At 47.1% G+C, this 118738-nt stretch overlaps 1 protein-coding gene and 1 non-coding gene across 2 annotated transcripts; both read right to left on the bottom strand.

Moving 5' to 3' along the window:
- Positions 1 to 13766: 13766 nt before the first annotated feature.
- On the bottom strand, positions 13767 to 105960 carry KANK4 (KN motif and ankyrin repeat domains 4). Its single transcript, XM_010370680.2, has 10 exons — positions 105632 to 105960; positions 62909 to 62995; positions 53611 to 55488; positions 51869 to 51980; positions 48696 to 48914; positions 46628 to 46715; positions 42658 to 42877; positions 31144 to 31286; positions 24414 to 24614; positions 13767 to 15993 (listed from the first exon to the last, which is right to left on the bottom strand). Exons 2-10 carry the CDS (start codon positions 62922 to 62924, stop codon positions 15889 to 15891), a joined length of 2982 nt encoding a protein of 993 aa, XP_010368982.1. The 5' UTR covers positions 62925 to 62995; positions 105632 to 105960; the 3' UTR covers positions 13767 to 15888.
- Positions 84335 to 84439, bottom strand: LOC115892487. The gene has a single exon (XR_004052367.1). It is a non-coding gene; the product is annotated as a U6 spliceosomal RNA (small nuclear RNA).
- Positions 105961 to 118738: the final 12778 nt, after the last annotated feature.

Below are 118738 nucleotides of genomic sequence, written 5' to 3'. Positions count from 1 at the left end.
TTGGAGTGAGCCCAGATTGTGCCACTGCACTGCAGCTTGGGCAACAGAGCAAGACTCTGTCTCACAAAAAAAAAGAAAAAAGAAAACACACACACACAAAACAAAAAGATCAGTACTGGGTCAGGTGAGATGAACTGGAGCTCTGCAGAAGTCAGGGCAGAGGTGTGGGTGTGGAAGTTGTTTGGATGAAAGTAGTCCTGGGGGTCCTAAGGGAGAGAAGGGAAGAGAAGAAAAGAAGAAAATAGGATGGAACCTCTTTTTTTTTTTGAGATGGAGTCTCGCTCTGTTGCCCAGGCTGCAGTGCAGTGGCACAATCTGGGCTCACTGCAAGCTCTGCCTGCCAGGTTCATGCCATTCTCCTGCCTCAGCCTCCCGAGTAGCTAGGACTACAGGTGCCCGCCACCATGCCTGGCTAATTTGTTGTATTTTTAGTAGAGACAGGGTTTCACCATGTTAGCCAGGATGGTCTCGATCTCCTGACCTCGTGATCCGCCCGCCTTGACCTCCCAAAGTGCTGGTATTACAGGGCTGAGCCACTGCTCTCGGCCAGATGGAACCTCTTAAGGTGATTCAGAGAGGCGCCTAAGATAGAGCCCTGGAGGAGGAAGACTAGGGAGCATTACTGCAGAAGCTGAGGAAAAGAGCTGAACTGGGCTGCAGAAAATCGCAGGTCAAAGCTACATGTGGGCTGGGTGTGGTGGCTCATGCCTGTAATCCCAGCACTTTGGGAGATCGAGGCAAGAAGATTGCTTGAGGCCAAGAGTTCAAGACCATCCTAGCCAACATAGCAAGACCACTATCTCTATTTAAACAAACAAACAAAACAAATAAAAAGCTATCTGTGGTGAAGGAATGAAGAAAAGCAAGGAAGTGAGAATGCTGATGACGACTCCTCCTTTTAGAAGCCTCCCTCATTCCGAATACTAAATGAGTAATTGAGTGGAAGCATTGATGAGAGGTAGGTTCTTGAAAGAATGGCGGTTCACCCCTATAGATTTTCACATTATTCACAATTAACAGATAAATTATTAGAGAGTTGTTGTTTTGGTATTGGAAGGTTCAGTTTCACTTTACCTACCTTACCCACCTGGGTAGGAGGTACTCAGTGGAAAATACTGACTAGCACTTTTTCTTTTCTTTTCTTTCTTTCTTTTTTTCATTTAATTTTTTTTTTTTTTTTTTTTTTTTTTTTTTTTTTGAGACAGAATTTCGCTCTTGTTGCCCAGGCTGGAGGGCAGTGGCATGATCTCTGCTCACTGCAACCTCCGCCTCCCAAGTGATTCTCCTGCCTCAGCCTCCCAAGTAGCTGAGATTACAGGCATGCACCACCACACCCGGGTAATTTTGTATTTTTAGTAGAGATGGGATTTCCCCATGTTGGTCAGACTGGTCTCGAACTCCTGACCTCAGGTGATCCGCCTGCCTCAGCCTCCCAAAGTGCTGGGATTACAGACGTGAACCACTGCGCCGGCTGTTTCTTCTTCTTCTTTTTTTTTTTAAAGGCAGGATTTCACTCTCACCCAGGCTAGAGTGCAGTGGTACAATCATGACTCACTGCAGCCTCTACCACTTGGGTCAAGCTATACTCCTGCCTCAGCTTCCTGAGTAGCTGGGGCTACAGGTGCACACCACTATGTCCAGCTCTTTTTTTTTTTTTTTTTTGAGATGGGGTCTCACATTGCTGGTCTCGAACTCCTGGGCTAAAGTGATCCTCCTGCCTTACCCTCCCAAAGTGCTGGGATTATGGGCATGAGCCACTGCACCCAGCCAGTGACAACTACTTTCTTTTGGAAAACAGATTTTGTTAAAGAGAGGTCAACTAGAGGAAAAAAAAATGAGGAATATTTCCTTCATTTCAGTGATTTGCTACAAGTTTCCTTTACATGGAAGCCTCTCCAAGGGTTTTCAAAGTATTATTCAATTTACAAAGATTGTGGATATACTAAACTTTTCCATGAAATGATATAGAAAAAAATGTCTTGTAGAACCTCAATAGAAGTCAGTCCTTCCCCGATCTCCCATACCCAGAGTTCCGAGGTAAATCAGGCGTGGTGTTCCATCCCAGGAGTTAAGTTCTTCCTGCTCAGAAGTTAAGATTAGTCTAGCCCGGTGGTAAGATCACACCTGTAATCCCAGCACTTGGGAGGCTGAGGTGGGCAGATCGCCTGAGGTCAGGAGTTTAAGACCAGCCTGGCCAACATGGCGAAACCCCGTCTGTACTAAAAATACAAAAATTAGCCGGGTGTGGTGGCACGCACCTGTAATCCCAGCTACTTGGGAGGTGGAGACGGGAGAATTGCTTGAACCCGGGAGGCGGAGGTTGCAGTGAGCCGAGATTGCACCACTGCACTCCAGCCTGGGAGACAGAGCAAGACTCCTCTGTCTCAAAAAAAGAAAAAGAAAAAAGCAATAGTTTAGGCCTTTTCATCTGGGGTCAGACATGTCCAAGTCTCTCCCAAACAGAGGCTGGGTGCTGGGCACTGGGCAGCATTCTTAACCTTTCCAATCGCATCAGCATCTCCTCCACATCCCCATCCCACCTGCTTATTTTGCCTGATGTTTGCTACAGGATAATCACTTTGGAACTGCAGGACAGCCCCCCTGTTTCAAGACTGCATACAGACCAGAAGGGGTGTGGAAAAGGTCACTAATATAATCATATGTGACTTGTCCACCAACAAATACTCATACAAACCATGGTGGGCGCTAAGAAATTTATTTATTTTTTATTTTTTTTAACGGAGTTTCACTCTTATTGCCTAGGCTGGAGTACAATAGCACGATCTCAGCTCATCACAACCTCTGCCTCCCGGGTTCAAGTGATTCTCCTGCCTCAGCCTCCAGAGTAGCTGGGATTACAGGGATGTGCCACCATGCCCAGCTCATTTTGGATTTTTAGTAGAGACAGGGTTTCTCCATGTTGGTCAGGCTGGTCTGGAACACCCGACCTCAGGTGATCTACCCGCCTCGGCCCCCCAAAGTGCTGGGATTACAGGCATGAGCCACCGTGCTTCGTGGTGGGCTCTAAGAAATTAAAGGGAAAGTCCACCCAGATCCTGGATCTATTCCAGCCCATAAAAGAGTCAAAGCTAAACCTCAAGCAGTCCTCCCATCTCAACCTCCTGAGTAGCTGGGGCCATAGGCACATGCCACCACGCCTGCCTAATTTTTAAATTTTTTTGTGCATAGCAAGAGGAGTCTTGCTATGTTGCTATGTTGTCCAGGCTGGTCTCAAACTCCTGGGCTCAAGCAATCCTCCTATCTCAATCTCCCAAAGTGCTGGTATTACACGAGGGATTTTTTTGAGTTGGAGTTTGGCTCCTGTCTCCCAGGTTGAGTGTAGTGGCATGATCTCAGCTTACTACAACCTCTGCCACCCGGGTTCAAGTGATTCTCGTGCCTCAGCCACCCAAGTAGCTGGGATTATAGGTGTACAAGCCCAGCCATCATGCCCAGCTAATTTTTTTTTTTTTTTTTTTTGTAGGTATGGGGTTTCACCATATTGGCCAGGCTGGTCTCGAATGCCTGACCTGAAATGATCCACCTGCCTCAGCCTCCCAAAGTGCTGGGATTACAGGTGTGAGCCACCGTGCCCCACCTGCTGGACCACATTCTAAAGAGAGCCAACTGGCACAACCTGAGGACTTCGAAGAGGACCAGAGCACCAGTGACCTCCCCATCCACCTTCCCTGCCTTCTCTTCCATCTTACCTAAGGGAACCCTAGAGGAATCCAAGGAAGATGGGGTGATTCTGAAGTTATGGTCCAGCATGGCATGCTATGGTCTTGAAGCCTGTGAAATTCACTCTTCGACAAACTTGGCATCTACGTTGAGCACATGAAGGTAGTGAGTTATCAATCAACAATCGCCTTTAAGATTATTGTAATCCCCCAAGTACTTCAGCCCCAGGTAGCCACCCACTGCTGTATGTCAGAGGACATCCCGGTGCTCTTTCCTGCCTGGACTCCTAGCCTGGGATGCTCACCCTACATCTCTGCGGAGTGAACTCCTTCCTATTCATGCTTCAAGACCCAGCTCAGTTCTAGCTCAGCTGACCCCTTGGTTCCCATGTCTGTTCCCTGCTGGGCTGTGAGTATTTTTATATTTTGTTTTTCTTATGTCCATTTAGATTTGAATATGAGTGTTTTATTTTATTTTATTTATTTTTTATGCTTCTTTGAGACAGAGTCTTGCTCTGTTGCCCAGGCTGGAGTGCAGTGATGCAATCTTGGCTCACTGCAACCTCTGCCTCCTGGACTCAAGCAATTTTCATGCCTCAGCCTCCCAGTAGCTGGGACTACAGGCGCCTGCCACCATGCCTGACTCATTTTTTTTCTATTTTTAGTGATGGCCTCAAGTGATACTCCTGCCTCATCCTCCCAAAGTGTTGGGATTATAGGCATGAGCCACCACACCCCGCCTAGAATGTGAGTGGTTTTTGTTGTTGTTGTTGTTGTTGGTTGGGTTTTTTTTGAGGCAAAGTTTCAGTCTTGTTGCCTAGGCTGCAGTGCAGTGGCACAATCTCAGCTCACTGCAACTTCCGGCTCTCGGGTTCAAGTGATTTTCCTGCCTCAGCCACCCCAGTAGCTGGGACTACAAGCATGTGACAACTCACCTGGCTAATTTTTTTTTTTTTTCCAGTAGAGATGGGATTTCACTATGTTGGTTAGGCTGGTCTTGAATTCCTGACCTCGAGTGATCCACCCACCTAGGCCCCGCAAAGTGTTGGGATTACAGGAGTGAGGAGTGAACCCCTGCGCCCAGCCTCAAATGTGAGTGTGTTAAAACCCAGATCGGATCTGATTGGGGTCGGCATCCAGGTGGCTCCATAATTGTTGCTGTCCTGAATTATTGCCCTCTTTGCTACTTGGACCGAGCCCCACCTGGGACCACTGACTTCCTCTGACTCCTGGACAGGCTCCTGGGTGGCAAACCCTGGCCCCTGGTATAGTCTTGCCTGCCTCTCTGTCACTTTGTCTACCTGAGCAGACCTCTGAACTTCGAGACCTGGATGCCCCATCTCCCCTCCTGTGAGGCCCTGTCCTACCTCACATTGGGACCTAGGGCACTCTGTTGTACAACTCCAGGGAGCACCATTGTGTCTTCTGTGAATGGCAGCTTCTGGAGCACAACTCCAGAAGGTACCGTTCACTAGACACAATGGTGGCACCCCCTTGAGTCATGCAATGGCAAGTGAACCCTCGACAGGGCCATGTCAGCTGTGGGCTCAGACATCCTTTGGGTCTGGCAGTGCCCAACTTCATGTGCCCTGTCACCCTGGCCCCTCTTTTTCCATCCCACTTCTCCTAGCTGGACCAAGCTAGGCGTCATCTATGAGCCCAGTGTGCTGACCAGGGAGTGTGTGGGGCTTGGGAACATGGGGACAATAAATAACATCACTTTTCTCATTTCCCAGGCTAGGAACCAATTGAAAGATAAGATACCATAGACAGACATCAACTTTATTCCTGACTAAAGCTCAAAAGAAGGGCTTGGCGTGGATTTACAGTGACCATCCTAACACTCGCGTGCAGAGTCACACGGTCCCACACTGAGCTGGACCAGCCCTGCTAAGCCTACAAGGGGTGGAGAGAACAGCAGCCGCTTCCTCTTTGTGGGGACGAGGCCTGAGCTTCCCTCTGTTCCTGCCCTGGATCTGACCACTGGGACTGTGGGAGAGGGACAAAGGACAGTTTTCTCCCATAGTTTTCCCTTCCAGGGAGAAGAGTGGAAATCTCCTCATCTCAAAGGCAACATGAGATTGGAGAATGTACTCTCAAATCCAAAGCAGCAACAGAATTGTTCTGCTTGCTTCAGAGGAGAGGCCCCGCAGCCCTTTCCAGACCTCTCCCAAGCATGGAAATGGACCGAGGGCTGGATGGGGCTCAGCGGGGAAGTCAGGTGGGACCCACTCAGACAGCAGCTGGGCTTCCTCTGTTCCAGGCCCAGCTATCGCTGAAACGGGAGAGGGGGTGAATGAACGGATTTGGAACTGTCAAAAGCTCCTTCCTTAGGGGGCAGTGGAGGTAATGCGGGGTTCAGATCATCTGTGCCCTGGACAGAGGCCTCTTTCTTCCCCAGGAATGCCAAGCACATGGGCATCCTGATACCTCAACTCCTTCAGTCCCAAACACTCTGCCTGTTTGTCCCCTTTGTCCGGAGCCACCCGGTAGGAACTGCATGTTAGCTGCTGACTTCATGTCAGGTCCCCGAGGCAGTTTTGTTCTCTCAGCAGTGTCCACCGCCTGCAGCCAGGCACCTCTCTCCGCTAGCCTGGGTCACTGGCAAGGGAGCAAGTAGAGTTCTGGGCTCACAGCAGGCAGTGGAGTATAGTCACAGAGCCTGATGCAGCTTGAAATCTCAGATCCTTTGCTTACTAGGCTGTGTGGCCTTAGGTGAGTTACTTACTCTCTCTGTGCTTCAGTTTCCGCATATGTAAAACAGGGATAATATCTAACTCACTGGGTTATGATGAGACATAAGTAACTTCATACAAACCCGTTAGGACTGATGCCTGGGCATTTCTAAGTACTCAGTGAAGGCAAGCTGCTATTTTGATGGGCCCAGGTCTAGGGAAAAAGAATCAAACATCCAGAGGCAAGGGGATGCTCTCCACTGTATATTAAGTTTTATCATAGGGACCAATTTTAGCTAAACACATAAAAACAGAGGAGGGGGCTGGGTGTGGTGGTTCATGCCTGTAATCCCAGACCTTAGGAGGCTGGATTGTTCGAGACCAGCCTGGGCAATAAAGTGAGACCCCCCATCTCTACAAAAGATACAAAATTTAGCTGGGTGTGGTAGCGTCCACCTGTAGTTCCAGCTACTGGGGGGCAGGGTGAGGTGGGAGGGTAACTTGAGCCTGGGAGGCAGAGGTTGCGGTGAGCTGAGATTGCGTCCCTGGTCTCCAGCCTGGGTGACAGAGGGAGATCCTGTCTCTCACGCACACACACACACACACACACACACACACACACACACACACACACAAAAGCAGAGGAGGAACAAGGAACAATCATCCCCCATTTTACAGGTCAAAAACCTAGTGGCCAAGTGGTCCAGCTGGAATTCAACGTGAGATATCTGACTCCAGATCCCAGCCCTTCCTTGCTTCCCACTGGCTGCCTAACCCAGAGAGGAGATTGGGAAAAGAGAAACAAGTTACAAAATTCAAGAGTGGGTATCTACTGGCGTCTTCGTGAAGGAACAAGTGTTGCTCCAGAGAAACCAGAAGTTTTTATCTCTGCTTTACTCTGACCACCTCCTTTAGGCTTTATGACTGAAGAGTCCCTTTGGCCCCTTACCTCCACAAGACTGACCCTGGTCATCAGCAGCTGAGATCTACATGGTGCAGTCCAGACACCAGAAGGCGACTGAATCTCTCTCCTAAATCTCAGCTCTAAAATTCCCAAGAGAGGGCTTCATGGGCCCAGGCAGTGTCTGGTGTCTGTCCTGCAATGGCCAGGGGTCAAGTTTTCCTGTAGGAGTGTGACAGCTCCTGCTGCAGTCGGGGATCCTGGATAGGGCTGAGGAGAAGTTCCCAGGCAAGGAGGGTTGGCATCTACTCCGTAAGTGCGTTCTTCTCTTTCTGCTTGATCGTTGGTCTGCCTCACAGATCCTTCTTTCTCACACTTTCAGTCTGTCCTTTTTCTTTCTTTCTTTCTTTCTTTTTTTTTTTTTTTGAGACAGGGTCTCGCTCTGTCACCCAGGCTGGAGTGCAGTGGCATGAACTTGGGTCACTGCAGCCTCCACCTCCCAGGTTCAAGTGATTCTCCTGCCTCATCCTCCCAGGTACGTGGCATTACAGGTGTGCGCCACCACACCTGGTTAATTTTTTGTATTTTTAGTAGAGACGGGGTTTCACCATGTTGGCCAGGCTGCTCTTGAACTCCTGACCTCCGGTGATCCACCCACCTTGGTCTCCCAAAGTGCTGAGATTACAGGCGTGAGCCACTGTGCCCGGCCCTTTCAGCCTGTTTTGACCTCTACTCACGCAAATTTTACCTTTCCTTTTATGCCTCACTCCACCTCACAGCTTCACTCTCTTCTCCCTAATCGCACCCCACTGTGACTGCCTGAAATGCCACGTTTCTTCATTCAGATTTCTCAGATAATTCAGTGGTTCCACCCATAATTCCACACACCAGGCCACTTCACAGGCAATGACTCACTTAAGGACTGGCTGCCTCAGGGTGCACAGCCTGTATTCGGGAATCTGCTAGAGCAACACATGGCTGTACCTTCTGCAAGGCTGCGGGCTGGATGACTCCACTGGGGGCATGGAACACGGACTGGTGTCATAAGGAGACATTCCTTATGCCTAGGCATTGAAAGGATACTCCTTCCGAAAGGCCTTTCCCAGCATTTCCTCCTGAAATCCACTAACCATAGCATTTGACTGTTGACACTGCCCTGTGGTGCTAAGTGCATTTGTCTAACTCCTACTGCCACAGAGATCCAAGTGTACAATGGCTTACACATGTAAGAAGATTATTTCTTGCTCAGATATCAAATGCAGAATAAGCAGTCCAGAGAGGAGATGAAAGCTTTATGGTGTTGGGGACCTACACTCCTTCTGACCGGCTATTCTATCATCCCTAGGATGGTGGCCTCATCTCCTTGGATCAAGATGGATCACTACCACATTCTAGCCAGTGGGAAGGGGGAAATGCATTTCCTTTTCCTTTAAAGGCAGGAGCCAGAGTTTGCACACCTCACTACACTCATACCTCACTAGCCAGAACATAGTTACAGTCACATCAAGCTGCAAAGAGAGCTGGCAGATGAAGTCTATTCTGGTTGGTCATGTGCCCGGCTAAAAGTTGGGAATTCTGATATTAAGGAGGAAGAGAAGAAAGCATATCCCACCACTCTCCTGTCATCATTTTTGACGGCTCTCCACTCACTATCCAGTCTGTCACTACATGCTGGCACATCCCATTCCTGATGCCTTTCCTACAGGACTCTATTCTTCATCCCCACCAATACTACCATGCACTGGGCCCTTCCTGCTTTATGCCCAGTGTCTCATTAGAACATCCTAGCTGATCTCTTGGCTTTCAGTCACCTTCTGTGATCATTCTATCAATAAATAGCAAATCTGATCATATGCCCCTATTGTTTAGAAATCAATGGCTCCCCACTGCCCATAGCAGTAAGATTTTTTTTTTTTTTTTGAGACAGAGTCTCATTCTGTCACCTTGCCTGGAGTATAGTGGTCATTCTGTCACCTAGCCTGGAGTGTAGTGGTGAGATCGCAGTCATTGCAGCCTTGACCTCCTGGGCTAACTTTAGCCTCCCAGGTAGCTGGGACTACAGACACATCACCACGCCTGGCTAGTTGTTGTTTTTTTTTTTTTTTTTTTTTTTTTTTTTTTTTTTTTTATGAGACGGAGTCTCGCTCTGTCGCCCGGGCTGGAGTGCAGTGGCCAGATCTCAGCTCACTGCAAGCTCCACCTCCCGGGTTTACGCCATTCTCCTGCCTCAGCCTCCCGAGTAGCTGGGACTACAGGCGCCCGCCACCCCGCCTGGCTAGTTTTTTGTATTTTTAGTAGAGACGGGGTTTCACAGTGTTAGCCAGGATGGTCTCGATCTCCTGACCTCGTGATCCGCCCGTCTCTGCCTCCCAAAGTGCTGGGATTACAGGCTTGAGCCACCGCGCCCGGCCTCCTGGCTAGTTTTTAATTTTTTTTGTAGAGATGGGGTGTCACTATGTTGCTCAGGCTAGTCTTTAACTCCTGGGCTCAAGTGATCCTCCTGCTTCAGCCTCTCAAAGTGTTGGGATTACAGGTGTGAGCAACTGTATTCAGCTAGGTGCAGATTTTTGAATTCCTGAAGTTACATGCAAATTTTGCCTTCTTTTTTTTTTTTTTTTCTTTGAGATGGAGTCTCACTCGCTCTGTCACCCAGGCTGGGTTGCAGTGGCACAATCTTGGCTCGCTGCAACCTCTGCCTCCTGGGTTCAAGCGATTCTCATGCCTCAGCCTCCTGAGTAGCTGGGATTACAGGCATGCACCAACATGCCCTACTAAGTTTTGTATTTTTTAGTAGAGATAGGGGTTTCACCATATTGGCCAGGCTGGTCTGGAACTCTTGACCTCAATGGATCAGCCCACTTTGGCCTCTCAAAGCGCTGGAATTACAGGCATGCGCCACCGCGCCTGGCCCTTTTACTTTTTCTTTCTTTTTTTTTTAGAGATGGGGTCTCAATCTGTCACCCAGGCTGGAGTGCAGTGGTGTGAAAATAACTCACTGGACTCAACCTATCCTCCTGCCTCAGTCTCCTAAGTAACTAGGATTATTACAAACATGTGTCACCATGCCTGGCTATTTAAAAAAAAAAAATTTTTTTTTGTAGCGATGCAGTCTTGCTATGTTGCCCAGGCTGGTCTTAAACTCCTGGCTTCAAGCAATCCTTTTGCCTTGGCCTCCCAAACTTTTTCTGCTGAGGCCTTTGCATTTTCAAAGGGGCCTGTTATTCCCCTCAAGTTACAGGCACAAGTCCAAATTCTAAGTATCAATGTACCAGTGCAATGTTTCCTGACCTCTCTCTCACTTCTCCTGTTTAGTTATGTCTCCCGCATAACTGAAACTAAAGTCATTTTGAAATTATCTCCATTGCCCAACAGGTCACACTTTTTCTTTTTTTTTTTCCTTTTTTTTTTTTCGAGATGGAGTCTCGCTCTGTCACCCAGGCTGGAGTGCAGTGGTGTGATCTAGGCTCACTGCAACCTCCACCTCCCGCGTTCAAGCGACTCTCGTGCCTCAGCCACCCGAATAGCTGGGATTACAGGTGTGAGCCAGCGTGCCCGGCTCAGGTCATGTTTTTCCACATGTTCCATCCACCTGCTGTTATGTCTAAACTCCTAGGCTTCATTATGGCTTAGCTGAAAAGCCACTCCTCTGGGAGGCTTCCTTGACTCCCCTTGTCCAAGTCAGTCTCTGCAGCTTGACTCAGGCTTCCAACACTTGTCACATTTCACCGTTGTCATTAGCTTACATCTGCCCCCTCCAACAAGCCCTTAACTCTGGAGCCCAGGACTCTGAATGGACACTCCACAAATGTTTATTGAATAAATGTCACCCATGCTAAAAAAAAACTGGAGTGCTGTTTCTAACATGTGAATCTAAGCTTTGTTTCCTTTTTTGGGGGTAGTGGGGAATAGTGTCTGGCTGTAACTCAGACTTGAATGCAGTGGTGAGATATCAGTTCACTGCAGCCTCCGCCTCCCCAGTTCAAGTGATTCTCCTGCCTCAGCCTCCCAAGTAGCTGGGATTACAGACACATGCCACCACACCCAGCTAATTTTTGTATTTTTAGTAGAGATGGGATTTTACCATATTGGTCAGGCTGATCTCGAACTCCTGACCTCAAATGATCCACCCATCTTGGCCTCCCAAAGTGCTGGGATTACAGGCATGGGCCACTGTGCCCTGTGTAGGCATGCTAACATTCTTTGAATGGCCCAAATCAATATTCTTTCTTGTTTTGGAGCTTTATTCATGCTTCTTCCTCTGCCTGGAACGTTCTCCTGCTCCTCTTTGCCTGGCTAGCTCCTACGCATCCTTCAGATAGCTAAAATATCCCTCAGGAAGCCTTCCTAGACCCCCTCCCCAATTCTAGGTGAAGGGGGGACTAGGCTGATGGCCCCATCTAGGCACCCCCCAGCACCCTCTGCTCGCCCAGTTGCAACATGGCTCTCACTGCAAGGCGGTGGCTCATTTGTCTTTCTTCCCTGTTCATGTGCAGTGTACTCTGTGCCTAACTCGCCCGCTGGCATAGGTCCAGCCTCAAGCAGAGCACTTGGAAGGGAAGAGGTACCTGATAAATATGTGTTAAATGTGGGTTAGAGGAATGGATTTCGCCATTTTAAATCTTGATTTCAATAGCTTTCTGTTGCCTTTGGAATAAAGCCTTACCACAGCTTTTACAGCACTTTCTGATGTGGTCTCCATGTATTTTCAGTCTCGTCTCTTAAAAATACACCCTTTGATTTCAGTGTCCCACTCAAACATGGCAGCCACATTGAACTGAATGAAGGCCCCCAAATGCCTGCTCTCCCTTCTTTCAGCCTCCACAGTGAAACTGCCATTGCACACTTATAACAGACAGTGAAAGAGATCTGACCTAACCGACTCCACCTTGCTTCTAACCTCCAAGCTGTCCTTGTTCATTCCTGGGCGCAGGCTGAACTGACTTTGGGAGGAAGTTTATAGTTTAAAACAAAGATGATAACAGCCCTTTTCCAAAACAAACCTCCTTCTTCCCTGGGGACTAGACTGCCTTTGCAGGACAAGAAATTAGCCACAAGATTAGAAATTATGGTTTAGGAGTCATGCAGCTGGAGACTACCAGGTTCTGACCCTCCCTAAACTGCTCCAAAGATCAGTGCTTGAGATATTTTGCAGACCCTGCACTTGATGGATCGGCTGGCACCACCCAGATCAATAAACTGGCTCTTCTGATCTTGTGGCCCCCACCCAGCAACTGACTCAGCGCAAGAAGACAGCTTCAACTCTCTATGAGTTCATCTCCGACCTGACCAATCAGCACTCCCAGCTCACTGGCTTCCCCCAGCCCCCAAGTTGTCCTTAAAACTCTGCTCCCCGAATGCTTGGGGAGACTTGAGTGATAATAAAACTCTGTTCTGCACAGCCAGCTCTGCGTGAATTACTCTTTCTCTATTGCAATTCCCCAGTCTTGATAAATCAGTTCTGTCTAGGCAACAGGCAAGGTGAACTCACTGAGCAGTTACAGCAGTACTCTTCTGCCTGGCACACTCACCTCTCACTCCACTTCCTTTTCTGCCTAACATCCAGTAATCTTTAAGTTCAGTGGCCCTTCCTCCAGGAAGCCTCCCTTGACTTCCTAAGGCCAGCTCTGGTTCCCTTTAGTGGTACCCCTCTGGGCTTCCTTTGACCTTCTATGTGTTTTCCCTAGGGGATGGTGAGGCAGGAGACTGAACTGGACTCACTGTGATGTCTCTAGTGCTGGGAACAGTGCCGGGCACCTGGCCGGTATACACACACACACACACACACACACACACACACATATTTGAGACAGTCTCGCTGTGTTGACTAGGTTGGAGTTCAGTGGCGTGATCTTGGCTCACCACAACCTCTGCCTCCCAGGTTCAAGCAATTCTCCAGCCTCAGCCTCCTGAGTAGCTGGGATTACAGGAACACACCACCACACCTGGCTAATTTTTAAAGATTTTTGGTAGAGACAGGGTTTCACCATGTTGTCCAGGTTGTTCTCTAACTCCTGACCTTAAGTGATCTGCCCGCCTCAGCACCCCAATCGACAGATATTTTTAAATGAATTTTAGAGCTGAGGGACAGTGACAGGAAGGCAGGCTGTGCTTGTTCATCTCACCATATTCTGAGCTCAGACATTCCAAAGGAAAGAAATGGTTATAAAGGATGAGATCATATGCTCATGTCCAAACCTCGAGATTAAAATAAAATTATTAAAAACCTCAGAAAGGATGGACAGTCTTTTGATAGTGATGAGTAAGTAGTCTTCAAGCCCTAGGAAACCCAGTTTGCTTTTCCTGGTAAATAAGTTGTTTTTAATATGATTTCATTTTTTTAAAGTGACCCAATGAAAGTTGCCACCTAATATGAAATGTAGAAATAAATCCTAAACAGGTAACACAGGACACAGGCTCCATACTGAAGACAATAGCAAATAAGACCCACACTGCAAATTCCCAAGAACCAAGAGCAGAGAAATGCAAAGAAATTTTGAGACAGAAGATTGGGAGGCAGCATTTTAATATAACAAACAATAAGGATAGGCCAGAGGCTTGCTACTCAAAGTGTGGTTGTGGCTCGATAGCATCAGCATCTCCCGGGACCTGGTTAGAAATGCAGAGTCTCAGGCCTCACCCCAGACCTACTGCCTTCTAACAAGATCCCAGGTGATTTGTATGCACATAAATGTTCGCGAAGCACCGGGCTAAAACATTTATTAACATAGGATGTTGCTCTTACAATGTATTTTGAGGTCAAAATAAACCCATTTAAAGCTTTTTTTTTTTTTTTTTCCTCATTATTTGCTCCATTCTCTCCACCTCTGAGTTGCATCAACACATGTTGTTGTGTTCTGGGACTCTGAGCCTCTCTTATGAATCACAATGGCATAAAGAAGTTTGCTCCATTTCTATAGATGGCCTTAATGGGTTACAAATTGGATTTTTTTTTTTTTAAATTTTTATTTTTTAGACAGAGTTTCACTCTTGTTACCCAGGCTGGAGTGCAATGGCATGATCTCAGCTCACTGCAACCTCCGCCTCCTGGGTTCAAGCGATTCTCCTGCCTCCTCCCAAGCAGCTGGGATTACAGGCGCCTGCCACCATGCCCAGCTAATTTTTGCAGTTTTAGTAGAGATGGAGTTTCTCCATGTATGTCAGGCTGGTCTCGAACTCTCGACCCCAGGTGATCCACCCACCTCAGCCTCCCAAAGGGCTGGGATTACAGGTGTGAGCCACCACGCCCGGCCACAAATTGTATTTCAAAACTTCCATCAGCTGCTTCTTGTGCAGCACCCCCCAGGAGGTAGGTTGTATGATAATTTTTGTTTTTAGAGATGATGAAATTGGGGCCCAAGGAGGTTTCATGACTCACCGCAGGGGCACCCAGCAAATTGACATCCCAGCCAAAATGAGAGTGCAAGCTTTTGCATTTCCAATGTAAAGCTCATCAAACTTTGACACTACTTCTTGTTTTTTTTTTTTTCATAAGAGATTTAAAGAAAGAGCATATTCAGATGACTTCATTTGAGCTACTGACCATATAAACCTTGCATGTGCTGGCCCCAGGGAATATGGAAGCTTCAGAAAGGATTGCCCTGCCCTGCCTGGCTCCTTTGCTTCTGCTGCTTTCCAGGCTTGAAGGCTCTGCAGCCACAAGTCCCAGAAAACCTTAGAACAGATATTTGCTTCTAGGGGATATGAGGGGAAAGCACTGGGAATTACCGTAGGTAATGGGTACAGCTATGCAGGAAATGTGGTGGCTTCTTGATGACAATAACCCATCCTCAGGAGGAAGCTTTTTTTTGTTTCTTTTGCAGACTCAAAATAGCTGAGAGAATCTGACTCTGCCCAAATACATGTGGTGTGTGTCACTGGATTGAATTTCTTTTTCTTATTTATTACATACTAACCTACTAGATAATACATTTCTTAGTTAATTCCAATTTCCCTGGAGCACATTGGAGTCACTAGATGACTCAGAAATAGTCAAGACTGTACATACAGCATTGACGCCAATGTGCTTCTTCCTACCTTGTCTGAATTTTAGATTTCTTTGTCAACCCCATCAAAACAAATCTCCCAAATGGTCCTTGTTCAGTTTCACCAGTCTGCATGGTGATTCTTCTAGGGTCCTCTACAGAATGCTTGCCAGGGGGTTGACTTAAATCCCCTCCCATCTCTAGACATGCATATCAATGGGACATATTTGTATACACTTGCTTAAAAAACAAAGATAGTGCACTTTAAAATTCCATGTAAAAAGTATTGCTTTCCTAATGTGCGAATGTGCTCCTGCCTGCCTTCTTGCTATGCAATGCTACAGAGGGTAGAGTCATGAGGAATTCAAGGCTGAAGATGTTTTGGATGTTTGGATGACACCAATGTACCCCTCACCTTGCACCTTGAACCCTGCTCTGAAGCCCGTGTAGTTTTGGGGCTTGGCCTAAGGCAAAAACTACAAAGCATTCTAATGAGCAGAATTATACAACAGGAATGTATGTGCATATTTGACATAGTTTCTTCTCTAGAGGGGTGACTCTCTGGCCTGTGACCTCCGCCCTCTTCAAGGGCGAGGGAGGAGTCCAGAGAAGAAGGCTTTTGTTCTCCACCGCCAGTTCTTCTGCAGCCCCTACAGCCCCAGGGACCTGCCCTGCTCCGCGTGGGCTCTCAGAAGCCCAGCAATTTCCATATGGGTGGGTGACTTCAGAGCGATGGACAAAGCTGTGCGGCCAGCCTATAGGAGAAAAAGGAAAGGAGAAATAAATATCATCCAATCTGCCTCCTGCCCAGTGGGGAAGGGCAAGTTGGGAGTAGGGGTATGCCTGGGACACAGGTGTCTATGAAGGCTTCCAGAGACCTCCATAGAGGAGAAGATTCAAATGGCATGAGGATCACCAGAAATGCGGTCCCTTCCACAGAAACAACAGTAACTCCTGGGAAATCTGGGACATAGAAATAAAGAAGGGTCATCTGGTTTTCAACGCTTTTTTTTTTTTTTTTTGAGATGGAGTCTCATTCTATCATCCAGGGTGGAGTGCAGTGGCGCAATCACAGCTCACTGCAACCTTCGTCTCCTGGGCTCAGGTGATCTTCCACTTTCAGCCTCCCAAGTAGCTGGGATTACACCACCATGCCTGGCTAATTTTTGTATTTTTTGTAGAAATGGGGTGTCACCAAGTTGCCCAGGCTGGTCTCAAACTCCTGGGCTGAAGTGGTCTGCCCACCTTGGCCTCCCAAACTGCTGGGATTATAGGTGTGAGCTACTGAGCCCAGCCCCACTTTTTTCTACTTTAAATTGGAAAACAGGAAATAAAATAACTGCTGCTATTCCATTACACGTACCTAAGTGAAAGTTAGCATTCTGGTGTGTTTTCCTCCAATCTTTTCTCCTGTGCAAATTTGTTGTTGTTGTTGTTTTTTTTTTTTTTAATTTTTTGTAGAGACAGGGTCTCCCTATGTTGCCCAGGCTGGTCTTGAACTCCTGGGCTCAAGTGACCCTCCCACATTGGCTTCCCAAAGTTTTAGGATTACAGGCATGAATTTGTAATCCTGTCCCGTCCTGCACCTGTCCTGTTGTTGGTTTTTAAATAAAGGAATGATATTGTATATCGACTTTGAATTTGCTTTAATTCTTAATTTACCATGATATGCTATAAGATTTTTCTTTATTCTTACATAGCCATTATAATGCATGATTTTTCTTTTTGGCTGTGTAATATTCCATAATTTACTAATTTTTACTAATTATGGAAATATTCTATAACTTTTTCAATGGAAATTTATGTTGTTTCCAAGTCTTTGCCATCATAATCTTAGTGCAAAAAGCATTTTCCTATTTTTCATTATTTCCTAAGGACTGACTCTTAGAAGTGGGCTCAGAGGCCGGGTGCGGTGGCTCACACCTGTAATCTCAGCACTTTGGGACTCCAAGGCCAGCGGATCACCTGAGGTCGGGAGTTCAAGACCAGCCTGACCAACAGGGAGAAACCCCCTCTCTACTAAAAATACAAAATTAGCCTGGCGTGGTGGCGCATGTCTGTAATCCCAGCTACTTGGGAGGCTGAGGCATGGGAATCGCTTGAACCTGGGAGGCGGAGGTTGAGGTGAGCCGAGATCACACCATTGCACTCCAGCCTGGGCAACAAGAGTGAAACTCCGTCTCTAAATAAACAAACAAACAAATAAATAAATAAATAAATAAAATAAAATAAAATAAAAATAAGTGGGCTCAGAGCATTGAAGGACATGCACATTTTTACCTCATGATCTGTGATACCACAGCACTCTTTACATTGACACGCAATGCAGGAAGCTGGCAGTCCCACTGTCTAAAGAAGCTGCACGCAGAGGGCTCTCATCAGGCACCACCGGCCTGACTGAGCAGCTGCAATTCCCACGTCCGGAATTCTGAACTCTCAACAGCTCTGAAAACCACACTCTTTAGGTAACTTCTTGGGAGCTGAAATCTGACCTGAGGCTGTTGGCCTACTGTGAATATTTTGACATTTTGCTGCTGTAAAGGGTTTGATGGGTAGGGGACACCCAAGACCCCACTAGATTGTTCTCTACTGCATAGGCACAGATTTACTTCCTAAAATGTGGACAATTCTTTCACAGAAGCAGGTAGGAAGTGTTAACACCCAGCTTAACACTTCAGGCTTTTTCCCATGCACAGGGATGGAATCCAGTGGCCATCAGGGCTCCCACGCATGCAAATAACTATAAAGCATGGCAAAGCACTAACCGAGTCAGAAGACAGGAATAGAGTGAGCTCAGGGCAGAGGACGGCCACTGTGTGCCAGGGCGGGGTAGAAGATGGCTGGGGGGAGGCAGAGGAAGGAAGTGGCGTTTCAGTATGACCCCCAAAGATGGCACATGGGCTTCTCAAAACATACAAAGTTCTTTCTCTGAAAAGCCCTCATGACTCCCTAGACTTTTCTTTTACCACTTGCTATATGCTGGTATTTGTGGGGTTATTTGATAAATTTCGGTCTCCACAAGGTCAAGAATCTGATCTGGATGCTGGCACCTGGCCCAGAGCCTGGCGTTTGGTCAGCCCTCAACAAGCATTGTTGAAAGAGAGAATGCTGCACGAGAACCTAATGGTATTCATTCAAGCTGATGGAATCTAAATCCTAGTGAATGGGTTCTTACACTGGAAAGTACTGGAACAAAGCAAAGCTTTTAAGCAGGGAGTCCTGTAAAAGTCTCCTAAAGGAGGGGCCTGGGTTTACTTAGGCTGGAGTTCCTGCTCCTGAGCTCCATCTGCTGTGCCTTGTCAATCCTGAGGCTCTGTGTAAACACAGAGTTTGTGCTGACAGTATTTACGCAGAAGAGTCACAGGGCCAGTCCCAGGGGAGGCACACCTTTTAACGGGGTCCCTCTGGAGGACAGCCTGCAGCTGTGGACTCCTCGACTGCTGACATGGAGAGCAGAGGACCCCACTCAGCTTAGGAGGTGTGACCACAGAGACAACTTGGCCAGGGTTAGTGTTCCTCAGATGCCTCTGCCAGAACCCTGGGAACAAGCCCATGCTATGCAGCTCCCGTGGGAGCCAGGTATGGTGAGCCCCTGCTCGACAACACTCCAGAGCTGCTCTAGGAGATCCTGACTGAAGAGATGGGGGACTAGCCAGATATGGTGCAAAATTTGCGTGTAACTTCAGGGATTCAAAAATCTGCACTTGGCCAGGCGCACTGGCTCATGCTTGTAATCCCAACACTTTGGGAGGCTGAGGTAAGAGGATCACTTGAACCCAGGAGGTCAAGGTTGCAATAAGCCATGATCGTGCCACTGCATTCCAGCCTGGGCGACAGGGTGAGACCCTATTTAAAAAAAAAAAAAGAAGGAAAGAAAAAGAGAAGTGTGCAGGCAGCTGGCACAACTGTACAACTGTGTGTGTATCCATGTGTTGGAGGGGGGTGTCTTTGAATTCATCACAAGCCCACTATGTATCACCCAAAGATGAGCAAGGCATAATCTCTGCCTTCAAGAAGCTTTCAATCTGATGGGTGCTTTAAAGAAGCTGACAAATTAAAGGGTGGGCTCTGAGACCTAGAAGAGGCTGGGTGATGGATTTCCTCAAATTGCCTTTAAATCTAGGGAAAGGGCCTGGTCAGCTGTTCTGGGAGTTCTGCATTTATACCGAGCTTTAAATGTTGATGAAATAAACCAATTTCAGGACATGAATTCTCTCCCAGTTTTCCAAAGACATTCCCAAATGAGCTCTGCTGTTAACATCTAAGCCTCCATAGGAAAGATGAAGATGCAAATGATACGGTGGGTATGATAAGGGCCAGACTTCCCCCCTAAATGTGAAGCACCAGGGACAAGCCTTGGTACTTGGTAGAGCCTTGTCAAAAGCTCCCTTTTACCACTGAAATGTCTCACCCTGTGGATGGAGACACTGTGCTCCCCAAAGCCACCCTTGGGAATCTGCATGTGAATCAAACCTGACCCAGGTGGGCAGCATGTGACCCATCCATGAGTGGGGTCTGGAACCTGCCTTACCTGTGGGCCCACTGCCTGCACTACCTGGGCACCACTGTGCTGGCTGGGCTTTCCCTAAGTTGCTCCAGCTTCTGCCATGATAGATTTCCTCCTCCATCTCCTGATTAGCACTCCAGTCCCTCCCTTCCAGGATTACAGCCTACCCAAACTCCAGCCTGCTCGGTCCTCAGCCTGGCCTGGCTCTCCCTGATCCAGCACTTCACCAGGATTGGTTACCTAAACCCACCTGGATTTCAGTGCTTGCCTAGACCAGGCGTTCTCAATTGCAGCACTATTGATATTTTGACCAGATAATTTTTTTGTTTTTGTTTTTTTTGAGACAGAGTCTTGCTCTTTCACCCAGGCTGGAGTGCAGTGGCACGATCTCAGCTCACTGCAACCTCCACCTCCCAGGTTCAAGCGATTCTCCTGTCTCAGCCTCCCGATAGCTGGGATTACAGGCGTGTGCCACCACGCCTAATTTTTGTGTTTTTAGCAGAGATAGGGTTTCAGAATGTTGGCCAGGCTGGTCTTGAATTCCTGACCTCAAGTGATCTGCCCACCTCGGCCTCCCAAAGTGCTGGGATTACAGGCATGAGCCACCGGGCCTGGATGGATAAGTGTTAATTCTTTGCTGTTCCTGTGTATTGTAGGATGTTTAGCTGTATCCCTGGCCTCTACCTACTAGATATCAGGAGCATTTGCTCATCCACTTGTGACTAAAAATGTCCCCAGACATTGCCAAATCTCCCCCAGAGGGTAAAATCACCCCTGGCTGAGAACCACTAGATTGAACCAAGTCTGTCAGTGGCTTCTCTCTTCGGGGGTCGGTCGCCCTACTCTGATTGGTTCCCCTAATTCCAGACCTTTGTTCTCTCTGCTCCCTCCAGACACTGTCTGTAAATGCCATGGTCCCTGCTGGTTGATGTGGTATTTTTTTGTTTTAGCTACCGCTATTCATCTATTCATAATTAAAACAGTTACCATCCCCTGTGTACTCCTAGATGTCAGATTCAGCCTTTATAAACATTATAGTATTTAGGTAGAGTCTACTGCTGTCCCCATTTTACAGATGAGCATCTAGAGGCCCAGAATAGTTAGGTCACCTACCCAAAGTCACTGAACCTAGATTCGAACTCATGAGCGTTTAATTTATTTTTATTTTTATTTTTTTTGAGACAGGGTCTCACTCTGTCACCTAGACAGGCGTTCCCTGGTATGATCACGGCTCACTGTAGCTTCAACTTCCCGGGCTCAGGCAATCTTCCTGCCTCTGCCTCTGCCTCCTGAGTAGCTGGGACTACAGGTGCAAGCCACCACACTTGGCTAATCTTTTTCTATTTTCTGTAGAGAGGGGGTGATATGGTTTGGCTGTGTCCTCACCCAAATCTCATCTCGAATTCCCATGTGTTGTGGGAGGGACCTGTGTGAGGTAATTGAATAATGGGGGCAGGTCTTTCCTGTGCTGTTCTCATGATAGTGAGTAAGTCTCATGAGATCTGATGGTTATTATAAGGGGGAGTTTTCCTGCACAAGCTCTCTCTTTGCCTGCTGCTATCTGTGTAAGATGTGATTTGCTCCTCCTTGCCTTCTGCCATGATTGTGAGACTTTCCCAGCCATGTGAAACTGTAAATCCAATTAAACCTCTTTCTTTTGTAAATTGCCCAGTCTCAGGTATGTCTTTATCAGCAGTGTGAAAACGGACTAACACAGGGGGTCTCACTTTGTTGCCAAGACTGGTCTCAAACTCCTGGGTTCAAGTAATCCTCTCCACCTGGCCTCCCAAAGTGTTGGGATTACAGGCATGAGCCACTGCACCTGGTCTCATGAGTTTTTAAAGTCCATGCTTCTAACAATCATGCTTGAGTTGTCTGAAATGCAACAGATCCCACAACTCTTCCACCACCAGAAAGCAGCCACTAAGCTCTCTCATACCTGTGGCAGACCTCCAGAGATACCTAGGAGAGCTCTCAGATCCACTGCCTGATTATCCCAGCTAACCAGGGACTTCCAAAGCTCATGCCTGCCTGCCTGTCCCACAGGCCTCCCATCTCAGGCCTCTTTGGGCATCAGCAGTGCCTACTCCTTAGAGGGCCAGGGGCCTTTGATGTACAGGCCTGTTCCAGATTAGGGCTGCCTCCTTCTCCCCCAGGACAACCCAGCCGGGAGCTCATTAGCACAGATCCTTTGTCTGACCATATAATGTTTGGAAGAGGAGGCTCTGGTTTCTAGTAGTCCACCCCGTTCCCAAATGAATATCAAGAAGGTCTGTGCTCTCTAATGATCTCAGAAATGGCTTTGGGGTGAAGGTAGGGTTCACAGGACCTAGAGTCACTGGATGGGTGCCTGCTGTCTGGGTGTGACTGAGGGACACAGCAGCTTAAATTGCTGATGAGTCAGTCTCCGGGTAGTTTAAATGTGGCCCAGTAAGAGGTGCTGCCCCTGGGCAGGGAGAGGACTCTCTTCCCCTCTCCAGGTTTTTGTTCCCTTTGAACTGTGGCTGTTAAGAAAACATAAAGACAGCTGCTTAAATCATTAAATTACGGTGCTAATATTAAGGATACTGGAGTCAGACCTAGGCTTGAATCTCTGCTCTGAGAATCAGTAGCCTGTAAATCTTAGGACAGTTACGTAACATCTCCAGGCCTGTTTTCTTATCAGTATCTATCTCACTGGATTACTGAGAGGGAGAGGATTTAGTTCCCAGGAGCACTCTAGAAATATTATTATACCTACTGTAATTATCAGGAACAAGGTCACTTACTGTTGACTTACCTCCAAAGTTTAGGGGTTCACTCACTCATTTGTTGATTGATTCAATGATATGTGGCAGGCACTCTACTAGGTGTGGGGGATTCAGCAGGGAGCCAGAGACATGGATGCTTCATTGTGACAACAGTGATGATGATGGAACAGTTAAGGGTATGGGCCCAGGAGTTTAATGGAGCCGGGTTCCACTAGCTGAGTAATCCTGGGTATGTAACCTAACCATTTGATGCCTCTGTCTCCTTGAGCAAAGTGGGGCAGTAGGAAGACAGTCAATCTCACAAGATTGTTGTGGGGTTTAAATGATACGGTCCATGACAAATGCTTAGTACAGTACCTGACACAGAGTAAACCCTCCATATGTATTGGTTACTATTGTTACTGATTAGTTACTATTGTTATCATCATCATTGCCATCACCTTATGAGGAAGTTTGTTTAAGAAGCCTGTGACTGACAGTGCAACTTCAAGTAGGCCGGCTTGATGGAATGGGCTGCTTCATAAAGTGGATCTGTGTCTGAGAGGCACTTTCAGTTCAATGACTACAGAGATGACTCTGTAAGGTTGATTCCTTCTGAAGGCTTTTGAGTCCCTATTGGACAGCAGAGCTTCCCCATCTAAGCTACTGCCTCTAAGCCCACATGTTGTTATTGCTGTGACCAAATGAGGCTGAATATACCCAGACCTGGGTATATTCACCCAGACCTGGGTATATTCACCCAGACCTGGGTATATTCACCCAGGATGGTGTTGTGAAAAGCTAGGGTTGTGGGTTTTGCAGCTCTAAGACTCCAAACATTTATCATGAATCATCTCATTTATTTATTTATTTATTTTTTAGAGACAGGATCTCACTCTGTCACCCAGGATGGAGTGCAGTGGCCTGATCGTGGCTCACTGCAACCTCAACCTTCTGGGCTCAAGCAATCCTCCTGCCTCAGCCTGCTCAGCAGCTGGGATTACAGGCGTGCAACACCACACCTGGTTAATTTTTTGTTTTGTTTTTTTTTTGTTTGAGACAGAGTTTCACTCTTGTTGCCCAGGCTGTGGTGCAGTGGTGCGATCTCAGCTCACTGCAACCTCCACCTTGCACGTTCAAGTGATTCTCCTGCCTCAGCCTCCAGAGTAACTGGAATTACAGGTTCCTACCACCACACCCAGCTAATTTTTGTATTTTTAGTAGAGATGGGGTCTCACTGTGCTGCCCAGGCTGGTCTTGAACTCTTGGCCTCAAGCAATCCTCCTGCCTTGGCCTCTGAAAGTGCTGGGATTACAGACATGAGCCACTGTGCTGAGCCTCTTATTTAAATCCCACAACAGGCCGGGCGCGGTGGCTCACGCCTGTAATCCCAGCACTTTGGGACGCTGAGGCGCGTGGATCACGAGGTCAGGAGATCGAGACCATCCTATCTAACACGGTGAAACCCCGTCTCTACTAAAAATACAAAAAATTAACCGGGTGTACTGGCGGGCGCCTGTAGTCCCAGTAACTCTGGAGGCTGAGGCAGGAGAATGGCATGAACCCGGGAGGCGGAGCTTGCAGTGAGCCCAGATCGCGCCACTGCACTCTAGTCTGGGCGACAGAGGCAGACTCCGTCTCAAAAAAAAAAAAAAAAAAAAAAAACCCACAACAGCTTTAGGAGGCTGATTTTGTTGCACTGCCATAGGGTTCCTTGAATTTTGCTGGCTGGCAAGACACTCTTCAGGAGGGGGAGTTAAACAGCTACTTTTTTTTTTTTTTTTTTTTAAAGAAATGGGGTCTCCCTATGTTGCCCAGGCTGGTCTTGAACTCCTGGTCTCAAGTGATCCTCCCACCTCAGCCTCCCAAAGTGCTGGGATTACACGCATGAGCCACCCTGCCCAGCAACAGCTACTTGTTAATTGCCTGTAAGTCTCACCTTGTCAGTCAGACTGCTGTTGCACGCCGGGTGTGCCAGAAGCAGCCGCACCAGGTCCACGTTGCCATGGTGACAGGCCAGCATGAGGGCGGAGGATCCATCGTGGTCCTGCAGATTGACATCTGCCTGGCAGCTAAGCAGCGCTTGAACCATGTCTTCCCTGTCGTGGCTGACTCCCAGCATCAGTGCAGTCTGGCCTCCCTGCATGCAGAGCCACAGGGATGTGGTGAGGTTGCTGCCAGTGGGGAAGGACCCCCTCTCCAGCCTGGGTGTGCTCATCAGAGACTTCCAAGAACACAACCACTGATCTGAGTCTCCTGCCCTTGATATGGGACATAACCTTCTCTGCTTGGCAAAATTCTACTCTTTGAAGATTAGTCAAATGCTACATCCTCTCTAAATCCTTCTCTCACTCCCCAGGCATGGGATTCCTAACACAGCACTCACCACTTAGTATTGCAACTTGTCAACTGCTCTTTCTCATGGATGTGACATTGTTGATGGCAGGGACTAAGTGTTTTCGTCCCTGTCTCCCCAGTGTCTAGCACCAAGAACGTGCTGATAAATGTGGAATGATGGAACAGATGAAGGTTGAGTGCTTGAGCATCGTGGCTTCTTACTGCCTGCCCCAGCCTGACTTTCCCCATGAAGCCTTCTCTGCTCAATGCCTCTGAAATTTTCTGTTGAAGGATACCCAGAACCTTCCCCTCTCAACACGATCTCTGGTTGCATGTCCCGTGGTCATTTCTAATCTATAGACATTGACAGTAATGTTGGGCATCTCTGTAATCGTAGGTGGACGTAGCAATGAGCTGGAATCAGAAAGGAAGTCCAAGCTCTAGTTCTGCTGTTCCCTAATGCATGATTCAGGTCACGTCACTGTCTTCTTGATTCTTGGTTTTTCTTTTTTTTTTTTTAAAGATGGGGTCTTGCTGTGTTACCCAGGCTGGAGTGCAGTGGCACAATCACAGCTCACTTCAGCGTCAATCTTTTGGGATCAAGTGATTCTCCCACCTTAGCCTCCCAAGTAGATGGGCTCACAGGCATGTGCCACTCACTACATCTGGCTAGTTTTTTTTTTTTTTTTGAGATGAAGTCTCGTTCTTGTCACCCAGGCTGGAGTGCAATGGCGCGATGTTGGCTCACTGCAACCTCTGTCTCCCGGGTTCAAGCCATTCTCCTGCCTCAGCCTCCCAAGTAGCTAGGGTTACAGGCACCTGCCACCATGCCCAGCTAATTTTTGTATTTTTAGTAGAGACGGAGTTTCCCCATGTTGACCAGGGTGGTCTTGAACTCCTGACCTCAGGTGATCCACCCTCCTCGGCCTCCCAATGTGCTGGGATTACAGGTGTGAGCCACTGTGCCCAGCTGGTTTTCCTTCTCTTAAGAATTAATGGGCCGGGCGCGGTGGCTCAAGCCTGTAATCCCAGCACTTTGGGAGGCCGAGACGGGCGGATCACGAGGTCAGGAGATCGAGACCATCCTGGCTAACACCGTGAAACCCCCGTCTCTACTAAAAAATACAAAACACTAGCCGGGCGAGGTGGCGGGCGCCTGTAGTCCCAGCTACTCCGGAGGCTGAGGCAGGAGAATGGCATAAACCCGGGAGGCAGAGCTTGCAGTGAGCTGAGATCCGGCCACTGCACTCCAGCCTGGGTGACAGAGCAAGACTCCGTCTCAAAAAAAAAAAAAAAAAAAAAAAAAAAAAAAAAAAAAAAAAGAATTAATATAACAATTGGGGCTGGGTACAGTAGCTCATGCCTGTAATCCCTGCACTTTGGGAGGCCAAGGCAGGCAGATCACCTGAGGTCAGGAGTTCAAGACCAGCCTGGCCAACGTGGTGAAACTCTGTCTCTACTAAAAAAAAAAAAAATACAAAAATTAGCTAGGCATGGTAGCGGGCACCTGCTACTCGGGAGGCTGAGGCAGGAGAATCGCTTGAACCTGGGAGGCAGAGGTTGCAGCGAGCTGAGATTGTGCTACTGCACTCCAGCTTGGGCAACAGAGCAAGATCTGTCTCAAAAAAAAAAAAAAAAAATATATATATATATATATATAACAATGATTTGTCCTGTGTACCTCACAGGGCTTTTGTGGGAATCAAATGAGATAAAGGATGTAAATACAATAATGTACAGTAGTAATTTTTCTGATTACAAATTGACCATCATTTCCCATTTCCCATAGATTTTCTTATATATACTGTGTGTGTGTGTGTGTGTCTGTGTGTATGTGTGTGTGTGTGTGTGTGTATATATATATATATTTTTTTTTTTGAGACAGAATCTCACTCTATCACCCAGGCTGGAGTGGAGTAGCATGATCACGACTCACTGAAACCTCTGCTTCCCGGGCTCGAGTGATCCTTCTACCTCAGCCTCCTGAGTAGCTGTGACCATAGGCGTGTGCCACTACATCTGGCCAATTTTTTTTTTTTTTTTTTTTGAGACGGAGTCTTGCTCTGTTGCCCAGGCTGGAGTACAATGGTGCAATCTTGGCTCACTGCAACCTCCACCTCCCAGGTTCAAGCCATTCTCCTGCCTCAGCCTCCCAAGTAGCTGGGATTACAAGTGCCTGTCACTACCCCCGGCTAATTTTTGTATTTTTAGTAGAAATGGAGTTTCACCATGTTGGTTGGGCTAGTCTCGAAATCTTGACCTCAGGTGATCCTCCCACCTCAGCCTCCCAAAGTGCTGGGATTACAGGTGTGAACCACCACGCCCGGCCATTCTCAGCAGTTTTTACATGTAAGATAGTGCTTTCAGGGCCTCAGGGGATCCAAAAGGAGAGAAAACAGTTCTTGCCTTATTCTTCAACCTTACAAAGCCTGATGTCCCATCAGAGAGACCTGCCTGGAACCCAGGAAAACCAAGAGGGCAAAATATAATAAAGTTGGGTGAGAGGACTGTAGAGATATACATAGGGCCGGGTGCAGTGGCTCATGGCTGTAATCTCAGCACTTTGGGAAGCTGAGGTGGGCGGATCACTTGAGGTCAGGAGTTCAAGACCAGACTAGCCAACATGGTGAAACCTTGTCGCTGAACTATCCAGACCACAAGGTTTCCAGACCTTGTATATATTATATGTGTGTGTTTGTGTATGTGTGTGTGTATATATACACACATATATATGTATGGCTCCTGGGGACTGGGGCATGATTTGTGTGTCTGGAATAATACCACTCATACTTGCTGGTGCAGAGATAAGGCAGATAGGAGTGTTTTGGGATCTGGTTATTTCAAGGGCTGAGGCAGCATGCCAGGTTGATACATACATATACATGTATATACATACATATATACAGTTGTTTACTGAACTATCCAGACCACAGGGTTTCCAGACCCCTCTTTCCAACTGTTTTATTATTATTATTATTATTATTGTTTTTGTGTGTGTGTGTGTTTTTTTTTTTTGAGACGGAGTCTCGCTGTGTCGCCCGGACTGGAGTGTAGTGGCCGGATCTCAGCTCACTGCAAGCTCCGCCTCCCGGGTTTAGGCCATTCTCCTGCCTCAGCCTCCCGAGTAGCTGGGACTACAGGCACCCACCAACTCACCCAGCTAGTTTTTTGTATTGTTTAGCAGAGATGGGGTTTCACCGTGTTAGCCAGGATGGTCTCGATCTCCTGACCTCGTGATCCACCCGTCTCGGCCTCCCAAAGTGCTGGGATTACAGGCTTGGGCCACCGCGCCCGGCCTATTATTATTATTTTTGAGACGCAGTCTTGCTCTGTCACCCAGGTTGGAGTGCAATGGCACAGTCTTGGCTCACTGCGACCTCTGCTTCCCAGGTTCAAGCGATTCTCCTGCCTCAGCCTCCCGAGTAGCTGGGATTACAGGCGCCCGCCACCATGCCCAGCTAAGTTTTTTTTTTTTTTTTTTTTTTTTTTATCTTTAGTGGAGATGGAGTTTCACTATGTTGGCCAGGCTAGCCTCAAACTCCCAGCCTCAAGTGATCAGCCCACCTTGGCCTCCCAAAGTGCTAGGATTATAGGCGTGAGCCACCGCGCCCAGCCCCCAACTGTTATTAAAGCCAGATGATATATGCAGATGGTCCTCACATCTGCCCCTCTGCCTGATGCAGGACCCCTTCCTCCCTCATTGTTCTCCTGGTCCCTTTCAATATAATTTAATTCAATGAACATTTACAGAGAGCTACTATATGCTGCTGCACTGCCCTGGAGATCCAGAGAGAAGCAGCTTGTTCCTAGGAGACTCCCAGCGTGTTCCCATTTAATCTGGTACCTCCGCTTCTCTCCACATGTGAAGGCCCGGGGGAGCTAAAGGGAATGGCTGCAGCTATGCATTCTCACCCCTCCTGTGGTGACCCGGAATGAGTCCCTTGTCTTCCTACAGTATCAGTTTCTTCTCTGTACAAAGAAGGGGTTGATTTTGATGCTCTTGCAAGCATCCCCTCTTACAAGAGGGACAATTTAGAAAATAGTTAACATATTTATGGGAAACATTAGTTAAAAATGAAACATTAGCTGTATTGAGTCTTATGGAACAGGAGTTGTAGGTAAGTAGAATACCTTGAAAACCAGAAAGCCAGAAATACTGGTTTCTGGCCACCACTAGGGTTGCTATTAGTATGCAATGATGACTTTGCCATCGGGTTGGGTTACTATCTACAATCACTCTGGGGGAGTATGGGACAGTGGTGCTTAGTATATTGTTAGGAGTCCATTTTCCATAAGTCTCTTGCTTTTCTGCACATCCTGTGAGTAAAGCACACCACAATCTGCCCTTTTGTTCTAGACTATCTTTTTAAGGATGTTTATATAGTGAACAGCCTTGTGTCTTCTTTGGAGAAAAGGGCAGGCAGGCTTACTGTCCCTTATCAAAGCTTCAGTTTCCCTATGCTCAGGGGTCCTGTCCTGTAACACAACCCACTCCATGCTCAGCTTTCTGGCCCTCCTCACACGGCCCTGTGAGAGCTGGGATTTGGGCAATGCTGATACTGTGGCTACTGCTTCGGCTGTGGGTAATACATGGTCCTTTGTCTCGGGCACAGAAGTCTCATGTCTTCTGCCAGCATCCACAAAACTGTAGCAGGCCACCTTGTTAGCTTTAACATGGGGTAAAAGCCCAGACTCTTCACAGTTCTTAACAGTTACCTTATCATCTATGATCACTCCAGGGGAAAGGAGAGTTAAACGTACTCCATTCATTCCTGTAGGTTCAAAAAATGGGCAAATGACCTTCTGAGGAGTCCCTGTCGTTCTATGTGGAGCCTTGTCTAACTCAAAGCACTTCTGGGTAAGGACCACACCCCCACCCTGTGTTCTCAAGCAGAGGGCCCCAGAAGATGAATAGAGACATTCCAACCCTCTGCGCTGCCTTTGCTGTCTTAAGATCGTTTTTTGGAGTGAACCCCAATCAACTTCTAATCACTCCATGAAAGATTCAGAGGCTGGGCGCGGTGGCTCACGCCTGTAATCCCAGCACTTTGAAAGGCCAAGGCGGGTGAATCATCTGAGGTCAGGAGTTCAAGACCAGTCTGGCCAACACAGTGAAACCCCATCGCTAAAAAATACAAAAATTAGCTAGGCATGATGGCAGATGCCTGTAGTCTCAGCTACTCAGGAGGCTGAGGCAGAAGAATCACTTGAACCGGGAGGTGGAGGTTGCAGTGTGCTGAGATCACGCCATTGCACTCTAGCCTGGGTGACAGAGCTAGACTCTGTTTCAAAAAAAAGAAAGGTTCAGAGTACCCAGTTTTGGCTCAGTATAGAAAGTTATCAGAGCTGTCTAGAGTAACAAATGGGCTACTTTGGTAGAGCGTGAGTTTCCTGACACTGGAGGTCCTGGAGCTGGAGACCACCTTCTAGGATTTTGCAAAATAATAAGGGGTAGACCTAGGTAACCTTTAAGGGCTCTTCTGACCTAGGGCACAAGTGACCCAAGGAATTCGTGGAGCCCACATGTCCTGAATCCCTGGCTACTACATTTGTGTAGGGCTCCACTGGCTCTTCGCAGCAACTGCTGTTCCCAGCCTGGCCCATGGCACTGCTCCTGGGGACTGGGGCATGATTTGTGTGTCTGGAATAATACCACTCACACTTGTTGGTGCAAAGGTAAGGCAGATAGGAGTGTTTTGGGATCTGGTTATTTCAAGGGTTGAGACAGCATGCCAGGTTGATTGATAATGACCCTGCAGAACTCTCTAATAAGCCTCTGAGCTAAGCTGATATAAGCCTGGAATGTGGAAATCCACACGCCCCTAGGAATGATGAGCCAATGCTTCTGTCTGCCCTGACTGTCCACAGTTTCCCTCAGTCTGAGGACTCATGACCTTGTTAAAAGGCTTTGGAGTGATAGAGGTGAGAACTTCTTTAAAGGACTAGACCTCCAAAGAGCCTAGTTAGATGCTGTGGGCCATGATCAAGGTGGGTCACCTGTAAGGGCTTTCTCAGAGCAGCCAACTAGCAAATGCCTTCTCAAGATGGCAACTGAGAATGTTGGTTCTAAAGGTTGCACCCAGATGGAATTTGCTCAGTTTCAGACTGGGGCCTATATTAGAAGCTCACTGACCTCTGTGCAAGCCTGACTGGGTCTCGGGAGCCTATAAGGAAAACCGAATATTCAGGCTTTGCCTGATGCCATTTGGAGGTCCCAGCCTCACTTGGGTTAAAAACTACATGGATCTGCATGGAATTTCTCTCCCTGCTAGCAGAATAAAGCTGGGAAGTGCCCCTGCATTTACTGAAGAGATCATGTTCATTCCACCCACCTGAGTAGCTTGAATGTTCACATTTCCTTCTCTTAAGAGCTTCCAGACAACAGCCATGTCTTCACTGGTCTCTGCGGAAGCCAAGGGAGTGATCATTACGGCAGTGTAGCCAGCTTTGTTCTGATGGTCCACGTTGCAGACGCCTGCAAGAGAAGCAATGGGTGCTGGAAGGGCTCCTGAGAGGCCAGGAGCCAGACTCCACTTCAGCCATTTCAACAGGACACTGCTTGCTGGTTAGAAAGCCACGGACTAGAGCAATGCTTTCCAGTGGTTTACATTTGCAGCAGCCTTTAAAGCTGGTTACTTTTCTTTTTCTTTTTTTTCTGTGAGATGGTGTCTTGCTCTGTCATCCAGGCTGGAGTTCAGTGGCTTGATCTCAGTTCACTGCAACCTCCACCTCCTGGGTTCAAGCAATTCTCCTGCCTCCGCCTCCTGAGTAGCTGAGATTACAGACATGCACCACCACACCTGGCTAATTTTTTTGTATTTTTAGTAGAGACGAGGTTTCACCATGTTGGTCAGGCTGGTCCTGAACTCCTGACCTCGTGATCCACCCTCCTTGGCCTCCCAAAGTGCTGAGACTACAGGCATGAGCCTCTGCACCTGGCCAGCTGGTTACTTTTCTTGACAAGTTTTCCGAGGACACCCAGCAAGGGAGGCCCACAACAAAGCCAGAGATGGCCAAAGGGCTAGTGGCCATGATTTCATTTCCTAAACTGGAGCACAAGATATCATTCCTATTTTACAGATGAGGACACTGAGAGCCAGAGAAGTTAAATTGTCCACTCATGTGAAGGCGAAGTGGGTTGGGAACACTCAGGTCTGTCCGGCTCTGGAGCTCACCCCTCACCTGCCCCTATGCCTGGAATGCCGCCATGGCTGTGCATAATAGGTTTCACACTCACTAGCTGACATTTGTGTATAACTGTTAAACTGATGGCTGTGTTAGTAGGTCCTTTCCAAGGCCCCAGGGGTCTACTGTGCCACGTACCAGGAGGGTGAACAACACCATGAGATAAACGTGGGAAATCTTCTAGGAACAACCATCTCACTTGAAAAATGGAGGGAGAAAAAAACTCCACAATTTTATATTAAAACAACTAAGAATTACATTTCACAATACAATGAAAACCTGGCATTATTTGTTTATCTATTTATTTTTCTTGAGACAAGGTCTCACTCTGTCACCCAGGCTGGAGTGCAGTGGTAAAATCTCAGCTCACTGCAACCTCTGCCTCCCGGGTTTAAGTGATTTTCCTGCCTCAGCCTCCTGAGTAGTCTGTAGGTGCACGCCACCACACCTGGCTAATTTTTGTATTTTTAGTAGAGACAGGGTTTCACTGTATTGGCCAGTCTGGTCTCGAACTACTGACCTCAAGTGATCCCCCCGCCTCGGCCTCCCAAAGTGCTGGGATTACAGGTGTGAGCCAATGTACCTAGCCAAAAACCTGGCATTTGTTTGTTTGTTTGTTTTCAGACAGTCTCTCTCTGTTGTCCAGGCTGGAGTGCAGTGGTGCGATCTCCGCTCACTGCAACCTCCGCCTCCCAGTTCAAGCGATTCTCCTGCCTCAGCCTCCTGAGTAGCTAGGGCTACAGGCATGCATCACCACGCCCAGCTAATTTTTTATTTTATTTTATTTTGTTTTATTTTTTATTTTATTTTATTTCATTTTATTTATTTATTTTTTTGAGATGGAGTCTTGCTCTGTCGTCCAGGCTGGAGTGCAGTGGCGCGATCTGGGCTCACTGCAAGCTCCACCTCCTGGGTTCACACCATTCTCCTGCCCCAGCCTCCCAAGTAGCTGGGACTACAGGCGCCCACCACCATGCCCGGCTAATTTTTTGTATTTTTAGTAGAGACGGAGTTTCACTGTGTTAGCCAGGATGGTCTCAATCTCCTGACCTCGTGATCCACCCGCCTCGGCCTCCCAAAGTGCTGGGATTATAGGTGTGAGCCACCGCGCCTGGCCTAATTTTTTATTTTTTAAACGTATTTTTAGTAGAGATGGGGTTTCACCATGTTGGTCAGGCTGATCTCAAACTCCTGACCTCAAGCAATCTGTCCACTTCGGGCTCCCAAAGTGTTGGGATTATTACAGGCATAAGTTACTGCGCTTGACCAAACCTGGCTTTTTTTTTTTTTCTTTTTTTTTTTTTAGAAGGAGTTTCGCTCTGTCACCAGCCTGGAGTGCAGTGGCACGATCTTGGTTCACTACAACCTCCACCTCCCAGGTTCAAGTGATTCTCCTGCCTCAGCCTCCTGAGTAGCTGGAATTACACGTGCGTGCCACCACACCTGGCTAATTTTAGTATTTTTTAGTAGAGATTGGGTTTCACCATGTTAGTCAGGCTGGTCTTGAACTCCTGACCTCATGATCCACTCACGTCGGCCTCCCAAAGGGCTGGGATTACAGGCATGAGCCACCATGCCCGGCCAAACGTGGCATATTTTTAAGACTAAGTAGTAAATGAGAATTCTAAAGAAAGTCCTGCTTTGTAGCCCTGGGGATACGTATCCATATTCCTCCCCACCTAAGGAAAGGTAGGGGATCATCACGCCTAGACTGATACCTGTTACCTGTTTTTTTTTTTTTGAGATAGAGTCTTGCTCTGTTGCCCAGGCTGGTGTGCAGTGGTGCGATCATGGCTCACTGCAGCCTCAACCTCCTGGGTTCAAGCAGTCCTCCCTTACGTAGCTCCTTTGGGCAACAGGAAAACAATTACACTAAATCAAGTCACTTAGCCTTTCTTAGCATTTCCTCCTCTATAAAACGAGGATAACAACACAACCTACCTCATAGGTAAAATTTATTGAGTTTATTTATCTATTTATATATTGAGACAGGGTTTGGCTCTGTTGCCCAGACTGAGGAAGAGTGCAGTGGCATGATCTCACTATAAGTTCTGCCTCCTGGGCTCAAGTGATCCTCCCACCTCTGCCTCCTGAGTAGCTAGGACTACAGGTACATGTCACCATGCCTGGCTAATTCTTTGTGTTTTTTATAGAAACAGCGTTTTTCACTATGTTGCCCAGACTGGTCTCGAACTCCTGGGCTCAAGTCATCCACCCACTGTGGCCTCCCAAAATGCTAAGATTACAGGTGTGAGTCACTGTGCCCAGTCTAATATATTTAAAGAACTTAGAACAAGCTTGTCCAATCTGTGGCCTGTGGGCCACTTATGGCCCAGGACAGCTTTGAATGCAGCCCAACACAAATTCATAGTTTCTTAAAGCATTATTTTTAGCTCATTGGCTATCATTAGTGTTAGTGTATGTTACGTGTGCCCCAAGACAGTTCTTCTTCTTCCAGTGTGGCCCAGGGAGGTCAAAGACTGGACACCCATGACTTAGAACCATGCCTAGTACACAGGAAACACTCAGTGAGAGTTCATTGTTATTACTATTATTGTTCAGAATGATATTCCCATAAGGTTTAGGTATTCATTGTAAAAATATGGTTTATGAAAAAATGTCAATTAGGGCTATTTGCAAGTTCTGTGCAAGTGGAAAAAAGCAACATTTGTTTGATATTCCCTCCAACCTACAATTTTTATTTCTTTTTTTTTTTTTTTTCTAGATGGCATTTCACTCTTGTCCGGGCTGGAGTGCAATCGTCTGATCTCAGCTCACTGCAATCTCCACCTCCCGGGTTTAAGCAATTTTCCTGCCTCAGCCTCCTGAGTAGCTGGGATTACAGGCATGAGCCACCACGCCTGACTAATTTTTGTAGTTTTAGTACAGACGGAGTTTCTCCATGTTGGATCCGCCCACTTCAGCCTCCCAAAGTGCTGGGATTACAGGCATCAGCCACTGCGGCTGGCTACCCCATAATTTTTCAAACAATTTTTCAGAAGTGTGCCATGATAATACCAGGCCGTCAGTGGAGACAGAGGCATCAGTCTGCCTCATTTATCAGCAGTTTTCCCTCAAGCTCCTTGGACCACTGCCATGAGCCGGCAGGTGATGAAAGCTAAATAACAACTCCATGCATCACCTCATAGCTCTGTCCTGATAGAGAAGTGAACATTTGCACTGCCTTGTTAATAACTGTTTTATTTCTACCCCTTGATTATTTTAAGTTTGCTTTTAAGATGTGTAAACGAGCCTCAGGTTATCAGTTTTCTTTTATCTCTTCAGAAACATGGTTTTTAGCTCAGTAGAATGAGGTCTGACACCTGCCCACAGGCTCAGGAAAGGGACTAGGAGGGGCTAAGGACCCAGGACTTTATTTATTTATTTATTTATTTATTTATTTATTATTTTTGAGATGGAGTCTCACTCTGTCGCCCAGGTTGGAGTGCACTGGTGTGATCTCGGCTCACTGTAACCTCTGCCTCCTGGGTTCAAGCGATTCTCCTGCCTCAGCCTCCTGAGTAGCTGGGATTACAGGCATGCACCACCATGCCCAGCTAATTTTTGTATTTTTAGTAGAGATGGGATTTCGCCATGTTGGCCAGGATGGTCTTGAACTCCTAACCTCAGGTGATCTGCCTGCCTTGGCTTCTCCAAGTGCTACGATTACAGGCGTGAGCCACTGCACCCTGCCAGGACCCAGGACATTTTTTTTGTTGTTGTTGTTGAGATGGAGTCTCACTCTGTCGCCCAGGCTGGAGTGCAGTGGCCAGATCTCAGCTCACTGCAAGCTCTGCCTCCCGGGTTTACGCCATTCTCCTGCTTCAGCCTCCCGAGTACCTGGGACTACAGGCGCCCACCACCTCGCCCGGCTAGTTTTTTTTTTTTTAGTAGAGACGGGGTTTCACTGTGTTAGCCAGGATGGTCTCGATCTCCTGACCTCATGATCCGCCCGTCTCGGCCTCCCAAAGTGGTGGAATTACAGGCTTGAGCCACCGTGCCCGGCCGGACCCAGGACTTTACAGAAGATGCTTCAGAGCAGCCATCAGGCAGCAAAGCCAACTCTCCCTGGAGGTGACAGAGGAGCAAGGCTCTCGACAGAGCATCCTCTGACTCAATACGCCCTGCAAGGGCATTTGGGAAAATAAAGGACAGATTACTTGGGGTTGAGCCAGCAGAGGTGCACTCTGGCTCTATTCTCAATAATAAAGAATCACTTCTGTACAGCCCTTTATAGTTTGTAATTTTTTTTTTCTGGATGCTTAACAATTGCCTGTAAGGACATCCCAGGTTTGAGAGTGTGACAGATCTGTCATCCTCAACATCGCTTCTACAGATCAGAGAAAGTAACAACTCTCTCAACCCATTCTCTGCAACCCCCTTCTTACTTTACCTTTATGGCTATTTAGCTATTTCACTATGTTAAAGGGAAGAGTTTCCAAACCACTTTAAAGTTGATGAGTATTAAGTGAATTCTTAGCATCAGCAGATATTTATACCACCCAAATTTTAGTTGTCTCTTCTCTGTCCTGGCCTGGCTCACCCAGAAACTTCTAACTGGCTACAAGACTGTGAGCTACTTAAAGACAAGGGCCATATGTTACTGGTTTTTGGATTCTTCATGAACATAATGGATGTTCCCAAAGTCTCAATGTCCCAGAAGCATAGATAGCGTAGTAGAAAAAGCCCAGATTAGGAGGCTGACTGATCTTGGTTTGAATTCTGGACTAGCTTCTTACAGGCTCTGTGACCTTGACCGCATTACCTGACATCTCTGGGCCTCAGTTTCCTCACTCGGAAAAGGCAATTAAGATCTGCTTCACAATTCCTGCAAGGATTGTACATGACAGTGTATACCTATATCACACTAAGTCCAGTGTCTGGGATGAGGACGACACTGAAAAAGCAGTAGCTGCTTTACTCACATTCTACACTGATGGCCCCTAACATTGAATACATTAACAGAACACAGAGCCATGTTCCATTTAATTATGTGCCTTTCTCATTTGATCTACCATTTTGATGGTATCCATGCATCCATGAAGAACTGAAATCAATAACATCAGCTCACTGTTAGCTATAATTTAATCTTCTTTTGATGACGTGAAAATCAGAAACAACTTCAGGCTGTCATTATGTACACTGCCTTTCCCGTTCAGCTGAAGAGACTCAAAGCTGCTTAGCAGAATTTTGAAGACTTGGAAGTTTACTGGAATTTAACCTAGCTCCCAAGAGTCATCCATCGCTCATTCATTTAACAGACATTTTCACTCAACACCTACTAGGAACCAGGAACTGGTCTAGGTGTTAGGGAAACGGACCGAACAAGACAGACAGGAGCCCCTTTTGAGTGAATGAACATTCTGTTGAGCAGAAATGAAAAGCAAAGAGTGTCTCAAGAAAGAAAGAGGGTGCCCCCCTAGAGAGAGGTGGGGGCAGCCACTTTAGACAGAAGCACCAGGAAGACTTCTGAGGAGGTGACATTTGGACTGTGACTTGAATGACGAGAAGGAGCCAGTCACAAGAAGAGCCTCGGGGGAACAGTCCAGGTAGAAGGCAAATACAAAAATCCCAGGAGGGAATGACCTTGGTGAGTGAGGCCAGCGTGGCTAGAGTGGAGGGAAGGAGGAGAGCATGGTGGCAGCAGAGACTGCCCAAGCATGTGGGAGCCAGGGCAGGCAGGGTCCTGAAGGCCAAGTTGAAGAAGCCGCCTCTCACGCTAAGAGCAATAGGGAGTCACAGGAGGGATTTTAGCCAGACAGGACCCAAGCTGGGGAAAGCCGTTGGGTCCTAAATTCAGACTTTTGATGTTCATTTAAATTCCTACCTCAGGCCTCCTAAAGGAAGAGTTATGCTCTACCTCCTAGATGCCAGAAATGAAAAGAGCAATGGGACCGACTTTTCTTTTTCCTCTTTTTTTTTTTTTTTTTTTTTTTTTTTTTGAGTCCAGGTCTCACTCTGTCACCCACACTGGAGTGCAGTGGTGCGATCACCGCTCACTACAGCCTCAACTTCCTGGGTTCAAGCGATCCTCCCACCTCAGCCTCCCGAGTAGCTGGGACCACAGGCGTGTACCACCACATCTGGCTAATCTTCATATTTTTGGTAGAGATGGGGTTTCACCCTGTTGCTCAGGCTGGTCTTGAACCTCTGAGCTTAAGTGATCCCCCCACCTCAGCCTCCCAAAGTGCTGGGATTATAGACATGAGCCACCTTGCCTGGCCCAGTATTGACTTTAAATCCTAGTAGCACACTTAGTTATTGGGTGATGTAGGGTAAGTTTGCTGACTTTTTTGATTGTCACTTTCATGGTCTATAAAGAGGGATAATCATCCTATTCTAACAATAAAATTTCATTATTAAATGAAATAATTATATTCATTATTCTATAACATATTTATAATTATAAATACAATATAATTTATAACATAATTTATAAATATAATTCATAATACATTTAAATTATATTTAGCAGATGCTAAATACTTAGCAGAAGGCCACATCTGTGGGGCTCATTTGGGGTTTTATACCTCTTGTACGTACTCTCCTAGACAGCCGATACAGCCTTCCTAAACTCATAGATGACATTTGACCGAGGCCCATGCACTTTAGCTCAGCCCCATCACGCACCTGTCTTTGGTTGACTGTTAACTACCCCTTTCCAATCTATAACCCTGATTCTACTCTCACTTTCCTGAGAAGATTGAGGCCATCTGAGGCCGGTGGCCTCCACCTCCCTGCTCTCCTCAACATCTCTCTGCACTGTTACCCACTTTCTCCTTTTTTCGCTTTCATCTCAGAGAAATGAATGGCCCAGCGTCTTGCCTCGGCTGCCCTCACCTGCCTCTGCTGTGGAGCCCAGGCTTTCCCAGCTCCTCCCAGACCTTGCTTCGCCAAGTGGCTTCTCTCTTTTGTATCTTTCACCTCTCTCTTTCTCTGTCTCTGATTCTCTGTCAGTCTCTATCTCTCTTCCTTTTTCTCTCCCTGTCTCTCTCTCTTTCTTTTTCTGTCTGTCTCTGTCTCTCATTCTCTTCCTCTCCATCTCTCTCTCTGTCTGTCTCTCATTCTCTGTCTCTGTTCCCCACCTTACCTGTTCCTCTTCTTTCTTGGATTCTTCTTCTCAGTCAAAAAACATGTTCTGATCTCCTCTCCCCAAACACACACACAAAACCATCTCTCCGTAGGCTCTCCTGCCTCCTTCAGCCAAGACACTCCATCACTCCTTCCCCAAGCCTGGCGCTTCGCTCCTTCCCCTCTTCTAGCTGGTTTCCTCCCAACATGCCCCAAAGCAGCTGTCTCCAAAGTCACCAGTGGCACCCCCTGTCCCCTCCATCTGCCAAACCCAGGCATCATCCTTCAGGGACCCTGCAGAATCTGACACAGTTGACACTCTTTGTTTTTCATGGGCTGTCCTTCCCCATCAGCCACAATCCTCTTATTTCTTTTAGTTATCACACGACTCTGCCTAGGTCTCCTCCACTGGCGTGCTCTCTCTCTCTCTGCACAGGATAACCAAGAGCAAGAGAGGCCTCCTCTCCTAAAGGCCTCACTGCATGTGCTCCGGCTGGCCCCACCCAAAGCTCTGTTGCCTTTTCATTTTGCAGCTGGAATTCTCAATAGCCTTTGCACATCTCCAGAAACTAAAAATCTGCCCCAAACTGATTTATCCTTTTCGCTTCCTCCACATTTAGTCCTTCTCCTCCTACAGCCCACTGTCTTCTCAACCATCCAGGCTTGACAGAGAGCTCCAACTCACCTCACCAGTCGGGCACTACCTTCCCAATGACTTTTTTTTTTTTGAGACAGGGTCTCACTCTGTCACCCAGACTGGAGTGCAGTGGCACTATCTCGGCTCACCGAAACCTCCACCCACCCCAGGCTCAAGCGATTCTCCTGCCTTGGCCTCCCAAGTAGCTGGGATTACAGGCATGTGTCACTACCACCCAGCTAATTTTTGTATTTTTAATAGAGACAGGGTTTCACCATGTTGGCCAGGCTGGTCTTGAACCTCAAATGATCTACCCGCCTCAGCCTCCCAGTGTTGGGATTGCATGCATGAGCCACCGTGCCCAGTCTTTTTTTTTTTTTTTTTTTTAAATCTTTTGAGATAGAGTTTTGCTCTGTTGCTGGAGCTTTGTTGCTCTGGAGGCTGCAGTGCAGTGGTGTGATCTCGGCTCACTGCAACCTTCGTCTCCTGGGTTCAAGCAATTCTCCTGCCTCAGCATTCATAGTAGCTGAGATTACAGGTGCATGCCACCATGCCCGGCTACTTTTTTTGTGTGTTTTTAGTAGAGACAGGGTTTTGCCATGTTGACCAGGCTGGTCTTGAACTCCTGACCTCAAGTGATCTGCCCACCTCGGCTTCCCAAAGTGCTGGGATTACAGGCATGAGCCACCATGCCTGACCTCCCAGTGGCTTTTTGCTATTCGGTTCCTACCATCCTCACCTATTATAAGCCCTCACTACCTCTCTGTGGACCTCTGTAATGGCCTTCTGTCTGCCCTGCCACCTCCTCTCCTGCTCCCTTCACTAACCCACCCCTACTGTCAATGACTCTTTTAGAGAATTACCCTGGTTATGGAGTTTCCTACAAAAAAACCTGCACTGACTTCCTGGGACCTTCCAAGCAGGGTTCAGCCTGGCACTCCAGGTCCTCCATTTCTCCATGTGGTGGCTCCAACTCACCCTTCCAACCTTAATTCCCATCCAATCCAAACTACAAGCTTTCTGGTCTGCATTTTTCCCTATCTAACCTCCATGGAGTTCCTTCTGCCTGGAACACTGCCTGCTGGAGTCCTACCTGCTCCAGTGCACCTTTGCCGCTCCCTGAACTAGACATACTCTCATTTCAGTTCCTAAATCACTTTCTCTACCTCTCTTTCATGAGCCACGATCCAGCTCCACCCCAGTTGCTAGACTGTTAGCTCCCAGGAAGCAGAGGGCTAACCTGGCTCACCTTTGCATCCCTGGTAGTAGCCAGTACGGACCTCATGTGTAGTCAATAAATATCTGATGAAAGATGAATGAATCAAGTTGAGTCAAATTGGTCAAATGGAGCCACGACCTTTGTTAAAAAGTGTCTTCTGAAGATGGGAAAATGCCATTTTCCCTAGAGGCAGTACGGTTATAGCTGTGGAGGTGGACAAACTGAGTACAAAACCTGACTCTACCCTTGACCAGTGCTGTAACCTGAGCAAGTTTTATAACTCTTGAGCCTCAGCTTCCTTAGCTGCAACATGAGAACAACACCCACATCACAGGAATGCTGTGAAGAACAAATGAGGCAAACAGAGGCAAAAGGGTCTGGTCCAGTTTCTGGAACACAGAAAGAACTTTCTTTTTTTCTTTCTGAGACAGAGTCTTGCTCTGTCGCCCAGGCTGGAGTGCAGTGGTGTGATCTCGGCTCACTGCAAGTTCCGCCTCCCGGGTTCACGCCATTCTCTTGCCTCAGCCTCCCGAGTAGCTGGGACTACACGCGCCCGCCACCATACCCAGATAATTTTTTGTATTTTTAGTAGAGACGGGGTCTCACCATGTTAGCCAGGATGGTCTCGATCTCCTGACCTCGTGATCTGCCCGCCTCGGCCTCGCAAAGTGCTGGGATTACAGGTGTGAGCCACCGCGCCCAGCCAGCCCAGAGGGAACTTTCAACAGTGAAGCATTTCCTCACCAGAAAGAAATGTGTACAAGAATTGCCCTTCAAGTCATTCTATCAAAAAGACACCCGCGTTTGTACGCTATCACAGCACAATTCACAATTGCAAAGACATGGAATCAACTTAAATGCCCATCAACTGATGAGTGGATAAAGAAAATGTTATATATACATATATATAAAATATATGATATATACATACATATACATATAATAAAATGTTATATGTACATATATGCACACACACACATACATACATTCCATGGAATACTACTCAGCCAGAAAAAAGAACAAAACAATGTCTTTTGCAGCAACTTGGATGGAACTGGAGGCCATTATCCTAAGTGAAGTAACTCAAGAATAGAAAACCAGGCCGGGCACAGTGGCTCAAGCCTGTAATCCCAGCACTTTGGGAGGCCGAGACAGGCGGATCACGAGGTCAGGAGATCGAGACCATCCTGGCTAACACGGTGAAACCTCGTCTCTACTAAAAAATACAAAAAACTAGCCGGGCGAGGTGGCGGGCGCCTGTAGTCCCAGCTACTCAGGAGGCTGAGGCAGGAGAATGGCAGAAACCCGGGAGGCGGAGCTTGCAGTGAGCTGAGATCCGGCCACTGCGCTCCAGCCTGGGCAACTGAGCGAGACTCCGTCTCAAAAAAAAAAAAAAAAAAAAGAATGGAAAACCAAATACTGCATGTTCTCATTATAAGTTGGAGCTAAGCCACAGGTACATGAAGACATACAGAGTGGCATAAAGGACAGTTATACTAGAGAGTCAGAGGAGGGGAGGGCGGAAGGCAGTGAGGAAAAGCTACCTATTGGATACCATGTACACTATTTGGGTGATGGGTATACTACAAGACCAGACTTCACTACTGTACAATTCATCCACGTAACCAAAAACCACTTGTACTTCCAAAGCTATTGAAATTTTTGAAAAAAGTTTTTAAATTGCCGTGTCCTTCAAGGATGGACCCAGACTGTATGAATGCAACCACTTCTGACCTGTCTCCAGCAGCAGCTTCGCGATGGAGAAGTTGGAGTGGGACACGCTGTAGTGAAGGGCTGTGTTTCCGTTGCGATCGGCCAAGTTGACAAGCAGCTTCAGGAAGTGTGGGGAGTGAGGCTGGACCTCGCAGAGGTAGGAGGCCACCACAGCAGGGCTAGACGACTTCCGGCTGGAGACGCGGAACCACTCTTGACTGATGGTGTTCAAGCTTTGCCTCTGAAACCCCAAAAGAGACCAATTCCAAGAGGTTCCCTGGCCAGCAAGAGTTCCTCCCTTACACAAGGAAAGCCAGCTTTGGCCTCTGTCCCTTCAGCTCCCTCCAGCTTGCCATGTGATTATTCCTGAAGGGCTCAGAGCTGGTGGGGTTAGGAATGCAGCAACATACTTTGTAGTTGTGTGATCAGCCCCCTCTGGGAGTGGAAAGGAGGACTGGGAGGACAGCCTAGTAACCAGTAACAAGGCACTTAACTGGCGAAAGTTTGAGTCTGCGGGAAGTTTAGCTCACACCCCCAGTAAGAAGTTTAGCTCACACCCCTGGTATGCTCACAATTACAAAGGCCCTCTCCTTCCCCCTCACACAGCCAGCCCACACTGACCTTGCCCCAGACTCTACCAGGACTCCTGCGTGTGTTTAATAGGCATAGCTGGAAAATCGCATCATCTTACTAATGGGAAACATGCAAGCGAAGACAAACAACATCCCCAATTTATGCTTGAAATAAAACCCAAACAGGTGTGCTTGACATGTTTGGCTTTTAAGCTTTGCAAGGACCTTGAGAGTAAATGGTTTAACAACCCACGGCAGGGCCCTGCTATCTGCAGCATTCAGCTCCTCTGGGACCATGAACGAGAAGAGTTCCAGAGCCAATGACATCAACTCTGTGTGTGACATGACCTCAGTTTTTAAAGGGTATTTACCTAATGGGGAGGAGAAGCTATTGAGAAGTGATTATGATAAATGATTTCATACTCACGCCAGGAAGAGTCCTGGACTTGGAGTCACTAAATGGATGTGACACAGTTTAATCCCTGGCTTGGCCGGGCGTGGTGGCTCATGCCTATAATCCCAACACTTTGGGAGGCCGAGACGGGTGGATCACCTGAGGTCGGGAGTTTGAGACCAGCCTGACCAACATGGAGAAACTCTGTCTCTACTAAAAATACAAAATTAGCCGGGCATGGTGGTGCATGTCTGTAATCCCAGCTACTCGGGAGGCTGAGGCAGGAGAACCTCTTGAAACCCGGGTGGTGGAGGTTGTGTGTGAGTGCACCATTGTACTCCAGCCTGGGCAACAAGAGCAAAACTCCATCTCAGATTAAAAAAATAATATAATAGAAACAAAAATAAATAAATAAATAAAATCCCTGGCTCAGCCGTGGGACCTTGGAAGTCATATAACCTTTTTGATCCTTACTTGTTCTATTATAAAATGGGAGTAAAAGGGGACTGGCCCCTTACCTTCATGGTTCTACAGAGTGAGGTCCTTACACACCTGCTTCTTCCTTTAAGGTGGGGGCAAGGGAGACGGTATCCATTGCTTTGATCCCAACATGGGTGTGGTGCCAGGCTTGCATATCCTCTGATCACTTTTCTAGAGCAGAATCAGTGGAATCTTTTGTGGCTAAAACACTTTTATAAATCAGAGTATCTCCTTTACCCATGGGATCTTCAAGAAAATCTGGAGAAAGATCCTAATATTAAGGAACAGAGGGGTGGATTTTGTTTTTTGTTTTTGTTTGTTTGGTTGGTTTCTTTTGAGACAGAGTGGGCCAGCCTGTGGCCCAGGCTGGAGTGCAGTTGCATGATCTCAGCTTGCTGCAAGCTCCACCTCCTGGGTTCAAGCAATTCTCCTGCCTCAGCCTCCCAAGTAGCTGGGATTACAGGCGCGGGCCACTATGCCCAGCTAATTTTTGTATTTTTAGTAGAGACAGGGTTTTGCTGTGTTGGCCAGCCTGGTCTTGAACTCTTGACCTCAGGTGATCCGTCCATCTCGGCCTCCCAAATTGCTGGGATTACAGGTGTGAGCCATTGCGCCCAGCTGAGTGGTGGGTTTTGAATGAAGGGCTAAGAAAGACCTTAGTTTGATAATTCAATTAAGAATAAGTGACAGGAGTTTTGATCAACATCAACATATTGGTTCTTTTTTTTTTTTTTTTTTTTTTCCTGTGTTTCTGACAGGATCTCACTCCAGTGCTAAGGCTGGAGTGCAGTGGTGCAATCACAGCTCACTGCAGCCTCAACCTCTGGGGCTCAGGTGATTCTCCCACCTCAGCCTCTGAGTAGCTGGGATTACAGGCACGTGCCACCATGCCAGGCTAATTTTTTGTATTTTTTTGTAGAGACAGGGTTTTGCCATATTGCCCAGGCTGGTCTCAAATCCTGGGCTCAAGTGATCCACCTGCCTCGGCGTCCCAAAGTACTGGGATTACAGGCGTGAAACACTGGCCCTGGCCCTACATATTGGTTCTTTAGGGAACAACTATTTGTCAGATCAGCTAAAGATAAAATAACAAAAACGAGTTGGGTAAGAAATAAACACTGATGCATTGATCGTTTTTACTTCTAGGGCTCTTTTGCAAAGGAGAACAAAATGGCTTTTAAAAATGCTTACGGGTTGTTCCACCATGGGTCTTACAGCTGCTCTCAAAACTTGGGAAAATGTGTCTGTGCCAATATCCCTTGATTAAAAATAGAGTCACTATGTGTTTAAATCTCTGTAAACCATGAAGGTGTGAAGGAGCAAATGCGTATTTTCTTGTTTTCAGTCTCTTGACCCAGAGGTACACTTCAAGAAAAACAGTAATGACTACAGAATTAAACGTCAGGGCTTGAGAGGAATGGAAACATGATGTTTCCATTTTATTGATGAAGAAACAGAGGCCCTGAGCATCAAACTGACTTGCCCAATATCTCACAGACGAGGGTTCTGTGAATAGCACCTTCAGTTCCCATTCTACATGCTTTTCACACTCTGCCCACAGTCCTCTCAAACCACAGGGCCATCGTGAGCCTAAGTCATAGAGTCTGATGACAGACACTCATGGTGCATTGCTTAATGATGTGTGGGAAGTGCCTCTGAGCCCCCGGCCTGCTTTCTTGTGCATATCCACGGGCTCCACTTCCTCAGCGTGACCCATCACTTCAGGCAGCAGTGCTTGGGTAAAGGAGAGAACACCCAGAGGAAAGGGGCCCTGGCCTGCACACTCAAACCACTGCCTCACACTGTGCACTGTACACTCACACCACTCACACTACTGCACACTCACACCACTGCCTCACACTGTGCACTGCACACTCACACCACTGCACACTCACACCACTGCCTCACACTGCACACTCACACCACTGCACACTCACACCACTGCACACTCACACCACCACCTCACACTGTGCACTGCACACTGACACCACTGCACACTCACACCACTGCCTCACACTGCACACTCACACCACTGCACACTCACACCACTGCCTCACACTGTGCACTGCACACTCACACCACTGCACACTCACACCACTGCCTCACACTGCACACTCACACCACTGCACACTCACACCACCGCCTCACACCGTGCACTGCACACTCACACCACTGCACACTCACACCACTGCCTCACACTGCACACTCACACCACTGCCTCACACTGTGCACTGCACACTCACACCACTGCACACTCACACCACTGCCTCACACTGTGCACTGTATGCTCACATCACTGCACACTCACACCACTGTACACTCACACCATGGCCTCATACTGTGCATTGTATACTCACACCACTGCACACTCACACTGCTGCCTCACACTGCACACTTACACCATTCACATCACTGCACACCCACACTACAGCCTCACACTGTAAACTGCACACTCACACCACTGCAACGGACTAAAGTCACCCTGGCAGAGTTAACGTCTTAAACAGAAGGGAAATCTTTACATGACAATGAAAAATGAGAGTACCAAGAGCTGGTCCGTGGTGGTCCCAGTTTCTGGCAGATGCTGGCTCAGTGCCTGGCATGCATTAAGAAATTCTTCTGAGGGTTTATATCTAAAGAAAACAAATATATATACACACATATTTACATAATCATTCTTCATGTTGATAAACAAGACTTTCACTCTCCTCCTCTTTCACATCTCAGCAGCTCAAAAATCCAACCCGGGCAACTGCCCTAGGAGGGGGCGTGCTTCAGAAATCCAGAGTGACCACGGTGTGTGCTGATGTGACTTGGCTTCTGAACGCTTCTGAAGATGAGCCAAGTGTGTTGCCCATTTAATCCTGCTTTTGTCAGGGGCTAGGGCCGATAACCAAAGCATTTAGGTGGGGGGTCGTGGTAGGGGGTGGTGGACAGGCCCAACTGCATTTCCTGGCATGCTGGGAAGGGGAGGGCTGTCTTTCTGACTTTGGACCAAATATTTTCTGCCTGGGAGGCTGCAAAAAAAAAAAAAAAAAAAAAAAAAAAAAAAAAAAAAAAAAAATCAAAGAATCCAATCCATACCAGAAAATTTCTTCGGGTTATTCTTCCATGGAGGACACCATAAGCACTAACAGAGTCAGTAATATGAGACGCGTTGAAGCTGGGGTGTCCACAGTGACAAGCACTCTTCTCGTATTAGTCTGAAGGAAGGCTCAGCACCAAGAGGCCTCAGGTGAGGCTTAAAGACACTGGACACAAAGAAGCCGACTCACTTGGCCTGTCCTTATCTTGCTGCCACATTGGAGCAGCCCTGACCTGGGTGACAATAGGCTCCCATTCACTGTTCACCACTCCTCTGGCAGCCAGGCTGGAGATGGTGATAGTGATGATAATGGTAATAACCGTCTCGTTTCTACCATTTACTGAGAGCCTAGTCTGTGGGAAGTGCTGTGCCAAGCATTTACTTGCTTTTTCTCATGTAGTTCTCAATCAAACCTATCAAGTTGCTATTATGCACATTTGACAGATGAGGAAACTGAGGCAACCACAGCTCAAGGACTTTGCCTAAAGTAACACCATGGCAGAGGCAGGAACTGAGTCCAGGTATGCCTGACTCCAAAGGCAATGGTCTTCTTTTCCTCCTATATGACCTCCTATCACTTTACTTCTATTATTTTTTCTTTAAAAATTAAATACTATAATTAAAATAGAGATAGAGTCTCACTCTGTTGCCCAGGTTGGTCTCGAACTCCTAACCTCAAGGGATCCTCCCACCTCAGCTTCCCAAAGTGCTGGGATTACAGCTGTGAGCCATGGTGCCTGGCTGCTCCCATCACTTTAAAAGACACATCACTGGCCAGACACGGTAGCTCACACCTGTAATCCCAGCACTTTGGGAGGCTGAGGCGGGTGGATCACAAGGTCAGGCGTTCAAGATCAGCCTCGCCAACATAGTGAAACCCCATTTCTACTAAAAAATACAAAAAAATAGCTGGGCATGGTGGTGGGCGCCTGCAGTCCCAGCTACTTGGGAGGCTGAAGCAGCAGAATCACTTGAACCTGGGAGGAAGAGGTTGCAGTGAGCCGAGATTGTGCCATTTCACTCCAGCCCGGGCGACAGTGCAAAACTCTGTCTCAAAAAAAAAGACACATCACTTTAAAAGCCAGCATGGTCAACAGGACAGGCAGAAAAGCGTATGGGTAACAATCAGAAGGACTGGGGCTGGGGTCCCTGCTCTGCTGGCTGCATCCCTGCACTTCCCTAAGTCTCTGTTTCTACATCTGTACAGTGTGGCGGTCACAATAACTTCTACTCGGCAGGACTGTTGAAAGTCGTATATAGGATACTTGTAAAGTCCTTCACAGTTTCAGCGCTAGGTAAATGTCGACTTTATACGTAGACACCGGCTGTGACAGTACATTCCACGAAAGCAGGAGCCATATATCTGCCTCATTTGATGAGTGCACAGTGTGGGCATGAAACAGAGACTTAAACAACACTGGCGAATGGATGGGTACATGAATGAACAAATGATCGCATGAGTGGGTGGATATACGCCCTTGCCCTTTTTCAGAGGAACAAGTGCCCACGTTTGTGTCCATTTGCTCACCTCTCAGCCTTGGAGTGGGGGACTTCTTCCCCAGCCCCACTTTCCTGGGCAGCATGGCAGGCGCCCTCGGGGATGCCCTGCCCAGCCTCGCAGGTGAGGTGGGCGTCTTTGACATGCCTGTGGTCTGGGCCATCACACTTCTTCTCAGCCTCACTGTCAGACAAGTCCTCTGGGGAGCTGTCCTCACCACTGGTCTCCTCACTCGAGGTGGTCTCATACCTGGGGTAGGAAACAAAGGTCACTCATCCTGTCTTTCCTGCCCAGTGCCCATGTCAACACCAGTGAGAGCTGGGTGGGCCTCAGGTAACACTCCGCAGCTTGCTAACCTCCTCCCCGACTCTCCACACCTACCGGCAGGGTGACAGGCTCCCAGGAATCTTAGTGTGAGAAAGACATGCAGTCTTTCTGACTGCACGGTGCAGGGAGGCTATTTGGGGAGACTCAATTAACTGTGCTCATTGTCAAAATAATTAACTGTGCTCATTGCAGCAAACCCACCAGTAGCCTGTCCCCTCATTGGTTGATGCATTTGGTGACCCATATAGGCCATCCAGCGTTCTCATGAAAGCATTTGCTTGTGGAATCCTAATGTTAGGTCTGGAGAGGGGCCCAACTCCAGGCAAACATCCCCACCTCCACCCTGAGTTCGCCAAGTTGCCTGCAAATCTTCACATCTCTGGGTGAGGGCGAGTCCTCCCTTCAGCTTGCTCCAGCCCAGCTTGCACCTGGCAAGGCATGAACTCCTCCACACCTACATCCAGCGCTCCGTGGGATACCCCAACACAACATCTGCCTGTCTTCGCTGCAACCTGTTTGAACTATTGCTTGGAGCAAAAAAAGGGAGAGCACAGGCCACTTGACTCATGGCCCTCTTTCCTGGTAGTGACCCTTATGTTCAATTATAAGTGACTCTGTTGAGTTGGCAGACCAGAGGCCAGAGGCCATGGAGGAAAGTCCTGGAAGACTGATTGACTCCTCTACTGATATTCAACAGGAGATCCCTGATGGAGAATGCTGGTGGTAAGATGATTTCAGGTTCTTGGGCCACTGGACACAGCCACAGGGACTGGTGGCCATGGCTTCCACTGAATCCCCTAAGGACCCTTCTCCGAATGGTGGCCTCTACATAAAACCCCTGTGCTCAATGGATTTGCAAACCCAGTCTGTTCCCTGGTATGCTTATATTCTGTCTCACTTAAACCCTAGATATTTCTTCCTCTATTACGCAGGAACAACCTTTCATGTTTGTGATTAACAGAGTGGAGGTCATATTACATTTCCCAAACAGTACTCATCTTGGAACTGCTTCCATAAAAACTTTGCCTGGAAGTTCACTTATTCATTCAACAGGAATTTATTGAGCACCTACTATGTGCTGGGGCAGTTCTAAATCCTATACCAAAGTCCCTGCCCTAGTGGAGCTTATATTCTAGTAGGGAGGGTCAGAAAATGAACATGTAAACAAATATTACATTCAGGTGGTGACAAAAAATGAATAAAATAAAAAAAAGAGCCATGGGATAGAAGGATAAGAGGAGTGGCTACTTTAATTAGAGCAGAAGTTCCTAACCTTAGTGATACATTAGAATCATTTGAGGGTGTTTAGAATTCCCAGTATGTGGACTGCACCCAGACTGATTAAACCAGAGTGTTCAGGGAAAGGACCCAGACACTGGGATGTTTTAAAAGCTCCCCTGGTATTTTCAGCGTGCAACCAAGGCTGAGAATCACTGCACTGGAGTAACAAATGCTGAGGAATGTCCAGGAGAGGAGGACTTTAGCAGGGAAACGGCAAGTGCCAGGGCCCTGAGATGGGCCTGAGCTCAGCCCATTGGAGGGAGGGAAGGAATGGCAGTGGCAGAAACTAAGGCTGAGCAGAGCCATGATTTGGTTCTTCCAGGTTTGCATGCAGAGTGGGGACCGCTGGGGGTGTTTAAGCTGGGGAGAGACATGACCTACACTAGGCTTTGAGATTAGGCTGATTCTCCTTTTCTGTACAGGAACTGTAAAAGCACACAATCCCATGTCAGATGTTAGTGGAAGTGGGAACAGCAACTCGCCTGTGACACCCAGCTTATCATTTCTTTTTCTTTTCTTTTTCCTTTTTTTTTTTTTTTTTTTTTGAGACTGAGTCTTGCTCTGTCGCCCAGGATGGAATGCAGTGGCACCATCTTGGCGACTCACTGCAACCTCTGCCTCCTGGTTTCAAGCGACTCTCCTGCCTCAGCCTCCTGAGTGGCTGGGACTACCTGGTGTGTGCCCCCACGCCCAGCTAATTTTGTATTTTTAGTAGAGATGGGGTTTCACCATGTTGGTCAGGCTGATCTTGAAATCCTGGCCTCAGGTGATCTGTCCACCTCAGCCTCCCAAAGCGCTGGGATTACAGGCATGAGCCACTGCACCCGGCCCTGGTTCATCATTTCTGACGTTTCCCCTTGTTGGCATTTAATGTCTTCCCTTCTGGTGTGACTCAAATTAGCAGGGATTCTGAGCTCTCTGGGCAGCCTTCAGGGTTTGGGCTTCCACACCACCCTGTGCTTCCTCGCCTAACATAACTTATCTCAGCACATCAGCATTTCATCTTTACTTCTGCTATCTGTGAGCTAAAGGCAGGGACCTTTATTTATTTGACTTTTCAATCTCCACGACCGAGCACACTGTTGGCATTTAATAAGTGTTTGTTGAACATTCAATTCTCTAGAATATATAAGGTTTTGTTCATGTTCTAAGTCAATAGTCTAGTTGTTTTTCTTCATCCCCAAACACTTGGGCTTGGCTTGCAGGAAGTTAAAGGAAGAAAAAAATTAAATGGATGAAATTTGAAGTTCCATGAATTAACAAAGTTTGTTACTAGTTTCAGTTTTATGATTCAAGTTAAATGCCTTCCTCTAAGGGCCCGTATACCCCCAAAACTCCCAGAAGCCACCTGGAGTCCTGGCCCTGGGGAAGACCAAAGCCAAGACATATTAAAAGCAGAGGTTCCAACAGACCACCACAGCTGGCAAGAAGCCAAACACATGCAAACCCGAGATGGAGTTTTAATGGGCCATTGAAATTAATTCCCTTGAAGAGGAATGAAAACCAGATGCCTCCCCCTAGGAAAAGAGAGTGTGAAGGACAATAGCAGGAGAGGTAGCAAGAAAGGCAGTCTGAGCTTCACAAGCGATGCTTACCCACCGTTAACCCCAACAAACTGAAGGTTCTTTTTGGTTCCATTACCTCCTGCACGGAAGCCATAGTCTTTCTTTTTCATTATGGATTTAAGGCTGGTCGACGGAGAGATCTCTAGGCAGACACAACATCACAGGTTAGAATGATCTCGGGGATGCATGGCAATGTAGCAAAACCAGGATATTACTTTGAGGGGACAAGGGTTGCCCGTGTGTGGAGAGGTAAGAAGGGACAGGGAACCAGATCATGTAAATCAATGTTTTGGGGACCTCTTGGGGGAGCCTTGCTTTCTGCTCAATGTCGGGAGAACTTTCTCTGTTAACGATGCCCCTCTAGGTGTGGATGAAGAACAATGTGGTGTAGGTGCCATTGCTGCCCCTGTCTTATGGCTGGGAAATCTGAGGCCCAGACTTGCTCAGTGAATGGCAGTGCAGGAGAAGAACTTAGGCCTCTGGACTCATGATCCAGCACCCACTTCTGCTCAAGGGCATCTCAGTGGTCCTTCCTGGCTCACAAGTGCATGTTGACACTAGGGTTGCGGGAGTGGTGATGACACCGTGCTCACAGTAGACACACGAGCAAGGACACAGATCTTGCATTGTGCTCAACAGGACAGGAGGCGGTTCCCAACCGGCAAGGCTAGAACTAGCACCGAAACAATGAGAAAGCAGCCAAATCGTGATTTGTGGCAGGAAGCAGACCCGCATGCTGCCCAGCAAAGCAAAATGTGGTTCCACTTTACCCAACAGTGAAGAGGGTTTGATCTGTTACAAGAGGAAGTGCTGCTCAGCCAAAGGGCCCAGTTCCATATGTGAGCAGCACTCAATCTCCTGCCCCTGTACACACACAAGCACGTACACACACACATGCACGCAGAGAAAATATTCAGTGAACTATACCAGATATCAATATAATGTTCCTCCAAAACCAGGCTATAGAGAACCTCTACTATGCAAGAACCAGAGAGGAACACAGGAATGCAAAAGCCCAGGAAGAGGTTTGGAGTCCACGCAGCAGGGCCATTCTTGGTCCCAGACACTGCCTTTGCACAATGCAAATGAGAACAGCCCCCTCTGGGTGGATGCAGTGCTGCAGTGCAAGGCTTGGCAAATGGAGTGTGGGCTGGCTTTCAACTTTCATTTGCCCTCCCTGGCTGCCATCTTTGTGCCCTGTGCTATCCATACAGCTGTAGGCAGTGGCCTCACAGCCAGACCCAACCTTAGAGCAAAGGCAAGAGTAGAGGTCCCAAGCCTCCACTGTCACACACATCAGTTTTTATTCCACTGGGTTCCTGGAAGTACTAAAATCTTTTTTTTCTTTTTCTTTCTTTCTTTTTTTTTTTTTTTTTTTGAGATGGAGTCTCGCTCTGTCACCCAGGCTGGAGTGCAATGGTGTGATCTCGGCTCACTGCAACCTCTGCCTCCCAGGTTCAAGCGATTCTCCTGCCTCAGCCTTCCAAGTAGCTGGGATTACAGGTGCCCACCACCATGCCCAGCTAATTTTTGTATTTTTGGTAGAGATGGGGTTTCGCCATGTTGACCAGGCTGGTCTTGAACTCCTGATCTCAGGTGATCTGACCACCTCGGCCTCCCAAAGTGCTGGGATTACAGGCCTGAGCCACTGCTCCCAGCTGCTAAAATCTTTTTTAAAACACATTAATATAATGAAAACCTTATTCCCTCTGCCTCATCATGTGAAGGAGAAAGGGCTCCCTGTCTCAGGCCCCTGTATTGACAGTATTTACCCATCGGCGGGGAGGAGGAGGAGGCCGGCGGCTCCTTGGGTGGGGGAGCCTGGGCGGAGTAGGCTGACAGCAGCAGGTTGAGGGAGCTCAGCAGCTGGCTCTGGATGCTGCTGAGCTTGGAGGCCGGCTGCTTGATGGCGCTGGCCAGCTCTGGGTACCCGTGCTCCAGGCAGTTCCACTGCTCCTGCAGGAGCTCCTGGATCTTCTTCACGTACTGCCCAATAGTGGCATCCGTTGGCGAGCTCGGTGGCCTTCCCGGGCGCTCCTTCCCTGGGAGATCGGAATTGGCTTCCTCTCTCCCTGCTGGGGGAGTCTTTCTGTCGCTGCCCCACAGAAAGCCTCCTGCTCCCCTGGTTCCTCCCTGAGGGCCTCCTTCCTGTTCAGTGCCTGCTTCTTCAATCCTGAGTTCAGTGGAGAGGAAGCTATGTACAGAGGGGGTAAGGACTTGCTCGGGTCCCTGTGGCAGTGACAGCTGGGGCACATGTTCTGCTGGGCTCTGATCCCCTTGTTTGTGACCATCTGGCCTCCATAGGAGGCCATTTTCCTCTCCTTGGTGCCCCCAGCTTTCAGACTCCATGCTGCCTAGAAGGTTGACCTCAATGCCCTTGTCACATGACTCCCTGGTCAACAGTCCATGGACAGGGTCAGTGTTCACCATGGCGTCCGTCTGGCCCTGAGTGTCTTTGGTGTTCTCTTGGTGAAGCTGTCCTTCCAGTTGGGCTACAGTGAACTCCAGCTCTCGAATTCTTTGCTCCCTAGCCTTGATTTCCTCTTCCTGCTGCTGGAGGGCAGTTCTGACCTGCACCAGTTCCTCGGTTCTTCCAGACAACTCTCCCTCCAGGGCCGAGACCTGCTGTTTCAAGCTGGAGATGCTGCCTGGATCTACCCTGGCAAGGCCCAGGCTTTCCTCCGTCACTCTGATGCCAATGCTTCTCACGTCCACCTCTACAGGTGGTGGGGGTGGAATCTCACTGATGTTGAGCTCAATTTCTTCCAGGAGGAGCTCATTCTCAGGGATGGGTGATGGCAGAGGAGGAGGGCTTGGTGTGGGGGAGCCAGAGGTGAACACCACCTCTGCTTTTCTGGCTTTGTGTTCGTCTTCCTTGTCCTCTAGAACTACAAGCACATTCTGGAATGAGGAAGGAGGGCCTGGGAGAGGGAGGTGATTTGGAGCCTTCACCATGCCCTCTGGAGGCTCGGCTCCCTCCTGGATCAGCTCCGGAATCCGAGTTGATGCTTGTGGGCTGGAGCTGTGGAAACCTGCCAATCCTTCTGCAGGGCCAAAGGTGCCATCGCAGACGCTGCCTTCACCCTGAAGGGGAGGGAGGGCAGGAGGGGCAGGAGGCCCCAGGCTGAGGCCTGGCTCCTCAGAAGCCCTGCTGTGCAGCAGCGTGGCAGGCATGCTGGATGCTCTCAATAGCTGGGGCCGTCCACTCCCAAGGGTGACCTCGGCATCCTCTGGTTCAGCAGCTTCCAACTGCCTGGTGGCCTCTGCCAACAAGGCCCTCCTGTGGTAGCTCACCTCACTCGCGCTGGTTGAGGCCTGGGAGGCATTACCAAGCGGCAGTGACTGGGTTTGCTCCTGTGTCCCAAGCGATGCATTCCTTGGCACCACTGGGGACCAGTTTTGGGGCGGCAGGGCCGCGGGGGGGCGAGCCCCACTGTCAGGAAGGCTGAAGTTTCGGGGCAGAGTGCTAAACTTGGCCTGCTTGGCCCTTCTGTGGATAGGAATTCTTTTGATGGTGTTTCCCTTCTCGATGTCATCCACATACTTGAGGAAGTCCAGGTCTAAATGAAAGCCATATGGGGTCTCCACAGAGTAAGGGTGCCTCTTCGGAGGGTCTTTCTCTTCATCCCCCTGACAGGACTGGTCTTTGGCTGGGAGACATAAGACAAGTTAAAAAAAAAAAAAGCAAAAAAAAAAAAAAAAAAAAGCACAAAGTTAATTAAGCATTACAGGGCCATGAGGCCTAATATCTCTGATTTTAACTTAACACTATCACATGAGACTTCTAAATGTTATAGCCTCTAAATTATGCTGAGATGCTCAGTCTTTTTGGCTGTATTGGGAAATCATCTTATTAAATCAATGTGTACTTAGCCAATGTCTGCAAGGAAACGGGGAGGGAATGGTTTCCAGTTTGCAGTACCTCATCTGGATCACTACTGGGGAATCTGCCTGCAGACTGGCAAAACAAAATGGTCTTGAACTGCTTTTCTGGGTTTGAATCATATAATTGCTGAACTGAAGTGGCCAGGAATTTGCCAAATCAGGGTACTAATTGGCAATTAAGGATATGGAAGATTTTGAAGGATAAGATACACAAGTAGTTCAGCAGTAAAAAAGAAATCTGCAAAAAAAAAAAAAAAAACCTAACTTGCATGACTCAAATTGGTAGGAGTAAATCTTGCTAAAGCTGGAGGTATCAATGAGTTATGCCTTTTACTTTATTTAAGCTTGTGCAGATGCCTGCGCCTCAGGTATGCACAGATCAGAGAGAACTGGAACAAGTAATCATGCACGGCCTACGCTCTTTGCATCTGAAAATTGCCTAGTGCTTAACAAACACGAAATTCACTTTCATAAACCCATGCCAAGTAAGAAAACACCTGCTTTGGTCAGGAACTCAGTGAAGAGAGGAAGGAAGGAAGGAAGGAAGGAAGGAAGGAAGGAAGGAAGGAAGGAAGGAAGGAAGGAAGGGTGGGAGGGAGGGAGGGAGGGAGGGAGTGGGAGGGACGCAGGGAGGAAGGAAGGAGAAGGGGAAGGGGAAGAGGAAGGGGAAGGGGAAAGTTAAGGGGGGGAGGGGGGATGTCGTTACCTTGTCCCTTTCTGTCTTTTCTTTTTTCGTTGTTCTTGGGGAGGGAAGGACGAAGAGAAAAGAAAGAAACCGCATTTTTCACACACTGGATAAAATGTGGTAAAAGGGCCAATTAATGTCAAAAGGGACATTGGTATCCATCCTCCAAGAAGAATGGGACTTGACTTTCCAGGGCAACCCATACCCTGGGGGCCATCATGATGAGGAAGTTCTCCATTACACCAAGGTTCCAGGATCTCCTTGCAGCATCCACCTGTTGACTGCAACAGAGGACACTGGAAACAAGCCAGTCCTTCAACTATCTGCATCCATAGGGGCCTGTTGCCAAGCAACTTCTTCTTCAGGTTAAATAGTCTTTGTTTCTTCGATGTTCCTCATGTGACACGCCTAATTACCTCTGTGACATTCTGCTAAACAGTCTCTGAAAATATTGAGCTCAGGAGAGAACATTAGTGGAGAGTACAGAGGTTCAGAATACAGATTCTGGAGCCTGGTCTAGATCTCTGCTGTATGACCTTGGGGAAGTTACTTAGCCTTCCTATGTCTCATCATCTGTAAAGTGGGAATAATAACAGGTAAAATAAGATTATTGTGAGGACAGTCGGGTGCGGTGGCTCACGCCTGTAATCCCAGATCCCTGGAAGGCCGAGGTGGGTAGATCACTTGAGGTCAGGAGTTTGAGACCAGCCTGGTCAACATGGTGAAACCCCATCTCTACTAAAAATACAAAAAGTTAGCTGGGCGTGGTGGCAGGTGCCTCTAATCCCAGCTACTCAGGAGGCTGAGGCAGGAGAATCGCTTGAACCCGGGAGGCAAAGGTTGCAGTGAGCCGAGATTGCACCATTGTACTCCAGCTTAGGCAACAATAGCAAAATTCTATCTCAAAAAAAAGAAAAGATTATTGTGAGGACTAGTGAATTAACAATAAAGTACTTGGGACAATGCCTCACACACGATAAACATTCAGTTTATCTTTGTGGACTCCCAGAATGTAGACAATGGAAGCCCCATAATGGAAACTGACTTATGTGACTCACTGCTGGTCTCCACAAACATGTTGTGACTGGTTGATTGCTTGGTTTTAAGGGTAGTAGGCCCTAGGTTAAAATTATAAAATAGCTGTGATTCAATTCACTTACCTCAACTACCCATTTATTGAGCACCTATGTGCTAAACTAGATCCTAAGGACACCAAGATGAATCAGGTTCAGCCTCTGCCTTCAAAGGATTTATGGTGAGGCAGGAGAGACACGAACACATACAATGCAGTGAGATAAGGAGAGTAACAGATGCATGCTCATGGTACAGGCTTCTTCCCTGACTTATTTTTCTAGTTTCTGCAGAATTATTTTTTTTGGACTTGGAGACCCATTTTTCCTAGGTAGGAGAGGGATGACTTTACACAAAAGTGACATACAACTGGGTGATAAATGAACAAATAGGGACTTGCCAGGAGAACAAGAGAGTAAAAGACATTGTAGCAATTTATCTTCAAGATGACCACCACCAATTCCTACCCACTTTGGACAAGCAAGCTAATTTTTTTTTTTTTTTTTTTTTTTTTTGAGACGGAGTCTTGCTTTGTCACCCAGGCTGGAGTGCAGTGGCTGGATCTCCGCTCACTGCAAGCTCCGCCTCCCGGGTTTACGCCATTCTCCTGCCTCAGCCTCCGGAGTAGCTGGGACTACAGGCGCCCACCACCTCGCCCGGCTAGTTTTTTGTATTTTTTAGTAGAGACAGGGTTTCACCGTGTTAGCCAGGATGGTCTCGATCTCCTGACCTTGTGATCCGCCCGTCTCGGCCTCCCAAAGTGCTGGGATTACAGGCTTGAGCCACCGCGCCCGGCCGCTAATTTTATATTTAAAGGTGGAGTCTACCTTTCCAGGCCTTTGAATCTGGGCTGGCCTGTGACTGCTTTAACCAAAAGAATATGGCTGATGCTCAGAGATCTTGAAGACTAGGTCATAAGAAGCCCCATAGCTTCCACCTGGCTCTCTTAGAATGCACACTCATTGGGAAGCCAGCTGCCATATAAGAAGTCCACCTTCCCCAAGACTGCCATGTTGCGAGGAAGTTCAAACATCCCCACAGAAATGTCAAGTGGAGAGAGGGAAGGAAATGCCCAGCCAGCCCCAAGCAGTTCCAGTCATCCTAGCCCAGAAGCCACGCATGAGTAAAAAAGTCTTCAGCCATCATCTGACTTCAACTACAGGAGGGACCCCAAGTGAGAATCACTGAACTGAGCCTGTGTTAATAATAAATTACTGTATTAAGCCACCAAGTTTTGGGATGACTTGTTACGCAGCAATAGGTAGCCAAGACAGAAAATCTAGTTCTCCACAGAGAATGTGCAAAGGGATGGAGGGTGAAATCACACAGTATTTCAAAGTTCTACAAATGCAGCTGATATGGCCAGTACTTAAAACATGGTAGAGAAAGATAAAATTGGAAAGGACAGCAACAGCCAGATCATAGAGCAACTTGTATACACGCGAACAAGTTTTGACTTTACGCTCTAGGTGATGGGAGTCACTGAAGGGTTTTAAACAAGGGAGTGACTTGGTTGAATGTGATTTCAAAAAGAGCATCTTGCCAAGGATTAACAGAAAGGCAGACTAGAGGCCCCAAGATCAGCTGGGAGGCTGCTGACATGATTAAGGTGAGAGGAGCTCAAGGTAATGGAGGGAAAGGGACAAGTTTAAAAAAGTTGTAAATGGTGGCACTTCCTGGGGCACATTTTCCTTCCTCCCTCCCTCCCTCTTTCTTTCTTTCTTCTTTCGTACTCTTCTTTTCTTTCTTTCTTCCTAGGGTCCTTCCTTTCCCCTCTCCTTCCTCCCTTCCCTTCCCTTCCCTTCCCTTCCCTTCCCTTCCCTTCCCTTCCCTTCCCTTCCCTTCCCTTCCCTTCCCTTCCCTTCCCTTCCCCTCCCCTCCCCTCCCCTCCCCTCCCCTCCCCTTCCCTTCCCTTTCCTTCTTTCCTTCTTTCTTTTCTTTCTTACAGAATTTCGCTCTTGCTGCCCAGGCTGGAGTGCAACGGTGCGGTCTTGGCTCATTGCAACCTCCGCCTTCCAGGTTCAAGTCATTCTCCTGCCTCAGCCTCCCGAGTAGCTGGGATTACCGGTGCGTGCCACCACACCTGGCTATTTTTTTGTATTTTTAGTAGAAACGAGGTTTCACCATGTTGGCCAGGCTGGTCTTGAACTCCTGACCTCGGGTGATCCGCCTGCCTCGGCCTCCCAAAGTGCTGGGATTACAGGCATGAGCCACCATGCCCAGCTGACTCACACAATTTTTTAAACCAACTTGCTCCCCCACCTTCCCGTACCCCCACAAAGAAACACACTGGCAATTTTAGTAAATGAGAACAATATCTTGTATTGCTCTCCACTAGTTTTCCAAGTTGCACTGGCTACACTCTCAGACCTACTGGTCTGCTCAACAGCCCCCTGGATTGCAAGGACAGGCCAAACAGAGAAGAGATATTTATCTAAAGTTAAGTAGAGAGCAGATTTATGACCTAGAAGGCAAAGAGCTCCCCTAAAGGAGAGGCTGCATTATTTATCTGCTTATTGCCTCAATTCACTAGAAATGTACTGATTTGCCCAACGGCTTCTGGGCACAGGTCCAGAGCACAAATACAATCATAGCATCAAATAAGAAACAGCAGATTTAAAGGCAGAATCTTCCACAAGGGAGAGGAGGGCAAGTGAGGCTGAGCAGCTACCAAGGATGACAGGTTTAATAGCAGTTTTTTTGGGTTTTTTTTGTTTTTTTTTTTTTGGCTTTTTTTTTTTTTTTTGAGACAGAGTCTCGCTCTGTCGCCCAGGCTGGAGTGCAGTGGCCGGATCTCAGCTCACTGCAAGCTCCGCCTCCCAGGTTTACGCCATTCTCCCGCCTCAGCCTCCCGAGTAGCTGGGACTACAGGTGCCCGCCACCTCGCCCGGCTAGTTTTTTGTATTTTTTAGTAGAGACGAGGTTTCACCGTGTTCGCCAGGATGATCTCGATCTCCTGACCTCGTGATCCGCCCGTCTCGGCCTCCCAAAGTGCTGGGATTACAGGCTTGAGCCACCGCGCCTGGCCTTAATAGCAGTTTTAATAGGTGCTTTCCTAAGCTAGCACACACACACACACACACACACACACACACACACACACACACACACACACAGTGATCCATCATGCTGCCTTGCCTGCCACCTGCACTCTGCATTCCTTCTCTTTCTCCCAGCACAAGAGGAATGCTGGGCTTCGATGAGGGAGCTTGAGCTGATAGGCTGAGAGACTGCCCTCACAAGCAGCTCTGCTCCTGTTCATTCTACTTGGTGGCAGGTATGCGGGAGCTCAGAATTCCAGGCACTGGGCCAGGGTGGGAATCAGTTAGGAGGACCTGACTCTGCTCAAAATGAAATTCAGATCAAATAAACCAACGCAGGGCCAACCTGGCTGGATTTGAATCCTGGCTGTCATCTCCCACTTGTGTGATTCTGGGCAAATTATTTCATTTCCCTCTGCCTCGATTTCTCCATTTGTAAAGTGGAGATAACAACGCCTAACTTACAGAGTTGTTGTCATTATTAGCATGAATGCACTAGAGAACACAGCCCAGAGTAGACACTCAATGAAGGACCGTAACAGCAAGGGTGGGCAGGTTCTGAATGCGGCAGAGGAGGATTCACTGAGCATGGGCTGTCTCCCTACAGCTCAAGAGGGAATGAGAGTCCAAGAAAATATTTCTGGAGAAATTGGGAAAATGAGTCTGGGGAGAAGAAAAAAGAAAGATAGAGGAGGCTCAGAGCTACCTGGAATTCCCTATGGAGTCTTGCTTAAGAGTGCAACAGATCACTAGACCCTTGTATAGGACCTACAAACACAGTCAGCTTCAGAGTTACACACAGACAGGAGAAAAGGGGACTTGAAGGGGACAAGGTAAGAAGGGAGAACCACAGTAATTATCTGAAGGGACAAGTGAGGTAAAGCAGGTGAGTGAACCAACTAGAGGCATTTAAAGTGTGAAAGAGAAATTCAAAAGCCTATATTCAGTCTCTGAAGTAAATGGGAAAAACAGAAACTAGAGAGAAAGTGGCTGAAAATAAAGCCATAAAGAAGGGGAGTAAAATGAAACTCTTCCAAAAGCCAAGACAGGGAAGGAAGCCTTCCCCTCTGGGAAGGCTTGTCCCTGTTCTGGGAGGCCCATGGCTGAAAGGAGGGAGCCTTTCTTGAGCTCATATGAGCGATCACGTGGACAGCAGACCTCCCCAGTGTGCTGAGAAGGGACTGAGAGGCAGCTGGGCTGACAGGACCCTGGGGCTTTTGAGGGAATGAATGGGTGTTCTGTGGGACCACTGCCAGGAATGCACTGAAAAGGCAGCTCTCTGGGGAGAAAGGCAACTATTGAAATATTGAAATATATGGGAACTGCATTTGGAAGAAGAGGCAGGGAGGGAGCTGATGTCAGGTCCCTAAGTCCTGCACCGGTGAAGGCCCATGTGATTCAAGGGGAATTAGAGGCTCTCTGTTTCCTGATGTTTGGTGATCTAGAAAAAAAAATTCTTTAGAAGTCAGGAGATTGGGGTCTAGACTGTGGCCTTCTGCAAGTTTCCTGGGGACAGGAAGAGGGGAACATTCCGACATTCATTATACTAGGTAGTTGTTACTTGACAACTTTCCATGCATTATGTAATTTAGTTCTTTACCAACCCTATGAAACAGTATTAATACCTGTTTATAGACAAGGTGTGGTCAACTGTTTGCAAAGATAGTGACAATAATATCTGACCCTTGGGGTACTCCCCTACCACACTGACACTAGATGTGGCCTTATGACTATGTTGGCCAGTGGGTCAACAGCAATATGACATATGCAGAGATTGGGACATTATCTGCACATTGGAGTCTGCACATTGTTCTTGTGTTGTGTTTCAACTCTTCTGCCACCATGTGAACAAGCCCTAGCCAACCTCCTGGATGATGAGAGACACATGGCCAAGTCACTACTGATATCCCAGATATGTGAGTGTGGCCATTCTAAGTCATCCAGCCCCAGCCAAGTCACTCAGAAGCCCATGGACATGTGAATGAACCCAGAAAAGATCAGCCATGCCAGCCCAGACCAGAATAATGGCCCTGCTAACCCACAGAATCTTTTGAGAAATAATTAATGTCTTTAAGTCACTAAATTGTTGGGCTGTTTGTTACACAGCAAAGCTAACTGATACATGTGAGGATTAAGGATCAAAGACATTAAATGACTTGTAGAATCACTTAGGTATGATTGGAGGCTCTTTCACCATATTGTGCCTCTTTCCTTGGCTAGGGCTGGAAATACACAAAATCTGAAATACATGCTTAAGCCTACCAGCACTGCCTGTTTGGGGGTATCTCCTGTAAGCCTTTCCTAGGCTATTTCCAGGATTTGTGGCAACAATTCTTTCCCAGCCCAAGTGCTTATCTTAAAACAGGTCCTACAAAGCAGCCTGCCTACCATCTGTCTTCTCCATCCTTGGAGCGCTGACCCTCAGTGTCTCAGGCACTCTTCATCAGATGAGTCTGTAAAACTTGTTGGAGAGTTCTGAAAGAAAGGAGGATACAGAATTGGTGAGTCTCATTAGAGTTTGAATAAGTATTGGGGAAACATAGCACTAAAGAAAGTAACACCCATCCCTGCCTTTCTCCCAGGGTGCCCATGAGCTCACAGTCCTCCAAGGAGGAAGATTAAAAACCTGTACACATTTCTAGAGCCCAATTCTGAGTGTTTCTTCACAGAATATTAGCAATAGTTGAAATGAAAAGAAGTGGAAGTATTTGGTCCAGCCGTCTTGCTTGGCAGATGAGGAAACTGAGGCTGAGGAGTTAATTGCTCTAAGGTGTCTCAGAATATTCGTGAAGGTGCTAGTATCAGACCCAGGCTTCTGATACCAGCACAGGGCACTTTCTGTAATCTCAAGAGTTGAAATCTACCTGTCCCCATCCTTGGAAGAGACTTATAATCCACTTTGTGAAAAAGCTGGAATCAGAGTACCTATAAATGATGTGTGACATGTCAATCAAACAGAAGATAGAGATGAGATAATTGCAAGTACTGACAGGGAGCTGATACTTAGAGGTGATTTCTAACCATGGGCAGAACAAAGGGAAGTTCAACCTGGGTGGCCCGAAGACATGGGTAACTATTCAAGCAGAATATTGCCCTGGCTCTGAATTAGTGTACCTTGAGGTTTGACCATAAATTCTCCCCAAAGTTTTAATCCATTTCCAGGACTCTTTCTTCAAATGGTAAACATCCTAGCTCCTGCCCCCATTACAATAAATCACCCAGGAAATTGGCTTTTTATGATTGTAACTCCACATCCATCAGAATAATGAATTATCTGTGACACCACAGCAGTGGAGGCAGGGTTGTTTTAGGAATTCCAATGTACTTGACAATGAACTCCAGACCAGGAAAGTGAACCAGTGATGAGGGAAGGATTGGGAGAAACTGAGAGTGAAAGAAAAGGATGGTGGGTGGCCTCCAGAAACCAAGGATGGAAAAAAGGGAATAAACAAGTAACTAGAGAAGAGGGCTGGAAAATATGAGGCCTGTCAAATAAGAGAGAAATGCCGAAGTTTGCCACCAGAAAGTTTAGCACCACTTCTTCCTGCGAGTGCTGCTTCTGCCTCATCTCCTCCAGCCCATTTGCCAAGCAGCTGCCAGAGAGGCCTTGCTCTATCCAGGTGGATGGAGCCCCAAAGGGCAGGCATGTTTTCTAGAAGCAGAGACACTCATTGCAGAAGGACTGACACACTAAGTACTTTGCTTACCTCTGAGGCAGCAAGCAGTGCACCAGCACATCCTGGTTTGTTGAAAACTAAGAGCTAGAGAAGTTAGGGACAAGGGAGCTGAGAGTGTAGGTGGTCTTGCAGAGGCTGAGAGTGGCCACCAAGGAGGCAGACGGTGGAGAGGTGTGGAAGGTTCTAACCTGGGGTGAGGCAGGCTTGCCCTTGTTATAAAGAGAAAGCTCCCAGGCAGAAAACACCGCTGGCATGCAGAAGGCAGTGGCAGGTGAAGCCTGCAGGAGAAGAGACTGAGGTGGCAAACCCTAAGCTTGGCCCTTCATCTCCACCATCGCAGCCTCTCCTGCTCCTGCTCCCCTCTCCCTCCCACCCCTGTAACATTAGTAAGCAACAGGCAGAGCTGGGAGTACTTGACATTCATGAATCATCTCATGCAATCTTTACACCATCACCCAAAGAGGATTATTATTATTCCCATTTTCCAGGGAGGGAGACTGAGGCTGACAGAGTTGACAGGGCTGATCCACCTCACTTAACAAGCAAGTGTTGCAGCAGGATCTGCCCTCAAGTCTAGCCAACTCCAAGCCTGGGTAGGGAACAAAAATGATTTGTAAACCTTTGTCCACCCTGTAAGTCAGCCCAGTTCCCTGACACTATGACTGATCTCTAGTTCCCCTTGTGAGGGGAAATGCTTCTGACTGGTGCTTCTCTGCCTCTCCCACAGTACACACAAAAAGCCTCTGGGCTTAGAGGAGAACTGCTGTCTTGTAAAGCCTCCTGGGCCAAAGGAGAGCTCTGCTTCTCCAAGGCTGGAGAAGCTCCTACCGCAGAGAAGGGGGCCACCTGGGTACAGTTGAACTTTTGGCTACACAAACTCTCACCATCAGCCCAGGGACTTTTCAGTCACACACCTAGCCTTTGGTTAGAATTAGGAATTCAGCCCGTCGTGTATCAGATCATATGACTTTAAAGAATTATTCAACACACATTAGGTCAAATTTCATTAAAAATAACTCTGTAGAGACCTCTAAGATTTCTCTTAGACTTGGATTTCACTAAAATTAATCATTTCAAGGCTACAGAAATGAAGTGGAGCTAACACTCAACTCTCAAAGGAGGGGGCTCGGCAACTTTTACTCTAAAGGGCTCATAATACAGGAAGGAAGGAGGGATCTGTCATGTGCACAAGTCACCACTTCCAGCCCCGACTCCCACCCCCAGCCTTCTCCACTTTCCTCTGTGGTCCTCACAACAGACATCGTGGAGTTTAGCTAAGGGAGTTTCCTTCCCATGGGCAGATGCTCAATGTAGGTAGGTTAGGTAAAAATAACTGCCACATCAACACATGCATACTACCTTGTTCACAATAAAACAGAATATGAAAATAGCTTTATGGGGCACAGTTCCCCTTTAAAATGGAATTTTGCAACTCTCTGGAGCATTTAAAGCTTTGACATAAAGCCATTTCTTTTGATCTCAGCTCACTACAATCTCCGCCTCCTGGGTTCAAGCCATTCTCCTCTCTCAGCCTCCTGAGTAACTGGGATTACAGTCACAAGCTACCATGCCCAGCTAATTTTTGTATTTTTAGTAGAGATGGGTTTTCGCTACTTTGGCCAGGCTGGTCTTGAACTCCTGACCTCAGGTGATTCACCCACCTTGGCCTCCCAAAGTGCTGGGATTACAGGGGTGAGCCACTGTACCCGACCATAAAGCTATTTCTTACCCATTCTGTTAAGTTGTATCCCCAGTGTTCAGAACCTTTAAATACCTGGTGTTATTATGTTACTTTTCATTTGTTTTTGTCCTACGCCAGGGTCGAGGATCCAGAGTTAGGGCCCAAACTCTCTCCATAGCTCATCATATTCTAGATGTTTTGGGCATACATAGCTTGCTTTCTCTCTATCTCTTCTCCCCTACTAATCTGTAAACTTGTGAAGATCAGAATTCTTGCACGTCTTCTTCCCGTGTCACCCCCAACTCCTTATGTCTAACTCATGGCAGACACTCAGTCCATGGTTCCCAAATGAACAAAATAAAAGGAGCAAAATTATCTGTCTTCAAAGGGAACCCATGGACAGAAACTAACAGGAGCTAAGCGCTTACACTGGGAATCAGCTACTGAGTATGATTTCTCATTTCACCCTCATACAAGCAATCCTAGGAAACAGGAACATGTCCAAGTTACAAATGAGGAAACTAAGGCACAAAGAGTCCATGTGGCCAATCCAAAGTTACCCAGTTAATTAGGAGCAGGATAGCTTGTGTGACTCCATCATTCCACAGTTCCTTTCCAAGCCTATGGGGCAGGGGGGGTGGTAAGGAGGTGAGGACCAAGGCTGACCATTCAAAATCCAGCAAAGAAGCAGTCACTTGGCAGACGGCGATGATAGTCCATGTGCAGCTACCAGGCCAGACTGGAAACCGTTCCAGCCAGATCCACCCTCAGTGCCTAGGAGCACGGGTTTCCCCAGGTCAGCCCAACTCCTGTAGCATTTATCCGCACCAACTCTCTCCATGCTTACTCCTTTTACGATGCCATTTTCAAGCTCATTTCTAACCTCAAATCCAAATATAAAGAGACCTTCCCTTACTTAGTCTTGAAACAAACCTGGTTCTGTACTTTTGTTCTCTTCAAACCTCTTTTTATTCTGGAATAATAAAAATGTGGTATTTCATCCCAGAGCAGGCTGCATGCCAAAATAAATAGCACCTTGGATTTCCTTGAAAAGACAGCTTGGCTCAAGTCTCAGCCTCACTGCCACGAGAATTCTTGGAGAATTCAACCTTACCAAGTCAAGTATTTAGCAAGGTAGTTCACCAAACAGCAACCCTGCCAATCCCTACATGACCCCTTGCAAAGGCAAAGCACTCTTTCCAAAAGAAAAAAAAAATCACCCGTACCTCAGACTGATCATGCCAAGATGATGAGAGCTTCCTGTTTCCCCATCCCAGGACCCCAGCCTTTCAAGTGTAAATATTCCCTGTGCCAAGAAGCAGGAGGCATCTGACCACTGCTTCTAAACATTGAGAGGGCCGAAGCCTGGACACCAGGGGAGGTGAGAAGCACTGAGAAAGATTCTGCCAACTGAGTTCTCCAGCGGGCTCACTTCCTGCCGACCCGGGAAACAAAGAGATAACTCCTGCTCAATAAATGACACATTAACACAATCTCATTAACTCCATTCCCACGTTTTTTGCAAGTGTCTGTCATTTTCGCCTGCATTGCAGCAGCTGAATCTGGTGCTTCACGAAGAAGAGAAAACAGTCGGGAGGAACACTGTGCCCACATTACCTTCCCTTGCATCCTCCCGCTGCATAGCCCTCAGCAGGGAGGACTCATCTCCTTCCCAGAAAGCCAGGTTTGGGCTGCAGGGCCGGAGCTGATAGCTCGTGCCTTCAGCACAGCCGCGAATGTTTTGCAGCTGTTAAAGGACTTCGTCAGGTGATCCGTGACCTTGCTGGCAAAGCAAATACTGACTTCCTTTTTGCTGTCGGGAATAGGTGAGTGGGATCAGAAAGGAATTCACTGCTCAATAAGCCAAGACTGGATCTTGCAGAAAGAGGAAGAACTCTCAAATCCTTCAACTGGAAAGTTAGTTCCCAGAGCTGCCATCGCTTCGGAGGAACACATCTAAAGACACCCAAACAACACACAGTCTTCCTTCTTGACCTCTAAAGACATCCAAACAACACACAATCTTGCTTTTTGACTCCTCCGAATCTGGCAGCTCATCTGAGCAGCTATAATTAATTATGAGCTCCTTCTTCCTCCCTGCAGCTGATGTGGCTCATTAATGAATTTGTTCCTAATGAGGACGTAGCCTTCTTAGAGTTGAAACCCTTCAGTAGTGCATCACTTTCTTCCTGGCTCTGCTTTAGAAACATCCTTCCCTACCCCTTCCTGGGGTCCAGGACCACGTGAAGCCTCTGATCATTAAACAAACGGAAGTCTGTCGGGGCAGAGCCAGGACAGAAACAATGACCAGTAAATTCCTGGGGCTGGACTGGCAGCTCCTTATTCCTGCTGCTCTACCAATCTGCTGCCCTAGAGCACCAAAACACACCCAGTTCTGGCAGGAAGGAAAAAGCAAGGAAGTACCTGCTGTGACGACCAAATTACTGTTCAGTGGATCCAGCTCCAGGCAGGGTTTCTAACTGCAGCGCAGACCAGAGACTCCAAGAGGCAGGGTGCAGGAGCCAGGGAGCAGGCAGCTGCCAGAGGAGCAAGGTTTCAGAGTGTCCCGGGCAAGCACAGTGGAGGATCTTCCTACAGCCCAAAGCTGCTGCAGCTCTTAGGAGCAGAGACAGGTGTGAGGTGCAGGCACCAGACTCCACGCTCTCCAAACCCTGTGCTGCTCCCGGACCTGAAGGAGCGGGGGTGGTCCAGGACAGACCAGGAAAGTGTCTGGGTTCCTTTATGCAGACTCAGTAAAAGGATTAGAGAGACATTGTTCCTTCACCTCCTGGTGCTCTACCCAAGTGAGGCTGTTTCTGGGAAATGAAGCCTCACAGTAAGACAGATCAGATGCAGCCCTGACCTTCACTGACACTGACTGTCTGGATGTGCCTTCCAAGACCAGAGCAGGTTCCTGTCTAACCCATGCTGAAATTGATGCTGGCAAGGAGTGTCACCCTGAAACACTGCCTGCATCGAGCCTGGTGCACTTGCAAAGCACTTTCCGTCCTGTGTCCCATTTATCCTTGCATCAATGCTTGAAGCAGCCAGACCAGGGACGAATCTCACCGTTGTAAAGGTGAAGAAAATGAGAGACAGTCTAAGTGGTTTCCCTTGAGTCATCCAGGAGCAAAGAGTCCTGGGGTAAAGTTCTGTGTTCTTTCCATTGCCCTGGATCAAGTTCCTCACTTTTCTTGGAAGATTCTAGAGACTCTTGCTCAAGATGGAGGTTAGGAGACTTTGCAAAGTACACAGGATGACATGGTGGTAGGCAAGTCTATGGAATACCAACATTACTTTTCTCAGCTGGTAAAAGTATTTTTCCAGTTAACTGAGTACGCAGACCCATCATCAGAATAAAAAAGAATCCAAAGTATACCTTGAACTCTAAGGGTATTGAAAAATATACTGCGGAGCAAGCTGCTTCTCTGATACACTTCAAATGATCATTGACCATCCTTCTAAACTGGCCAGAGAACAGCTGGAGACACACAACATTTCTCTAAGATGCAGGCAGAAGAAAAGCCTCCATGTTACCAGGTCCGACACCTTTCCAGCTACCTGCCCTTCCCCTCTGGTCTATCTATGTGAGCAAGATAAGCACTCTCTTTCCCTCTCCCGGGATAAATTCTTCCTTATCCAGGACAGAGAGGTGAGACGTTTTCCTCCAGAGCAATGCCTTGCCTGCAAGACCCCACCTTCTACCTGGAATGCTGTTCACTTTCTCTGCCTGTCCAGTTCCTCCACTCAGACATCCCCAAGTGCAGTGACCATCCTTCCAGCTGCCACTGTCCCTGTCTGCCTGCTACTGCAGCGTGTGGCATCATATTCTAATTGCTGCTTCTGCATTTGTCTCCTGGTCAGCATCACAGACTGACTGCTCTGTAAAGTTTGCGAACTGAACTTATATACAATCCCTGCAGCTCTGAACGTAGGTGACCTCTTCAGCCACTTTCTTACTTGTCAAGGGAGCACTCTGCTATTCCCACAGCCTCCAGGCCTCTTATCAGATTTTAAAAGACTACAGAATGAGGGAAGGTAATACGAGTTGAGTATCTTTTATCCAAAATGCTCAAGACCAGAAGGTTTTTGGATTTTGAATTGTTCTGGATTTTGGAATATTTGCATATACATAGTAAGATATCTTGGGAATGGGACCCAAATCTAAAAAGGAAATTTATCCGTTTCATATATGCCATATCACACTGCCTCAAGGTAATTTTAAACATAATATTTGAAATAATTTTGTGCATGCAACAAAGTTTTGACTGCACTTTGACTGTGACCTGTCACAAGAGGTTAGTATGGAGTTTCCTACCCATGGTGTCATGTCAGTGCTCAAAAAATTTCAGATTTTGAGGCATCTTAGATTTTGGATTTTCAAGTTAGTTCTACCTATAGTAGTCCCTGCAACAGTGCCACCAATCAGCTTGGATCTGATGCCACACACACACACACACACACAAAAGACGCACCCATCCACACATCCACACTCCCTCATCACATTCCCTTGACTTATCCAGACCTCCTCCTTCTGGGGAAAGGCTTGCATGTTTTGTCCCCTCCAAAATCTCATGTTGAAATGTGACCTCCAATGTTCGAAGTGGGCCTAGTGGGAGATGTTTGGGTCATGAGCTGGATCCTGTTTATTTTATTTTTTTTTAGATGGAGCCACCCAGGCTGCAGTGCAGTGGCATGATATCAGCTCACTGCAACCTCCACCTCTCAGGTTCAAGTGATTCTCCTGCCTCAGCCTCCTAAGTAGCAGGGACTACAGGCATGCCTGGCTAACTTTTGCATTTTTAATAGAAATGGGGTTTTGTAATGTTGGCCAGGGTGGTCTTGAACTCCTGACCTCAGGAGATCGGCAGGTGGATCCTTCATGAACGATTTGGTGCCCTCCCCATGGTAATGAGTTCTCACTCTCAGTCTTTTCCCTGTTTGCTTTCCACCATGATTGGAAGCTTCCTGAGGCTTCACCAGAAGCAGATGCCAGCACTATGCATCTTGCACAGCCTGAAGAACTGTGAGCCAAAATAAACTTCTTTTCTTTATAAATTACCCAAGTCTCAGGTATTTCTTTATAACGATGCAAAAGGGACTAACACAGGCTCAGTTCTTGGGCTTAGCATGAGGTGCTGGGACAGGCACTGTGCCCACTGTCTATGTCTCTAAGGGGAGAAGAAATTCTTCTGTCTTGATAACTTACCCAGGACACTCATTTGAACCCATGGTCAAGTAGGGAGGTGAGCAGAACAGGGAATGTTATCCTCTATTCTCCAAATGAGGAAACAACCTGTTACCAAGGTTACAGAGCTAAAAAAGGAGAAAAAGAAAAAAAAGGCAAAGCCTCAACTCAAACCCATATAGTCTGTCTCCCAGGCCAATACTCTTTCTGCTAAACCACACATCCTGAACCAGGCATGCAGGCGAATTCAGAGGACACACAAATAGCAGGACACAAGCTTCAATGCTGGTGCTGTCCAGGCACATGGTGGCCTCACCTTGAGGGAAGGTCTTCATGAGAAGCCACAGCCACTTTCTCCAGAGGAGTCTGTGCTTTTTCGGGGGGAATTCTCCCCATGGTTTTGCCATGTCTGGGATACCAGCATCACCGCCTCAGACATATGTCTTAAGACCAGCAGCCAGCTTCATGCTCCCACCAAGCCACACAGACCATCTCCTGAACCAAACACGTTTATCCACAAGAATTTTCCTGACAAGAATCACGGGACTGGAGGGAGGTATGGCTCCTTTTGCAATTTAGAAATGCTCAACTTCTATGGCCCAGGTCCTTTCTGCCCCATGATGGAAAAAAAGATGAACTGTCCAAGTCCAGCAAGATGGGGGCTAGGCCAGAGGGGAAAAGAGGTTCAGCTATCTGAAGAATGTGCCTTTTATCTAAGCAATCCCTTAGGCTTTTGTGCTTTGCTCAGAAAGGTCAGCGCTTTGGTGGGCTGTGTGATTGCACAGGGCTGAGAAGGACACGCTTGTTAGGTATTCACACACTCAAATAGAGCCTCTCTGAGCAGACTGGTCACAGCCACAGTCATTCCCACAGTATGCAACTTAAATAGGCAGAGAAAGAAATTATGCATGTGAGACCTGTGGGTGCAGCCATCCAGGAGGGAAATCAGCTATTCTAAAGATTGACTCTACAAAGCAGATGTAATTTTCTGAGGGAAGAAACCAGGTCAGTTGTAGGGAGAGAAGAGGCTGCACTAACCAATGAAAAATGCTCCTTGGAGGGAAAAAAGGCATTAGATTTGCAGGGGAAAAGACCTCCACTCCGCATCTCTTTTTTTCATTTAGATGCTTCCAAAAGGCTCTTGGCCCTTGACTTAAACATACTGTAAAATCAAACTGCCAACTGCCAAATGAGGAAGCGGCATGAGCAGGCAATTCATCAAAGAAGAAATACAAATGGTTAATATTTGAGAAATGTATAACCTCACGAATTAATAATACAAAAGATGTCAGATAAATCTTGACATGCCACACCCTACAATGAGCCAGGTACTCTGGTCCAATCCAAACAGCATCCTATTCCCAAAAAAGCTCTGCCAAGCTTGTCCAACCTACCTTATTTTGTTGTTGTTGTTTTGTTTTGTTTTGTTTTGTTTTGTTTTAGGCTTTTAGCGCCTGAAGCCATGGGTTTCAGTTTCTGTCTCTAGTGATAAGCAGAAAAGAGGGATGAGGAAAGGTCTTTACTGGCCTAACCAGAAACAGAAACTAAGAACCCGTGACTGCATTCTCTCCCTTGGACATCCCTGCGTACTGTTACTTCTATTGTCCAAAGTCAAAGCAGAGGCCTAAAGCAGTTGCCCAGGTAGAGTCAAGATTCGAATCCATGTTTTTCTGATGCTAATATGCTGCTCTTAAGCATTGAACAGACTCTCTTATGAGTTAGAAACGTTTTTTCAAAGAAAGAGCCTCAGTGTTGATGAGGAGGGGACACGCCCTCCCCAGAAGTTGCAGCAGAGTGGGGGCAGCTGCAGCCCAGAGAGGAACTTCAGGCCGTGGCAACGCCTTCAAGCACACCATGAGTATCTCCCAGTACATTGCCTGCATGTCCAATGGCACTGTCCAGTTTGTGCATGTGCATAGGGGAATTCAAAATCAAATACAGCAAAATACAATGGTAAAGAGAGAAGAAGACCAAAAAAGGTCATAGTCACATGTGATTTCTTTCCATGGTGGTCTAGGAATCATAACTATTATGATGTATCCTTGGAAAATAGAAAATAAATTATTTGGGAGGTAAGAGATGGGAAGTCAACACAATTCTGCCACCTGGCTACCGCAATTTTCATGTTCACCTATTTTGCATATTTAACATAATTAAAGGGCAAGTTCTACAGTAGACTTATAGCCTGGTTTATAGCCTGAAATCCCAGCTCTGCCACTGACTGACTGTATAACCTTGCTCAAATTACTGAACCTTCTTGTGCCTCACTTGCCTTGCTTGTGAAATAGGACTAGTAGTATTTCCTATAAGTCATGGAGCTGTCAGGAAGATTAAACAGGATGACAATATGTGCAAAGCACTTGGAACAGAGTCCAGTACATAGTCCTGTTCAATGAGTAAATACATTAGTTATTTTTAATATAATAGTAGAAATTCAATTATAAATTCAATTACAAATCCAACTTTGTATTCAAAATTCTATTATATAACCATTTTTAAAAGTATAGTTTTACCTGCTTTGTAATGATTATTATAAATGGCTATACAAACCTTCATTGACTTACACCTTATTTTCCAAACCCCTCCCTAGAGGGGGTCATGCCACCTCCTGTTTAATTCTCCCTTCAATGCTACCACAGCAGCCAGCCTGACAGACGGTCCTCACTCAGGTCTCCTGGGAAGACCCCATTTCCAAGTGGCTGGATCTCAGCTGCACGGGCTTTGAGGTAAGACAGGCCAGGTTCAAATCCTGGCTGCGTGACCCTGAGCAAATGTCCTTATTCAAGAAGAGCACAGCTCAGTACACCGTGTGAAGACCGCAGGGGATGAGGTATGCAAAGTGCTTGTGCGGGTGCCCAGGATATAATAAACACTCAATACATTTGGCTACGATCACTTTTTAAAACCACAATGTAAAGCAAGGAAAGGGCAAAGATCATGTTTGTTTTCTTTCTCACCCCATTTTTAACACTTACAATGATGGGAACTCAATAAAAATGTGTTGAATCAAATAAATAAATGGATGGATAGATGGGTGGATGGATCAGAGACTGTCAAAGCTGGAAAGGATTTTTTTTTTCTTCTTTTTTTGAGACGGAGTCTCGCTCTGTCGCCCAGGCTGGAGTGCAGTGGCACGATCTCGGCTCACTGCAAGCTCTGCCTCCTGGGTTCACACCATTCTCCTGCCTCAGTCTTCCGAGTAGCTGGGAGTACAGGCGCCTGCCACCACGCCCCGCTAATTTTTTTTTTATTTTTTTTATTTTTAGTAGAGACGGGGTTTCACCGTGTTAGCCAAGATGGTCTCGATCCCCTGACCTCGTGATCCACCTGCCTCGGCCTCCCAGAGTGCTGGGATCACAGGCGTGAGCACCGCGCCCAGCCGGAAAGGATTTTTTAAACAACTTTAGTGAAATATAATCTACATACCACATAATTTACCCATATAAATTGTACTATCCAATAGTTGTAGAATATTTAGGGTTGAACAAACATCACCACAATCTAATTTTTTAAAATTGTGGTAAAATATACGTGACACAATATTTATTATTTTAACCACTGAATGTACAACTTAGTGACATTAAATGCATTCACAGTGTTGTGTAACCATCATCATCATCGCTATCTATTTTTTTTTTTTTTTTTTTTTTGTGAGACAGAGTCTCACTCTGTTGCCCAGGCCGGAGTGCAGCAGTGTGATCTCAGCTCATTGCAACCTCTGCTTCCTGGGTTCAAGCAATTCTTATGCCTCAGCCTCCTGAGTAGCTGAGATTACAGGCATGTGCCACCATGCCCGGCTAATTTTTTGTATATTTAGTAGACACGGGGTTTCACCATGTTGGCCAGGCTGAACTCCTGACCTCAAGTGATCTGCCCACCTCAGCCTCCCAAAGTGCTGGGATTACAGGTGTGAGCCACTGCACCAGGCCAATCATCATGATCTATACCCAGAATTTTTTCATTATCTCCAACCTGAACTCTGTACCCATTAAATAATAACTCCCCATACTCTCCCACCCCCAGCCCCTGCTAACTCCTTTTCTACTTTCTAGCCCTATGAATCTGCCTATTCTAGGTACCTCATATAAGTGGAGGCATCTAATATTTGTCCTTCTGGATCTGGCTTATTTCACTTATCATATTTTAAAGATTCTTTCAAGTTGTAGCATATATCAAAATTTCCTCAAATTTTTTTTTTTTTTTTTTTTTTGAGATGGAGTCTCGCTCTGTCGCCCAGGCTGGAACGCAGTGGCCGGATCTCAGCTCACTGCAAGCTCCGCCTCCCGGGTTTACGCCATTCTCCTGCCTCAGCCTCCGGGTAGCTGGGACTACAGGCGCCCACCACCGCGCCCCGCTAGTTTTTTGAATTTTTTTAGTAGAGACGGGGTTTCACCGTGTTAGCCAGGATGGTCTCGATCTCCTGACCTCGTGATCCGCCCGTCTCGGCCTTCCAAAGTGCTGGGATTACAGGCTTGAGCCACCGCGCCCGGCCAAAATTTCCTCCATTTTTAAGGCTGATTAATATTCCATTATCTGTAGATGCCACATTTTGTTTATCCATTCATCCATGATGGCACAGGGTCGGTTCCACCTTTTGGCTATTGTGAATAATGCTACCGTGGGTCTTGGTGTACCAATATCTATTCTAGTCTAGTCCCTGCTTTCAGTTCTCTTGAATATATACCATGGAGTGGAATTGCTGGGTCATACTATAATTCTATGTTTAACTTTTTGAGAAACCACCAAACTGTTTCCCACAGCAGCTGCACGGTTTTACATTCCCACCAGCGATGCATGAGGGTTCCAATTAATTAATTAATTAATTAATTAATTTGAGATGGAGTCTCACTCTGTTGCCCAGGCTGGAGTGCAGTGGCTCGATCTCAGCTCACTGCAACCTCCGCCTCCTGGGTTTGAGTGATTCTCCCACCTCAGCCTCCTCAGTAGCTGAGACTACAGGCACATGCTACCATGCCCAGCTAATTTTTCTATTTTTTGGTAAAGATGGGGTTTCATCATGTTGGCCAGCCTGGTCTCGAACTCCTGACCTCAAGTGATCCACCCACCTCGGCCTCCCAAAGTGCTGGGATTACGGGCATGAGCCACCACGCCTGGCCATTCCAATCTCTCCATGATCTCACCAACACCTGATTTATGTTTGTTTGCTTTAAATTATAGCTATCCTAGTAGGTGTAGTAGGTATGAATTGGTATCTCACTGTGGTTTTGATTTGCATTTCCCTAATGACTAATTGTGTTGACTATCTTTTTCATGTGCTTATTGGTTTTTGTATATCTTCTTTGGAGAAATGTCTATTAAAGTTCTTTACCCATTTTTGAATTGGCCTGTTTGTTTGTTGTTCTTGTGTTGTGCAAGTTCTTCACATATTCAGGATATTAACCTCTTATCAGATATATGATTTGTAAAAAATTTCTTCTTGATATATTTTGCAATAATCTTGTATATGGTATAAGATAAGCTTCCAGCTTCATTCTTTTGTATAATTTAACTAATTAATTAATTTTTTTTAGATAGGGTCTCACTCTGTTGCCCAGGCTGGAGTGCAGTGGTGCAATCATAGCTCACCACAGGCTCAAACTCCTGGGCTCTGCAATTCTCTCACCTCAGTCTTCTGAGTAGTTGGCACTACAGGTGCATACCACCATGTCCACCTAATTTTTTTTTTTTTGGTTTTTGAGACAGAGTCTCTCCCTGTCACCTAGGCTGGAGTGCAATGGTGTGATCTCGGCTCACTGCAACCTCCACCTCCCGGAATTAAGTGATTCTCCTGCCTCAGCCTCCCAAGTAGCTGGGATTATAGGTGTGGCTAATCTTGTATTTTTAGTAGAGATGGGGTTTCACTATGTCGGTCAGGCTGGTCTGGAGCTCCTGATCTCAAGTGATTCACCCACCCTGGCCTCCCAAAGTGCTGGGATTACAGGCATGAGCCACCATGCCCAGCCCCACCTAATTTTTAAATTTTTGTAGAGATGTGGGCTTGCTATTGTTGCCCAGGCTGGTTTCAAACTCCAGACCTCAAGCAATCCTCCCACCTTGGCTTCTCAAAGTGCTGGGATTATAGGCGTGAGCTACCATACCCAGACAACTTTATTTTGTGTGTGTGTGAATATTCAGTTTTCCCACCACCATTTGTTGAAAAGATCACCATCTATTTTCAGAACATTTCACCACCCCAAAAAGAAATGCCCTACTCATTAGCAGTTATTCCCTATTCCCTCCACTCCACTTCCCATTCCCTCCCATCCCCCGGAAACCATGAATTTACTTTCTGTCTGTATAGATTTGCCAATTGTGGACATTGCCTATAAACGGAATCATATAACACTGTGATCTTTTGTGACTAGCTTCTTTCACTTAACATGATGTTTTCAAGGTTCACAAGAGCTAAAAGGGACTTTTTCAGGTCACCTAATCTAACCCTGTTTTCAATATCACACAGTACCTTGGTAACAGAATCCATACAAGGGTCCGTTCTGTGTTTTCTTCCTTAATAACCATGACCCTAGAAACATGTCAACACACAGGAGGTATGGCAAGTTCTCAGTGAGAACTGCACTCTAAGCCTCTCCTTCAAGGTTTTATGTCTGCCCTTACATGGTGCCACTTGACTAGACCACTATTTCCCCATATTACCTATTGTTCAAATCCTACCCTTTCCTCTCACCAGACCCCACCTCCCCCAGGAAGCCACCTGGAGAGCCTATTTGGGTATACTTCTCTATTTTCTGAAATCCTATAGTAAATAATTACTCTTTAATCCATGTGAGGCCACATGGGATTAGGAATCCAATTTCTAACTATAAAAGCCTTCCTCCAGTTGAGAATGACAAATCTCTACTTTCATGGGAGGTGAACACTGAAAGGCTTCAGAAATCTCAGTTTGATATATCTGGACATGTTTTGGATCACCTCTTCTACACAAGGAAATCAGCTGATCACTGATTTGTCAGCCTGCTGGACAGAGTAGTGGCAAAAGTCAGCTTTGGAATCCAACAGATCCAGGTTCAAATGCTGCTTTTCCTATATATTGAGACCTCGGGCAAGTTAACTAACTTGTCTCACAGTCCCTATCTTGTCCTGCCATCCACCTTTGTCGCTGGATAATTGCCTAATGCTTCTTGCTGGACTGAAAGCTCCCTGATGGCAAGAATCAAGCCTTCTTCTTCTGGGTCCTTCACAGTTCCCAGAGATCTCTTAATAGGGCCCTAGAAATGCCCCTGCTATTATGGGTCTCAATTCTTTGTGTGTGTGTGTGTGTGTGAGAGAGAGACACAGTGTCGCTCTGTTGCCCAGACTGGAGTGCAATGGCACAATCTCGGCTCACTGTAACCTCTGCCTCCCAGGTTCAAGCGATTCTCCTGCCTCAGCCTCCTAAGTAGCTGGGATTACAGGCATGCACCACCACACCCTGCTAATTTTGTTTTGTATTTTTAGTACAGATGGGGTTTTGGCATGTTGGCCAGGCTGGTCTCGAACTCCTGACCTCAGATGATCTACCTACCTCGGCTTCCCAAAGTCCTGGGATTACAGGTGTGAGCCACTATGTCCGGCCTCAATTCTTTAAATCTACAATTCTCAAAGCAGAGTCCCTGGCCCAGTGATAGAGAGTAAGGGTTTCTAAAAGAATAAAAGATGCATTAAAAATATGTATATTCTCTTCAATTCTTACAGGCAAGTGTATTACATGGGAATTCATTTTTATAAGGAACTAGGAACATAATATGTGAGTTATTGAGGGTTAATAAACCTTGGCATTAATAAACAAAATTAGTGGGTTAGAAGAGTTTACTGAGAATATTCATTTTCTATTCTGTAAAGAAGGGTGACCATTATCCATCACCAAACAATACAGCAAAACTCCTGTGTATGCACCCAGGCTAAGAGCTGGAATTCCAATTCTCAGGAAGGGCGTTTTGTTATTAGTGCAGAAGACATTTGTTGTGTGCTTTTTTTCAGCTACCAGCACTTTGTGAACACCCTTCCTATGCTTGGTTATTTCCTTCTCAGAAGACCCACCTCCCCAAGATTGAAACTGGAGTTTACAGCAATTGATTATGGGGAGATGGCGGAGTGATGTTCAGCTACTTCATATCCCTTAAAAAATTCCTCTTCTATTATAGACAAGCCTGCTAGAGCAGGTTCTGGTGTTTGCAACCATGACCCTTGGTGGCTGCAATGTAGCGTCGGCACTCTCTTGGTTTTAAATTGCTTCTCTTCTGTTAATTTACATTACTTATAAAATTACTTTTAGGAGTTTCTGTTGATTGTTGTGCTGAGTATTTGCTGCATTACCACTTTGGTTAGTTTTCTCTTCTCCTTTAATCCTTTATTACTACCAAATTCTTTCCCACTGCAAAGTGGGAGTGAGTGGACTCAGTGGGCCACAAAGTCTTTTGCTCCCCTGAACTGGGCCACAGTCCAAAGGGCTTGGAAACCACAACTCAGAGTAAATGTTTCCTAGGAATTCAGCTCCACTTCCTCCCTCCTGGGTCACTTCAGTGAAAGGATCTCAAGGGGAGGCACAGATACTCCACAAGGGGGCACCCCTGCACCCACCCTCTTTGGGCAGCTCTCATCCCAGCAACATCATCCCTGGTCAGAATTCAGCAGATGCCTCTGCAGGTATCAGCTGGGCGCCACAGCTCGAGTTGCAGGTGCAGACAGTTTAGAGCTTGCGTGGGCTGTGGCAAATGCCTTCTGGGTTGGGAGGAAGGTTTTTGTTGGCTCAAATATGCACAGCCTACACATTCAGGAAAATCAGTTTAAACCAAACTGAGGCTAAGTGATCCCCAGACACCTGGGTGGAGAAAGCGATGTTTCCAGATTTTTCAGGCAGGAAAGCTGTTATTATTTCGCAATGCCCCACCTAGTCCTCTGGCAAGTTCAGTCTGACAAGAAGCGGACATGTGTGATGTGGGTCCAACAAAGATGGTGACCACCCAGCCTCGGCAGCATGCCAGCCAGAGGAAGGGCAGGTATCATCAGAGATGAACCAGAAAGACTCGAGGAGAGAAGAGGAGCACCAGGAACTTCTGTCAACTTCAACTTTCCCTTGAAAGAGATGGGATTCCTTCAGTGCACCATCTGGTAATACAAAGGAAGGTTATATATTGTTGTGGCCTGGATTTTGTTTTGCTTTAATGTGGGCAAAGTTACTAAGAAAAGGTGTTGCCAAAATTGACATCCCAGGTTTATATCACCCAATGGAGCAGCTCAAAGGTGTCACAGAATGGTTGGGCATTTGGAGCATAGCATAGGCAGACTTTTATTGGTGACTCTGCTCATATCTTTTCTTTTTTTTTTTTTTGAGATAGAGTTTTGCTCCATCCCCCAGGCTGCAGTGCAGTGGCACCATCTTGGCTCACTGCAACCTTCACCTCCCAGGTTCAAGCTATTCTCCTGCCTCAGCCTCCCAAGTAGCTACAGGGACTATAGGCGCTTGCCACCACACCCAGCTAATTTTTTGTATTTTTAGTAGAGACAGGGTTTCGCCATGTTGCCCAGGCTGGTCTCAGGCAATCCTGGCTGGTCTCCTGAACTCAGGCAATCCACCTGTCTTGGCCTCCCATAGTGCTGGGATTACAGGAGTGAGCCACTGCACCTGGCCTTGCTCACATCTTTTCTTCCAGCCAGATTATGGGGCCTTTCAAGTCAAGGTTCCCCCCTTTTTTTTTGTGGGATTTTTCTTTTTTCTTTTCTTTTCTTTTTTTTTATTTTTATTTTTTATTATACTTTAAGTTCTAGGGTACATGTGCATAACGTGCAGGTTTGTTACATATGTATACTTGTGCCATGTTGGTGTGCTGCACCCATCAACTCGTCAGCACCCATCAATTCATCATTTATATCAGGTATAATTCCCAATGCAATCCCTCCCCCCTCCCCCCCACCATGATAGGCCCCGGTGTGTGATGTTCCCCTTCCCGAGTCCAAGTTCCCACCTATGAGTGAGAACATGCGGTGTTTGGTTTTCTGTTCTTGTGATAGTTTGCTAAGAATGATGGTTTCCAGCTGCATCCATGTCCCTACAAAGGACGCAAACTCATCCTTTTTTATGGCTGCATAGTATTCCATGGTGTATATGTGCCACATTTTCTTAATCCAGTCTGTCACAGATGGACATTTGGGTTGATTCCAAGTCTTTGCTATTGTGAATAGTGCCTCAATAAACATACGTGTGCATGTGTCTTTATAGCGGCATGATTTATAATCCTTTGGGTATATACCCAGTAGTGGGATGGCTGGGTCATATGGTACATCTAGTTCTAGATCCTTGAGGAATTGCCATACTGTTTTCCATAATGGTTGAACTAGTTTACAATCCCACCAACAGTGTAAAAGTGTTCCTATTTCTCCACATCCTCTCCAACACCTGTTGTTTCCTGACTTTTTAATGATTGCCATTCTAACTGGTGTGAGATGGTATCTCATTGTGGTTTTGATTTGCATTTCTCTGATGGTGAGTGATGATGAGCATTTTTTCATGTGTCTGTTGGCTGTATGAATGTCTTCTTTTGAGAAATGTCTGTTCATATCCTTTGCCCACTTTTTGATGGGGTTGTTTGTTTTTTTCTTGTATAGGTTCCCCTTTTTTGCTCCTGGGTATCCTTTATGGCACCAGTCCAGGGCCCTGCAGGTGGTAATCCACTGTTATCTACTGTTGGGAACCAGTCCACTGATTATCTACTGTTGGGAGGAGAGAAATATAAAACAGGGTCTTGGACAGCATTTGCATCCATACCACCCCATACAGCAGGGCCAAGGTCAGAGTCTGCTTTTGAGACTCCTAATCCAGTGCTTTCCTTTACAAATTTCATGTACTGGTCCTCAGTGTGATATTGGAAGACATGAAATTGATGGTTTCTTTAAAAACAATGTGGCCGGTGTCCCTAGTTTGAATGTGGAATAATGGAGTTTTTATTGTGGTAAAGTGTGCCAGAGAACTGCTCATACTTCTGTTGGTGATCTTTGCTTGCTGCCTCTGGCTACAGGGAAAGTATAACGCATAACAATAAAAATAGTTGCCAACATCAATTAAGTACTGATTCTGTCCTGGGTAAGTCCTTGACCCATCCTTACTCAGCGCCTGGGACAGCATGGGCATGTCTCCTCTGTAAACCAGAAAAAGATGCTGCCTCATGGCCCAGCCTGAGTTCAGGGCTGTGTTCAAAGAATCAGCAGTTAAGTAGAAAAAAGTTAATTGGAAGCAATCCAAACCTTCACTGCAGTCTCTAGAGAAAATACCAAACGGGAAGTGCATTCTTAGCACAAAGCAAAAGTCTTAAATTTTTTCTTTCCTATCTCTGCTGTTCTAGGTGTCTATTTCCAGCAGAGCACTGCCCCAGCAGCAGTGTGTGCCATTCCCCAACATCCGTATGCGAATCCTCCCACTTGGTTCTTCACTCCTGCACCTCCCTCGCCTCTGGCATCTACTCATTCCTCCTCTGCCAGCCTCTCTCTGGCCTCTTCATTGGGAATTCCAATATTGGCTCCATTTGTCCACAGCTTTTTCATCACTGAATGACCTCAATCTGCATAATAATGGAGGGAGAACAGCCAAGAAGTCTCTGCCAGAAGTGTCCTTATGAGGAAATTACTTAGAAGGCTCCAAAAGCACAGTCATTTTTTTTGTTTTTGTTTTTGTTTTTCGTTTTTTTTTTTTTTTTTTGAGACAGGGTCTCGCTCTGACCACCAAATCTGGAGTGCAGTGGCATGATCACAGGTGACTGCAGCCTCAATCTCCCGGGCTCAGGTGAGCCTTCTGCCTCGGTTTCCCGAGCAGCTGGGACTACAGGTGCGCACCACCACGCCCAGCTAATTTTTGAAATGGTGTTTTGGCATGTTGTCCAGGCTGGTCTTGAAATCCTAGGCTCAAGTGATCTGCCTGCCTTGGCCTCCCAAAGTGTTAGGATTATAGGCATGAGCCACCACATCTGGCTGCAAAGAGGTTTTTAATACCATATGTTGATGGTTTTATTCCCTGTACACTCAGTTTATAGATTAGAAAACTGGGGTTTAATAATACTAGTACCAGGCCAGGCTCAGTGGCTCACGCCTGTAATCCCAGCACTTTGGGAGGCCGAGGCAGGCGGATCACCTGAGGTCAGGAGTTTGAGACCAGCCTGGACAACATGGTGAAACCCTGTCTCTACTAAAAATACAAAAATTAGCCGGGTGTAGTGATGCACACATGTAGTCCCAGTTACTCAGGAGGTTGAGGCAGAAAAATAGCTTGAACCCGGGAGATGGAGGTTACAGTGAGCTGAGGTTGCACCGAGCCGAGATTGCACCATTGCACTCTAGCCTAGGTGAGAGAGTGAGACGCCATCTCAAAATAATAATAATAATAATAATAATAATAATAGTAAATACTTATACTGTTATAATAATTATTATTATTATTACCAGCTAGATACTGTCCTATATTGTACAAATGCTAACTTATTTAATTTCACGATGACCATACTAGGTAGGTGCTATTATATCCTTTTCACAGATCACAGGTTCAGGGGCACAAATCTAGTAAGTAGCAGGGCTGGAATTCAAATTGAGGTTTGTCTGACTCCAGAGACTGAGCTCTTAATGACAGTGTTCCTTGCCTTTGGGTCCTATTTCTGTAGCCATCTATGAAGCAAGTAGCTTTTGGAAGTCTAAATAGAAAGAGAAGGAACCAGATAGAAGGATTTAGCAAAGGAACGAATCTAGCATTAAATTCCACCACCAGCCATGCTATTAGACATCAGGTGATTATTAAAATATAAACAAGGTTGGGGAACATGCTAGGTCTCTAAATAAGACCAATTTACTTGTGAAGGAATAGCTTAAAAATCCAGTGACTTTCTAATCCACTGCAAATGATTTAATCAATAAAACACAATTACTTTTCAAATAATCTTTGAAAATTCCAAGGAGTCTTGAGGTGTTTAATTGCTATTTAACCAGATAGCAGCAGTTGAGTTACACAGATATCTATTTCATATAAAATGCTCTTTGCAGATGGAACACTCTGTCAAATTTTCCATTAGAAAGACATATTTTCAGGGCAGACACAAGGGTTTTAGGTTACAAATTAATTTCGTTTCTCTGTTGTTCTCTAGGCAGGGCAAGGGGAGGGTGGAATGGCTGATGCAGACATCCACAGCTCTTTCCTTGTTAACTCGGGAGCGCGATGGTCCTCCTTGTCGATAATAAGCAATGGATACAAAATCAGAATCGCTGCGGTAGGAACCTGTGGGCCTTTTTCTTTTTTAAATATGAAATGCTTCATGAATTTTCCTGTCATTCCTTGTGCAGAGGCCATGCTGATCGCCTCTGTATCATTCCAATTTTGGTACATTTGCTGCTGAAGTCAACAGAGGAATCCCTGTTCTAACCAGCCAGCTCCCCAGGTAATTTTTATGTACACGGTAGTTTCAGAAGTACTGTTCTAGCCTACTTTTTAAAATCTTTGGTAAACTGTAGTTCAGTGTTTCTTAAACTGTAGTACACCTATAACCTGAAGATCTTGTTAACATGCAGATGCTGATTCGGTGGGTCTGGAATGGGGCCTGATAGTTGGCATTTCCAACAAGCTCTCAAGAGATGCTGATCTGCTGGTCCCAGCACCAAGTAGCAAAGTGTGTGGTCAGGGTATTTGTCTGGTTGGGGAGGAATGGGAAGGAGCTCAACAGCCCTAATCATGATTCTTAGCACCAGCACTTGAAACTGTGTGACCTTGGGTAAGTCACTCTAGCCCTTGAAGCCAGCTTCCTCAGCTATAAAAAGGTACCAAGTAACACTCTCCACTTTATAAGGCTGTTCTGATGGCTACATGCCTAGTCTTTATACAGTACTTGGCATGTAGAAGACACTGAAATACAAGCTGTGGTTGCTGTTGTTTTTGAGGGAAGGAAGAAACTAGTAAGTGCTTAATAATGGTCAGTTGTTTTGTTATTATTTATAGAGAGCTGCTGTGTGGTATATTAGGCACTGTGCCAAATATTACACTATTATTATTTACTCTTCTCAAAGACTCTATGTCTCTATGTATTATTTCTTCTGTTTAACAGATTAGGAAGCCTAAGCTCAGAGAGGTTTAGTAACTTGGTCATAGTCACAAAGATAGTAAAAGGCAGAGCTAGGGATGAATTTAGGTGTTCCTGCCCACAATTTTTTTTTTTTTTTTTTTTTTTTTTTTTGTGACAGGGGCTTGCTCTGTTGCCCAGGCCAGAGTGCTGGATTACAGTGGTTAAAATCACAGCTCAATCTAGCCTCCACCTCCTAAGTTCAAGTGATCCTCCTGCCTCAGCCTCCAGAGTAGCTGCGGCCACAGGTGCATGCCATGACACCTGGCTAATTTTTAAAAAATCTTTTATAAACACAGGCTCTCATTATGTTCCCCAGGCTGGTCTCAAACTCCTGGCTCAAGTGATTCTCCCACCACAGCCTCCTAAAGTGTTGAGATTACAGGCATGAGCGATATACCTGGACAACTGCCCAAGCTCTTAATGGCCCAGACTGAAGCCTGGTCCTGTCCATGTCCACCTGAGTCTAGGAAAGGTGGTGAGCTGGTACCTGATGACCCCACAACACGGCACAGTACAGGACCAGGGGGTGCAGAGGTAGAGAATGGGCAGCGGCAGACAGAAGCCTCCAGGAAGGATTGCCAAGGAGCAGAGAAAAATCAGGCCCAAGAAAAGGCGCAGGACCAGGTTCCAAAAGGATTTAGACATCCAGCAAGCAATCAGGAATAGAGCCTAAAGTGATGAGGACTGTGTCTTCTTTGCTTCTGTTTCCCAGTGCTTAGTACAATGCTGACCACAGTGCTGCCTCATAAAGACGTAGCAGTTGAATTAATGAATTATTGAAATAATGGATTAATTCATATTTTGAGGGTAGCAACTGATTTGAAATTGGTAGGCAGGATGTTTTGGAGTGGGAGAGAGATGTTCACCTCTGGACTTTTCTTTTTTAAAACAGCGAGCTGTTCAAAATAGAAGAACAACTGGAATATTTCCCTTGGAGTGCTGCCAGTGCACATAATGCCTCCTTTTCTTCCCAGGTCAGAAGGCATTTTTGGCCCCAGCCCCTCGGCATGTGTGTGCAGCCTGCAGCCTGTCCGACATACTTACCCACTTGTGCTCTGGAACACAAAGGCCTCCCACCTGCCAAGCCCAACACAAATGCCTCCTTCACCACAGTCCTCTGGCGTGTGTGGGTTCAGCTGCTGCTGCTGCTGAGAGTCCCCCTCCAGGGCGAAAGTGAGGCTCCGGTGGCTCCAGTCCCTCCACTACTGCTCAGAGAAAGAGACCGCAATGCTTTCTCAACCATCGCGTCCCCTTCACTGGCCACGAGGCGTGAAGGTCAATAGCCCAGTAACTTGAGGAAAGAAGAAAAGGGACCCTCTTCTGTTCAAAGACCAGCCTCAACAGATTGTGTGCAATCATCCATTTATCAGAAATTCTTGTTCAGGCACTGGGCTAGGTTCTGTGGACTCATGGACGAGTAATACAGGGTTCTTTTATTTAAGGAACTCACAGTTCAAAATGGGAGGCAGATACCTAAACAAGGACCCATGTAGTGTTAGAGAGGTGTGGCCCGAGCATCTCAGAGGATCAGAAAAGCAATACAGATGTGGTATTTTTGAGCTGGGCGTTGAAGGATGAGTAAAAGTTCAGCAGGCAGATGGGAGAAGCAGTTCTCTAGCGAGAGATGAAAACATGTATGGTGGGCTTGAAGAATGACCAGCAATCCTGGTCTAGAGTGCAGGGTCAGGGAAGTGGATGGGGGAAGACAGGGGCTGGAAGTCAGCTCATTTTATTTTCTAGAATAGGAAACCATCAAAGGTTCTTAAGCAGGGAGGAACAAGATGAAAGCTGGGTTTTGGATACAATTCTGACTGCAACGAGGGGCGTATGTCCCCAGATACCGGCCTACCAGTAGACATTCAATAAATATTTACAGAATGAACAACTGATTTCAAGAGGGAAATAGCAAGTTTGGTAAGCAGTCTGGCCAGACTTAATACCTTTCCCTAAATGCCCTTTTTATTTATTTATTTTCTTATAAGAGAACTGAAGCTTTTCTTCTCCTGTACTGAACCATTACAAATGTATATAATCTGCAATTGCAGGCATAATTACATAATGTCTTATATGGTTGGCAGTTTCATGAGTGTTGGCTTTGTCTTCCTGACTGACTTTCGGCTCTGTGACAGCTGGGGCAATGCCTTTTGTGCTCTGTCAGTATTGCCCAAAAGCAAAAGCATCTATCATGTGCTGGGAACACAGTACGCTCCAGGTAAGCAGAACATGAAACAGACGCAAGGAGCACAAGAGCTGGACAGGCTCCTGCAATTACCGAGTTCAACTCTCTCATTTCCCTGATGGGGAGACTGGGAGAAAGAGAAATATATGCACTATGTGGAAATGTGTGCACGTTCCTACTACTGGGCTCTTGCATTTCACAGCAGGGACCTGGGCTCAGTCAAGATTTTCAGGTGCAAACACCAAAGGTCCAGACACAGACTGAAATTAACCAGTGATGAACCTGGCTAATAGTAGGGTAAATAGAACACCAACACACAAACAACACAGGCACAGAAGAATGTCTCACATACATGAGTGGTATTCAGCACCCACTGCTTATTAAATTATGAAAAAAGCATAGCCTGAGACTAGATCAGACAGAGGCAGGAAAGCACAAAGATTAAGAGTGTGGGCTTTGGAGTGTGTGGATCTGGGTCTGAATCGCAGCTCTGCCACTTACCAGTGTGTGTTTAGGTTCCCTAACTGCACCCACTGCCTCTACCACCAGCCAGCCCAGTGTCCAAATAGGTAACACAAGAAAAAAACAATTTCCTCCTTATAGGATTACACAGATGAATTGGGATGAGGCATGTAAAATGCTTATCACAGTGCCTGCAGTGGGGATCGAAAGGTGACCAACCAGAGAGAAAGTAAGGAAGAAAGCACTTGGCACCTGATAGGATTCACTGATCCTCCAACTTCGGTTACTGAGCACTTACTTTATTTATTTAATTTATTTATTTAATTAATTTATTTTATTTTATTTTTTTGAGACAGAGTTTTGTTCTTGTTGCCCAGGCTGGAGTGCAATGGCGTCATCTCAGCTCACCGCAACCTCTGCCTCCCGGGTTCAAGTGATTCTCCTGCCTCAGCCTCCCAAGTAGCTGGGATTACAGGCATATACCACTATGCCTGGCTAATTTTGTATTTTTATTAGAGACGGGTTTTCTCCATGTTGGTCAGGCTGTTTTCGAACTCCTGACCTCAAGTGATCCGCCTGCCTTGGCCTCCCAAAGTGCTGGGATTACAGGTGTGAGCCACCACGCCTGGCCTGTTTATTTATCTTTTGAAAAGAGGTCTCACTCTGTTGCTCAGGCTGGAGTCCAGTGGTGTGATCTTGGCTCATTGCAACCTCCTGAGCACTTACTTTAGACCAGGCATTGGATAGGAAGGAGAGGGGGCTGGGCCTAGTGGCTCACGCCTGTAATCCCAGCACTTTGGGAGGCCGAGGCGGGCAGATCACAAGGTCAGGAGATTGAGACCATCCTGGCTAACATGATGAAACCCCGTCTCTACTAAAAATACAAAAAAAAAAAAAAAATTAGCCGGGTGTGGTGGCGGGCACCTGTAGTCCCAGCTACTCAGGAGGCTGAGGCAGAAGAATGGCGTGAACCCAGGAGGTGGAGCTTGCAGTGAGCTGAGATCGTGCCACTGCACTCCAGCCTGGGCAACAGAGCGAGACTCTGTCTCAAAAAAAAAAAAAAAAGGAAGGCGAGGGAGGTGTCGATAACTCCAGGGTTTCAAGCCTGGGTAACTAGAGAGTGACAGGGACAACAATGGAGTTAAAAAAAAAAAAAAAAAAAAAACAGGAGAGACAAGATATTTCAGAGTAGGAAGACGGAGCTTTCAGCCTTGGGGCACATTGAGTGTGCTCAAGGAGGGGTTCACCCATAAAGGGTTCATTCAGAGACAGTGGTCCAACAGATAGTTGGAAAGGTGGGCCTGGGACAAGGGAGAAACCTGAAGTTTAGAGATGTAGATTCAAGAACCATCCATTTCTGTGTGATCACCACATGGTTGGGGGTGGGGGGCGGTGAGAAGCAAGAGCTAGCAGAGGAGTCTGAGGAGCACCCCTGAAGACAGTCATGCATGGGGAGCAGATAAGAAGGAAGAGCCAGGGTGGGGTGCAGCTCAGAAACCCAAAGGGGGTCAGTTTTGAGAAGGCTGTTCTACGGTGTCAGATGCTATGGAACTTGAAGACCGTGTAAGGCTCGGGCTTAGTTTCAATAGAGGAAGAAGCAGGCATCAAGGGTTGACAAGATGGCTGAAGCAGCAGTTGGGCTACCTTTTGGCATTTTCCAGTGCAATTCAGGAGAGAAAGGGACAGTAGCTCCAGGGAGACACAAGGTGAGCTCTGAGAAAGGTGAGCATGTTTGCAGGGCGAAGGGAAGAAGCCGAGGGAGAAGGATGGATTTCTAGATGCAAGAAAGAGGAGGTGGCATAGGAGTTGACATTTACTCCAGGCACTGTGCTAAATAAAAGATGCAACACATGTTGAATTTACTCATTACCACTCCTTAGGAGCTAGGTGCTTTTATTATTTTATTTCATACTTTACAACGAGAAGACTAGGCAAAGAGAAGGTGCCTATAGACTGAGCCCCCTCTAAAATTCGTATGTTGAAATCCTAACCTCCAATGTGATGGTATTGCTTTGGGCAGATAAAGCAGATGAGTGGGGTTAATGTCCTTATAAAAAAAAGTCCCCAGAGTGCTCCCTGGCCTCTTCCACCAAGTGAGGAACCGAAGAAGACGACAGTCTATGAACCAGTAAGAGGGTTCTCCCCTAGATGTGGAATCTGCCAGCACTTTGACCCAGGACTTCCAGGCTCCAGAACTGTGGGAAATACAATTTATTAAAATTTATGAGCCAGCCAGTCTATGGTAGTTTGTAATAGCAGCCCAAATGGACTAAGACAGAGGTGAAATAGTTTACCCAGGTTAGCAGTAGGAGAATCTGAGATTTGAAGCCAAAAGCTCTGGCTTAAGAGTCCAAGGCTTTTACCCAAATGGCCAGTCTGCTAGGGTTACTGGAGGTGGGAAGGGAAGGCTTTCAAGATTTGGCTTTGGCAAGGGAGAGGAGAGCAGAGATGGAGAAAAACAGCAAGGTGGGAACGAGGAAGTTTAAGCCACATAATCTCCATTTTCTCAGGCAGGAAGAGGCCAAGAGCTCTGTACTGGGCCTTACGTTCCCCTGCTCCTGTCTGCCCCTCCACTGACCTCAGGTGACCTCCAAACCACCCCGTCCTGCCCCGTCCTCTTCACTTGCTCCCTCCCACCAGTCTCTTTAAGACACTAAGCCCAACAACCTCAGGCATTCCAAAAAGCCTTTCCCAACCAGCCAGCACTGGGGCCGATTACCTGCCCCCTTGCCAACAGCTTCCCCTTTCAGGAGATTCCTGCCAACAATTAAGAAAGGAGGCAATATGATACAGCGCGACAAGTATGGCTTGTGAGCCAGGAAATCCAGATCCTAACTCAGATTTGTCCAATTTATACTGTGTGAGCTTAAGGCGTATCACAACTTCTCTGGGCCTCCGCTGCTTATCTGCTACCTACTAATACTGTCCTAAGTCTACAGACGTGCCAGAGGGTTCAATGAGATAATGGGAGTACAAGAGCTTTGCTAAAGAAGTGATACCCAAATGAAAGGGAATATTGTAATTTGGAGAGGGAAGCAGGAGAAGAGATGTGAAAAAGGAAAAGGGGGGTGCAGGAAGGAGGTGTCACTTGCAAAGACAAGGTGTGAATCCCCTCCACTGTACTAAGAGGGGCTGACCTTTCCTACGGCAGGAGGGCACCCCCACCTCCCCAAGAGCCAGCACAGGCCAAAGCCTTCCTATCAGAGAACACCACATACCTGGCTTCAGGAATTTTCCTGCAGCTGAATAAATAAAAGTGATTCCAGGGAAAATGTCCTAAACAAAACCTGAATGCAGCTGTTAAGGAACTGCTTGAGATTTTTTCTTTTTTTCTTTTTTGAGATGGAGTCCTGCTTTGTCATCCAGGCTGAAGTGAAATGGCATGATCTCGGCTCACTGCAACCTCTGCTTCCCGGGTTCAAGCAATTCTCCTGCTTCAGCCTCCCAAGTAGCTGGGATTACAGGCGTCTGCCACCACACCTGGCTAATTTTTTTTTGTATTTTCAGTAGAGATGGGGTTTTGCCATGTTGGCCAGGCCGGTCTTAAACTCCTGACTTAAGGTGGTCCACATGCCTCAGCCTCCCAAAGTGCTGGGCGTACAGGTGTGAGCCACCGTGCCCACCCTGCTTGAGATTTTAATGTCACACAGCATTGAAAGGAGTATTTTAATCTCCATTGTGAAAGTTACAACTCATCCAAGGTTCACTGGCCCTCTGAACCCTCCTGCAACGTGGTGAAGGAAGGAAAATGCGGAATCCAAAGAATGGAAGATGTTAAGCAGGGGTTGCTTTCTCTTGACGCTGCAATGGGCTCTGATAACCCAGTATCCAAAAAGCTGCTTTGGACACATTCACATTTTATTTAACCCTCAGCAGAAGCGTTGAAGGAAATAATTATTATCTCCACTTAATAGAATTGGCAGTTGAGGTTTGGAGGGGCCCAGTGGGGATTCAGGACTAGCTCTTTTTATCTGATAGTGTTTCACATTTCAGACTCTCTATCTCTCTCTTTTTTTTTTAAGACAAGGTCCCGTTCTGCCGCCCAGGCTGGAGTTGCAGTGGTGCCATCATGGCTCACTGTGGCCTCAAACTCCTGGCTTCAAGCAATCCTTCTGGCTCAGCCTCCTAAGTAGCCGGGACTACAGGCATGTGTCACCATGCCTGGCTAATTTTTATTTTAATGTTTTGTAGAGACAGGGGTCTCACTATGTTGCCCAGGCTGGTTTCAAACTGCTGGCCTCAAGCGATCCTCCTGCCTCAGCCTCTGAAAGCACTGGGATTACAGGTGTCAGTTACTGCACCCAGACCACAGATTTTCTTTACTCAGACCCAGACATAATATAATGACTTGCAATATGTTCAAGATGGAGTATGAGGGGAAAAAACAGCAGGACAATTGGTAAGCTCCATTTTTATTTAAAAAACTTCCTATCCAAATATATCTGGATATGCATCTAGCTCTACGTAAGAATATGTAGTTATATATCATACATATATATAGTGCCAAACTGGATCAATTTCCTCCAAACTGGTCCATATGCTCTAACCACCAGTTCTTGACCGTTTACAGTTTTTGCCTTTATCTGCTTCTATATTATTTTATTTTTATTATTATTTTAAACAGGGTCTCTATCCCTGTTGCCCAGGCAGAGGTGCAGTGGCATGATCATAGCTCATTGCCTCTATATATTTCTCAATGTTTGCTGCTAACTGGTATGATATTTATAATGATTTTTAATAAAAAAATTTCCCAGGCCGGGCGCGGTGGCTCAAGCCTGTAATCCCAGCACTTTGGGAGGCCGAGACGGGCGGATCACGAGGTCAGGAGATCGAGACCATCCTGGCTAACATGGTGAAACCCCGTCTCTACTAAAAATACAAAAAACTAGCCGGGCAACATGGCGGGCGCCTGTAGTCCCAGCTACTTGGGAGGCTGAGGCAGGAGAATGGCGTGAACCCGGGAGGCGGAGCTTGCAGTGAGCTGAGATCCGGCCACCGCACTCCAGCCTGGGCGGCAGAGCGAGACTCCGTCTCAAAAAAAAAAAAAAAAAAAAAAACAATTCCCAATAGTGTTCATGGAGCCTTTCAAATTGTAAAGGCCACCCCTCCAATATACACATTAATTGGAGGAATAGCAATATAATATAATATAACATAATAATACTTTCTTTTCCTCTCCTCCTTTTCCAAATTATTCCTAAAAATTATCTTTCTATTAGTTTCCGTAGCAATTAAACACACGAACACACACACACATTTCACCCTGTCCTTTTTTTAAGTTTAAAAGGTTAATAAAGTAAGGTAGCAAACATCTTACAGTGCAATAAATATTTGCCAAGGGTGGGTGTTTTGGTGTCATCTCCAGTAGAGATGCCAGACACCGTAGCTGAGAGCAAACGGGCCCACCCGTCATTCCATCCTTCCAGATGTCCTGGCCTCACCTTCACTTCCTCCAGGTTCCTTCCCAGGCCATCATGCAGGAAGCATCCCATTTGCCCCACCTAACTGCTTCTCAACCCACAATCAAAATTTTCCTGAGGAGCAGGGTGCGGTGGCTCAAGCCTGTAATCTCAGCACTTTGGGAGGCTGAGACAGGTAGATCACAAAGTCCGGAGTTCCAGACCAGCCTGGCCAACATGGTGAAACACTGTCCTACTAAAAATACGAAAATTAGCCAGACGTTGTGGTGCACACCTGCAGTCCCAGCTACTTGGGAGGGAGGCTGAAGTAGGAGAATGGCTTGAATCCGAGAGGCAGGGGTTGCAGTGAGCTGAGATCACAGCACTGCACTCCAGCCTGGGTGACAGAAAGAGACTCCGCAAAAAAAAAAAAAAAAAAAAAAATTCCTGAGGGGTAGTTAAAATTCATTTCCTAATCTGATAAAGGGACTATAATGTGAATAGTTGAGAATTTCCTTTCTCCTCCCCTGTAACGCATTAACATTCTGAGAACATTGTAGTAACTCCACAGTAAGCTTATGGCAGAGATTTTGGACAAGCCAATTGGCTGTGGGACCTCAGCCTTCACCTGAAGGTCCACTGCTCACCTTCCAGTCAGGTGTGGCCATGGTGCGAATGACTCTAGGCTAGTGTTGCCAGACCTGATTTTTTTTTTTCAAAAGAAGCTAGACATGTGGATTTATGTAAAATCTGATTTTTAAATGTTGACTGAATTCTTCTTTTTAAAAAAATGCTATGCAGGTCAAACAAAACCTAAATGCAAGCCAAATGCCACCCATGTGCCTGCCAGCTAGGCCCTGAAGGCCGTCTCAGCATACCTCTCTAGCCTCATCTCCAATTCCTCTGCCCCTCACAAATGCCACTCACACCCCACCGCCTGCCTTAACACCCCTGTGCCTTTGCTCACCACGTACCTACCCTGTAGGATTCCCTTTTTTGTCTTCTCTATCAGACTGGCAGGTGGCAGGCTGCAGCTTGGCCTCTGCGCCCCAGCAACCAGCATTCACCTCTGCTTGCCCTTTGCTCCTGGTCTCTAGTGCCCCAGGGAAAAGTGTTTTCTGCATGATTCAGGCTCTGCTTTGGAAGGCTAACTACAGTTATGATGGATGACAGTGGGGACCTGCCCTCCCCAGGGGCTAACAGGAAAGCCAGCTGGAGAGGCTCACACAGGCGCCTGCATGGAGAGGGGCCTGATGACACTCCTATTGCCCAGGGGCGCTACCTGGCCAGAAAATGCACCTTCTGCAGTCAGGACAAAGGCAGGGGTGGGAGGATCCTCTAGAGAGCACTGAAGTGAGGCTGTGCTGGTTGCTAGAAAACTCCTGAGCAGCTGCACCCCCCGCCCCTCCTCACTCACCAGCCAGGAGCCTGGGCCAGGAGCTCCTGCTCCTGGTCTCTCTCCTGGTCCAGCCTGGAGAGAACTATCCTGGTCTCAGGAGAAATCACAGGGAATCTAGTCAGGCTGACGTTCTCAAAAGCCCAGCCACCCTCTCAAAGGAGCAGTTTCCAGCACCCACCAACACTCACCCCAAGAACAGAGGGTTAAGGAAAACTCTGGTTTCCTCCTACCACCACCACAACCACCACTACCAAAGTCAAGCCCGGGAGGGAACACCGAGGGCACCTCTCCCCAGGGAACTCAGCACTTCAGATAACTTGTCTAGAAGGCAATGATCTGGGAAAAAGGTCACAGGGCCCAACCCCTCCCAGAGCAAAGCAGATTCCTAAGTCCCCTCCCACCCAGACTTGGAACCTAAGCAGCTGGGGTGGAGGAGCAGAGGCCCCTGACTTCCAATTCTCCTGCATCTTTTTCCTCCATCTCCTCCCTTAGGGACCCTCCCAGAACCTCCCTTGGGGCTCCCAGGGCTTTCAATCCTCACCTCCAGGATAACACGATGAATACCAGTTGTTTAGCCTGTCTGGGCTGCTATCACAAACTACCACAGGGTGGGTGGCTTCCAAACAACAGATGTGTATATGTCTCACCATTCTGGAGGCTGGGAGAACACCATCAGCATGCCAGCATGGCTGGGTTCTGGGGGGGGAGGTCCCTCTTCCAGCTTGCAGACTGCTGGCATCTGGGGTGTCCTTATGTGCAGAAGGGTTGACAGAGCTCTCTCTTATAAGGGCACTATCCCATTTGTGAAGGCTCTACCTTAATGACCTAAATTACCTCCCGAAGATTCCGTGTCCTAATACCATCACATTGGGGATTAGGACATCAACATATGAATTCTGGGAGGACACCAGCTTTCAGACCACAGCACCAGGCTCTCATTGAGAGCCCAGGGCAGGCCTGGCAGCATCCACAGGCACTTTAGCTCAGTAAATCCTTGACACGCCAGTGAGGTAGGATCTTTTAACCTATTTTAAAGGCAAGAAAGTTAACTTCAAACCCACTTTATAATTAGAAAGGAAAAAGAAATCTTCAACTGAAAGATGACTACATTACTTAAATTTTTAAAAAAGTTAATAATAATAATAATAATAACTAATAAGAACCAGGACTTCAGGTAGGGAATCTCAAGGGGGGAAAAAAGCTAATTTTATTAACTAGTTATTATGTGCCAAGGGCTTTAAGTGCACTATCTCATTTCATCCTTGGGTAACCCTATAATACAATCTTTTTTGTTCCCATTTTACAGATAGGAAGCTGAGGATAGGGCGGTGATGTGACTTAGCCAAGGCCCAGGGAATTCCACTCTTCCGCAGACCGCACTGCGATGGGCTAACAGGTTCTCCTTCCAGTTAACACATCTGCATTTTTTTTTTTTTTTTTTTTTTTTTTTTTTTTTTTTTTTGAGACGGAGTCTCGCTCTGTCGCCCGGGCTGGAGTGCAGTGGCCGGATCTCCGCTCACTGCAAACTCCGCCTCCCGGGTTCACGCCATTCTCCTGCCTCAGCCTCCCGAGTAGCTGGGACTACAGGCGCCCGCCACCTCGCCCGGCTAGTTTTTTGTATTTTTTTAGTAGAGACGGGGTTTCACCGTGTTAGCCAGGATGGTCTCGATCTCCTGGCCTCGTGATCCGCCCGTCTCGGCCTCCCAAGGTGCTGGGATTACAGGCTTGAGCCACCGCGCCCGGCCAACACATCTGCATTTTAACAAGAGCTGCCTGGAGAAGACAAAGTAGTCCAAAGCAATGGCTCAAAAGCCAGGAATTTCTCTGCCAGTGGGCAGAGCTCTCAAGGCAGGAGGCTTTTGGCACCACCAGGCATCACCCGAAGGCGGTCACCCATGGGCCTGGCTGACACAGGGCTCCATTCAGCAGTCAGCAAAACCAAGGCACATGGGGGTAGAATGAAGGAGAAGAGGATTAAGTCAGGGAAGGCCAGCCCCAGGGAAGGCCAGTCCCATGGCAGGCACAAGAGCAAGGCAAGCAAGCACCTGAAGAAGAATGTGCTCCTCCCCTGTCCCCTTGCCCCAAATATCAGCCACTTAACAATGTGGAATCATGGGTTCCAGGGTAGGGTAGCAAACTGGAGCAAAAAAGTCCTCGTTCAGCTCAGTCACTCAATGCCCTTGCAATCCAGGGCCCGCCACCTGCCCTCGCTGGTTCGCTCCTCAGTTGTAAGACAAGAGGGACGATGTAGGTAAGCGGTAAGGTTTCTTCCACCTTCAACTAATGGAAATCTGCATAGGAGCCTAGTGCATCTGGCACTTGGAGCGGCAGCATTAATGGCCAAGGGGGAGGCAGGGAGGACTGGAGAGAGAGGGAGAAAGCAGCAGGGGCCAAAGAAAGGTGAGAGATAAGCTCTAGGTGACGGAGCCCAGAATAGGGGTCTGGGGGATTGGGATGCCAAGAATGGGCAAAGGGTCCCTGAAACGGGGAATGAAGGAAACAATTAATTTGCTTTTATCAAGGTTCTACTGAGAAGGACTCCGTGACAGATGTGGCACTGGGCACTGGGAAGGAGAGAGGGAGCTTCTATCCAGAGGGACAGCCACACACAGCAACAGCAATGAGCTTTTCACAAGGCCAGAGCCAGGTACTATGATGAGTAGTGCCTGCTGCTCACGTTGGAGAGAAATCAGGGAAGTCTTCCTACAGGAGCTCACCTGAGAAGATGGGGGCGATTTCACCCAGTCTAAGTCTAGTTCCTCCCACCCAAATGGAAAGAACTATCCAAAATGGTGCTGAAGCACTAGTGGGAGAATAGGTAAATTTAGGGAAGCATCATTATCTCCATTTCACAAATATGAAAACTGAGGTTCAGCATGGTCACAGCCAGGTAGCAGAGCTGGCATTAGAACCCATTCTGCCTGACTCCACAGCTGTTGCTTGTAATTTCTATTCTATCATCACTCCTGCAGACTGTGTGCTTGTGAGTGGGTTAAGGGTGGGAGGGGAAGGGAAGTGGCATGAGAATAGGCAAAGGCCAGAGAGATGGATTGGGGAAGATGAGGATGGATAGCAGGCACTTTCCTACCAAAACAATATGGCAGCCAGAGTTTTCCCAAACACACTCTTCCCGGTTGCCTGTAGTAGGTTTCAAGAACAAGTTTCTAGAATCAGGCAGATCCAGACTGAGCTCCTGGCTCCACCACTTGATATCTTGGGTACCCTAGAGCAAGTGTTTAACCTCTTAGAGCTTCACTTTGCTCACCAATACAACGGGAATGGTAATAGTCATAGCTTATTAAGTAGTGGGTAAAGATGAAACAACTGCTATATTGAAAGGTCTTGGCACGGTGTCTGGCACAAGTTCGATAAAAGGTAGCAAAAAAACACAACCACTACTCTAATAAATATTGCTCCAGTAGACTCTCCTGTTTCCTGGCTTCCTCCTCAAAATCAACATGGGGCCAGTCCTCCACATCCTCCCTTCGCCTCCTTTGCATACCCTCCATTTCAGAACCCACTTCAAAGCTACTTCTTCACCGGCTTCATCTCCTTCCTAGGATTCTAGTTTGTACTGGATCAAGGGATTCAACAAACTCCTTAACCTCCCAGGATCATCATTGTGAGCTAGGTGGTTGTTCCAGTAGATTGCTTTGCATGGGATTAACCAAGCAATCAGCTCAGGGGCTGGTGGGTTTGTGGGCTGATAGAATTACCTGATGAGTCACCTGTGTGTGCCTGCAATTTGTAAATTGACCTCTAGAATACATCAAAGCCTTTTATCCAAACCACAAATTCTGTGCTTTTACAAATTTGCCAACAATTAAATAAAATTTACTACTGCTCAACAATGTCTTCCACTAATTAGACAGTGATAGATGAGTATATAAAAAGTCAGGGTGAGGGAGGGTAGGAAATTGGGGATAAAGCTTACTGACTTCCTGTCAGGGAGTCTGAACCTTTTTTGTGCCTTCATCCCTTTGGCAGACTGGTGAAGCCTATGGACTCTTTCTCAGAACATCTAAAAATGTGTAAAATAAAATGCATAGCTTGACTACAAAGAAAACCAATAATATTGAAATATAATTATTAAAAAATTTTAAATTGTGTAATGTAATATATTCTTCTTTATTAATGCATTAAATAACAGGCTCTGGCAGCGGGTATAGTAACTACTATAAATACAGAGCCATCAGGGACATAAATAATATTTCAAGGTATCTGTAGCAGCTAAAATGTAACATGAAAATATCTGTAATTTCTATTGGTGACAATGTCACAAGGACTGCAAATACACTGGATTGTTGCCTACATTCATAATACAAGAAAATCCTAAATAAAGATGCTCTTTTTTTTCCCTACCCAAGTTTACACACTCCTCTGAATTCTATACATGAACCCCTTGGGGCCCTTGACCCTAAGTTAAGAAACTCTGTTATATCCTTTATGGCTCAGTAAGTATTTGTACTGGGCATATTTCTGAGTTCCAGCTCACCCTTATCTCCTTCTTGAAGAATCTCCACCCACACCCTTTCTGCCTTAAAAGTTCTTCACATAGGACTCTCTTCTGCCCATCCTTCTCGTCCAACTGGCCCAGGGAGGACCCCTGCCTCAGTGGCATCCCATGCGCTGGTTGCCTGGCACCTGCCAAGACACAGCCTGGAGAGAAAGCTTCACTTCCAGAGAACCAGCTCAGACATAAGGATGCTCTCTGGAACTTGAAGCCAGCAACAAAAGAGAGCTTCATGCAATCGTAGGGCAAGGGGTGGGTTGGCAGATGCTGTGTTAATCCACGGCACTTACAGTGTAGGCCAGTGGCCAGCTGTACTGGTGGAATGACCTTGAACTCAAAATCCTCTCCACAGCATCAACTGCCTCAAGAATGCTTGGCCTCCTTCCAGACCTGTGCTTAGACATCAATACAGTGGTCCCCCCAAACCCTTCTTATCTGCAGCTTCGCTTTCTGAAGTTTCAGTTACCTATGGTTAATCAAGGTCCAAAAATATTAAGATATTTTGAGAGAGAGAGAGAGAGAAAGACCATATTCACATAGTTTTTATTACAGTATTATTATTGTAATTATTGTCTTTTGTTATTGTTGTTAATCTCTTACTTTGCTAATTTATAAATTAAACTTTATCATAGGTATATGTAGGATTCAGTACTATCCATGGTTTTAGGCATCCACGGAGGGTTCTGGAACGTATCTCCCATGGGGAAAAGGGTACCACTGTACTGCATTATATGGCTTCTCACTCTCTTCCTATAACCACAACTCAAGGGAGTCTCTGTTTTCTGTGTCACAAGAGCCCCAGGTCAGCACCATTTTATTAATATAGACGAAGAAGCTGAAGTTTAGTAAACTTGAATAATTTTCTCAGGCTCACGGGGATAATAAATGGTGAAGCCATTTTCCCTTTCTTTCCCTCTCATTCCCAAACACCCTATTATGGAGGGGCAGGTGGGTAATGCCTTTTATTATTATTTTTTATTTCAAATCACACAAATGATCCATGAATATAATCTCTTAAAGATTCAAACATTACACTGCATGTTCTCATTCATAAGTAGGAGTTGAACAATGAGAACACATGGACGCAGGGAGGGGAACATCATACACGGGGCCTGCTGGTGGTTGAGGGGCAAGGGGAGGGAGAGCATTAGGACAAATATCTGATGCATGTGGGGCTTAAAACCTAGATGACGGGTTGGTAGGTGCAGCAAACCACCATGGCACATGTATATCTACATAACAAACCTACATATTCTACACCTGTATCCCCGAACTAAAAGTAAAATAAAAAAATTTTTTTAATTTAAACATTGATAAAATGCCCTCCCCATTCATACTCAACGTAGTACCTAATAACTGTAGACCCTGACCACACTATTATATTCAGTCGCTATCGAACTTGCCAGTCTGTCTTTTTGTTTCATTTTGTTTTGATTTGTTTTGTTCTTGAGACGAAGTCTTGCTCTTGCCGTCCAGGCTGGAGTGCAGTGGCACGATCTGGCCTCAATGCAACCTCCGCCTCCCGGGTTCAAGCGATTCTCCTGCCTCAGCCTCCCGAGTAGTTGGGATTACAGGCGCCTGCCACCACACCCAGCTAATTTTTGCATTTTTAGTAGAGATGAGGTTTCACCATGTTGGCCAGGCTGGTCTTGAACTCCAGACCTCAGACCATCGGCCCGCCTCGGCCTCCCAATGTGCTGGGATTACAGGTTTGAGCCACTGCGGCCAGCCTCCATTCTGTCTTTTACACCTTTCCCCAGGAGTAGGATGGCTACGTTTTCTAAGGCAGAAGGGAGAGCAGGGTGGGAATCACTGATGAACTGAGCGCAGCGCCTGAAAACACTCAGCCCTGCTGCCTGGTGCCCTGCTAGGAATATCCAAACTGATGGCACCGAGAGCTGGCGTCTCTCGGCTGCTGGGCAGAAACCAGGCTGTGGAGGGGAATCGGCACCAAAGGCTGCTCTTTTATCCTTATGTGGAGCAAATTCTCCCGATGCTGTATTTCTCTCCCCCCTTGTCACTTGACGTCAGAGCCACAAATTAGAAATACATACCAAAGGAAACTCTGCAGACACAAAGGATCCTTCCACACAAAGGGGAAAAAGCCACAACCACATAAAAAAAAAAATCTATCCAACCAACAAGTTTTATTTACTTTTGGGGAAAAAATGAAGACAGTGATGGAGCTGGGATTTGTGTTTTCTCCCACAATGCCTGTGTCTCCAGAAAGCTATTTGAGGGGGCAGAGCCCAGGGCCTGGGCAAGACAGTGAGGTGATCCTTTGAAAACAGGGCTTCTTTCTCTTGGAGAAGGAACATTTGGCCAGCTTCTTCAGATGCCACCAATCTATAACTGCCCGTGTATCACATTCACCATCTACGTACTTTAAATCTTGGGGCAGCATTTATTTTATCCTGGAAACTGTGACAGCCCTATTTTTAGCTGGAGGACCCCTTTTCTCTCCTTTAATCCTCCTTTGAAATATTATCTGTGTAGACTGGAGGCTGTTCACAGAAAGGCCCATTAGAAGCCTCTTAGTCCAAACTTGGTCTGGGAGATTGGTGTTCTGAGGCACAGAGAGGTTAGGGACCAGCTGTAAATCACACAGCTGCTTAGTGGCGAATCTAGGCTCCAATCCCAGAATACACTGACCTCTAAACCCATGCCTCCCCCCACAAACTCTACTACAGGGTAGCACAAAGTGGTTAGCCATCTGATCTCCAAAGACAGAGGGCTCTGTGAAATTCCAGTTTTATGGTCATTTAATATGGACCATGACCCTGGGCAAGTCACTTAACCTCTCTGAGCCTCGATTTCCTTACCTATACATTGGGGATTATGGCAGTAACTAACTCTAGGACTAGGGTGAAGCTTGACTATGCCAGGGATCGACACACATGTACATTATGATATTGTACTGCTCCTGTTTCACACACAATTGAGTGGATCTGTGATAACTGTATCCATGCCACCATCCAGAAATTGGCAAGAAAGGATTGTTCTCAAGCCCATTGTGCAGAAACGAAAATTGAGTCCCCCCCCAGAGTTGACATAACTTGCACAACATCAGAGTTTTAAAAGTGAGTACACAGGTGGAGGCTGCAGTGAGCCATGTTCATGACACTGCACTCCAGCCTGGGTAACAGAGTCAGATCCTTTCTCAAAAATAAATAAAGTAAGCATATTCTCAGCACTAAGAAGTCCTAAATATCCTCCCCACCATATCTACAGAAGTACAGGTTGAACTAGGAGTAAAAGTTGCCTCTTCCCTTCCCCTTGCAGAGCCACAAGTGCACAAACACAAACTCCATGGCCCTTTCTTGTAAACTGGAATCAGCACGGGTCCTGGCACAGAGCAGAGGCTCAATGCAGTTTCAAAGAATGGGTGAATTACTGAATGAATGAAAATCCCGATCTGCTAAGAACGGAATAGCCTGAAGCAGGTATCCTGCTGCAGAAAGCAGGGGCCAGGCAGGCAATAGCTCTGGTAGCAGCAAGCAAGAACTCCATTCTCTCCTTAGCATGTTCTGCAGGAAGAAACCTTTGACAAGGTCAATAGCTGGGCCTCTGATCTCAATGGTCCATCAAGGGCATCTCCCAGTCTGGCCCACATGGCCCAATCCAGGACCCAGGAGGTAACTGTGAAGCACACGTGACCCTCCTCCAGCTAAAACAGATGTAATAACATTGCAGGCAAGGGGTGGCAAACAGGCCAGGGAGAGGGCCCATCTGTCTTCCTAATTGTCAACTCTGCCCATAATAAGATTTTTCTCCCTGTCACACCTTAGGCTGCTACTGAACGGAAGCAAAACCAAGATATCCATCTTCCAGCCATGATCAGTGGCCTTCATAAAGTACCAGGGACGAAAAGAGGTTGTTGGCTAAGAGAAGCAGAGCTGGAAGGAGCTTTACACTGCAAGTCAGGAGCTTGGGAATCCCTACTCATAGCCAGCTGTGGGTACTTAGGTAGTCACCGCACCCCACTGAGCATCCATTTTCTGTAAAATTGAAGTTCAAAGTTTTGGAAATGGGTTAATGGAGAAGGGAGCTGTGAATCATGTAATATTGTATGCAAGATATTTTAGGTTTTATGCAGTTGGAGGAGAGTATCCATAATTTTCATTAGAATCTCAAAGAGATATGCAATAACCACCATCCCCTCCCCACATAAAAAAAGTTAAGAAATACAGGACAGTTTCCATCCAACAAGCATTTTTTGAACACCTTCTATGTGCCCTGCTCTGTGCTAGATACTTGGAGAGCCCTGCTTTTAAGATGCTCAGTGTAGCTGATGTTTGCTGTGACAGAAGCATGTCCGGGAAACTTTAGGAAGGCAGCATTTGCCTCTATCTTGTCAGGAAGGGCCTTCTACAGACGAAAAAACCTTACGTTTAATGCTGAAGTTCAAAGCTAAGAGTGCATTCAGTGGGTGGACAAGAAAAATATTTTAGACCAAGGGTAGTAGTATGTGCAAAGGCAACGCGTGGCCCAGGAACCACCTGAAGCATAATTGTGCTGAACATATTGAGGGTGCTCATTGCAAGGGGCTGGGGAAGTGTTAGAGCCAGAAATAAGGCTGGGAAGGTAGGTAGGGCCCAGACGAGGAAATGCCACATATGCCACCCTAAGGAATTTTACACTGTCAACAAGTGCTTTCTAGTTTTAAAAGTCTAGGATGAGCCACCACTCCTAGCACAAATCTCCGTAAATGTTGGGCAGAGGCTTTGGTTCACTGTGGGCTGAATGGACGTTAGGGAATGAACCGCTGCTCCTGGCACCACGAGTGGCATGGGCTGTCTGACCAAGGTGCACACATGAGGCAGTGAGTCCAGCAAGCTGCTGTTGGTCTCTCTCTCTCCTTCTCCCCACACTGTGATCTAGCCCGGGGGGGCTTCCAACTGCTCACTATTACAGTTGAGAAAGGAAGGTGCTCAATGGGATGCGCAACTAAGGGACTGCCCATTTGGGCCCCTGGTAGTAACTCAGCCAAGGAAGGCTTTCAGTTCCTCTAACCCACTCTGCTACTCACCTGAGGCTCTCTCACATGTGGCTCCTTATGCCTAGAAGGCTCATTCCACTCTCTCCGGTCATTCTGCAGACTGACCAACTACTGGACTTACCAGGTTCTCAGGGTATCTAGTCTTTTCAAAGAACTCAGCACTGGAGAATTCTCTATTTATGTGAGTGATTTGATTCCTGTTGGTGTTGGCCACTGGAATGCAAGCTCCATGAGGCCAGAAAGTGCCAGTTTTGTTCACTTCTGTACCTCACTACGTTGACCAGTGCCTGGCACAAAGCATTTGTTGATTGAATCAGTCTGGTCTGATCCCGGAGCCATTCCCCAAAACTCACTTTCCCCAGGTCACATTATGGTCCAGTGAGGTGGGAAGGCTGGGTTTGAAAAGGCAATATTAGAATAGACTCTGCCTCTATTTCCGGTGTAGCTTTCCTGTGTCACATTTTGAGAAGCTCTAAGCAACCTGGGCTTGATTTACCCAGGAAGGTCCTTGGGAATCGTGTTTAACTCAAGATGCTTTCTCCCCAGGCCTCAGCCGGGTCACTGGCTGCATCTGATCCTCCTCTGGCCCTAGTTGGTGGATAGGACTTTGCCCAGGCCTCAGGGGGTCCTCCTCCCTCTCCTGGAATCTCCTCCTCCCTCTCCTGGAAAATACTCCCTCGTTGCCCTAAAGGCTTGCACCCCAGGGCGCTTAGGAACTAAGACGTGTCGGGCAGCCCCGAAGGATGCCCAGGGCAAGAGTTAGGTTCAGACCCAGCTTGGCGGCCATGGGCTCGACTTTTCAACTCCCAGTTCTGGCCAGTCTGCGGGGACAAAGTACCCAGAGTCACCTTACCCGAGAGGCAGAAGGGAAAGGAGGCGCTCACAGGAGGCATGCCGGCTGGGCAAAGCACCCTCGGCGGCGTCTAGAGCACTCGGAGCTGCCCCACTGCCACCACCCAAGGTCGCAGCCCAAAGGGAGCCCTTGAAAGTTCAGCCAGAGGCCGAGGAATGCCAGGGTTGGCACTACGGGGAGAGTTTTGCGACAGGAGAGGGACTAAGAGCTAGATTCCAGATAGTAGTGGAAACCCGCGGCAAGCGCCGAGTCCCGCAGGCTGCATCCCCGACCGCAGCGCCCAGCTGGGAAAAGCTGGGCGGGGGCTGCACCACCTGAGACGCAAGGACAGCACGGCCTCCCCCTACTCATCAGTGTTCTCCATCCCTAGAATCGGGGCGCGGAGAGCCAATCTGGGCTGGAAAGGGAGCGGCGTCCACCCTTGGGCAGCCCGAGCAGCCCCCCTCCTTTTCTGTCGCAGACCCCAGGCTGGGAGGCGGGGGCGCCAGGTCGGCCCAAGCTGCTGCAGCCACTGCCTTAAAGGGAGCCGAGGACGCGGCGCTGGGGAGGGGGCGAGGCGGGTGGCGGAGGTGAGAGGAGAGTGGTCGAGCGCGGGGGCCAACACCCGGGTAGCGCAGGGCGGGTGTTGGACACCCCGGCGCACTGCCGGGGACTGGGGTCGCAGAGTCCCTTACCTTGGCGAGCTGCGGAAGTCGTGCGGGAGGCGGTCCGCTGTGCACCCGGCCGGGGCAGCTAGGCGCACACCCCGGCTTCGGGGCGCACGCAGCCTCCGGGTGCACAGTCCGCGTCCCAGGCGCGCACCCCGGGGCTGGCGCACCCTGGTCGTCCGCGGCGCGCACACCCTCCAGGCGCCCTCTGGCCGGCGGGCTCGGCCCTGGCCCCGGCGCACCCCTGTGGGCACACCCACCGCGGCGGATGCGGGACTGGCCAGGCGCCGCCAGCCGCGGCTTCGCCCCGCGTCGCCAGCTGCCAACAGCGCCCGAGTCCCCGCCTTCGCTAGGGGAGAAAAAAAAGACTCCTGACGCGGCGCGGGCTTTGGTGTGTAGGAAGGGGCAGAATTGTGAAACCAAGGGGAGGGTCTTAGCCTGGATAAACTCAAAAGCCCTTGATAAACATGAGCTTAGAAGAAAAACTTTTTGAAAAGAGACCAAAAACTCCTAACCTGTTCATAGCGCTTTTCAGATTCCCAAAGTGCTTTCGTATGCGTTTATCTCGGTTCATTTAGACATTTCCATCCTCTTTTGATAGGTGCAGAAACAGCACCAGACAAGGTAATGACTTGCTCCAGCCAGGACTGGAACCCAGGTCTGGCCACTGGGAAGCTGGGTGCAGTAAGTGAGGTGCTTGCCAGCGGACGTGGGCCAGTGAGGGCTGGGGTCCTAGTAACAGATTTTTTTTTTTTTTTTTTTTTTGAGACGGAGTCTCGCTCTGTTGCCCAGGCTGGAGTGCAGTGGTGCGATCTCCACTCACTGCAAGCTCCGCTGCCGCCTGGGTTCACGCCATTCTCCTGCCTCAGCCTCCCTAGAAGCTGGGACTACAGGCGCCCGCCACCACGCCCGGCTAATTTTTTTTGTATTTTCAGTAGAGACGGGGTTTCACCGTGTTCGCCAGGATGGTCTCGATCTCCTGACCTCGTGATCCGCCCGCCTCGGCCTCCCAAAGTGCTGGGATTACAGGGGTGAGCCGCGCCCGGCCACTAGTAACAGATCTTTTACCTCTCCTAAATCGTCTTTTTCCATTTCCTCTTTTCCTTTCCAGTCCTTGCTGTAGTCCCACTCAGGAACCCTAAGTCTTCCATTTCACACTCCGACCTCCCACCAAAGGTTTGTTGCCCTTGTTGTTGTTGTTGCTGTTGTTGTTGTTGTTGTTGTTTGAGACGGAGTCTCGCTCTATCGCCAGGCTGGAGTGCAGTGGCGCGATCTCGACTCACTGCAACCTCCGCCTCCCAGGTTCAAGCCATTCTCCTGCCTCAGTCTCCCAAGTAGCTACGGCTACAGGCGCGCACCACCAGGCCCAGCTAACTTTTGTATTTTTAGTAGAGACGGGGTTTCGCCATGTTGGCCAGGCCAGTCTCAAACGCCAGGTGATCCGCCCTCCTTGGCCTCCCAAAGTGCTGGGATTACAGGCGTGAGCAACCGCGCCCGGCCCACCAAAGTTTTTTATCAGTTCAAAATGTTTGCCTTTCAACTGCTAACCTTGAATGAACAGCTCACTAAGTGCCTGGTGGGCATTCTGCACCATAACCCTTGGAGAAAGGAGCTGCTGTTACTCTCCCTTTACAGGTGAAGACAACAGAGATGGGGAAGTAGAGGGCCATGGAGCCCGTAAGACTCCAGATGCCACCTCTGACCCCCACCATGGGCATCCTTCATGCGCCCATTGGCAAGGGCTAACATTTAAACAAAGGGGTTTCCTTTTTGACATTGTGACCCAGATGGGGGAGTACTTTCTGGGACTTTCATTTTACATTTTTATAGAAATATGGTTATTAGAACAATTTCACTTCCACTAGAGCTCCACTGGAGCAAATCAATATCCCAGAGCAATAATAAATGGCAGCAGAGACTTGGTCCCAGTGTTGGGACATAGTAGGGAGTGGTGGGGACTGTGGTGAGCCTGATAGGAGCTCCAGGCTCTTGCCCAAGGGAACGGGCTGCTGCTACTCAGTTCAGTCTATTTTGCCATCTAGGGAAAGGGATTCATGTGGCCAGATCCTCCCATTTTTAAAAAGAAGCCATCAGCCAGACACAGTGGCTCACGCCTGTAATCCCAGCACTGTGGGAGGCCGAGGCGGGTGGATCACCTGAGGTCAGCAGTTCGAGATCAGCCTGGCCAACATGTGAAACTCCGTCTCTACTAAAAATACAAAATTAACCGGGTGTGGTGGTGTGTGCCTGTAATCCCAGCTACTCAGGAGTCTGAGGCAGAAGAATCACTTGAACCCAGGAGGCAGAGATTGCAGTGTGCCGAGATCGCACCACTGCCCTCCAGCCTGAGCAACAGAGCGAGACTCCATCTCAAAAAAAAAAAAGCAATAAGTCAGATATTTAAGTGAAGGCCCCAAATTTGTTAGGAGCTCATTTGTATAATGCTAAACACTTTCTACATAGGTCAACATTGTTCAAGCTAAAGGAAATGGCTTTATGGATCAGATCCAGCCTACAGGCCAGGGGTTTGTGCTCTCATGTCTGGGGGCACTTCATACTATTTTTATTTAGGCTTCCCAACATCCCTGTGGGATAGACCCAGTGTGGATCATATTTCCATTTTAGGGAAGAGGAAGCCCAATTCAGGTGGGCTCCAGAACTGGCCCAAGGTCACACAAGCAAATTGGTGGAGCTGGAACTGAAACCAGACATTCCACAACTCCTGGTCCTGGAACCTTTTCTCTGGACATTCTCTGATCTCATGGAGAATTTGTTTCTTGGTTCTGGGCATTGTGAGCCAAGTTAGGGGCTGGCACTGGGGTGTGGAGACAGCACCTTTCCTGGGAAGATGGAATGGGAGTGCCAGACTGCTGTCCTCGAAAGCAGGAGACCAGCCTGATGACTCAGAGATGAGACTGTGTCTTGAGGGTAAAGCTGAGTCAGAGAAAGCGAGATCTGAACTGCAGCAGCTGGGGTTTCTAAAGCCCAGATTAGGGCACTAAGAAACTGGGAGAGGAAAAACAGACAAAGCAAATCCTCTATCCCCACCTCTACTCCCCACCCCCCACATACACACAAAACCAGAAGCCCCAGACACCGAGACACCAGCAAGAACATTGCCTACTATTCCTGTCATGACAGGAAAGCGTCAAGAGTTAGACTGTAAGGTGGGCCCCTCATACGGTCCTGGAAAGAGGGAAACTTTTTCAGGCAGCAGGTCTCTAGAATCTCAGGTTTGGGCATCTCCACTGAAAACTGATTTAGAATGACTGGGCACAATGCTACTGCAGTCTGATCCTCTGTAATCAAAGGACTGAGCAGCAGAGAGAATAGGGTGTCTCTGTGCCTTTGCCGGAGTTTGGGGTCGTGTATAGGAGGATTAATACTAGTCACTATTGTGAACCCAGAAAATCTGAGACATGTCTGAGTTAATTTAGAAAGCTTACTTTGCCAAGGTTGAGGACGTGCCTGTGATAGAGCCTCAGGAAGTCCCGATGACATATGCCCAAGATGGTCGGGGCACAGCTTGGTGTTATACATTTTAGGGAGACATGAGACACCAATCAATATTATAAGAAGTACGTCAGCTGGGCCTGGAAAGGCGGGGCAACTTGAAGCAAAGGCAAGAAGACTCTAAGTGAGAGGGAGGGAGCTTCCAGGTCACAGTTGCATTCTTTGGAGTTTCTGATTAGCCCTTCCAAAGGAGGCAATCAGATATACATTGATCTCAGTGATCAGAGGGATAACTTTGAATAGAATGGGAGGCAGGTTTGCCCTAAGCAGTTTCCAGCTTGAGTTTTCCTTAATGATTTTGGGGTCCCGAGATATTTTCCTTTCACATTATCTACCATGTACCAGCATTTCACATACATGATACAATCTCATTGGGACTCACAACAAAACTGAAATATCTGGTCTCTTATTGAGGATATGAGGCACAGTGTTACCTGCCTGAGGACACACAACTAGTAAATTGGGGAGGTAGGATTCCAACTTACATCTTTGTAACCCAAATACTAAACCTCTCTAACTGTAGGCCTAGAAATTGGGGCCAACATGGAGATGTATCACTCAGATCTCACTTTAAGACAGGACTGCCAGGCCGCAGCCATGTGGTTCGCTGGCAGCCCCCAGTGTGGTGAGCTCCTGCAGTCAGTGGTGTGTTAGTAATGTTTAACAACCAGCTCACTGGGCACGGTGGCTCACACCTGTAATCCCAGCACTTCGGGAGGCTGAGGTGGGTGGATCACATGAGGTCGGGAGTTCAAGACCAGCCTGACCAACATAGAGAAACCCCGTCTCTACTAAAAATACAAAATTAGCTGGGCATGGTGGTGCATGCCTGTAATCCCAGTTACTCGGGAGGGTGAGGCAGGAGAATCGCTGAACCTGGGAGGCGGAGGTTGTGTGCCATTGCACTCCAGCCTGGGCAACAAGAGCGAAACTCTGCCTCAAAAGAAAACCAAAAAAACCCAGCTCTTAGCAGGGAGAAATGTGTGCACATATACAGTGGGTTCTCAGTATTCTCTGTAGTTCTATAAGTTCTATCAAGTGGCTTCAAACACTGATATAGTGAATACTGAACCATTGCTCTTAGAGGAAATGCAGAATAAGGTGCCTGAGGGCCTCTAGTTACATTTTCATCAGCCCATTAATATCTAACCTTGTTTTACCCGTATTTCTGTTTAAAGACTCCATATATCAGGTATGATTCTGACATGAACATTGATTGGTATTTTTGTTTACATTAAGGATTAAAATGAAAGTAAAAGAACAAAGGTGTATATTGGGAACTTCATTCATTATTCAATAGCATGAGTGACTTCTTTGTGAATCAGATAACTGTTTTCAAATACTAGAATATCCCTCAATATTTTGTACTATTTACAATGTAATAGCTACAGACATGGCACACTTTTAAATTTAGTATGCAATATTAACCTTTCTCCTTTACTTTCTTTTGTCTAGAACACTGTACAGGTTTTTGTGTGAGCATAAATTTTCATTTCTTTAGGAACAGGAATGAGACTGGTAGCTCATATGATAAACGTATGTTCAACTTTATAAACTACCAATCTGGACGCAGTGGCTCATGCTCATAATCCCAGCACTTTAGGAGGATGAGATGGAAGGATCCCTTGAACTCAGGAGTTCGAGACTAGCTTAGGCAACATGGCGAAACTCTGTCTCTACAAAAAAATACCAAAATTAGCCAGGCAGTTTGGGCACGGTGACTCAGGCCTGTAATCCCAGCACTTTGGGAGGCCAAGGTGGGCAGATCACCTGAGGTCAGGAGTTCGAGACCAGCCTGGCCAACATGGTGAAATCCGGTCTCTACTAAAAATACAAAAATTAGCTGGACATGGTGGCAGGTTCTTGTAATCCCAGCTACTTGGGAGGCTGAGGCAGGTGAATCGCTTGAACCCAGGAGACGGAAGTTGCCATGAGCCGAGATCATGCCACTGCACTCCCACCTGGGCAACAAGAGCAAAACTCCTTCTCAAAAAAACAAAAACAAAAAGTAGCCAGGCATGGTGGGGAGGCTAAGGTGGGAGGATCACTTGGGTCCAGGAGGCAGAGGTTGCAATGAGCTGAGATTGTGACATTGCACTCCAGCCTGGGCAACAGTGCAAGACCTTGTCCAAAAAGAAGAAAAGAAAAGAAAAAGAAATAAAAAAGAAAAAAGAAGAGAGAAAGAGAGAAAGAGAAAGGAGAAAGAAAGAAAGGAAAGGAAAGAAAGAAAGAGAGAAAGAGAGAAGAAAGAAAGAAAAGAAAAGGAGCTACCAAACTTTTCCAGTGTGGCTGTACTTTTTTTGTTGTTGTTGTTAGAGACAGCGTTCACTCTTGTTGCCCAGGCTGGAGTGCAATGGCACAATTTCGGCTCACCACAACCTCCGCCTCCTGGGTTCAAGAGATTCTCCTGCCTCAGCCTCCCGAGCAGCTAGGATTACAGACATGCGCCACCACGCCAGCCTAATTTTGTATTTTTAGTAGAGATGGGGTTTTTCCATGTTGGTCAGGCTGGTCTTGAACTCCCGACCTCAGGTGATCCACTCGCCTTATCCTCCCAAAGTGCTGGGATTACAGGCGTGAGCCACTGTGCCCAGCCATGGCTATACCATTTTACACTGCCATCAGCAATGTACAAGAGATCTGGTTGCCCCTTATCCTTTTCAGCACTTGTTATTATCAATGTTTTTTTTTTATTTTTATTTTTTTATTTATTTTATTTATTTTATTATACTTTAAGTTCTAGGGTACATGTGCATAACGTGCAGGTTTGTTACATATGTATACTTATGCCATGTTGGTGTGCTGCACCCATCAACTCGTCAGCACCCATCAATTCATCATTTATATCATGTATAACTCCCCAAGGCAATCCCTCCCTCCTCCCCGCTCCCCATGATAGGCCCCAGTGTGTGATGTTCCCCTTCCCGAGTCCAAGTGATCTCATTGTTCAGTTCCCACCTATGAGTGAGAACATGCGGTGTTTGGTTTTCTCTTCTTGTGATAGTTTGCTATGTTTTAGAAAAACTTTAGCCATCAGTGTGTAGAGATATCTAATCACACCTTTCGTTTGTATTTCCCTAATGGTTAATGATCTTGAATATCTATTCATGTGCTTATTTGCCATCTGTATTAGATTTGTTTTTAATATATTTTATTCAGTTGTAAGTTTACATAATTTAATTTGTAATAATGGCTGTCTTTAACAACTGGCTCGTCAAATTCCTGAAAATTTCACCATCAGCTATTGCCAGCCAAAGCAAGCTGGCTCCAGCACACCACTTCAACTGTCTGGCTGAGGTCTCCGTGGCCTCTGGGCAGCTCTCAGGCAATGACTGAGCAAAGAGGTGGAATGAGACCTCACCATTTCCCCCAAAGGCAGGATTCCTTTCTGGACAGTCTTTGCTCAGAGTATTGCCATTTGACAGCTCTCCCTGCCCAATTCTGCCTCTTTCTTTGACAGATGCTGTTCCTGATAAACTTTCCCAAACCTAACTCTCTATGCATGCTTCCTGGCGAGCCCAGCCAGCACAGAAGTTCTGTCCAGTGACACGGCAGCCTTTCTGCCTCTGCCACCGCTGTGATTTCACTGCCACACTCGCTTAGGCCCTTTGAGCTCCTCACCTAGATAAACGCACATCAGCCCAGAGGCACCGCTATCTCAGCACTCCAGGCCCATAACATTCCTGGAGCCCGGCCAGTGGGTGCCTCAACCCTGATTCACCTATGTGCACTGCTGTGTGGTGAGAATGGTTCCCTGGGTCATTCTCCAGCACAACCTAAGAGTGCCACACATGCTGGAAGTGCAGAAATCTCCATGTCCTGAGGAGGTGATGGCTGTGGTTGAGCTCAGTTGGGATGGAATGTCCATGATGGTTTTTTCACATGGCTGGTTGACTAATGCAGGTTACTGACCAGGAGCTCAGCTGGGGCTGTTGATTCAGGAGCACCTACACATGGCCTGTCTGTGTGGCTTGGGCTTCTCATAGCCTGGGGCCTCAAGAGTGAACGTTCCAAGAACAAGCCTTTCAAGAGGGAAGACATGGAATCTGCATTTCTCTCAAGGCTAGACCCAGAACTAACACAGGATCACTTGCAACACATTTTTATTGGTTAATCAGTCACAGGACAAGCTTTTTTTCAAGGGAGGAGGTAATAAACACCAACTCTCAATGGAGAGAGTGAAAAAGAATTTATTGCCATCTTTAATGTGCTACAACATCATTAAGAGACTATAACAGCGGCCAGGTGTGGTACTTTATCCTGTAATCCCAGCACTTTGGGAGGTCAAGGTGGGTGGATCATGAGGTCAGGAGTTTGAGACCAGGCTGGCCAAGATGGAGAAACCCCATCTCTACTAAAAATACAAAAATTAGCCAGGGGCGGTGGCAGGCGCCTGTAATCCCAGCCACTCAGGAGGCTGAGGCAGGAGATCACTAGAACCTGAGAGGTTGAGGTTGCAGTGAGCTGAGATCATGCCACTGCAGCCTAGCCTAGGCAACAGAGCAAGACTCTGTCTCAAAAAAAAAAAAAAAAAAAGAGAGAGAGAGAGAGAGAATATAACAGCAAAGCACTGGAGTATTTTTTCTTTTTTCCTTTTTTTTTTTTCCTGAGACAGGGTCTGGCTCTGTTGCCCAGACTGGAATGCAGTAGCACGATCACAGTTCACTGCAACCTCAACCTCCGCCTCTGGGGTTGAAGCAATCCTCCCACCTCAGCCTCCTGAGTAGCTGGGACTACAGGCACACCTCACCATGCCTGCCTTATTTTTGTACTTTTTTGGTAGAGACACAGTTTTGCCATGTTGCCCAGGTTGGTTTTGAACTGGGCTCAAGTGATCCGCCTGCCTCAGCCTCCCAAAGTGTTAGGATTATAGGCATGAGCCACCATGCCCAGCCAGAAGATTTTCAAAACATATATGTTATGGGTTGAATTGTGCCCACCCAAAATTCATATGTCCAAGTCCCAACACCCCAGTACATTAGAATGCAACCTTATTTGGAAATAGGGTAACTGCAGATGTAATTAGTTAAGATAAAGTCATATTTGAGTAGGGTGGGCCCTCATGTTACAGAATCTTTGAGGTGTCAATTTTCTGGCTGGAAACCTCTGTGGCCAGCCTGAGTTATTGTCCTGTGTCCGGGAAGAATGAGGTGTGCAAACAAGTGAAGGGTGAACAAGATGAAGATGAGCTTTATTAAGTGTTAGAACGGCTCAGAGGAGACCCACAGTGGGTAGCTCCTTTCTGTAGGCAGCTTATCCCGATGTCTGCTGCTTTCAGCAGAGAGGAGGCCCTAGAGAGGGTTGTCTGCAGTTGGTAGTCCGGATGTCTCTGCAGGTCTCTGAAGCTCTCAGCAGAGAGGGTAGCTCCTCTCTGCAACTGGTCTTCCTGTGCCGTCTTCTCTCAGTTCTCCGCCCCCATCTCTTGCTCTAGCTAAGCCCAGGGCTTTTATGGACCTTGGAGGGGAAGAAATGCATGCCAAATGGTCCATGGGCGACCATGGGCAGGCCTGGAAGAGGAATCATGAGTCCTCACTCCGGTCTGGTCTGCGGGACTGGAAGCCCTGGCCCGAAGGTGGGGCCTTACCAGGGACACGCCCCCTTCTGCCCAGGACTCTGTCTCCCTCCGGTTGCCATTCATGGACTCTAGGCTTGGCCCCAACCCTGCTCCAAGATCTGAGCTGGCACCAGGAGTGGAGAGAGGCCAGGCAGTGAGAGTAGACACCCCTGAGCCTGCAGGGATGATGTCTGGGGGTGGAGGTCGTCTTCCTGGGACCAGAGAGTGCAGGCTACAGAGATGCCCAGGTCCTGTGCCTGGGAGAGCAGCCAGGGGAGCTCCGGCCCCAGCCAACTGGTAAGGGTGGGACTCCGGTTTGTCTTTGGCTCCTGTCTGCTCTATGGAGCGGGAGACCCAGGTCTGCAGCTGCAGGTCGGGTAGCTGTAACTGCACCCAGGAGGGCAGATCCTGCCTGCTCCCGGCACCCCCACCAAGAGCACAGGCTCAGATCCACAGCCACAGTCTGGGCAGCTGTAGCTCCACTCAGGAGGGTGGGGCTCCTTCCTGTTCCATAGGGCAGGAAACCTGGGTCTGCAGCCATGATTTGGGCAGCTGCAGCCAGCGTGGTGCCAGCAGCTGCTACCATCACTAATTCAGTATAACTGGTGTCCTCATAAAAGGGAAAATTTGGACACAGAGACACGCACACAGGGGAAGCCCATGTGAAGATGAAGGTAGAGATCTATAAGCCAAGGAATACCAAAAATTGCTAGCTAACCCTTAGAAGCTAGGAGAGACACATAGGGCAGATTCTCCCTTACAGCCCTCAGAAGGAACCACTCTGCCAGCACCTTGATCTCAGACTCCTGGGCTCCAGAACTTTGAGAAAATACATTTCTGTTATTCAAGCCATCCAGTTTGTGGTACTTTATTATGGCTGCCTGGCTACCCTAGTAAATTAGTGCAATATATAAAGAATGTCTGCAAAGCAGTAAGAAAAAGACAGCCCAAGGGAGAAATGAGCAAAGGTATAAACAAACACTTCACAAAATAATATATTTAAAAGGTGAATCATATGAAAAATTGCCCAACATCATTAGTTATTAGGGAAATGCAAATTAAACCTCAATAAGATATCACTGCATACTCTTCAGAATAGCTTATCATAAAAATATAGATTTGAAGTACTGGCAAGGATGTAGATAGAGGTAGAGCAAATGGAACTCGCATTGCTCCTAGAAGTATAAATTAGTGCAACCATCTTGGAAAACTGTCAGTATCTACTAAACATGAATATACATATACCTATGACCCGGCAATTCCACTCCTACACATAGGCTCAACAGAAATGTGTACATGTGTACACTATGGGACATAATCATAAATGGTTATAGCAGCACTATTCATAATTCCCTCAAACTGGAAACACTTTAAAGTTCTAGTCACTGTAGAATAGCTACATACATGGTGGTCTAGTCAAAGGAATACTATAGAGCAGTGAAATGAACCAACTATTACTACATGCAGGAACGTGCATGAGTCTAACAAAAATAAATGATGAGTTCCGAATGCAAAGAGTATAGACTGCATGGTTCCATTCACATAAAGTTCAAACAGGCAAAACTACTCTACGATAATGGAAGTCAGGGTAGTGATTATCTTTGGGGAAGAGAGAGGGTTTGTGACTGGAAAGTGGCACAAGGGGAGACTGGGGGTGACAATGTTCTATTTTTTAAATCTAGATGATATTTTCCTTAGTGAAAATTCATTGAGTTGTACCTTTATTATTTGTTTGCTTTTCTATGAGTGTTACAGTTCAATGTAAAATTTTATTTAAAAAAGTAAATAGCGGGACGTGGTGGCTCACGCCTGTAATCCTAACATAACACTTTGGGAGGCCAAGGTGGGTAGATCACCTGAGGTCAGGAGTCCAAGACCAGCCTGGCCAACATGGTGAAACCCTGTCTCCACTAAAAATACAAAAGTTAGCTGGGTATGGTGGCACACACCTGTAGTCCCAGCTTCTCGGGAGGGTGAGGCAGGAGAATCGGTTGAACCCAGGAGGCAGAGATTGCAGTGAGCCGAGATTGAGCCACTGTACTCCAACCTGGGCAATAGAGTGAGACTCCATCTCAAAAAAAACAACAACAACAAAATAAAGTAAATAAGGCTGGGTGTGGTGGCTCACGCCTGTAATCCCAGCACTTTGGGAGGACAAGGCAGGCGGATCACCTGAGGTCAGGAGTTTGAGACCAGCCTGGCCAGCATGGCAAAACCCCATCTCTACTAAATATGCAAAAATTAGCCAGACGTGGTGGTAGATGCCTGTAATCCCACCTACTCGGGAGACTGAGGCAGGAGAATCACTTGAACCTGGGAGGTGGAGGCTGCAGTGAGCTGAGATCATGCCACTGCACTCCAGTCTGGGTGACAGAGCAAGACCTTGTCTCAAAAAAAAAAAAAGTAAATAAATACATTCTAAAGTATAAGGGGATTTCCACCCACCGATAACTGAAAATTCTAGTCATGCTTTTCGCATTTGTAATGATTTATAAATGTGCTCTACTGAAAAACTGCTGTTTTTGTAAATAGGAAAGAGGTTGTGAGTTCAATTTTTTATTTGATTTATATATATTTATTTGTGTGTACATGAAACATTTAATGTTGATTAACTATTTAAAACTTGGCAAAAACAGAGTGAACAAGAGCATATTAAGCAAGGAATTTGACATTAACTTGGGAGGCACCATTGGATGACAGGATTAGCTGTCAAATGCATCTCAACAGCATCAACTTGCCTCCAGTTTCCACATAGACGGCAGCCTATCCTCCAGCCTTACTGAGCGTGGAATTCCTCCAGCCTCAGCCTCTGTCTCTCCCTTCTAGGTTACTTCACACATAGCATTCTCTGCTAAGACAGTCCTGTAACTCTTCACCTAGCTAACTCCTTCAGAGTCTAGTTCAGACATCACCTGCTGTAAGTCATCTCCTTTGGTCTCTCTCATAGTCTCTGAGATGGCCCCCAGTGATCTCTCCTCCTGGTATTCATGCCCTTGTGTAATCTCCTCCCCTTGAGTATGAGCTGGATCTAGCGAGTCACTTCTAAAAAATAGAATGTGGCAAAAGTGATGGGATGTTACTTACGAGATTGTGTTACAGAAAGACTGACTTCTAGCTCAAGCTCCCTCTCTTCTCTCTGTTTCTCTCTCTCTCAAAGCTCTTGCTCTCATGTGGCAAGAAAATGACAACTTCAGCCAATAGCCAGTGAAGGTCTTCAGGGTGAAACCTCCTCTGGTCACCAGTGAGATGATTGCAGCCCCAACTGACACATTGATTACAGTCTTGGAAGACCCTGAGGCACCCAAATTAGCTGTACCAGATTTCTGACCCCCAGAAACTATGAGCTAATACATATTTATTATTTTAGGCAGCTGAAATTTGGAATAATTTGTTATAACACAACAGAAAACGAATACAACCCCAACTTTCTTCCCTCCCATTCCAGGTTGGATTTTGTTGTTGTTGTTTTGTTTTTTGTTTTTGAGACAGGATCTCTCTGTTGCCCAAGCTGGAGTGCAGTGGTGCAATCACAGCCCACTACAGTCTCAACTTCCCAGGCTCAAGTGATCCTCTCAGCCTTGGCCTTCCAAGTAGCTGGGTCCACAGGCATAAGCCACCATGCCTGGCTAGTTTTTTGGTTTTTTTTTTTTAGATGCAGTTTCGCTCTTGTTGCCCAGGCTGGAGTGCAGTGGTGCACCGCAACCTCCGCCTCCCAGGTTCAAGCAATTCTCCTGCCTCAGCCTCCTGAGTAGCTGGGATTACAGGCACGCACCACCACGTCTGACTAATTTTGTATTTTTAGTAGAGATGGGGTTTCTCCATGTTGGTCAGGCTGATCTTGAACTCCCAACCTCAGGTGATCTGCCCACCTTGGCCTCCCAAAGTGCTGGGATTACAGGCGTAAGCCACTGTGCCTGGCCTAGTTTTTTGGTTTTTTAAAAATATTTTCTAGAGTCAGGATCTCACTATGTTATCAAGCCTGATCTCAAACTCTTGGCCTCAAGTGATCCACCCATCTCGGCCTCCCAAAATGTTGGGATTACAGGCATAAACCACCTTGCCCGGCC

The sequence above is a fragment of the Rhinopithecus roxellana genome, chromosome 12, assembly GCF_007565055.1.
Source record: "Rhinopithecus roxellana isolate Shanxi Qingling chromosome 12, ASM756505v1, whole genome shotgun sequence".
Lineage (NCBI taxonomy): Eukaryota > Metazoa > Chordata > Mammalia > Primates > Cercopithecidae > Rhinopithecus > Rhinopithecus roxellana.
This window is presented reverse-complemented; position numbering and strand designations above follow the sequence as displayed.

Coding starts and splice junctions, on each gene's coding strand:
- KANK4 (XM_010370680.2), bottom strand. Junction 48,915..51,868: donor TTTGTTGGGGTTAACGGTGG/GTAAGCATCGCT, acceptor TTCCTACCCCAG/GTATGAGACCACCTCGAGTG. Junction 42,878..46,627: donor CCACCACGGACCAGCTCTTG/GTACTCTCATTT, acceptor TTGGGGTTTCAG/AGGCAAAGCTTGAACACCAT.